General features: G+C 38.3%; 5 protein-coding genes and 1 long non-coding RNA gene across 8 annotated transcripts; 3 read left to right on the top strand and 3 right to left on the bottom strand.

Annotated features, from left to right (window-relative positions):
- Positions 1-40,299: 40,299 nt before the first annotated feature.
- On the bottom strand, positions 40,300-41,088 carry LOC115219352 (putative uncharacterized protein DDB_G0294196). The gene has a single exon (XM_029789512.1). It carries the CDS (start codon positions 41,086-41,088, stop codon positions 40,300-40,302), a length of 789 nt encoding a protein of 262 aa, XP_029645372.1.
- A 2,032-nt stretch (positions 41,089-43,120) lies between these two features.
- On the top strand, positions 43,121-56,534 carry LOC115218878 (dentin sialophosphoprotein). The gene is made up of 6 exons (XM_029788861.2): positions 43,121-43,279; positions 44,941-45,314; positions 46,335-46,609; positions 49,569-49,686; positions 53,597-56,161; positions 56,245-56,534. Exons 2-5 carry the CDS (start codon positions 45,008-45,010, stop codon positions 54,952-54,954), a joined length of 2,058 nt encoding a protein of 685 aa, XP_029644721.1. The 5' UTR covers positions 43,121-43,279; positions 44,941-45,007; the 3' UTR covers positions 54,955-56,161; positions 56,245-56,534.
- A 2,127-nt stretch (positions 56,535-58,661) lies between these two features.
- LOC118766006 lies at positions 58,662-61,199 on the top strand. The gene is made up of 2 exons (XR_005001929.1): positions 58,662-58,721; positions 61,077-61,199. It is a non-coding gene; the product is annotated as an uncharacterized LOC118766006 (long non-coding RNA).
- Positions 61,200-64,189: 2,990 nt separating this feature from the next.
- LOC115219042 (EARP and GARP complex-interacting protein 1) lies at positions 64,190-93,909 on the bottom strand. 2 transcript variants are annotated; one of them, XM_036509037.1, is made up of 9 exons: positions 93,793-93,909; positions 75,671-75,754; positions 75,363-75,495; positions 74,023-74,170; positions 71,127-71,226; positions 70,021-70,157; positions 67,593-67,760; positions 65,919-66,077; positions 64,190-64,473 (listed from the first exon to the last, which is right to left on the bottom strand). In XM_036509037.1, exons 1-9 carry the CDS (start codon positions 93,808-93,810, stop codon positions 64,299-64,301), a joined length of 1,122 nt encoding a protein of 373 aa, XP_036364930.1. In that variant the 5' UTR covers positions 93,811-93,909; the 3' UTR covers positions 64,190-64,298. The 2 variants fall into 2 exon arrangements, with proteins under 2 accessions (XP_036364930.1, XP_029644950.1); XM_029789090.2 differs by lacking the exon at positions 93,793-93,909 and adding an exon at positions 81,068-81,219.
- LOC115219350 (zinc finger protein 2-like) lies at positions 87,410-93,741 on the bottom strand. Its single transcript, XM_036509040.1, has 2 exons — positions 93,104-93,741; positions 87,410-92,257 (listed from the first exon to the last, which is right to left on the bottom strand). Exon 2 carries the CDS (start codon positions 91,904-91,906, stop codon positions 91,031-91,033), a length of 876 nt encoding a protein of 291 aa, XP_036364933.1. The 5' UTR covers positions 91,907-92,257; positions 93,104-93,741; the 3' UTR covers positions 87,410-91,030.
- A 2,723-nt stretch (positions 93,910-96,632) lies between the features above and the next one.
- Positions 96,633-103,268, top strand: LOC115219093 (zinc finger protein 525-like). Of its 2 annotated transcripts, none has more exons than XM_036509039.1 (2): positions 96,633-97,111; positions 101,928-103,268. In XM_036509039.1, exon 2 carries the CDS (start codon positions 101,951-101,953, stop codon positions 102,992-102,994), a length of 1,044 nt encoding a protein of 347 aa, XP_036364932.1. In that variant the 5' UTR covers positions 96,633-97,111; positions 101,928-101,950; the 3' UTR covers positions 102,995-103,268. The 2 variants fall into 2 exon arrangements, with proteins under 2 accessions (XP_036364932.1, XP_029645026.1); XM_029789166.2 differs by having other exon boundaries at positions 96,640-97,330.
- The last annotated feature ends 9,920 nt before the right edge of the window (positions 103,269-113,188 follow it).

The raw sequence follows: 113,188 nt of genomic DNA, 5'->3' as shown, positions 1-113,188 counted from the left end.
GTAGAAAGTCCAAAAGAGAATCTGTAAAGGGTAGAGAGGTAGAAAGTCCAGTATGGAAGTTTGTGGGTGATGAGAGGAGACAGGATCAACTGGGGTGACCACGTGAGCGTATGATATATGGGGAGAATTCATGAAAAAAACAAAAGACGAAGACAGGTGGTGTAGAAAACAAACAGATGTATTAGTGTAACACTCGGGAATTGAAAAAGTCTTTAATGTTTCGAGCCTACGCTCTTCCACAGGAAAGAAAACATAAAGAAACAAGGAGAGAAAAAATGTGTGTAGTGGCTAGCAATATATATAGGTATATTATATGCCTATAATATACATCCTGACAACACTTGATACCCAATGATGACTGCAGAAATTAACTGTGACTGCTAATTTAGATTTTGCTTGATTTATCCACTTACCAATTTGGCAGAGTTAGAGTTTAACAAGTATTCACTCTATGTATGTACAGGGTTGGCCAAAAGTCACCTGTCAGTAAATCAAAACCATTTAATTCCAAGATTTATTTATGTTTAACAACTGAATGAATTTACTAAACATCTAAATATGAAACATCATGAAAATTGTTCAAACTGAAGTCCTTCTTGAGCGACTCATTTTTCTATTCAAGTCAATACAGAATTACAAATAGTATGGCCAACCAGGTATGTATGTATATATGTACGTATGTATGTATGTATGTATGTATGTATGTATGTATGTATGTATGTATGTATGTATGTATGTAGTATGTATGTACGTACGTACGTATGTATGTACGTATGTATGTATGTACGTACGTATGTATGTACGTACGTATGTATGTACGTACGTATGTATGTACGCACGTATGTACGTACGTACGTATGTATGTACGCATGTATGTATGTACGTATATATGTACTATGTACGTACGTATGTATGTATATATGTACGTATGTATGTATGTATGTATGTACGTACGTACGTACGTAGGTATGTATGTACATACGTATGTATGTATGTATGTATGTACGTACGTACATACATACATACGTACATACATACATACGTGCGTACATACATACGTACGTACGTATGTATGTATGTATGTATGTATGTATGTATGTACGTATGTACATATGTACGTATGTATGTATGTACGTACGTACGTATGTATGTATGTATGTATGTATGTACGTATGTACGTATGTATGTATGAACGTATGTACGTACGTACGTATGTATGTATGTACGTATGTACGTATGTATGTATGTATGTATGTATGTACGTATGTTTGTACGTATGTACGTACGTACGTATGTATGTATGTACGTATGTACGTACGTACGTATGTATGTACGTATGTACGTACGTACGTATGTATGTATGTATGTATGTATGTATGTATGTATGTACGTATGTACGTATGTATGTATGTACGTACGTACGTACGTATGTATGTACGTATGTACGTACGTACGTACGTATGTATGTATGTATGTATGTGTGTACGTATGTACGTACGTACGTATGTATGTATGTATGTATGTATGTACGTACGTACGTATGTATGTACGTATGTACGTATGTATGTATGTATATATGTATGTATGTACGTATGTATGTTTGTGCGTATGTACGTACGTACGTATGTATGTATGTATGTACGTATGTACGTATGTACGTACGTACGTATGTATGTACGTATGTACGTATGTATGTATATATGTGTGTATGTATGTACGTACGTATGTATATATGTGTGTATGCATGTGTGTAGGTATGTCTGTATGTATGCGTGTATGTATGTACGCATGTATGTATGCATGTGTGTACAATATGTGTAAGTTGTGCATTATATGTATATACTATTTACGTATGCATAATATATATATGTATGGTTCAAAATTGTACTGAAGACAAAGAACAGAAGACAGAGACAGATGACAGAGCAACAAACAAGGCGTATTAGTTTAACACTTGGGGAAAATGGAAGAGTGTTTCACGTTACAAACCTACGCTCATCTACAAAAAGGAATAAGGAAAGAAAACACGGAGAGAGTAAAAAAAAAAAGAAAAACAGAGAGAGAGAAAGAGAGAGGGAGAGAAACATGTCTGGATTAACAGCTTCACATTTTCCTTCACATGTCTTTGTTTTTTGTTTCTTGTACCATTTTGAACTATATATAATATACACTCATGAGGTCACTCCAGTTTGATCCTGTCTGACTGAACTTCCTCCTCCCTACAACCCTCATCCCCGTCTTCTACCTGGTTAGAGCGTTGAGCTTACGATCGTTTGGTTGTGAGTTCGAATCCCAGACCGGGCTGCTTGTTGTGTTCTTGAGCAAGACACTTTATTTCACGTTGCTCCAGTTCACTCAGCTGTACAAATGAGTTGCGATGTCACTGATGCCAAGCTGTATCGGCCCCTTTGTCTTTCCCTTGGATAACACTCGTGGTGTGGAGAGGGGAGGCCGATATGTATGGGCGACTGCTGGTCTTCTATAAACAACCTTGCCTAGACTTGTGCTTGGGTGGGTAACTTTCTAGGTGCAATCCCATGGTCAGTCATGACTGAAGGGAGTTTCAACAACTCCGGTACCTTTCTTAAATCACTTTACCATCATCTGGATTACATTTGGAACTTTATACTTCTCAGACTCTACCATCATGGATCTTACATAACACTGTTGTTGATATGTAGGTATGCATGTGTGTGTGTGTACGTGTATGTGTGTGAGTGTACACACAAGTATGGCAATGTGCTTAAAAAGTAATTTCAACCTCTGTTCAACTGTACAGGACTTTGAACATGACTGAACAATACCTAGCGAGTAAACTTAGTAAATGGAAACTGTGTAGAAGCCTATAATGTATTCATATATACATACATTTGTGTGTGTGTATGCATGTGTGTGTGTGCGTGTGTGTGTGTGTGCATATTTGTGTTTGTCATGCATCAGCTAATAACTAGCGTTGGTATATTTATGTCTCCATAACTTAGAAGTTGAGCAAAAAAGTCATCGAGAGAATAAGTACGAGATTAATAAAACGAAAACAGTACCAACATTGATTTGCTCAACTAAACCAGTGAAAGCAGTGCTGTAGCATGGTCACAGTCTAATGACTGAAAAAAGGAAAAATAAAAGAACATATATCTACATACATAAACAGCTTTCTCTGTTGTGTGGTTGCCCCCAGATGATGAAGTAGGCTAGCCCAATACGTAGATATAAGAGGGCGGAGTCTAGACGTCGAGGTAGACTAGAACAGAGTTGAGTGGAGTAGTAGGAGCACTCCGTCGGTTATGACGACGAGGGTTCCGGTTGATCCAAATCAACGGAACAGCTTGCTCGTGGAATTAAAGTGCAAGTGGCTGAGCACTCCACAGACACGTGTACCCTTAACGTAGTTCTCGAGGAGATTCAGCGTGACACAGAGTGTGACAAGGCTGGCCCTTTGAAATACAGGTACAACAGAAACAGGAAGAAAGAGTGAGAGAAAGTTGTGGTGAAAGAGTACAGCAGGGTTCACCCCCCCCTGCAGGAACCTTGTGAAGCTTTAGGTGTTTTCGCTCAATAAACACTCACAATGCCTGGTCTGGGAATCGAAACCGCGATCCTACGACCGCGAGTCCGCTGCCCTAACCACTGGGCCATTGCAACGTAACAGTGGCGACGAGGATTTCGTAGCTCACACAGCCACTGTGTAGTATTGTGATATAACTCTCTCTCTCTCTCTCTCTCTCTCTCTCTCTCTCTCTCTCTCTCTCTCTCTCTCTCTCTCTCTCTCTGATGCTCAGGAAAAAATGGAAAAGTCTTATATTTTGAGCCTATGCTCTTTGACGGAAAGGAATAAGAAGAAAGAAAAAAAAAGAAAGAATGAAAAAAACATGTTGAGCTCAGTGGTCTAACATGACAAATATATTCTTTTATTCTTTTACTTGTTTCAGTCATTTGACTGTGGCCATACTACAGCACTGCTGTTAGTCGAAGAAATGAACCCAGGACTTATTCTTTGTGAGCCTATTACTCATTCTATCGGTCTCGCTAAACCGCTAAGCTACGGGAATGTAAACACACCAACATTGGTTGTCAAGTGATGGTGGGGTGGATAACACAGACACACAAATATATATATATATATATATACGCACACACATATATGTATACAGCAGGCTTCTTTCAGTTTCCTTCTACCAAATCCCCTTACAAAGCTTTGGTCAGCCTTAGGCTATAGTAGAAGATACTTGTCCAAGATGCCATGCTGTGGGACTGAACATGGAACCATATTGTTGGGAAGCAAGCTTCTTACCACACAGACACTCCATATATTGTTATATTTTGGGATGGTCAGTTTTATTTGTTTTCTCCAAATAAACACATGCACTATATGTTCGTTCTTCACTCATTTATTAGTGTTCATATTTTATCTCCCGTCCATTGTTCTGAAATCTTTCATCACACATCTGTGACCTCTTCAGTGACTCTTTCCTTCAACATGTGTCTTCCTGCTCCACTTAATTCATTTCGCAAAAACAAATAAAATTATCATCCCAAAATATAACAATATCTGTTTCAACACACGGTTTCACATTAGGAATCTTGCAAAACAAATTCATCATTAATGTAAATATATATATGTAAAATTAATAGTAATATACATATGTATGATCTTTACCTTTTGACCGACAGATTTAAAATATAACTTTTTGTAACTAAACACTTTCAAACTTTGGACACTGATAGAATGTGTCATATAAAACATCTTTTACTCTTAGTGTTTTTGAGAAAAGCTTATATTTAGGATGTAATTTCATGTTAAAGTTGTAGTATTTTGGTAATTTCAACCAATCAATGACGTGTATTCAGCTGTATAAAATTACTGCCATTGTTTGTCAACAACAACTATCGGCGGTGTATGTTTCGTTTGTCACTGTTATTTATGACATTGTTCGTGCATTTGTACAGGTTTTAGCTTTAAGGTTTTAGAGTTGGGGTTTTAGGGTTAGGGTGTTAGGATTAGGGTTAGGGTTAAGGTTTTAGGGTTAGGGTTGTCATAAATAACAGTGACAAACGAATATACACCACCGGAAGTTCTTGTTGACAAACAACAGTAGTAATTTTATTCTGTTGAATACACGTCATTGATTGGTTGAAATTACCAAAATACTACAACTTTAATGTGAAATAACTTCTTAAATGTAAGCTTTTCTCAAAAACGCTAAGAGTATATGATGTTTTATATGACACATTCCACCAGTGTCCGAAGTTTGAAAGTGTTTAGTTACAAAAAATTATTTTTAAAATCTGTCGGTCAAAAGGTAAAGATCCCATATGTATATTGTTATTAATATATTGTATAAATTGCCTATAAATTTTTATAGCATGCTGAATACCTGATAAAAATCATTAACGTGATTTTTAACCTTATATTCTATATGTATATGTGTGTGTGTGTGTGTGTGGATGTGTGTATGTATGTATGTGAACCAACAGAGATAAGTGTCCAGTGGTACGAATTTGGATAACAGTCAGGAAGAAAGTTATAACACCATACAAGATAATTTCTGGATATAATGGTTTTAAATTTTGGTACAAGGCCAGCAATTTCAAGGATTACATCGACCGCAGTACTCATCTGGTACTTATTTTATTGATTCTCCGGAAAGGATGAAAGACAAAGTCGACTGCAGCGGAATTTGAAGTCTGAACATAAAGACAGGCGAAATGGCGCTATGCATTTTGTCCGGTTTGCGGGTCTTTTCACTTTGACCGGCAGATTTAAAAAATAATTTTTTGAAAAGAACCCGGTTTGCTAACGATTGTGCCAGCTCGCCACCTTAAATGTCTTGACATATTGAAAATATCTTTGCTTCGAGAGAAGGTAAACAATCACCTAGTGGAAATTGCAACACACTAAAAATCGAAAGGGGAGATAATCCCATAGCATAATCCACACACACACACATACATTATATATATGTGTGTGTAAAGCTTCACTCAGCGTATTGTCAAACAAAATCTTTAAATTGAAACGTAAATCCGAAATCTGATAGACAAAGAAAAAAGGGAGTAAAAGGAAAATAATTTTGATTTAGAATTATTTATTTAAGGTTTCCTCGAATAAATCGTATCGTTTGATCAACAAACGCTTAAGTGCGTGTTTGTATGTGTTAGTATCTCTCTCTCTCTCTCTCTCTCTCTCTCTCTCTATATATATATATATATATATATATATATATATATATATATATATATATATACAGACACACACGCATGTATGAACAATAAAGCAAGATTTTGGACTTTCTGTAGTAACATTTTTTAGAAAACATTACTGTACTTTAAACTGTATTATTGATGTACAGAGCACTTTTCAAATTGTATGTTAATTAATACATTATGTTATATTTGTGTTTAACACTCTCCAAATGTCTAAAAAGCATTTTTCCGAAGAATTCACCAGCCCCCACTCTAGAAAAAACCTCGTAAACTCATAGAGGCAACTTAAGAGTCCTTGGCAGACTCAAGGCTATTGTAGAAGATATTTTACCCAAGGTGCTGCGAGGTAGTATTGAACTATTAAACACCGCAGTAGATTTTCTCAGCTGCACAATCATGCCTACTGTCATTAAATTATTGTTTTCTTTTTGAATGCCTCCGAAGTCGACTTTCCTTTCGTCCTTTCGGAGTTGATTGAATAATTACCAGTTGAGCTCCGAGGTCGAAGTAATCGGCGAGCCCTCTCCCGTCCAAAATTTCTGGCATTGTGCCAATAGTGGAAGGAATCATATAATTGCTTTCTTTTTGGGTTCTGCGTTCAAATGCCGCTGCGGCCGACTTTGCGTTTTACCCGTTCGAGGTCGATAAAATAAAGTATCAGCCAAGTAATCGACGGGTCCGTCCCCTCACACTAAAGTTGCTTGCCTTGCACTAAAATTTAAATCATTATTTGAAAGTTAGGTATTTTAAAAAGTGATTTTTGCAGAGTTATTTACTTTTTAAAACTTTTGTTTATTTGTGAAAAAAAAAAGAAAAGAAAAACGGACTATGATATTGTTTCATAGACTTATAATAAATAATACTTGCTAAATATAGGGAAAATAGTCGCTAAATATTCAGAAAAAGAGATTTATTCCGCGCCCCACTCCATTTTCTTTAATTACTGCGAAAGTTATAGTTAATCAAAATACTCCACAAAAATAATCACAAAAAAAACCATTTTATAAAAATATTTACATATAAATTAAAATATATTTTGAATAATTTTTTCAATAATTTTGGGAACTTAAAACAAGAATTACTTTAAAGAAAATCTAAAAAGAAAAAAAAAACCCAGAGGATGAGGGTAGTAGTTTATCAAAATACTCTTCAAAAAAATATTTCTATATATTTTGTAAAACAAGCAATAACATGATCATTAAGATATTATTTACATGTATATATATATATATATATATATATATATATATATATATGTAATAGAGATGTTTATTTAAAATAATTATTAAAAAAAAAATTTTTTTTTTTAATATTTTCAATAATTTTTTTTTGGAACACAAAACAAGGGATCAAAAAATAAGAATTAGAGTTTAAAAAACAAACAAAACGAATCAAAAACTAAATGTGGTGGAGGCGTCGGGCAAGGAAAGGAGGGGGTGGTGGTGCTGGTTGTTGGGCTTTGAAAATTTTCCCATGATGCTTTTATTGTTATGGTGACGTCACGCCGCTCTCTCTCTCCGTGTTGTTTTTATTCTGTTACAGATTTCTTTGGGTCTGCAAATACTTTACTCAATTTTATCCAGTGTTTACAATATATATACACTATATATTTCTACACACACACACATATGTATATACTTATATATGTATATAAATAAATATATGTATAATAAGCATATATATATTCTATTTATATGTTATTATAGCTGCATATACACACATCTTATGTGGTAAGTATAGATATATATATATATATATATATACATATATACATAACTTGATACGATATTTTCTATGATTACAATTAATTTTTTCTTATATATGTGCATGTATGTATCCTCAGAGGAGACAGTGAAATATTTTGGCTCAGAAATAATATTCTGTTCATTGCTCTTTCTGCTTGGATTTTGTGATTCTTTCTATGTGCTGTGTGTGGTGTAATATTTATGGTTTTTTACGCCTTTGTATATGGCCTTTGTTTATTATTATTATTATTTTTATTCTATATATTTATATTTATAAAGTTGCATTGCTTTTGATTATAGCACCCACACCCAGTGCCTTTATTTACCCCGTTATTTATTTATCTATCTATCTATTTATTTATTTATTTTCTGTCTATGTATGATACGATCATATGCAAGGACATATATATATATATATATATTATATATATATACAAACACACAACACACTCGTGTGTGATGGTGTTATGGTGATTTGTTTTCTTCTCATTAACACATCGCCAAGTGTTTAGGCTGACGTACAGCAATGGCTTCTTGCTCGTCTCTACCAAAACAATGAGCTCTACACACGCACACACATATGCATATGTATATATATATATATAGGCGATCTATATACATGATCCACTGACTACATACATATATATATATATATACATACATATATAAAACAAACACATATTTCTGTCGACAAGGGTATATATCGTCGAGAAATTTAATGCTTCTTTTTCATGCACGTTTTAAACCCCCAAACAAACAAACATGTCGTTCGTATATATAATAATAATAATATAATTATGTTTACAGAGAGATATTTTTTTATATAAAACGCATTCACAAGACTTCACGTGAAGTATCTTGCCTGTTGCTAATCAACAAAACAAAAAGGTTACGATACAGTTTTATCGACTTCACCAGAGGATCTAAGCTCCGTATCATCTATCTCCTATATATATATTATATATATATATACCTATATATATATATATATGCACAGATACACACATATATATATATATATTTACACACACACGCACAAACATATACGTTTTGTTTTTTAATTTGTGTATCGACCAAAATTAGACACTCTCAAAGCTCCCTTGACGCCATTTAAACTCGGGTGAGTGGTGGTATCTTGGATTGTTAATTATTTTCTTGGCTTTATTTTTAATTATATTTTGCATATTTATTATTATTGCTGATACTGTGCTTGTTGCTGAAAAAACTTGTTTTATATATACACATACATATTCGTCTAAACAAATTTGTGTTCTGAAATATCTCTACATACATACATACATACATACATATATATATATATATATACACAGGCATGCATATGTTTATATATATGGTATATATATATATATATATATATATATAATATTAACCAGATGCATATGAAACCGTGAGAATATTTTCTTTAATTCGTGTAATTGAGGTAATTATCTACAACTAAGAAAGTGATGGCGCTATGGTCAGTATCTCAGAAATAAACAAAAGAATGTATCAACTCCGAGTTTTGAATTTGAAAGAACGGATATGTGTGCAAGAAGCTTCAACTCATAAATATAAACATATATATATATATATATATATGCTATATATATATATATATATATATATGTGCGCGCACGCACCCTTGCATAAACTCATAGGGGAAATGTTTATAAATAATGTGGATGTGACCTCGTTCATTCATTCATTTCTCATCTATTCCCATTCTATTAATATCTGCCCCCTTTCTCTCTCTCTCTCTCCTGTTTATATATATATATATACATGTTTCCTTTTAAATGTTTGTTTCTCCATCTCCCCCCCATCCTCTTCTCCTTTTTTTTTTTTACCTTTTGTGTGCTCGTCTACATGCTAAACCAACAACAGACACTCACTCACACACACACACATATATATTATATATATATATATTATATATATATATATATATATATATATATATATACACTGCTCTTTTGTTATGGTGTTTAATAACTTGGTCACGTTGGACAAGTTTACGTATATACATGCATAGCTACCCGAGTCTCTCTCTCTCACTCACTCTCCTTCTCTGTAGTCGTGTATAAATTGTGTGTTGATTCCTTTGTATCTTGGTATTTTTTCTTCTCTCTTCTTTACGCATAAAGTCGATATTCGTAGAGAAACGGGTATTTCAGTGGGTCGAATCGATTCTGGAAAATCTGTGAAGATGAAAGTCGCCCCTCAAGATTTCAATTCTGAAGGTATGAGAATGGAACGAAATGCTTATTGTAAAGTATTGTTAGAACAGTGTTCTACTGACTGGGATGTACTTGCATAGCAAGTGATTTGATCTGAGATCGTGTGCTGGAACGAAAACAATTGCAGCGTGGAAGGTGTTTTGTTAAGCCATTTAAGAAACACACAAAAGCCGTTCGATTCACTTCAACATTTAAGTTTAATTTGTCAAAAATATTTTCGTCGCGATAAGACCGCGACTTGTTTGTTCACTGACAAAAATCCGTGCTGCAATCTCCGTGTTCTACTGACAGTCATTTAATTTTGCTTTATTTTCGGGTGAGTGGTAGTTTCGATTAAAAAAAAAAATTGGCATTTAGAAAAAAGTCTGGGGTTATCCTTTTGAGACCTTGTGCGTAAGAAATTACATTTAGAAACCGTCTTACCTGGCGTTATGTTGCTTACCTTGGAAACTCAGTGAGAGAGAGAGAGAGAGACTATCGTTTGAAAGAGAATGTGTGAGAATTCCACATTTCTACTGCATTGTTTTCACACCAATTGCTTCGTTATATTTTTTCTTTTGTCCTTTAAAATTAGAAAATATATTTCTTTACTACCCACAAGGGGACAAACAAGGACAGACAAACGGATTAAGTCGATTATATCGACCCAGTGCGAAACTGGTACTTTATTTATCGACCCCGAAAGGATGAAAGGCAAAGTCGACTTCGGCGGAATTTGAACTCAGAACGTAGCGGCAGACGAAATACCGCTAAGCATTTCGGCCGGCGTGCTAACGTTTCTGCCAGCTCGCCGCCTTCTATTAGAAAATAACAATTATTACATCGACTACCTTGTAAATCCTCTTAAGGTTTATTGTAGCTGGTGGCCTTTTCTGCAGCTTGAAATGAATGCGTGTGTCTGAATAAAGATTAATACCCATGTATGATGTTTGCTTGTGTTTGAAAATGCACAGCGATTTTCTGAGAGCAGAATGGTTGCATGAATATTATACACAAAACATTCAGGAATAGGCTACAATGGAAGAATCTTGTTTTCATATATAATGCATAAAAGGTTTGCATGTAAGCTCTATGTGTGTATATTATTATTCACTGAAAATCCATTAATACACGGTAATATCTAACTAAACTCTTATTTGGCACACAAACAGACGTAGCAGTGTGGTAAGAAATTTGCTTCCAACCACAAGGTTCTGTGTTCAGTTCTGTTGCATGGCGCCTTGAGCAAGTGCCTTCTGCTGTAATCTCGGGCTGACCAAAGGCTTGTGAGTGAATTTAGAGCAGTGTTTTTCAACCTTTTTGCTGGAGCGGAACCCCAAGAAAACATTTCACTGGCTCGAGGAACCCCTGTGCAATAATTTAATTGTCTTATGCACACATATCTGCACAGGAGAATTAAAAATTACTGTCGATTTTAGCATTTTTGTAACTTCTTGCGGAACCCCTGGACTGTACTGGCGGAACTCTGGTTGAAAACCACTGATTTAGAGTATGGAAACTGAAAGAAGCCTGTCATGTGTTTGTGTCTCCTTGTCTTGACACTGTGTGATGTACATGCATAGCTACCTAAAACAAGGGCAGATTAGTATCAAAAGGGTTAATGAGACAACGAAAGGCATATTTAATTAACTTGAGCAAGTGTCTTCTCCTGTAGCCTTGGGCTGACCAAAGCCTTATGAGTGGATTTGGTAGATGGAAACTGAAAGAAGCCTGTCATATATATATATATATATATGTATGTATATGCTCGTCTGTCTATGTTTGTCCCCCCAACATCGCTTGACAACCGATGCTGGTGTGTTTACGTCCCCGTAACTTAGCGGTTCATCAAAAGTGACCGATAGAATAAGTACTTGGACTACAAAGAATAAGTCCTGGGGTCGATTTCCTCGACTAAAGGCGGTGCTCCAGCATGGCCACAGTCACATGACTGAAACAAGTAAAGGGTAAGAGTAAAGAACTTCTCTTTTGCTTACCTCTTTTTTGCTGTCCATCAAATCTGATGATCCCCATCTTTTTGCATTTGTGGTTCTTTACCTACTTGCACATTCCAACCCTTAATATGTAGCTTTGGTGACAGACAGCCTATATTACTCTACTTGCATATTTTCCTTGCTTCTTTTGGCAGGGCTGAGTACACTTGTCCTCCGTATTTTCAATCATCCATCAGTAGTGAGATTGCTAAAGGGTTGATGTTACTTTTTATCAAAGCGATCTTCAGCTGGTCTTTGAACTCCTATTTTAGTCCCCGGCTAGGTGTTGATCATAGTGTAACCTACTGCGCATGACCTCAGCTGATGCCTTCATGGTATGGATTCATTGCTGTTGGTGTTCTGTTGGCTCAGCAGAATTCCCAAGTGCTAAATTTCTCTTATCACTTGTACTGCATCCCCCACACCATCCCAACTCAGGTTTCATACTATGCTATACACAACACCTTGTCCTTCTCTCAAAATGTTGGCCCTCTGGAATTCCCTGCACTTGTTGCTTAGTTCCAATCAAGGTCAGTCTTGATCAATCAAACCTATGATCAAAGGTGTTCGAGCTATGAAGTATCTTGCTCCAGTCTACCACAGGATTACCCATTTCTGAATGAGTGGACTGGAGCAACATGAAATGAAGTGTTTTGCTCAAGTATACACTGTGCTGTCTAATCCAGGAATTAAAAAGACAACCTTACGATCTGAGTGCAACACTCTAACCCAGTGTTTCTCAAACAAGGGGACAAACAAGGACAGACAAATGGATTAAGTCAATTATATCGACCCCAGTGCGTAACTGGTACTTAATTTATCGACCTCAAAAGGTTGAAAGGCAAAGTCGACCGTGGGGGAATTTGAACTCAGAATGTAACAGCTGATGAAATACGGCTACGCATTTCGCCCGGCATGCTAACGCTTCTGCCAGCTCATCGCCTTTTTAATATATATATATATATATATATATATAGGTTTAAGAGACAGAACCACCGTCATCAACTCAATCAACTTTGAACAACGTTATCTATGAAAGAGGTATCTAAGACTAAATATCTACAATTACTATTCTGAATCATATACATTAGATAGACTATGCGCGTTTCATGACTATAACTATCGATATTGCTAATATAGGTTTCGAAATTCAATACTATATCGATCCACTACATTGCCAATCTTCTAGTCTTAAACCTATATATATAATAAATACAGTGGAAAAATTCGTTTTAGTACCACTTAATTGAATTTCTCTCCCCTGTGGACTCAGAAATAAATTCCCTAATATTAATAATTATATATATATATATTTTATATGGTTGTAATATTTTTTCGATAACTCTTTCTCGTGGAACCCCTAGGAACCTTTTACGGAACCCTGGTTAAGAAACGCTCCTCTAACCACTTGGCCACAATCCTTTGCATAATCATTGTATGACCTTGAAATACCCCTCATATATCTCTAACATATTATCACTATTCATATAACTATTAACAGATACGAACATAATCTCATGCTTTTGTTAACAAGAGTATTTTATTTAATTGACACAAGACCGTACCACCTTTAACATGCTGTACTGCCATTTAATCTTGCCTTTTTTTTTACAGCTGGAGAAATCTCTAGTTACAACCATTTTAACTACTTCTAGAACCTTCACCTTATTTATAATCTGATCCATATTTACTAAACACTCGTATTCTCACTAATTAGTCTCCATCTTTAATCCTCTTTTACTATATATTTTTCCTGTTTACTACTTGTATTGTCCACCCAGCACCCCCTGGATTCAAAACTCTATAGAACTTATTCAACACTCTAACTCAATCCTATATCTAGCTCAAAATTAATCAGATACTTATTTAAACTAACTTCTGAATGTCCCTCTTCTGTAGTATCATCATCATCGTTTAACATCCGTTTTCCATGCTAGCACAGGTTGAACGGTTCGACCAGGGTCTGGGAAGGCAGAAGGCTGCACCAGGCTCCAGTCTGATCTGGCAGTGTTTCTACAGCTGGATGCCCTTCCTAATGCCAACCACTCCGTGAGTGTAGTGGGTGCTTTTTACGTGCCACCAGCACAGGTGCCTGGGGAGGCTGGCAGCAGCCACGATCGGTTGGTGCCTTTTACGTGCCACCAGCACAGAAGCCAGTCAAGGTGGCGCTGGCATCGGCCACGTTCGGATGGTGCTTTTTACGTGCCACTGGCACAAGTATCACAACTACAATTTCCATTTGATATTTATTTTGATGTAGTTGACTCAATAGGTCTCCTCAAAAATTAAATAAGGGTAGAAATTGATATTAATCAATTAAAACCAGTGGCCTAGCATATTTTTAAAAAATCCTAAGATTAAAAATTTTTTTACATACAAAATTTAGAGGACTGACCACTAAAAGTGGACAGTGGTCAGTCCTCTAAATTTTGTATATATATAATTATGTATTTATGTATGTAAAGCATTGTCATCATCGTTTAATGTCTATTTTCATGCTGATATATGTTGGGATAATTTGATAGGATCCAGTAGATCCAAGGACCACATCGTGCCTGCTGTAGGCACGGTTTCTACAGTTGGATGCCCTTCATAATATCAACCACTTTACAGCATGTACTAGGTGCTTTTTTTTCATACCACCAGCACTAGTGATGTTGCCATCCAGCTTACAAGACTATAAACCCCAAAGGGTGAGCTGGCTAAAATACAACCTTATGATCTGAGTGCAACACTCTAACCCAGTGTTTCTCAACCTTTTTATCCTTGCGCAACCCTTAAAATAAATTACATGTCTCTAGGAACTCCTGCACAAAAAAATATGGCTACGCCGGGTGAAATGCGTAGCCATATTTCGTCTGCTGTTACGTTCTGAGTTCAAATTCCACTGAGGTTGACTTTGCCTTCAATCCTTTCGGGGTCGATAAATTAAGTACCAGTTACGCACTGGGGTCGATGTAATTGACTTAATCCCTTTGTCTGTCCTTGTTTGTCCCCTTCCCCTCTATGTTTAGCCCCTTGTGGGTAATAAAGAAACCCCCAAAAAAATATGAGAAAGGGGAAAAACAGGTTCTTGTTATGGAGGGGCTACATAACTACTGATTTTCAGAAATGTGGGTGATAAATTGGTATTAAATTACTTTTGGGCTTAGACATTTTTTTTGCACTCCTTATAGGGATTTTTAGAGACTTTGTCAACAAGTAGTTAAAAATTTAAATGTAGGCGAAGGTGCAGGTATGGCTGTGTGGTTAAGAAGTTTACATTTCAACTGTGATCTCAGGTCCAGCCCCTCTGTACAGCACTTTATGCAGATGTCTTCTACTCTAGCCCCAAGTTAACTGAAGATTTGTGAGTGAATTGGATAGATGGAAATTGAAAGAAGCTTGTATCTCCACCACCACCACCACCACCATCATCATCATCATTTAACAACCACTTTCCATTGCTGGCATGAGTTGGACAGTTTGACTGAGAACTGGCAAGCCAGGAGGCTGCACCAGGCTCCAATCTTATTTGGCAAGATTTCTACAGCTGGATGCCTTTCCTAATGCCAACCACTCCGAGAGTGTAGTGGGTGCTTTTTATGTGCCAATCGGGTGGCACAGGCATTAGCCATGCTTGAATGGTACTTTTTACATACCAGTCAGGTGGCACTGGCATCAGTCACGTTCGAATGGTGCTTTTTACTTGCCACTGGCACAGGTATTGGTCACAACTATGATGTCACTCAGTTTAATAAGTCTTTACAAGCATGGCATATTGCCCAATGATTGAAGGGTGCTTTTAAATGGGCCAGTTATGCAACACTGGTATTGGCCACAACTAGAATCTCACTTGGCTTGCCAGGTCTTCTCAAGCACAGCATATCTCCAAAAGTCTTGGTCGCTTGTCATTACCTTTGTGAGGCCCAGTGTTCAAAGGTCATGCTTCACCACCTCATCCCATGTTTTCCTGGGTCTTTAACATGAAATAACTTCGTAAATATAAACTTTTCTCAAAAATGCTAAGAGTAAAAAATGTTTTATATGACACATTATACTAGTATACGAAGTTTGAAAGTGTTTAATTACAAAAAATTATTTTCTAAATCTGCTGATCAAAAGGTAAAGATCCAAATACCTACCTACTGGGTCATCTGCAGAAGAACACCATCAACCACTTGTCTCCAGAATTCCTTCTCCTGTGTGAGGGGGTGCTGAAAAGTTCTTGGCTTAAGAGTATCGTGAAAGTCCTGATTGAAGGCCCAACCTTCTGATCTCTTTCACTGGGCTTAGAAAAACTGAAGGACCACTGTAAAAAGTGCGTGAATCTGGGGGGAATATGTTGAATAAAATCATAATTAACTGATCCTCCTATATTTTTTTTTTACCCAAAGCCAGGAACTTTTCAGAAGCCCCTAATATTGCATTTGATGGCTCGCTTTGTGTGTGTGTTGGTTCTCATATCAACATTTTACTATTTCATCCTTGCTATGAAAGCAAGTGTTCATAGAATTTCACTCTTCTTTCCTGTATGGTAGACAAAAATGACAAAAAGTATCAGTAAGATACTAGATTAATTTGTAGGGACTGCTCTTTCGCCCTCTGTGTCGCTTATCTGGTTCCTTATTTTTTTATTTGTTTCAGTCATTTGACTGTGGCCATGCAATCGAGCAAATCAACCCTAGGACTTATTCTTTGTAAGCCTAGTACTTATTCTATCGGTCTCTTGCCAAACTGCTAAGTTACAGGGACATAAAGACACCAGCATCGGCTGTCAAGCAATGTCGGGGAGACAAGTATATACATAGACACACACGCACACATATATATAAAGGATGGGCTTCTTTCAGTTTCCATCTACCTAATCCACTCACAAGGCTTTGGTCAGCCTGAGGACACTTTGTTTGGTAGAAGACACTTGCCCAAGGTGCCATGCAGTGGGACTGAACCCAGAACCATGTGGTTGGTAAGCAAGCTACTTACCACACAGCCACTCCTACACCTTGTTGAAAGAAATCAATAATGAAGGTTTCAAATTTTTGCACAAGGCCAGCAATTTCAAAGGCAAGTAGTGGGGTTTGTTGATTACATCAACCTTAGTACTGAACTAGTATTTTTTATTGACCCTTTGAAGGATGTAAAGCAAAGTCAATCTTGGCAGTATTTGAACTCTCAGTGTGAAAAATTGGAAGAAATACCACTAGGCATTTTATCCAGCATGTTAATGATTCTACCAACTCACTGCCAAATGTTTTTGTATTAACCCTTTTGATACCAACCTTGAGACTGTTCTTAATTCTATGGCTCAACTTTATTTTAAAAGAGCTCAAAATTAAAACCTTCCATCAAAATTTAATATTAATTTATTAAGCCCCAGCTTAAGAATGATAAAGATATTTTTATTAAATTCTTGTTACTTTCAAAATTAATTGAAATATAAAGTAGTTTAATTCAACAGAAGTATATAGTAATACAAGGGGTAAATATAAATGATTGTGTTTATAACTTTAGTAATAGAAATTAAGAAGTTGATATGCTTACATATACCATTTAATTTTAAAAAATTAGTACAGAGGTTTGTTGAGGATTAGGAGATTATTATTTAATAAGTAAATTTTGCTGCAATGACAGCAGTAGTAGAAATAACAGCAGCAACGGGAACTGGAAGAAAAAAAAAATTTTTTTTAAATTCCTGCCACTATATCAACTGCTGCCATGACAATTGCAACAATAGCAGTGTTGCAATAGTGACAGCATTAATCACAGCAAGCAGTGTCAGTAGCAGTAGTAGACCCTTTGTGTTCTGAATCTACATCTTTGCTGGGTTTAAACTTTGCTTTTCATCTTTCTGGAGTCTCTATGACTGACTGTAGCCATCCCTCAAATTTGAGCCCTTGGGGGGGCTAAAGTAATTTCCAAGTATCTCCTTTACTCTTTAAAATACATACATTCATACACACACACACACACACAGAGTGTCAGTTTCCATCTACTAAGGCTTTAGTTGGCATGGGCTTATATCAGAGGACATTTACCCAAGGTGCTGTGCAGTGGGACTGAACCTGAGGTCACGTACTCTTTTACTTGTTTCAGTCATTTGACTGCAGCCATGCTGGAGCACCACCTTTAGTCGAGCAAATCGACCCCAGGACTTATTCTTTGTAAGCCTAGTACTTATTCTGTCGGTGTCTTTTGCCAAACCGCTAAGTTACAGGGATCTAAACACACCAGCATTGGTTGCCAAGTGATGTTGGGGGGACTAACATATATACATACATACATATATATATACATATATATGACGGGCTTCTTTCAGTTTCCGTCTACCAAATCCACTCACAAGGCTACAGTAGAAGACACTTGCCCAAGGTGCCATGCTGTGGGACTGAACCCAGAACCATGTGGTTGGTAAGCAAGCTACTTACCACACAGCCACTCCTGCCATGGTTGGGAAGCAAGCTTCACAGTCACACAGTCACTCCTGAAATCTGCAAATTCCCTCATATTAGAGTCACTGAAACTCAGTGAAGAAACGAAGGTTTGTGCACATTGTTGCTTCAGTGAGTCATCATCATCATCATCACGGACGTTAAACGATGATGATGATGATGATGATGATGATGACTCACTGAAGCAACAATGTGCACAAACCTTCGTTTCTTCACTGAGTTTCAGTGACTCTAATATGAGGGAATACAATTAGTAATAATTAGTTGTAGACAGTGCACATAGTATTTGTGGGATATAAGAACAGAAAAGATAAAGATTTTATTTTATTTACCTTATGTAAATAATTTAAAACTCAGAAGATTACTCACTCTCTCTTAACAGGCTCTCTCTCTCTCTCACACACACACGCACATACTCTTTTACTTGTTTCAGTCATTTAACTGTGGCCATGCTGGAGCGACGCCTTTAGTCGAGCAAATTGACCCCAGGACTTATTCTTTGTAAGCCTAGTACTTATTCTATTGGTCTTTTTTGCTGAACTGCTAAATTACAGGGACATAAACACACCAGCATCGGTTGTCAAGCAATGTTGTGGGACGAACGCAGACAGTACCCAAAGTAGGCAGTGGAAAGATCCAGGAGTGCATTGAAGAAGGGCAATAATGAGGTGGCCAAAAGGGGGCAATAAATGTAAAAACAATAAAATAATGTGTTTGTTAGGTTAAGTTTTATTTGTGAAATATAGTAGTTTTGAATTTACTGCAGAGAATGCTCTCATATATATATATATATACAACAGGCTTCTTTCAGTTTCCATCTGCAAAATCCACTCACAAGGCTTTGGTTGGCCCGAGGCTATAGTAGAAAACACTTTCCCAAGGTGCCATGCAGTGGGACTGAACCCGGAACCATGTGGTTGGTAAGCAAGCTACTTAACAGATGATAACAAAATTAATAATATCTTAGCAAATTAATTTTTGAGAATGTATATTTTTTCTCACAAATTGTTGGCCCCTGTGTGTGTGTGTGTGTGTCTATATATATATATATATATATATATATATATACATACATATTATTTATATGAAAATAAGCACCCACTACACTCTGTAAAGTGGTTGGCATTAGGAAGGGCATTGAGCTGTAGAAACTGTACCAAAGCAGACTCTGGAGCTTGGCGCTGTCCTTTAGCTCTTCTGTTCCTGTTGAACTGTCCAATTCATGCTTGCATGTAGCAAGGGACATTGAATGATGATTATATGAATTCAGGATTATTAAAATACCAGTTTTGTATTGGGGTCAATATAATCAATTTCACCCCTCCTCTACAAATGTGTTGGCTTGTTCAACGTAAGAAGAGTTCATTCTTATGTTTTGTTGTTGGTGTTGTTGTTAAGGGAGGACAGTGGTAAGTTAATAGCATTTGTAAAATAACTGAGAAAAGACTTTTTTTCCTGCACTTAATTAGTTTCGTTAGTGTGACCTATTTCTGTTCTCAGCACAGAAATATTCTCCGAGATTTATAATGGAATACTGTCGGTTTAGTTGTTGTATTATGTCTATAGATGCAGGCATGGCTGTGTGGTGAAAAAGCTCACTTTGCAAATCATATGGTTTTCAGTTCAATCTCACTGCTTGGCACCTTGGGCGAGTGTTTTTACTGTAGCTCTGAGCTAAACTAATGCTTTGTGAGCTGGTAGAAACGTTAACATGCCAGGCGAAATGCTTAGCGGTATTTCGTCTGCCATTACGTTCTGAGTTCAAATTCTGCCAAGGTCGACTTTGCTTTTCATCCTTTTGGGGTCGATTAAATAAGTACCAGTTACACACTGGGGTCGATATAATCGACTTAATCCATTTGTCAGTCCTTGTTTGTCCCCTCTATGTTTAGCCCCTTGTGGGCAGTAAAGAATTAGGTATTTCGTTTGTCTTTACATTCTGAGTTCAAATTCCGCCAACGTCGACTTTGCCTTTCATTCTTTCGGGGTCGATAAATTAAGTACCAGTTATGCACTGGGGTCGATGTAATCGACTTAATCCCTTTGTCTGTCCTTGTTTGTCCCCTCTATGTTTAGCTCCGTGTGGGCAATAAAGAAATAAGAAAAGGAGTGGATCCCCTTCGTGTGTATGTGTGCTTTCCATTCCCTGCTTGATAACCAGTGTTAGTTTGTTTATATCCCCATAACTTAGTAGTTCAACAAAAGAGGCTGATAGATTAAGTACTAGACTTGAAAGAAACAAATATAGGGATTGATATGTTTTACTAAAACCTTTCAGGGCAGTGCCCCAGCATGGCTGCTGGCTAATGATGGAAAAAAAAAAAGTAAAATTTGAGGTGGATAAAAATATCAACAGCCCCATGTAATTATATTAACCATTTAGCTACTTGATTAATTTCCATCGTTACTCCAGTAATTATGTTAAATATCTAATGGATAATAGAATTGGTATTTTCTGCAAAATCACGTTGCCTTAACTGTACTTGACATATCTCAACAAAAAAAGTAGTTTCAAACATGACATTCCTCAACTAAAGATAGATTGGCATATAAAACCGCTTTCCACAATTAAGGGTAATAAAATTCTAAGTGGATATATTTGATTTCTGCAGTAACTGGGTCACGACACTGACCATGGGATTGCACCAAGAAAGTTACCCTCCCAGGCACAAGTCCGGGTAAGGTTGTTTATGGGAGACCAGCAGTTGCCCATGCATACTGGTCTCCCCTCTCCACGCCACCAGTGTTATCCAGGGGAAAGGCAAAGGGGCCGATACAACTTGGCACCAGTGACGTCACAACTCATTTCTACAGCTGAGTGAACTGGAGCAACGTGAAATAAAGTATCTTGCTCAAGAACACAACACACAGCCCAGTCCGGGATTCGAGCTCACAACCTCACGATCGTAAGCTCGACGCTCTAACCGCTGAGCCATGCGCCTTCACTTTTCTACAGTAAAAGGGGTTAATAAAATGAGAACTGGTTTACAAGGATTTAAAGTGTTCACTCTTTTGTAGGGTTATATACACAGAAGCCATCACTGTTCTTTAGAGATTAAAATACAGGTTCTGCTGTGGCAAAAGTTGATAAAAAAAATGTATTGACTGTATTACTTTTTTTTTTTTTTGTTGCCCATTTAAGGTCTTTCTACTCCTCTGTTCTTTCTCTCTCTTGTCATTCTCACACCAGTTCTTTCCCACAAGTATTAAATTTTTCATTTAGGCTGCGTTACTTTGTAAAGTGAAGTCAGTATAATGTACCAAGCTCAACTGCACTGTTTGTTTACATAGTTTCATCATACTCTACTACTACTACTACAACTACAATGACAATAGAGCCTCTGCGTGATTGCTTGACTTACTAGAAGTAGCAGTCAAATCCACTCCCATTGCACCTTACTGGCTTAACCCATTTAGCATTCAGATTACTCTGTCAAATGTAATACTTATTTATTCACATTGTTTTGAATTAATCATGCATTATTTCATGCCTTTGAGATTTCAGTCATGTAATTGCTTATTTTTCGATTGACATTGTAGGGTAGGTGTGAGAAGCCAGATCTGGCCACTTTTTAACATAAAACAATTAGAATATTTTTGGCTGGATATGGCTAGTTTAAATGCTAAAGGGTTAACAAAAGAACACTGTGGATAATGTAGTTTGAAGTATGCCAGTATCTGCAAAAAGTTAGGGTGGCCACTGCTGGAATTACCTTTCAGTCATAATTTGCTTGCTCAGTCAGAGCCTAAACAACTGCTTTGCCATGTTGCTATACTGGACAGTGTTTGTTATACAACGTGTGTAATGTTTTCTGTAGTGATGTTATATAAACCAAGCTATTCTGAACATGGGAAGAAGAAATTTTCATCTACTTATATAGAGAGCTGCTTTAAGAAATCAGCAGAGTATATATATGAATGTCACATGTTTTCATTGCTCTTCTCCCATAACTAGTAAATAAAGTAAATAAAAAAACCCCTTTGGTCATGAATGACCTTAGGATTGTACCTAGAATGTTCTAAGGCACAAGTCCGGGCAAGGTTATTTGTGGAAGACCAGCAGTTGCTCATGCATACCAGTCTCTCCTCTCGACGCCACCGATATTATCCTAGAGAAAGGCAAAGGCTGATACAGCTTGGCACCCGTGACGTCATGGCTTATTTCTACAGCTGAGAACTGGAGCAACGTGAAATAAAGTGTCTTACTCAAGAACCTCAACACATAGCCTAGTTCAGGAATCAAACTCACTACCTCACAGTAGAAGGCCTGATGCTTTAATCACTGAGCCATGCACCTTCACTCATAATTAACTACAAGGAGTAAAATATGATAAAAAAGATGGTATGGTTGTGTGATAAGAAGCTTGCTTCCCAACAACATGGTTCCGGATTCAGTCCTAATGTGTACGGCACCTTGGGCAAGTGTCTTCTACTATACTCTTGGGCTGACCAAAACCTTGTGAGTGGATTTGGTAGATGGAAACTGAAAGAAGCTTGTTGGCACGTAAAAAGCACCATTCGAGCATGATTGTTACCACATTGTCTTACTGGCACTTGTGCCGGTGTGCAAGTGACACGTAAAAAAACACGATTTTTTTCGTGGCTGTTGTAAGTACCGCCTGACTGGTCCTCATGCTGGTGGCACATAAAAGCACCACTACACTCTCGGAGTGGTTGGCGTTAGGAAGGGCATCCAGCTGTAGAAACTCTGCCAGATCAGATTGGAGCCCGGTGCAGCCATCTGGTTTGCCAGTCCTCAGTCAAATCATCCAATCCATGCTAGCATGGAAAGCAGACGTTAAACGATGATGATGATTAAAAGAAAACAAAAGTTAGAAGATTTACTTGACTGAATTCCATGGTTGGCTACCTGCCCAATGTTCCAAACAAGCATAACCTTGAAGTTGCTGACTATTGTTTTATAAGTCTGTCACAGCCTGTTTGTATTGTGTAACTGTTTGTATAAGTAATGAGCTAACGAAGGCAGTTCTTCATAGTTGTACTTCCTAGAAATAGCAGCCAGTTCTTCCTAACATTGCACCCTACTGTTTTAACCATTTGTCTCTTCAAAGCATTTTCATAAGTTTGTCCTAAATGTCCATGCTTGTTTTCAGACTTCTTGTTAGTCCTCGTTTCAAACATTGCTTGTAATATAAAGCTTTCCGTTCATAAGTCCCAAGTTACTCTGCTAGTCACAAACAATTAGGAATCCTTATCATAGGCGCAGGAGTGGCTGTGTTGTAAGTAGCTTGCTTACGAACCACATGGTTCCGGGTTCATTCCCACTGCGTGACACCTTGGGCAAGTGTCTTCTACTTTAACCTCGGGCTGACCAAAGCCTTGTGAGTGGATTTGGTAGATGGAAATTGAAGGAAGCCCGTCATGTATATGTATATATATATATATGTGTGTGTCTGTGTTTGTCTCCCCAACATCGCTTGACAACCGATGCTGGTGTGTTTACATCTCCTTAACTTAGTGCTTCGGCAAAAGAGACTGATAGAATAAGTACTAGGCTTACAAATAATAAGCCCTAGGTGCGATTTGCTCGTCTAAAGGTGGTGCTCCAGCATGGCCGCAGTCAAATGACTGAAACGAGTAAAAGAGAGCTGCTTCAAGAAATCAGCAGAGTATATGAATGTCACATGTTTTCATTGCTCTTCTCCCATAACTAGTAAATAAAGCAAATAAAAAGCCCCTTTGGTCATGAATGACCATAGGATTGTACATAGAATGTTCTGAGGCACAAGTTCGGGCATCAAGGTTGTTTGTGGACGACCAGCAGTTGCTCATACATACCAGTCTCTCCTCTCCAAGTAATATATGATAAATTGCTGGCCTGGAAATATTTCCTGTGTATCACATGATATACAGGAGAGCCAAAGGATTTTTAAAAAAAAAGTGTACATTGATTGATATGGTTCTAGATCATTGTATTTATCGGTTTTCCTTTTTTACATGTTTCAGCCATTGCACTGTGGCCATTATGGGGCAACCCCAAACAAATTGACCCCAGTACTTATTTTTAAGTCTGGAACTTACACTACTCTTTTGCTGTGGTTGAAGCCAATGGTGATTTTATTGAATAAATTTTCTCTTTAGTATTTCAAGATATTTTTATGTAATTTTGGTAAATATATCTGTTAAAATGAGATGTCAGTGTTATTTTCTTTTTTGCATAATTTAGACAACAATTTGTTTGCTGCACCCTGTACATATATATATATATATATATATATGTGAAGGCGCATGGCTCAGTGTTTAGAGCATCGAGCTTACGATCATGAGGTTGTGAGTTCGAATCCTGGACTGGGCTGTGTGTTGTGTTCTTGAGCAAGACACTTTATTTCAAGTTGCTCCAGTTCACTCAGCTGTAGAAATGAGTTGCGGTGTCACTGGTGCCAAGCTGTATCGGCCCCTTTGCCTTTCCCTTGGATAACACTAGTGGTGTGGAGAGGGGAGGCCTGTATGCATGGGCAACTGCTGGTCTTCCATAAAACAACCTTGCCCTGACTTGTGTCTGTTTACATTCCCATAACTTAGCAGTTTGGCCTAAGAGATTGTTAGACTGAGTACCAGGCTTAAAAATAAATAGTGCAGTTGATTTGTTTGACTAAACTCTTCAAAGTGGTGCTCCAGCATGGCCGCGATCCAGTGACTGAAACAAGTAAAAGATAAAAGGCTGTTGATAAATTATTGGCGAGTAGTCTGCAGATTGCTATTGTGATTTCTTTGAAGAAGCTTTCAGCAAGAAGTATTATTAAATAGATAATGAGATAGTACAAATATTTTGAGTGCTGGACTAAATGCTTTCTCGGTCTTTTCTTTTATTTTTCACTTGTTTCAATCATTGGACAGTGGCCATGCTGGGGCACTGCTTTGAAGGGTTTTGGTTGCAACAAATTGATCCCAGGACTTTGTTTTTAAGTCTGATATTTATTCTATTGAACTAGCAAAGCTGCTAATTTATGGGGATATCAACAAACCAACGCTTGTTGTCACATGGTGGGAAGACAAAAATATACACCTACAAATACATACATACATACACATATGTACATACATACATACATATATATATATATATATATATCTTCATCATCATTTAACATCTGTTGTCCTTGCTGGTATGGGTTGGATGGTTTGACCAGGGCTGGCAAGCTGGAAGGCTGCACTAGACTCCAGTCTGATTTGGCATGGTTTCTACAGCTGGATGCCCTTCCTAATGCCAACCACTCTGAGAGTGTAATGGGTGCTTTTACACGCCACCGGCACGGGTGCCATTTGCACAACACCAGTATCTGCAACAACTGTGATTTTACTTGGCTTGATGGGTTTCCTTCTCAAGCACGACATAATGGCAACAGTCTTGGTCATTGCCTGTGTGAAGACCCACACTTGAAAGGAGCTTTTCATGTGCCACTGGCATTGGCCACTTTGCCTCCATGAAGCCCAATGCTCAAAAGGTGCTTTGTACATGTCACCAGCACAGTTACCATTTATGTGACACCAGCATCAGCCACGATTATGATTTCACTTGTCTTGACAGGTCACAGCATACTCATTGCTTCTGTTAGGCCCAAAGTTCGAAGGTCATGCTTCACCACCTTGTCCCATGTCTTCCTGGGTCTACTTCTACCACAGGTTCCCTCCACACTTAGAGATTGGCACTTCCTTACACAGCTGCAGAGTACAAATTTATCATTCTTATACAAGAATGTTGTCAGTGACTTCAAAGCTTCAACCAGATAAGCCATTGTTGGACTGTAGTCTGTTGATAGTTTAGCTGGTCAAAACTTCAAAGTCACTGTCAACTTTATAATAATAATAATATACACACACACACACACATGATGAGCCACCATACCATTTTCATTTACCAGATACACTCACAGAGCATTGGGCATCCAGAGCTTTAGTAGATGACACTTGCTCAAGGCGACACAAAGTAGGGCTGAACCTGAAACCATGTGGTTGCAAAAGTAAGCTTCTTCACCCAACAGCCATGCCTGTTCCTTTTGTTTAATTTCTGTGCTATATTCTGGGTTCAGTTCTCAATAGGTGTGTATTATCCTTTCATCCATTCAAGGTTGATAAAAATATGTACTGGCCATATAGTGAGGTTAATTTATGTCATTGATGCTCTTCCTCTGCAAGTGTTTAACCTTGAGTAACAGTTTTAAAAAAGGAAAAAAAGGAGGTGGGGTAGAATCATTAACCCTTTGGCATTCAGGTTACCCTTTCGATTGTAATTTTTATTCATTTACATTGTTTTGAATTAACCATGCATTATCTTGCAGTTTTGAGATTTCAATGATTTGAGTGCTTATTTTTAGAAAGACATTGTAGGGTAGATGTGAGAGGCTGGATATGGCCAGTTTAAATGCTAAAGGTTTAAGCCAGCCATATACAACCCAAATATACCTGCTTTGTGTCAAACTGGCCAGATCTAGACTCTTACACTGACTCTGCAATGTCATTCTAAAAATAAGCAATCACATCATTGAAATCTTGAAGCAACGAGATAATGAGTGATTAATTCAAAACATTATGAATTAATAAGCATGACATTTGACAGATTAATCTCTATGTTATAGAGTTAAATCAGTAAGGTGTGATTGAGGGGTGGGGGAGAGAATGCTAAAGGTTTAACCCTTTAGTATTCAGATTACTCTGTTAAATGTAATAGTTTTTCACTCAAATTGTTTTGAATTAATCATGCATTATCTTATAGCTTTGAGGTTTCAATGATGTGATAGTTTATTTTTAGAATATCAATATAGGTTAGGTGTGAGAGGTTGGATATCACCAGTTTGTATATAAAACATACAGAATATTTGGGCTGAATATGGCCAGTTTAAACATTAAAGGGTTAAAGCATTGAATAAAATACCTTGTGTTTATTGCAGCCCTTTACTTTTCATCATCGTCATTTAATGTCCATTGTTCATGCTGGCATGGGTTGGACAGTGGTACCAGAGCTGCCCCACCAGCCCATCTGATTTAGCATGGTTTCTATGACTGGATACCCTTCCTAATTCACCCACTTTACAGAGTGTGCTAGATGCTTTTACATGGCACTGCTTAGGTGCTTTTATGTGGCGCCACACGGGTGCTTTTACATGGCACTACACGTGCGCTTTTACATGTCACTGAAACCAACTTTTGTCTTTCCATTCTTTTGGAGGTTTGTAGAAGAAAGTACCAGTCAAATACTGGGGGTCAAAATAATTTATTATTCCTGTCCCCTAAATTCTAGGTCTTTCATTTATATTAGAAATAATTACTTATCATCATCACCATTTTGAGGTCCACTTTTTCCAAGTGACACTTGCCCAAAGTGCCATGCAGTGGGACTGAACCCGGAACCGTGTGGTTGGTAAGCAAGCTACTTACCACATAGCCACTCCTGCGCCTATATATATATATATATATAACAAAAATTTTATTCCAATATTTGAACGATACTCCAGTCTTGATGACTAAAAATATCTCAGAAAAATACAGATGTTGAGCTTATAGAAGAAGACACTTGCTCAAGGTGCCATGCAGTGGGACTGAACCTTGAACCATGTGGTTGGGAAGCAAGCTTCTTAGCATGAAAAAAAAATGTTAAACAAAGATACGTCTCTCAGCTTCTTACTAGTCAGTCTAATGCATTAATATTTCATGAAAATTAAAGGAATAAATAGATATTATTCCCTTTGCCTTGGGTAATGTTTTTTACAAAATAATAATAATAAAATGGGTGGGAGAAAAGGAGAAAAGACAGCAGCAGAAATGTTAATTAACTGTTCCTTTTGTTTGGACTGATTTTTATGTAATTAATGGTAATGATAGCAAGTGTAGTCATGTTGTTACATGATGATGATAATAGCTAATGGAAATATTTAAAAAAAATCGTTTTCTTTATGCCATTGCAGTTGGTTTACAATGTTTGTGTGTATCTAAGTTGATCTGTGTTTGGCTGGGTGTATGTATGTGTGTTTGTCTCTATGGCTTTTATGTTTATATGTATATTGTCTTGTGCTTGCTTGGATTGGATTGCCCATGTTCAGTCCACTGCAGGTTGAGGGCCTCAGCATGTTCTCTCCACCAGCCATGGTCTGATGTTGAGGCCGTGAATTTCTTATTTGTTTATTCCCCACAAGGGGCTAAACACAGGGGGGGACAAACAAGGACAGACAAACGGATTAAGTCGATTACATCGACTCCAGTGCATAACTGGTACTTCATTTATCGACCCCGAAAGGATGAAAGGCAAAGTCGACCTGGGGGAATTTGAACTCCGAACGTAACGGCAGATGAAATACTGCTAAGCATTTTGCCCAGCGTGCTAACGTTTCTGCCAGCTCGCCGCCTTGAGTTTCTACATCAGATCATACTGGTTTGAGGAACCTACTCTGCCACTCTAGCTCAATATGGCTTGCTTCTGTGTATATGTGTGCGTGTGTGTGTATTATCATCATCATTTAATGTTCACGTTTCTATGCTTGTAGGAGTCAGATGAAATTTGCTGAGGCAAATTTTCTATTGCTGGATTCCCTTCCTGTTGTCACTCTCCCACCTATTTCTAAGCATGGTAACATTTCCTTCCATAGCTAGATTTTGTTTTCTTTTACGAAAAACTGGAAACAAACACCTCTCTATGACAATTATGCTTATTTTCAGCCATCATGTGATATCTAGACAAGGGTGTGTGTGTGTGTTTATATAAACGTACTGCTCCATAATAGAAAATTCAACAAAAAAAAAAATTACTCCATCTGGCGAGAGATAAATGTTACTTATTTATAGGTCACAATACATCTATTAAAGTGCTACTAATATGTGGTTAATGCTTGAAGAATGTTTGAGTTCTCTCACAGTATGAAACTATTAGTAGCACTTTCATACATGTATTGTGACCTTTTAAATAAATAATATATATATATATATATATTTCGCCATGATAGATCGGTAGCCACTACATACATTTTTTTCTATCCTTGTTTTTTTCTGTGTTCCTTTCTGTGGAAGAGCATAGGCTCGAAACGTTAAAAACTTTTTCAATTCCCGAGTGTTATACATCTGTTTGCTTTCTACACCACCTTTGTCTTCGTCTTTTGTTTTTTTTTTTTGTGAATTCTCCCCCTATATATATATATATATATATATATATATATATATATATTATATATATATATATATATATATATATATATATATATATATATATATATATATGTGTGTGTGTGGAGGCACAATGGCCCAGTGGTTAGGGCAGCAGACTCACGGGCGTAGGATCGCGGTTTCGATTCCCAGACCGGGCGTTGTGAGTGTTTATTGAGCGAAAACACTTAAAAAACTCTACGAGGCTCCGGCAGGGGGTGGTGATCTCTGCTTTACTCTTTCACCACTCTTTCTTCTGTTGGCCTGCTCGCTTAGCCAGCGGGGTGGCGTCATTCGAAGGCTAAAACAATACGAACGCATTGTGACCAGCGATGTGTAACTACATCTGATGGACTGGTCGGTCACGTGATCATGTGATATATATATATATATGGGCAAATTTCAGTTTCTGTCTACCAAATCTATTCATAAGCTTTGGTTGGCCTAGGGCTATAGTAGATGATACTTGCCCAAGTTGCCACACAGTGGGACTGAACCCGGGACCATGTAGTTAGGAAGCAAGCTTCTTAACCACATTAGGCATGCCTGTATATTGGCTAGCATGTGACAACTGAGAAAATTTTATTACTACCTCTTGTGCTAAAATGCAGTGTTCTTGACTTCCACTTGAAACCACTTAAGTGGCTGTAGAGGGCACCTTATTGGTTAATGTATGAGTGTATATATGGGTGTGTTCTATGTATATTTGTGTTATGAATATGCATATATTGCTCTGTGTGTATAGATGTATATTTGTATACACATATGTGTAACTGCTACTTGTAGCAGGATCCCTGACTGTATAGAGGAGAATGTATAAGTGTATGTGTGTGCGTGTGCGTTATGTATATACATGCTCATACATGCATTTGTACTGTCATGCCATGCCATGGACCCCGATATCCTTGATGGAGTCATAGGGATGCTGCTTTGACATGCAGTATTTTAGGCATTTTTAGACTAGACCTGGCTGAGCTCATTCCTTGCCAGATCTAAACTAAGTTGATTTCCTCCAGAAAGTGAGAGACATAGTGAAAGAGTTAAAAGAAGAGAAAAATCTAGCCCAATACATGACTGGTACTTTATCTATTGATCACTGAAAAAAAGATAAAAACATGGTCGACCTTGTAGGATTTGAACTCAAAGTGCAGTAAGCTGGAACGATTACCACAAAGCAGTCCATCTGTTCTCATGGCTATGCCAATTGGCTACCTTATATATTTATATTATGAGTATTCTTATATCATTGTATGTCATCATCATCATCGTTTAATGTCTGCTTTCCATGCTAGCATGGGTTGGATGATTTGACTGAGTACTGGTGAGCCAGATGGCTGCACCAGGCTCCAATCTGATCTGGCAGAGTTTCTACAGCTAGATGCCCTTCCTAACGCCAACCACTCAGAGAGTGTAGTGGGTGCTTTTACGTGCCACCGGCACAAGGGCCAGTCAGGCGGTACTGGCAACGGCCATGCTCAAATGGTGTTTTTTACGTGCCACCTGCACAGGAGCCAGTCCAGCAGCACTAGCAATGACCTTGGTGAAATTTTTTTTTCACATGCCAGTAAGGTGACGCTAGTAACGATCACGCTCGAATGGTATATTTGTGTGTATATGTGTGTCAGATAGTCCTAGTTATGACTTACAACTGCATCTGGTAGTAGGGTTTCGAGGACTATGGAACCAGCTTTTATCCACTATTGTTCCCAGGTCTATTTTGACCTGGAGCAGTAGCACCTGTCAGGGTGCCAGCTAAGGGTTATTTGCATATAAGGGTTTGTCTACCTATGCATCTGAAGACTGGCCCTAGCAGACTCTATGGAAGAAATCTTCAACAGAGGGGAAGGCATCTGTAGCAATGCCTTGTGAAGTGCAGGAAACATAAAGTAAATGAAATATCTTGGTTGACGCGTTATCTTGTCTCCATTCCCGGTCATCTTGACCTGGTCTTGGCACTGGATTAAAGAAAATCACTCACACATCATCATTCGTCCTTAAAGATGACTAGATGGTCCTCATCACGCCGATGGACAAACATGTATGTTTGTCAGTATGTGAATTTGGCATATTTGCATGCATATATCATCATCATCACCATCATCTTTTAATGTCTGTTTTCCATGCTGGCATGGATTGGACAGTTTGACCAGAGCTGGTGAGCAGGAGAACTTCACCAGCTTCCAGTTTGATTTGTCTTGGTTTCTATGGTTTGGAGACACTTCCTAATGCTAACCACTTTACAGAATCTGCTGGGGGAGCTTTTAATGTGACACCGGCACAGGGCTCTTGCAGGCCAGTCCTCTTCATCAGGAGTATCATTAACACTTCTGCTGTAGAGGATGGCTCTTCTTGAGTACATCAAGGCACAAGATATCTCAGTCCTTTGTCATCTCCTCTATAAGGCTCAGTGCTCTGAGATCATCCTTCAGCACTTTGCCCCTTGTCTTCATGGGTCTCCCTCTTCAACAAGTTCCATCCACTTCAAGTGATCAGCACTTCTTTATGGAGCTGTCTACATCTATCTGCCTCACGTGACCAAACCAGTGCACTCTCCTCCCTAACCCTAACCCTAAAACAGATTGAAATGCAATAGATCGATACTAGGGTCATAATTATGGGTGACAATTTCATATGACATTGCTAGAAAAAACTGCCATTCAAACCAAGAAGATCCGTGCTCTGTCACACATCCAGCAGAACATACTAGCCTCATTTCTCTCCAGCTTTTGCATGTCCTAATGATAATGATGCTTTGAAAAGATTTTTGTGAACTTGACATCTTTTTAACATTTTATGAAATAACTGTTTTTCTTAATTACATCTTTTACTTTTCAAAAACCCTGACTCAACTGTTAAGGATAGGATATTCTTGTATAAGAATGATAAATTTGTACTCTGCAAAAGTATAGAGTAACCCACGAGGACAGCTGTATAAGGAAGTGCCAATCTCTAACTATGGAGGGAACCTGTGGTAGAAGTAGACCCAGGAAGACATGGGACAAGGTGGTGAAGTATGACCTTCGAACTTTGGGCCTAACAGAGACAGTGAGTAGTGACTGAGAACTTTGGTGGTATGCTGTGACCTGTCAAGCCAAGTGAAATCATAGTCGTGGCTGATGCTGGTGTCACATAACTGGTAATTGTTGTTTAGCCCCAGATTAACATCATCAAGAACCCTTAACTGATGCAGTTAAGGATTCTTGGCGAGCCAGTACCACTCTAGATATTTTCGTAGTCAACCGTCTCTGTTCTCTGTCATGCACATCAGGTTCGTCGTGTTGTGATCTGGTCCAATCCTTGTTGTCAAACCAGAATTTTCTCTGTCTGCCTTTCTTTCACCCTCTCTCAGCTGTACCTTCAAGAATACTTTTAGACAGGGACTTGTGACAGGATACATGACTACCAGGCAAGCTTTCATTTTTTTTACATCAGCTCTAATCAAATAGACCTTTGATCAAAGGCATTCCAACTATGACCATCCAGTCTTTTAAGAGTATCTAGGATAGTTCTGAATTTCTTTCCAATATTCTTTGCTTCCTCCCCTTTTTTTCTGGTAAGCTAGTGCAGTGTGATTTGAAAATTTGATTGCTATTTCTTGCAGATTAAAAATTCATGTAGAAGTTTGCACATTGACTCTTTTGTTAAAAGGGTATGTTGAGAAATTAGATTTTACCAGAGTAAGCCTCATACCTGCCTATCTACTTAGACTTTTTTTTTACTTGTTTGTCATTTGACTGCGGCCATGCTGGAGCACTGCCTTTAGTCGAGCAAGTCGACCCCAAGACTTATTCTTTGTAAGCCTAGTACTTATTCTATCGGTCTCTTTTGGCGGACGACTAAGTTACAGGGACATAAACACACCAGCATCGGTTGTCAAGCGATGTTGGGGGACAAACACAGACACACAAACATATACATATACATACATATATGCGACAGGCTTCTTTCAGTTTCCGTCTACCAAATCCACTCACAAGGCTTTGGTCGGCCTGAGGCTATAGTAGAAGACACTTGCGCAAGGTGCCACGCAATGGGACTGAACCCAGAACCATGTGGTTGGTAAGCAAGCTACTTACCACACAAACACACACGAATGGATTTTACCTTGAGTTCAACAAACAAAAGTTCCAGTTGTTCAATTGAAAGTTCCCAATGTAATACAAATGCGCAGACATGGCTGTGTGGTCAAGCAGCTTGTTTTGCAACTACGTCGCTTTGAGTTGAGTCTCATGAGTAGCAAGTACCTTCTATTATAGCACTGATTTGACTAATGCCTTGTGAGTGAATTTGGTAGGTAGAAACTGTCAAGAAATGGCGAGCTGGCAGAAACGTTAGCATGATGGGCAAAATGCTTATCTGTATTTCGTCTGCCGCTACGTTCTGAGTTCAAATTCCACCTAGGTCGACTTTGCCTTTCATCCTTTTGGGGTCGATTAAATAAGTACCAGTTACGCACTGGGGTCGATATAATCGACTTAATCTGTTTGTCCATCCTTGTTTGTCCCCTCTGTGTTTAGCCCCTTGTGGATAGTAAAGAAATAGGCATTTCGTCTGCTGTTACGTTCTGAGTTCAAATTCTGCTGAAGTTGACTTTGCCTTTCATCCTTTCGGGGTTGATTAAATAAGTACCAGTTACGCACTGGGGTCGATATAATCGACTTAATCTGTTTGTCCATCCTTGTTTGTCCCCTCTGTGTTTAGCCCCTTGTGGGTAGTAAAGAAATAGGCATTTCGTCTGCTGTTACGTTCTGAGTTCAAATTCTGCTGAAGTTGACTTTGCCTTTCATCCTTTCGGGGTCGATTAAATAAGTACCAGTTACGCACTGGGGTCAATATAATTGACTTAATCTGTTTGTCTATCCTTGTTTGTCCCCTCTGTGTTTAGCCCCTTGTAGGTAGTAAAGAAATAGGTATTTCGTCTGCTGTTACGTTCTGAGTTCAAATTCTGCCGAAGTTGACTTTGCCTTTCATCCTTTCGGGGTCGATTAAATAAGTACCAGTTATGCACTGGGGTCGATATAATTGACTTAATCCGTTTGTCTGTCCTTGTTTGTCCCCTCTCTGTGTAGCCCCTTGTGGGCAGTAAAGAAATAAGCAACTGTCAGGAATCTTGTGTGTGTGTACGTGCATCTTTGGGCATGTTTCCCCACCACTTGACAAACAGTGTTGGTTTGTTAACATTCCTGTATCTTAGTTCAGTAAAAGAGATTGATTAAATAGGTACTAGATTTTAAAGGGGGCGTGAAAAAAAAGTACTGGGGGCAATTTGTTTGACTAAACCTTTCAAAATGGTGCCCCATCATGGATGCTGTCCATTGACTTACACACATGAAATATAGTGCCTATGGCATGTAAAAAACACCAACTGATCGTGGCCGTTGCCAGCCTCCCTTGGCACGTACAAAGCACCCACTACATTCACGGAGTGGTTCGCGTTAGGAAGGGCATCCAGCTGTAGAAACACTGCCAGATCAGACTGGAGCTTGGTGCAGCCTCCTGGCTTCTCAGACCCCAGTCTGGGAAACGGACGTTAGACGACGATGATGATGATGATGATAAAAGATAACATTTGATAAGCAGAATTTTTGGATAAATAAAGAATTTTAACCTTACTGTGACGAGCAAAGTGGTCATCACTTCATTTTTATCTCTCTGGGCAGGAAAAATTGGAATAGTGCTGACTATTTACTAGTGTTTTTAGATCAGTATCCAAGAACAAATGGAGAGACAGTGGCATGTTGCTATTTGTTGTCTAAACCAGGACATAGTTAAACTGTTCTAAGTTGCATTGCACTTGTTACATTGCAGAGAATGTCCTGTCACATATTTAACCCTTTCGTTACCAACCCGGCCAAAACCGGCTCTGGCTCTGTAGTACATATGTCTTGTTTTCATAAGTTTTGAATTAAAATCTTCCACCAAACCTTAGTCGCAATTTATGTTCCTAACACTAGCTTAATGGTAATTAAATTGTTTTACTAAATTCTTTGTTATAGTTAAAGTAATTGAAAGAAACACAGAGCATCTCGAAATAGATACAGTAACGAAACGGTTAATCAAGATCATATATCCTCTCGTTATTGATAACATCATTCCATCGATCTGGCAACTTGTAGATTGCTCAGGCATTAAATTCTTCAGGTTTTGAAGCAAAGAAACATTCCGTATTGTTTCTAACCTTTTCACAACGAATTAACTATTTTCCCCCTCTAAATAATGTTGCACTGATCTGAAAAGATGAGTCAGATAGAATGAGGTCAAGAGAGCAAAGAGGATCAGGCAAAACTTACATATTTAGTGACATAATCTTTTCCTCATTGACTCAGGCAATACGTGGTTTTGCATTATCGTGTAAGAGCAATATCCTCTTATGACGAGTATTTTTTCTACAAATTTTTGAGCATACTTATGTTTGATGACCAAACTTCTCTACTTTAACTATCTCGTTTTGGTTTAACACTTCATGATAGATAAAACCTTTCATATCCCTCCAAACATAGAGCGTAACTTTCTTTGGGTGCTGTCTTTGTTTGGAGATGAATTTTTTATCATTGTCTGCTAACCATTGTTCTTTTTGTTGGATGTTATTGCAAAGAATCCTTTTTATGTCACTTGTGATGACTTTACCCAGGAAAGTTTCAGCAGCGAGGAACCCTTTGTGTAGACACTTTTCCTATTTCCTGAAGGTGTTTTATGATCAATGTATGACTTGAACTGCTTTGCTAATTCACATTCAGTTTGTTTTGGATTTTCCTCAACTACAGTTTTCAGAAGCTTAATATTGATAGAACCTGGTTACCCAGATTGAGGGGAATTGGCAAAAGAAAAAATTCCCAAAGTTTAACTAGCCAAACCACCATTAGCATTTTCAGACTCTTAAACCTTTAGCACTCAGATTATTCTGCCAAATGTAATGCTTATGTATTCAGATTATTTTGAATTAATCATACTCTGTCTTGTAGCTTTGAAATTTCAATGACATGATCACACATAGTTTTAGAATGATATAATAGGCCAGATCTGGCTAGTTTGAAAGTCAAACAAGTAGAATATTTGGGCTGGATATGGCTGGTTTAAAATGCTAAAGGGTTAAAAATTCATTTCCATAGATTGAACAAAGATTTTTTGCTGCTTCCATTGCTGGAAAACAATATTAGAATGTAAAATGTAATGCTTAATTCATTGTAAGTATTGAAAATGTACCATCTAAGTCAGTGATTCCCAACATAGGGCATACGCCCCACCGGTGGAGCCCGGGAAAATTGAGGTGGGCGTGGTGCTATAGTTACCAGGCACAAGGTCCTCATTAAAGTGATTCATTATTTTTTTGTACTCAGTACTTAATAAAAAAGTTACTGGTAGATTCTTTTGTATTAAATAATTGTGATAAACTATTAAGAATATTTTCCAACAACTGATAGGGCATACTATTGAAAAGGTTGCAAGATGCAACAGAAATTTTAGGAAAATAAGAAATAAGTGGAAATTTTACCGGTGATTGTGTTAAATCATAAGGCACAAAAAGAAAATGACTCTCCCCAGGCACAACAAAATATGCTTCAACACACGAACTCACATAGAGAATCTTGCAAGCTAAATCCAAAAACGAAAGATAGGGCATACATTTTCTGGAAAATTATAGTGTGACCTGGGGGAAAATAGGTTGGAAAACACTAGGCTAAGTGATCATGTAAAAAATACAACAGGGCTTATTTTCTAACTTAATGCATGTACTGTTATGTGTGAATGTAAACGGTGATGTAACCACTTTTCACCACAAGGCTAAAATTGTGTTTATTTAAAAGATGTGCCTTACACCAGCAGATCTCAGAGTGGGAAGAAATAGTATCTCCGTTTCAAATATCAGTGAAATTTTTGGGTATGTCCGACTTTATCAAGTGTGGAAGCATTTGATTAAGTGGTTAAGATGTTGGACTTATGATTGTAAGATTGTGATTTCAATTCCTGGACCAGGCAACACATTGTGTTCTTGAGCAAAACACTTCATTTCATGTTGCTCCAGTCCACTCAGCTGGTAAAAATGAGTAATCCTGTGATGGACCAGTGTCCTGTCCAGGTGGGGAATATACACGCCTTGAAACCAGAAAACCAGCTCTTATGAGTCCGTATGATACAAGAAGGTAACCTTACCTGACCTTGTTTATGAGATATACATAATACAATTTGCATCCGAATTTTCCCTTTTTCCATGGTGTTGCTCTTGTTAAAGAATGTTCATGGCTATCCTAATTTTATAAAATGTGGCAATTTGTATCTGCCCCTTTTCATTCTTCACATTCCCCTCTGACGCGTGGTCGGGAAGGGGGTTCATTTTTCCAATGCGAAACAATACTTTACCTTACAGTATATGCAGTAACATTGATCGTCTGTCTGAAACTGAACAAACACTCGTTCAGATCAGATGTAAACTAGGACATTATAACACCAAACAACATCAGTGAAAACATGCTTTACTATAATAATCACCACTGCACCCACAGCTCACATGCATTCTCACTCACATCCATATGAATATAAATATAGAAGCTGGAAATTAGAAGACAGGCCGGCAGACCTAGTGTAGAGAGGACATGTCATTGATTATGTTGCATATAGCAATGAAATGGCTTTGACAAACCTAGCTGATTGCTTGATTGACTGAACAATTAATCAAGCAATCAATAAGTTAAGTGTTAATGAATTGATGAACGATAGTCTTTTCTTATTTTGGCACAAGGTTATCAATTTTTGAAAGGTGGGGCTTGTCAATTACATTGACCCCAGTTCTCAACTTGTTCTTATTTTATTCAACCCTGAAAGGATGAAAGGCAAAGTCAACCAAAGCAACATTTGAACTTGGAAAGAAATGCCGCTAAGCGTTTTGTCTGGTGCAGTATCGATTCTGCCAGCTTGCTGCCTTACATTGACTAATAATAATAATAATAATTAATTCTGGCTTTATTGGCCATAAGGGCTACCATAAATCAAAAAAGATGTAAGGGCAAACACAGGACGAAAAGTACAAACTGTTTTGCGAAAAAGAAAAGTCCGTGTAAACATTCAAATAACTATGAAAAATATAACAAATAAAACTCCCAATAGGGGGAGGCGCTTTGAAAGGTTACTCCTAAAAAAATCCATAAAAGCCACAGGAGCCTGGTCAAAAGGGGTAGAGAGCCCCTTCTCCTTTAATATTACCTTTTTTTTTACAGGTGTATCCTCAGAATTGGTCCGTTATACCGGCCATTTTACCAACATTCACCCGCCTTTCAATAAATTTGCTAGGAGACTGCACTTCCCTCTCTGCTCTCATCTTCCTTTTCAAGTGGAACTTGAAAAAGTTGATGAGGCCTTGGCCAAAGAGGAAAGTGTCTGACTTTAGCCCTTTCAAACGGGTCCACCATACTACCTCTTTCACTACAAAACAGAGCCAATGTGTGTAATGACCCTCCCAAGATGCCCCAATATTTTTCATGCTCAGCTGCTACTAATTTATGTAATAATAATCTTACTTTTTTTGTTGTCCGTCCACAACTTGCAGTCTTCCCTGGTGATTTCTTCATATCTTCTAAAGTACATTGCAGATGTTATACCCTCCTCTGGGTCATAGATGAATTTTTTTATTGAGTTTGATATGCTGTCTGGTGAAAACAAACTTATATGAGGACAAAAATGAGGAAGTGTTTCCACACTTCCTCATTTTTTCTAGTAACTGCTGTTCAACTCTTGGCGGGTACTGCTGTTTGACTCTTGGGTACTGTTGTTCATCTCTTGGGTACTGTTGTTTGACTCTTGGATACTGTTGTTTGATTCTCGGGTACTGTTGTTTGACTCTCGGGTGCTGTTGTTTGACTCTCGGGTACTGTTGTTAGACTTTTGGGTACTGTTGTTTGACTCTTGGGCACTATTGTTCATCTCTCGGGTACTGTTGTTTGACTCTTGGGTACTGTTGTTCATCTCTTGGGTACTGTTGTTTGACTCTCGGGTACTGTTGTTTAACTCTCGGGTACTGTTGTTCATCTCTTGGGTACTGTTGTTCATCTCTTGGGTACTGTTGTTTGACTCTTGGGAAAGTCTAAAGTTTTCACTCCACATTTTGCCTACTAAGTGTAGTTTTTCACCTGTCATGCCTCAAGCAATTTTTGATGTTTTTCTCAATGTAGATTTCCCAAATCTTTACCACATGTCAGTATGAATAATTGAAATGTCGCTACCAGTATCTAGTTGTAATTTAATATTCACTTTGTTTACTTTTACATATAGAAATTTCCTCTTTATGGTGTTGTTTCTTCTTTCTTTTAAAGAAAACTTTTGAATTTTTTTATGTTCGACCTTCCTAACTTTGCTCTGCAATGTGAGCTCTTGTGTCCTATTTTTTGGCAGCTGTAATATTTTCGTGTTTTGAAAGAACAGTCCTTCTTCAAATGTAGGGCTCCACATCTGTAGCATGGGTTTGGTCTCGACATTATTTTTTTGCTTATGCCTTCCTGGTCAGCATGCTTTACTTGTGAGAACTCCTTCTCTTCAATTTTTTTACATAACTTCTCATGCACAGCTGGCACTAATTTACATAATAGTAATCTTTTACGTTGTCCATCCATGACTTGCAATCTTCCCTGAAGATTTCTTCATACCTTCTAAAGTACATTGCAGACGTTATACCCTCCTCTGGGTCATAGATGAATTTTGTTATAGAGTTTGATATGCTGTCTGGTGAAAACAAACTTATAGTGTTTCCACATTTCCTCATTTTTTCCAGTAACTGCTGTTCAACCCTTGGGTACTGCTGTTCAACTCTTGGGTACTGCTGTTTGGCTCTTGGGTACTGTTGTTTGACTCTCGGGTACTGTTGTTTGACTCTCGGGTACTGTTGTTTGACTCTTGGGTACTGTTGTTTGACTCTTGGGTACTGTTGTTCGACTCTTGGGTACTGCTGTTCGACTCTTGGGTACTGCTGTTCGACTCTTGGGTACTGCTGTTCGACTCTTGGGTACTGTTGTTTGACTCTTGGGTACTGTTGTTTGACTCTTGGGTACTGTTGTTTGACTCTTGGGTACTGTTGTTTGACTCTTGGGTACTGTTGTTCGACTCTTGGGTACTGTTGTTCGACTCTTGGGTACTGTTGTTTGACTCTTTGGTACTGCTGTTCGACTCTTGAGCACTGTTGTTCAACTCTTAGGTACTGTTGATTGACACTTTCTGCAACTGATTGTGCTGTAGTTGTTGTAGTTGTTGGTGCAACTCCTGTTGCTGCTGCAACTGTATTATAAAAGCTAATAAGTCTTCCATCATTAACAACTTTGTAGCACAAAAATTTGTTAACTGGCCTGGGTGAGCTTCGAATCCTCATTACCAGTATTGTAACATAGTTACTTGTTGCCAATTATTGTAGTGTCACCACTATATATGATGATACTCGTTTACACTATAACCATGCAGTAACAATAAAATATATAACGAAGCAGGGTAACAACAACATAGCAATCCAACAAACTCTCTGCAAACTATATATGAACTAACAAACAATATTCCGACAAACTACCAAAATGACACCTTAGGACTTCTTGCGATTAACGCCTAGTCTCCTTCTGTCTCTCACTCAGACCACTACTAATTATAGTCATTCGAACAAGTCTATTTTCATAGGGGGTGTTGTGACACTAATCAGATCGATCCCTCTTTTTCTGCTACAAAAAGATAAAACCCCATCATGTAACCATATTGTTTATTTCTCATAGTAAAGGTAAATATATATATATATATATGTGTGTGTGTGTGTGTGTATATATCATCATCATCATCGTTTAATGTCCGCTTTCCATGCTAGCATGGGTTGGACTATATATATAAACAAATAATCAATGAGAGGGATGGAAGATATGAGAATCTATTGATCACTACAATCATTTTAACCCATCTAGCATCAATCCCTCAAGGGTGGGATACTGTACAACTGGTTTAGGTGTATCTCTTGGTGTAGATGTGTCTCCTCTGGTGATTTCAAGAAGTGTCTCATTAAAATAAACTCTGTTTCGCACAATTAATTACATATTCAACATACACTGAGCCAGTGAATGTGCTTTACTGGCAAACTACCAGGTGTATACCATTAGCCTGAGCAAAGTTCACAGGGCTCCTACTCCTGCTGGTAACAAAGGGTCTCTCACTCAGAGTGAAAGGTAGACTGTATGATGCTTGTGTGTGAACAGCCATGCTACATGGCGGTGAAACATGGGTTGTAACTGCTGAGGACATGCGTAGGCTTGAAACAAATGAAGATAGTACACTCCACTGGATTGTGTAATGTCAGTGTGCATATATGACAGAGTGTAAACGTCCTGAGAGAAAAGTTGGACATAAGAAGCATCAGATGTGGTGTGCAAGAGAGACAACTGTGCTGGTGTGGTCATGTGTTGTGTATGGATGAGGACAACTGTGTGAAGAAGTGTCACATCCTAACAGCAGAGAGAACCTGTAGAAGAGGTAGACACAGGAAGACATAGGATGAGGTGGTGATGCATGACCTTCGAACGTTGGGCTTCACAGGGGCAATGACAGATGACCGAAACCTCTGGAGATATGCTGTGCCTCAGAAGATCCGGCAAGCCAAGTGAGGTCGTAGCCATGACCGTTCAGTCATTGGGCAATATGCTGTGGTTGTGAAGATCTGTCGAACCAAGTGAAATTGTAGTCGTGACCGATACCAGTGCTGCCAGACTGGCTCCTGTGCTGGTGGCATGTAAAAAGCACCATTCAAGCATGACTAATGCCAGTGCCACCTGACTCGCACCTTTGCAGGTGGCATGTAAAAAGCATCATTCGAGTGTGGTCAATGCCAATGCCACCTGGCTGGCTCCTATGCTGGTGGCACGTAACAATCACCCACTATATTGTCGGAGTGGTTGGCGTTAGGAAGGGCATCCAGCTGTAGAAACATCGTCAAATCAGATTGGAGTCTGGTGCAGCTTCCTAGGTTGCCAGTCCTCAATCAAACCATCCAGCCCATGTCAGCATGGAAAGCGGACGTTAAATGACAACAATGATGATGATGATGATACTTTTATTAAAGGAGCAAAATTTTCACAAAAATGTTACTCAAAGTTAATGTTCCCATTCGCCAGACAGCTGCAATAAATACAATATTGATCACAACTGTCCGATGAACTGGAATGTGAAACTCTGAATAACAGTTTTGTGAAAATTTTGCAGCTTTAATAAAAGCCACGCTAGCAATATACAGTCTTTGAAAGAACATTAATGGATGCTTTTTTGTTTTTTATTGGATGATTGCTAGGGCTGAGATTTTTGTCTTTCTGTTATGGGATCCTTTAATTATTCTGTTATATTATTATTATTATTATTATTGTTGTTGTTATTTCCAGTGATATCAAATTCCATTTGCATTGATGCAGAGGTAATCCACAACTGACTGAATGAACAGTGATCTAATGATGCTGTGTGATCTAGTGTCAGCTTGTTGAGAACTACTTGCATGAAGTCAGCTGACAGGCTTGCTGCCTCACCGAGTTATATTTATTATTGTAAGTACCATCCTTTAATACTAAATATATATACTCTCTCTCTTTTACTTGTTTCAGTCATTTGACTGTGGCCATGCTGGAGCACCACCTTTAGTCGAGCAAATCAACCCCGGGACTTATTCTATCGGTCTCTTTTGCCGACCCGTTAAGTGACGGAGACGTAAACACACCAGCATTGGTTGTCAAGCAATGCTAGGGGGACAAACACATGCACACACACACATATATATACATACATATATACGACAGGCTTCTTTCAGTTTCCATCTACCAAATCCACTCACAAGGCATTGGTCGGCCCGGGGCTATAGCAGAAGACACTTGCCCAAGATGCCATGCAGTGGGACTGAACCCGGAACCATGTGTGCACCTATATATAAATTTAATTATATAAATACAATTAATGTAGACAGCAGTTTGCAATGTTTCACCAAAAAGGAATGCCATAATCATCACTAAATGTGACTAGAGTGTTAGAAACACCTACATTGCTAGAAATAAGAGCTAAAATGTTCTAATTCTGTAGTCAAAGCACATAATTGTATACATATATACTGACAGAGACTGTAATCGTTTGAAAACACCGTTTGAGAATTCCTTATACTGACAGCCAGTTTTGGCAATTTCCATCGCCTCATCGGTAAGGACTGGTTTGATGTCGGCAGATTCTGGAGCATACATTCACTCTCTGTGTGCGATTAAACTCGGAAAGTTTATAAGGAACCCATTGACCTAATTTGCTGATTTTTCCAATGGCATGCAGGTGTCAATGAACGGTTGAATGACCAAATCCAAGCATCTCTGCTAGTTCCTCAACAGTTACAATGGGATTTTGTTCTACCAGGGTTTGCAGGATATCTCCATCAAGCTCTACTGATCTTCCAGGATGAGGCTCGTCTTCTAGGCTGTAGTTTCTGGCTCGGAATTTCTGGAACTACCGTTGACACTGGCTTACACTTATGGTCTGCATCAATATTCCTCACACTTTCCATTGTGTTGTTGCCTTTATTGAACTCATAAAGTAAAATATGCCAAATATGCTCCTTTGTCACTTCCATTATAACTTTGAAAAAGTAGCTGTTAAAATTGAACTGCACTCTTCATAACTGGTACTAAGAATAAGACCAAGGTAAAATTATCTGCTTTTATAGCAAGTTGATGCAGGTAGTTTATCCCATCCCCCTGTGACTTTTCATGCAATTGAAAAAACCGCATTTTTTATGGGATGACCCAATATATACACACATAGACTATAGCTTCTTTCAGTTTCTGTTCATCAAATCCAATCATAAGGCTTTGGTTGGTCCAGGGCTATAGTAGAAGACTATGCAGCAGTGGGACTGAACCCCAAACCATGTGGTTGGGAAGCAAAGTTCTTAACCACTCAACCGTGCCTGTGCCCTATATCCCTCTCTCTCTCTTTTGGAGAGGCACTGAGCAGCTATACGCACACATACACACACGGCAGTAACTTCCACCTACCGAATTCAATCACAAAGCTCCAGTCAGCTTGGGGCTATAGTAGAAGACACCTACCCAAAGTGCCACGCAGTGGGACTGAACCCGAAACCATGTAGCTAGGAAGCAAGCTCCCTAACCACACAGCCATGCCTGCGTATATAACCTGTATTTCAATTTCTTATTTATTCTCTTCATTGCAGTGTTATAACAACAAAGGAAGAAAGGAAATAAAGGTGGAGTTAAAACAGAACTAGAAAACCGAAAGCGATGGGTGGATTTGTAAGTACTGGTGAAGATAACGATGACCTTGTGGATAACTTGGTGGAGAGCACATACATCAGTAATCCCCTGATTGAAAAAATATTCCGTGCTGTCGACAGGGCCGACTATTACTTACCAGAGTGCCGTGATGATGCTTATAAGGATGTCGCGTGGAAATATGGCAACCTACACTTGTCGGCTCCTTGCATCTACTCTGAGGTGATGGAGTCCTTGAAACTGAAGCCTGGCCTCTCCTTTTTGAACCTTGGCAGTGGCACTGGTTATCTCAGCACCATGGCTGGGTTGATTCTTGGTAAGTCTGTTTCTGTCTGTGTGTCTGTCTTTCTCTCAGCTATTTTTCTTTTGCTCTTCCTCTTACACTTTCTGATTTTTAACACACCTGAATTAGAACACCATATTTATTTATCACACCTGAATATTTATATTTAATCCTCATTATCTCTACATGCCAAATTTTTCTGACCAAAATTGACTGTCAAAAAAGGGTAGGTTGTCTTATAGATCAAAACAACTTTCAAGGGCCAAAGTTTACATGGGGGAATGCAGCAGAATTTGGAAAGATAGTGACAACATATGAATGTTTACATTATATATGCCAACTTGTATGCCTGAAAATACAGTTATTATCTTTCATAGCAACCTAATATAAAAAACATAAGGATTCCTCTCTTTAGTCCCAGTAAGTTTGTGATCTCTACAAAACTTATAGAAAACCTACATTGGACTGCATACATATATGAGACAGTGTCACTTTTGCTGCCCCATTCCATACACAGTCTAGATAATAGCTGAAAGAAGGCTATTTGACTATAATACCTAATTGGAGAAAACTGTCATCATTTATCTACAGGTTAGGCTTGAATGTGTATCAATGATCACAGGTATCCTGGCTATAACAGTCACCCTATCCACTTCTCGGGTATTGTGTAACTAGTTACATAATCTTGTGCATGAGTGGCTGTGTGGTAAGTAGCTTGCTTACCAACCACATGGTTCCGGGTTCAGTCACACTGCGTGGCACCTTGAGCAAGTGTCTTCTACTATAGCCTCAGACCGACCAAAGCCTTGTGAGTGGATTTGGTAGACGGAAACTGAAAGAAGCCCGTCGTATATATATATATATATATATATATATATATATATATCTCTGTGTGTGTGTGTGTCTGTGTTTGTCCCCCCAACATCGCTTGACAACCGATGCTGGTGTGTTTACATCCCTGTAACTTAGTGTAGTATGCATATATAGGCAATAGTAGTCGTCTATTACTACATCTCACTTCATTATTTTTTTTTTTTTTATTATTTTGTTAAGGCCCTTATGGAATAAATCATGGGATTGAAATTCACCCAGATGTAGTGGAATATGCCAACGAGAGACTGGAAGAGTTCAAAGCCAAGTCGGAGATGTTCGATGAATTTGATTTCTGTGAACCAAAGTTTACAGTTGGCAACTGTTTGCAGCTCGGTTCTGGAATCCGCCTTTATGACCGCGTCTACTGTGGTGCTGCTTGTCCGGCTGAACATGAAAACTACATGAAGAATTTAATCAGCATTGGAGGCATTCTTGTTATGCCCCTCAAAGAACAGGTAATGTTGTTGTTTTTGTAGTTGTTAATTTTGGTGAGTGGGGGATTGTTACTTCATCATCATCATCATTTAACATCCACTTTCCATGCTAGCATGGGTTGGACAATTTGACTGAGGGCTGGCGAACCAGATGGCTGCACCAGGCTCCGATCTTGATCTGGCAGAGTTTCTACAGCTGGATGCCCTTCCTAACGCCAAACTTATTGCAGAATATTTCACAACTTGAAAAAGAATCTTTCAAATGTCATTTTCTTTCTCATCATTTTAAGCTTAAAGTTAGTTGTGTGGTTAACAAGTTCACTTGGCAATCACATGGTTTTTAGTTCAATTCCACTGTATGGCACCTAGCAGGGTAGGTGTCCTCTATTAGGGCCTTGCAAGAGAAATTTAATGAACAGAAATCATCATCATCAATAATTGTCTTAGCTTCCACTTTTCCATGCCTGCATGGGTCTGATGAAATTCATTGAGGCAGATTTTTCATGGCCTGATGCTCTTTCTGTCACCAACCTTCATCTGTTTCCAAGTAAGGTAATATTTCCCCATGGCCAATAGTCCATTCTATGGAGTATTGGAAACAAGACATCATTTTTTATGATTTACAACTGTCATGTGATGTCAAAACAAGGGCACTCGTACACACACACACACACACATGCGTGTACATGCCAGGCTTCTTTCATTTTCTGTCTACCACATTCACTCATAAGGCTTTGGGAATCCTGGCACTATGGAAGACACTTGCCCAAGATAACTACACAGTGTGACTGAACCCAAAACCATATGCCATATAGTTGGGAAGCAAATATCTTAACTACACAGCCACAAGCACGTGTGTATATGTGTGTGATGTCTTTGCAATATTTATGTCTCCTATGAAACAAAATCACATGTACACACACACATAAACACACACAAACACACACAGACAAGGCGGCGAGCTGGCAGAAACGTTAGCATGCCGGGTGAAATGTGTAGCCATATTTCGTCTGCCGTTACATTCTGAGTTCAAATTCCGCTGAGGTCGACTTTGCCTTTCATCCTTCTGGGGTCGATTAAATAAGTACCAGTTACGCACTGGGGTCGATGTAATTGACTTAATCCCTTTGTCTGTCCTTGTTTGTCCCCTCTGTGTTTAGCCCCTTGTGGGTAGTAAAGAAATAGGTATTTTGCCTGCCATTACATTCTCAGTTCAAATTCTGCCGAGGTTGACTTTGCCTTTCATCCTTTCGGGGTCGATAAATTAAGTACCAGTTACGCACTGGGGTCGATATAATCGACTTAATCCTTTTGTCTGTCCTTGTTTGTCCCCTCTATATTTAGCCCCTTGTGTGCTATAAAAGAAATAACAAACTCACACACACATTCATTCACAAGCTGTTGGTCAGCTCAGAGTTATAGTAGGAAGGGCCACCATACAGTGAGATGAAATCCAAAACCACATGGTTGCTACGTGATTTTTGTACCTTATACCATTCTCAAGAAAGGCAATTTCCCTGCCCTTAATAACTACTGATTTATTGCTTTTGCTTTCAACATCTCAAAGTTGATGGAATCATTTGTATAAACAATTACTTTCTTCATCACCTGAAATCTCTCTCTCTCTCTCTCTCTCTGTGTCAAGACACACTTTCCAGCATATTCTTTCATTGCTGGTGTATTCCAAGGTTTGATGAACCAATTCGATGCATGTACATTTCAGTTCATCATCATCATCATCATCGTTTAATGTCTGCCTTCCATGCTGGCATGCGTTGGACGGTTTGACAGGAGCTGGCTAGGTAGAAGACTACACCAGACCACTGTGTCAGTTTTTGCATGGTTTTTACAACTGGATGCCCTTCCTAACACCAACCACCCTGCTGAGTAGACTGAGTGCTTTTTATGTGGCACTAGTACAGGCAAGGTCAGTTTTGGCATGGTTTTTGCAGCTGGATGCCCTTTCAAATACCAACCACTTCACAGTGGGGACTGGATACTTTTTACATGGCATCAGCACCGGCAGGGTCATCGGGTAATTTGCAAGACAAGGAATTTTTTGAGAGGGGAGAGGCATTTCAGTTAGAGACCTCTTTACTCTTTTACTCGTTTCAGTCATTTGACTGTGGCCATGCTGGAGCACTGCCTTTAGTCGAGCAAATCGACCCCGGATTTATTCTTTGGAAGCCTAGTACTTATTCTATTGGTCTCTTTTGCCGAACCGCTAAGTTACGGGGACGTAAACACACCAGCATCGGTTGTCAAGCGATGTGGGGGGGGGGACAAACACAGACACACAAACATACACACACACACATACGACGGGCTTCTTTCAGTTTCCGTCTACCAAATCCACTCACAAGGCTTTGGTCGGCCCGAGGCTATAGTAGAAGACACTTGCCCAAGGTGCCACACAGTGGGACTGAACCCAGAACCATGTGGTTGGTAAGCAAGCTACTTACCACACAGCCAATTAAATGTCTCTCTCTCTCTCTCTCCCTTCCTCCTCTCTTTCTGTTCATGTGTGTAAGCCTATTTCTTTTTATATGTATGGGGAGAGAAGTGTGTTTATGTCAGTTGTTTTCAATTAATAACTTGTAATTGTTTTCTGTAACTGTTTTCTGTCTGTATCTGTATACTTCTGCTTGTACACGTTTGTGTGTGTGTGTGTGTGTGTGTGTTTGCTTCTAGCACCAAAAAATATTGTCACCAGAATGGGTTCAATATTCAGTCAACCATGTAAATTTCCAGTGTCCAAGCAGCCACTCCCAATTGCTGTGTTCTGTGTTTACTTGGAAAAGGGAGACTTTTAGATACATGGGCAACTGCTAGTCTTCCATCAAGAAGAAACTTTACACACACTTGCATCTTAGAAATAAATCCTCTCAGTACAGAATCCCATAGTAATGACCAAAGTAGGAATTAAAAAATATAAAATACTGATTTAAACTAACTTTTCTCTTTTACTTTCTTCTTCCAGCTGGTCCAGACCTGTCGAGTCAGTGAAATTTCATGGGAGACCAAAATTGTGCTACCTGTGTCCTTTGCCTCTCTTATTATGCCAACTAAAAGCCAGGCTTCAAATGTCTGTGAATTACGTGAGTTCTCTTTGTATAATTTCTTTTTTACTTTTTGTTTCTTTTTGCCTCTTCTCTCTGTCTTTCTCTCTTCTGTCATCTGTATTTCTGCTTAATTTTCTTTCTTACTCTTTCTATTCCTTAAATGCTATTATCTCTCTCTCTCTCCAACTGTCAGATATTTTTTCACATACCGTAAATCCTCGAGTATAATCCTTAATCTTTTTCCCAAAATTTAACGGTCAAAATCCCTAGTGCATATTATATACGAGGTTAAAAATGAAAATTATTTTCTAAGCAATGTCAGAGTCTCTATTTGCTGTCCGGCAATGTTTATTCAGACGCATTTTGTGATGTCAGGTGCGAAAATACCTTAAGCTAAGCCTGAAAGCAATGAAGTCATAAAAGAATCATCCATAACTTGCAGTAAGCAACATTTATTAAAATAAAAGTATTCAGAACACGGAATAACATGTAACAAAAACAAGCATCAAGTGTCAAAAATGAACTTTCTTATCTTCCATTTTAAAGGGTTACAGAATTAACACAGGTTATAGGAACATAAATCTTCTTCCACAAAAAGATAGCTTAAACTGTGCTCCAAATGGAGGTGTAGTCAAATCCTATTTTATGGACTCAACCATGTTCTAAAATAAGTCGAACGGTAAGATACTATAAATCGGTACAAACTTTCTGGACAACCCAATATTTTAAGAGTCCATGAAAAAATTTTGGTTTTGATGTATGTATTGCAAGAAACAGCTCAGTTTCTTTCTCTGACATTTTACATAATTCAAACTAAACAAGTGAATGTGGTGTGATGAACAAAATAGGGATTTTGAAAGAAGTATCTGTAAACCTAGTTTTTAAGCATCAAAGGGGTCCATAATTTTTTTTTAAATGGTTGAGAACCAGTGATTTAGAGTGATCTGGAGTTAACTCTTTCGTTAATGTATTTATTTTGAGATGCTCTGTTTTTTTTAATTACTTTAAATATAACAAAGAATTTAGTAAAATAACTTAGTTATCATTCAGCTAGTGTTAGGAACATAAATTGTGACTAAGGCTTGGTGGAAGATTTTAATTCAAAACTTATGAAAACAAGACATTTGTACTACAGAGCCAGAGCCAGTTTCAGCCGGGTTGGTAACGAAAGGGTTAAACAAGCATCCTTCTTCAACATTTTATTTTCTTTCACATCAACTGTAGATACTTGCCAAAATAATTACAAGCCTTGTGGGGAACCTTTTACTTATATGAAAGACCCAACAACCTCTCCAGTGTTGGTACCACAATAATGTGGATCTAGTACTTCTGGTAAAGTGGTTGATATTGGGAAGGGCAGCACATTATGCTATCAGAAAACTGGTTTTGATTTACTGCGAGATGGCCAGCGTTTTTAACATCTTACTCTCTTCCTTCTTTGTCTCCTTTCTATTGCACTTTTCTTCTACTCTGTTTCCATGCAACACTGCTTCTCTCCCACCCACCCCCATCGTTTTGTTTACTACCCCTGTTACTATTAGCCTTTTTCTTTCCCTATTCTTTTAACTTCTCTCTCATTTTTTATATTTTTCTCTCTTCACACTCTCTCACTTCAGTTGTATCCCTTCTGTTATTTAATTTAATACTTTTCATCTTTACCCACACACTCTGTTACTTCTAATTTTCTTTCCTTGCAGCACTGTCTCCTTCTCTCTCTCTCTCTCTCTCTCTCTCTCTCTATTGTTTTCATTAAAAATAAATTATTACAAAGTTTTCTTTGAGATACTTTGAAAATACTTGTGAAAATTTTTACACTACGCCTATTTATCATATCAAAGTTACATACCGATTTTTTCATTTGAAGTTTCATTCTGTTATACACAGACATGTAAACTATGGTTTATACATTTGGAAAGCCTTGGGTTATTTTCTGTGCCTATGTCAACTCTGCATTTATTGTTTGGTAATATATTAATTTTGTTTAACATATTAAAACTAACTGAAACACTGTCCAGAGGTCATTTCTCTGCTAAGTATTAAAAGCCAGCATTATTACAAAGTGGCGTAAGGCGGCACACTGGGTGAAATACTTAGCGGTATTTCATCCCTTAAGGCGGTGAGCTGGCAGAAACGTTAGCATGCCGGACGAAATGCGTAGCCATATTTCGTCTGCTGCTACGTTGTGAGTTCAAATTTCGCCGAGGTCGACTTTGCCTTTCATCCTTTTGGGGTCGATAAATTAAGTACCAGTTACGCACTGGAGGTTGATGTAATCGACTTAATCCGTTTGTCCCCTCTGTGTTTAGCCCCTTGTGGGTAATAAAGAAATAGGTATTTCATCCCTCTTCATGTTCTGGGTTCAAATTTTGCCATGGTCACCTTTCCCTTTTGTCCTTTCAGTGTCAGTAAAATAAGTACCAGTAAAACACTGGGGTCAATGTTATTGACTTACTCCCTCCCCCAAAGTTGCTGGCCTTGTGCCAAAATTTGAAACCATTATTATAAAGTGGCAAGCTGGCAGAATTGTGAAGGTTAGAAAATATGCTTTGTGGTATCATTCCAGCTTAGGTTCACTATACTTTTCATCCTTCTGGGGCTGATAGAATACAGTACCAGTAAATTACTGGGGTGCAGAGTGGGTTCAATAGTATTAACTACTTCCTTCCCCTTCAAAATTGCTGGCTTTGTGCCTGAATCAGAAAGAATTGTTATTATAAAGCAGTGTATTGGCTGAATCATTAATGTTGGACAGAACCCTTTTGCAGAATCTCTCCTGGCTCATTAGGTTGAGGTTTTGCATCCTGCTGTCTGTTTTGCTTTTTATCCTTTCACTAGGTCAATATGATAAAGTACCAGTCAAGTACAATGGTTGATGATATCAATGAACAACCCACTTCCATCAAACTCGCTGGCCTCATTCATAAATTAGAAACCATTATTCATCATCATCATCATCATCATCGTTTAACGTCCACTTTCCATGCTAGTATGGGTTGGACGATTTGACTGAGGTCTGGCAAACCAGATGGCTGCACCAGGCTCCAATCTTGATTTGGCGCCAACCACTCTGAGAGTGTAGTGGGTGCTTTTACTTGCCACCGGCACAAGGGCCAGTCAGGCGGTATTGGCAATGACCACGCTCAGATGGTACACAGGAGCCAGTCCAGCGGCACTGGCAATGACCTCGCTTGAATGCTTTTTCACGTGTCACTGGCACAAGTGCCAGTAAAGCAATGCTGGTAACGATCACGCTCGAATGGTGCTCTTAGCGCTCCACTTACATAGATGCCTGTCATTGAATTTGATTTCAATTATTATTATTATTATGTGAAAGAGCAGTGCATGCCATCAAAGTGGCACTGGGGTAAAATATACGAAGCCCAGTATACCCGTCATAACAACCCGTCTGATAAGGGTACACTAGGCAAATGCATCACAACCATATGTGCGCGACACTGTGATCTCAGATCAAGATAAACAGCACATGACCTTGCAGGTGGGGTCCAGTTAGAATTTTCTTCTGGTCGAGTAACCCATCCCACTCAAAAGGTCCCTGATTAAGGGTTGTTTAAGGATGCTGAACAAACCACCCATATTGCCAAAGGTGAATTATCCAAACCTCCAAGAATTCCTTTCAACACACGGCTGTGATGCTCCCCCACTACTTCTGCTCGTGATCAGAGATGCACATATTGTCAGCCACTAAGGGACATGCTCAACTGGTTAAGGTCAAACAACTGACAAGCAAATCTGTGGTATTGAGCAGAATATTTGCTGTAGTCCATCTTTTATACCAAGACAAAACAATGTACATGATAACACTTTTGATCAGTTAAGATCATTATTATTGTTATTCATGAAGTTTAAATTATTTGTAAAATTTTTATTATTATTATTATTATTACTGATTTAACATGATTTCTTTTTCTTTTTCTATATATTTCAGCTGAAGTAACCATGCCAACTTTACAGGAAGCCGCAAGATTAACCATTCGTTGCATTCTGCGTGACCTGATACTGGAAAACCACCAAGACAAACAGCCACCCAGCAAGTGCTCACGGAAGACTGGCATCAAGTTCCAGATGATGTTGCAGAACTTCTCCAGTGAAGACGAAGGAGAAGGGGAAGATGATGATGACTATGAAGACGAGGACGACTACGAGGACGATGGCGTCGACCAAGATTCCACCTCGAGTTCAGGTCGGGGTCAGAGTTCTGACCCAGACCAAAACAAAGATGACAGTGAGATGCCGTCCAGCGCAAACCCCAGGCGGCGAGTGGGCTCAAAGATCTCCAAATCCAGTGATAAAATGGATGTTGATGAGCCAGGAGATGGCACATCGACACCACGTGCCAGGAAACTTGCACGCTACCGTTTCTTCTCACGCAACGGCCCGAAAGAAGGTATTCTCATCAGCACAGGGGGCAGCAGAGAAGAGGAAGAGGACATGCTGTACCATATAGAGGGCGCTGGCACCAGAATTAGTCGCCGTAGTGGCAGACGAGAAGGAGAGAGGAACTCAACAGCGGTGGTGGCAGCAGCAGCAACAGCAGCAACATCTGGAGGAGGAACAGTTGCAGAAAGGAGTCCCTTGAAACCCCAAGAAGAGCAGCAGCCTGGAGCCTTTGCATCCTCATCGCCATCTTTTAATCTGAATGAGCCACAAGAGATGCTCACGGAAGAGGAAGAGGAGGAGGAGGATGACTCTGATTCCGATGATGAAGACGAGAACTTTGGCTTCACCAATGCAAACCTGCTGAATGGCAATATGCCTGTGCAGCAGGAGAAGGATGAGAAAGAGACAGAGCAACAGGAGGCAGAAGAGGAAGAAATGGCATGTACCGAGACCATAACTAGCACTTCAGCAACGGCTCCTGTGACCACAACTTCCACTGCCGCCAACAACAACACCACCTCTACTACTACCACCACCGCCGCCACCACCAACATCATTGTCGGCAAGCAGTGGTGGTCATCAACTAGTCCGAGCAACGACACATCTGGCACTGTCGGAGTGACCAGCGACCAGTCAGACATAGACTGTGGGATGAAAAACAGTGGAACAGGCAATAGCGACAACAGTAGCAATCGTAGGGGTAGCAGGAAAGACAGTAGTAGCGGAAGTAACAAAGATTCACCGGGCACCGACAGCGGTGCTTGGTCACAGGGTTCCGGCTACAACCTCACCGAGAGCACTGAGCGGGCTCCAAGGGTATCCATCACGAAATACATGAAGGAGCGAGTAGAGAAGCTACCCCTGCCACCTGCACTCAAGTCTTTTCTCATGTACTACAGGCTGTGAGCACAAGTTTTGGCTGTGAGTGCAAGCAACCTCCCCAGACCACACTCCACTCTTATTTCCTCTTTCTCTTCTTTTCCCACCTACTGCCCCTTTTGTTTTTTTTTTCTTATCCTTCAGGAAACTGTTGGCACTGAAATGAGATCTTGTTGTTGTTGTTGTGGTTTCTGGGGGTTGGGGTAAGGGCTTAAACAGACAACACACGGAGACAGAGGACAAAATATTGCGACAGTGATAACACTGGGGTGGGACTGGTGATGACTACAAGCAGACAAAGCAATAGGGTGGTGGGAAGGGGTAGTAATGATTGACAATAAGGGACAGAGATGGAGGGCTGATGGCATCAAATGGAAATGATGGCCACAGTGACCGACAAGGATGGATTCAGCAGCAACGATGGACAGGGACGAAACAGGCTATGCCGATTGGCACAGTTGACATATGTAGGACACATACCAGTGATTATGGCTTATTGACCTTGGATGAATGAGTCAACACGAGGAGGAGGCATTAGTTGGCGGCGAGCTGGCAGAAATGTTAGCACGCCGGGCGAAATGCTTAGCAGTATTTCGTCTGCCACTACGTTCTGAGTTCAAATTCTGCCGAGGTCGACTTTGCCTTTCATCCTTTCGGGGTCGATTAAATAAGTACCAGTTACGCACTGGGGTGATGTAATCGACTTAATCCCTTTGTCTGTCCTTGTTTGGCCCCTTGTGGGAAGTAAAGAAAAAGCAAGAGGTGGAAGCAAATGATGGTCTTTGTGGTTTTCGGTGGTTGGGTGGGGTGGGTTTGACATGTCATCACTGTTGTGGGAAAATTGTTCTCTTTCTCTCTCTCTCTCTCTCTCTTTCCTCTCTACCCTCTCCTCTCTTTCTCATTCTCCAAGTGACGCGTCTGACATACTGTGATAAGACAGATCAACAACAACAACAAAAAATTTAGGGGTTTGTTTTGGGGTTTTTTTTTTTTGACGGGTTGGTGGTGATGGTGGCAAGGGTTGAAATTTATTGTATATTAATAATTCAGTTATCATTAATTGCTGCGTTGGGTGGGATGGGTATGGAAGACACTGGGGATCTAGGGATGGGGGGAAGGTATTGATATCAAAGGGGTGAGGATTTAAAACTAAAATTGAAAAAGAAAGGACAACTGGGTTGGCAAGGTTTATGTATATATTTATATATACTTACATATGTATGTATTTGCACATGTATACATATATATATATATATAATATATATATATACGCACACATATATATATATTTATGTATGTATGTATGTACTTACATAGATGTATGTATATACTTGTGTGTGTATACAATGGTGATGTCATGGTGCATTTATGAATTGGATACAACGGTTTTATACAGCATTAGCATCATCTCAATCAACAACAAAATCATATCATACCTGTAATGTGATGTGACGTAGTGATTGTGTGTGTGTGTTTGTCTTTGTCTGCACGTGTATGTGTGTGTGTGCATAGAATCTTTGTGAGTGTCAACTACCTGTGGTGTTTCAGGAGAGCAAGGCGGTATGTAATAACATACAACACACACACAACAACAAAAAAAAAAACTTTGAAAAAAAAAAAAAAAAAAGAGCCGGCTTAAAATACCTGTTCCTTTCTCCTCCTCCTCCTCCTCTTCTTCTTCTTCTTCTTCTTGATCGGCTACTACTTGGTCTTTATCAATCTTGTTTCCAGCTGTCTCTACTGCAATGTCTAGTGTTTTAATGCACAAAACCGAAGCACTCTGCAGCATCATTGGTGTCCTTGTGCACATGTACGCATGCACATATGAGACGCATTTGTTGTTGTTTTTTTTATGTATGTATACATGTTCATTGTACACACACACACGTCCATACATGAAAAACAGTCACATGCACAAACATATACACATCCTTTGTTACACACATTCATTACATACGTACATATATATATATATATATACATACATTCATATAACTCATGTATGCAGTTTCACACAAACTCATTCCCATGTGTAATGTGTGTGCGTATATGTATACTCATATACATACACATGTATGTGTATATATATATATTTATATGTATGTGTGTATGTGTATATATATATATATATACACACACACACACACACATATATATTTATATATATATACACACACATATATATGTATGTGTGTATATATATATATATATATATATACACACAAACACACGCACACACACAGTGATGATGATGCTAGTGCTGCTATTTCCCAGCATGGCTATAACTGTGAATGACTAAAGCCAATAAAAATAGTATGTACATGTGTATATATATATATATCATACATGCACATACATATGAAGATGCAATCTCTCTCTCTCTCACTCATACAGAAACAAGTTACTGACAGTTCTGATGTAGAGAAAAACAATAAATACATTACACACATCAAGACAGTTCTGAAGTTGAGGAGAAAAAAAAAAAACGAAGGAAAATAGTTTAAAAAAAAAAAAATATATATATATAAATAAAAAAAAATTTTCTGAAAACAAAATGTGAGACTTTGTGGGTACAATGTTGGTCGAGGGAGAGGGACAGAAATTGGTTGGGTGGGTGTTGTGGGGTATGTCAGTACTGTTCTATTTATATACAATACACTAGTTTAATCTGTATATATTTCTATATGTTATGCTATGGTTATTTATACATTTACCAGCCGGCATGGTGATCCTGGCACTTGGCCTCCTTGTAGTTTTATAATATATCTGTGCATGTATGTGTGTATGGACAATGTGTGTCAGTGATGTGTGTGTGTGTGTGTGTATTTGTGTTTGAATGTGTATATATTTGTGTATCTGCAAAAGAGCTGTGAGTGTTTTGCGAGAGAGAGAGAGAGATGGAGAGAGAGAGAGCTCATTGATGATACTGATTTATTACAAAAAGTAAAAAAAGTAGAATAATGCAGAGATTTGATGTTTGTCTCCATTTTATAACTTTATTTGCCTGAGATTGAAAATAAAACTAAACAGTAAGGAAAAATAAAAAACAAAGGAAAAGAAAGTAAAACAGTAGAATATGAAGAAAATAGTGATGGTCTCTGTTGGCAAATGGTTAAATATTAAAACACTCACAAAAAAGAATATATTGGTTTGCTGTGAGGAAGAAGACTAGTAAGTCAAATATTTTGAGCAGTGTTTGCCCGTCATCAATATAATTTTCTGTCTTCTCTGATGAAAGTCTCTGCTTGAAACTATCAGATCTTTTTCCTCTTATTGACAGCAAACTTAATTCATTCTGCTTTGTGCAGTGTTAATTTGATGAGAACACACTTGTAAATGTATAACAATTTATATATGCTTATAATGAATAAGAGTGAGTTTGAATGTTTGATGGATGCTTGCTTGTTCATTTGTTTTGTTTTGTTTTTTTATTCTGAATAGAAATGGTTCAATGGTTTAGTTGTTGATTTTTTTTTTCTTTTTATTATTCTTTTTAATTGTTTATATTTGTAAAATACATTTGTTTTTCTATTAATTAATTAATTAAAAAAGAGTAGAACGATTTACATTTAAAAGGAAAAGGAAAAAAAAAAAAGCGTTACCAAATTTTTTTTTTTTAAATGAAAACTTTACATTTGTTTCTTCTATTTTTTTTCTTTTCTTTTAATCCTTCCAATAAAATTAATATTTGAATAAAGAAATCTTATTTGTAAAACATTATAAAAAAAAAATACACAAATTCCAAATTTATGGGGATTGTTAAATTTTATATTAATCCATGTTGGTGTGCATAGGTAGATAGATACATTGTGTGGATGCAAGTTACATTGCTGGAAAAAGACTCCTGTATTATTAACAAGTTCTTAATTCCTGGCCGGCCTCCAATTTAACAGATCTAAATTCTGATATGTTTCATCTGTGACAATCCTGTATTTTGTTTCCGATTACATTATCTTTATTTGTTTGCCATTTGACTGTGGCCATGCTGGAGCACCACCTTGAAGGGTTTTAGTTGAATAAATCAACCCCCAGGACTTTTTTTTAAGCCTAGTACTTATTCTATCAGTCTTTTTTGTAAAAACTAAGTTATGGTAATGTAAACACACTAACACCAGTTGTCAAGTGCTGATGGGGGTACAAACATATAAAGACAGACACACATGCATACACACACACACACACACACACACACACACATATATACATATGATGGGCTTTTTTCAGTTTCGTCTACCAAATCCACTCACAAGGCTTTGGTTGGCCCGAGGCTATAGTAGAAAATGCTTGCCTTAGGTGCCACACAGCGAGACTGAACTCGGAATCATGTGAACGGGAAGCAAGCTTCTTACCACAAAGCCACTCCTGGTTTTCTTTTTTATTTTTTGATGTTAAGGCAGTAGGTTCCAGTGTGTTTTGACTGCTCTCTCTCTCTGATTGCTCAGTTAGTTAGAAATAGCAGTCATAAGTATCCTGCAGCTTGTGGGATTTTCTGAATGGTATACCAAAGTGAAAAATTACCTTGAAAGCTTTTATTAGTGTAACCCACCTGATGATAAGCCATGTCTGATGTTGAGGTTCCTTGTTTAGCCTCAGATCAGCCTTAATCAGGTAAATCTGATTGATGGTTTTCCAGCTGCAACCATCCAGCCCCCCCCTTTTTTTTTCCTTTTTTTTTTTAAGATATGGTGTATTCTTTTAAGATTGTAGAATGTGATTTGAAGGAGATTTGGCTGGTGTTTTTAGCATGTTGAATGACCCTGTAGATCAAGCATGCACAATCTTTTTTGAGAAACAAGCTGTATGGAACATGGCTCATCGAGGTAACTTTTTTCATTAGGCATGTCATTCAGAAAATCTTTCAGACCGCAGTTTGCCCATCACTGATATAGATTCTCCTTTCAATCTTTGAGTGTTTTTCTCACAAATAATTGAACAACTTGTATATTCTGTTACTACCACTGAAATGTGTGTCTAGTAGTTGTTAAGGTCATCAACTTTGTAACTACTGTACCAGGCACAGCTTTGTTTTCATTTTAGCACAACCACACAGTGGTGTCTCAAGGCCATCCAGTTTATACAATAATAAGCTTTTGAAATGTGTTTCAAAATGAAATATTTCTGAAGTTAAAGAGCAGGGAGTGTTGCTGGTTATGATATGTCAAAAGAACAACAAAAATACTTTACATAGCTTTGTGGTTTAAGAAGTTTGATTCCTAACTAAATAATTTCAGGTTCCAACCCACTGTGCAATACTTTGGGCAAGTATTTTATGCTTTAGTCCCGGGCTTTCCAATAACTTGTGAGTGAATTTAGTAAGTAGAAACTGTACAAAAACCTAATATACATACATACATACATATATATATATATGTATGTATATATTGTGGAGGCGCAATGGCCCAGTGGTTAGGGCAGCGGACTCGGGGGTTTCGATTCCCAAACCAGGCATTGTGTGTGTTTATTGAGTGGAAACACTTAAAGCTCCACAAGGCTCTGGCAGAGGATGGTGGCGACCCCTGTTGTACTCTTTCACCCCAACTTTCTCTTGCTCTCTCTTCCTGTTTCTTGAGTAACGATGCGATGGACTGGCGTCCCATACAGCTGGGGGGAACACATATGCCATGAGCCTGGCTAGGCTTGAAAAGGGTGCATAAATAAAAATATATATATAAAGGACACAACATATGTCTTTAAGTGCTGTTAATAGTTTCATATGCTTTTTTTGTGTTTCTTATTCAGTTTTATTTTAGTTTGTTACGATATGTGGTTCGTGCCTGATGAATATCTTTGAGATATTGTTCAACATATGAAACTATTGGTAGCACTTACAGACTTGTATTTGTGTCCTTTAAATAAATAATATTTATCTCTAACCATATGGGGTACTTTTTTTTTGTTGATCTTTCTATCACGGAACAGTACATTATATATAGTGTGATGGACTCTCCAATTGGTTTTGACATAAGATCCAACAACCTACACTTTCTTTGTCAGTCATAATGCCTTTCTCGAATGTAACATTTGATTCCTGACAACGATTTGCAAAGAAGCCCACATATGTTACAAGGATGAGGATTATGGGTCAGTGCAGGCGGTATATTTACAGCCACTCCTCTCCCTTTGCTTTGCCTCCATTTTGGTGTGCATAGGTAGATAGATACATTGTGTGGGTGCAAGTTACATTGCTGGAAAAAGACTCCTGTGTTATTAACAAGTTCTTAATTACTGGCCGGCCTCTAATTTAACAGATCTAAAATCTGATATGTTTCATCTGTGTCAATCCTGTATTTTGTTTCCGATTACATTATCTGTAATTGTTTGTCATTTTAATGAGGCCATGCTGGAGCACCACCTTGAAGGGTTTTACTTGATTGACACAACAATCTCCATGTGAGCTATATTGATTACTGAGATCTTACTCGTATGAATTGACCCCAGTGCTTATTTGCTATAAAACCCGGTACTTATTCTATTGGTTTCTTTTGCCGAACTACTAAGTTACAGGGATGCAAACACACCAACACTGGTTATCAAGTGGTGGTGGTGGTGTGAGTGGGGACATGCACACACACATATACAATGGGCTTCTTTCAAATCCACTCAAGATTTTGATTGGTCCAGGGCTACAGCAGATGCATAGCTGTGGTCCTATGACCAAAACAGAATAAGAAGCTATGTACTCCATGAGAAGCACATGGCTCAGTGGTTAGAGCATTGGATTTACAATCATGAGGTAGTGAGTTTGATTCCCAGAATGGGCTGTATGTTGTGTTCTTGAGCAAATTACTTTTATTTCATGTTGCTACAGTTCACTCAGCTGCAGAAATTAGTTGCGACATCACTGGTTCCAAGTGTACTGGCCCTTGTCTTTCCTTTGGATAACATCAGTAGCATGGAAACAGGAAGCTGGTATGCATGAGCAACTGCTGGTCTTCCATAAACAACCTTGCTCGGACTTGTGTTTTGGAGGGTAACCATCTAGGTGCAATCACATGGTCATTCATGACTGAAGGGAGTCTTTACCCTTTTTACTTCATGAAAAAACACACTCTAAACTGGAGCTCTGTAAATACGTAATCCCACAGCAATAACAATTGTTTCTAACAAAGCTAAGTTAGAGGCAAAGGTTAGTTGATTAACGTCAACTGCCACAGGTACCACCAGTGGTTCATTGCAAAACTTCACACAATTGTCATGCACCACTAAAGTTATATTTTCATAATTTGAGAAAATACTTTGTGATATGGCTTTGAGGATAGTTAAATATGTAATGTATAAAAGCCATCTCAATATGGCTAACCACAAAGTGGGGGTGTTACTGTAGCTTTTTAGCCCCAGGAGATCAACGTCTCCAGCTGGCTTTAGACACACTTTCTGTGCCCTTCAGGTATTTGCAAAGGGAGGCTTGCTAATAAAATATAAAAAAAAACAACACAACACAGCCTGGTCTGAGACATCAAACTCCTGATCTCACAACTGAGCCTAATGCTCTAACCACTGAGCCATGCTCCTTCATTTGCTCAATATTAAAGCTATAATGGAAGTGGCAAAGGAACATATTTTGCTTTATGAGTTCAATAAAGGCAACAACACAATGAAAAGTGTGAGGAATATTAATGCAGTATATGGGGATTGGACAATTAGTGTAAGCCAGTGTCAACAGTAGTTCCAGAAACTACAGCCTAGAAGACGAGCCTTGTCCTGGAAGATCTGTAGAGCTCAATGAGGATGTGTTGCAAACCCTGGTGAAACAACAAAATCCCATTGTAACTGTTGAGGAACTAGCAGAGAAGGTTTGATTTGGTCATTCAACCATTCATCGACACTTGTGTGCCCTCGGAAAAGTTAGCAAATTGGATCAATAGGTTCCTGAAACTTTGCCAGTCTAATCGTGCACAGAGAGTGAATGTGTGCGCTTCTTTGCTGTTACATCTCACGAATGAACCTTTTTTGGGGGACTGAATAGTAACTAGTGACAAGAAATTGGTTCTCTATAAAAATGTCGAGCACCAAAGACAATAGGTTGGGAAAGAAGAAACACCAGTACCCCAGGAAAAAGGTCTTCACCCATGCAAGGTGTTATCTGTTTGGTGGGATATGAAAGGATTAGTTTACTTAGAACTTTTAAATCCAAACCAAATGATAATGGAGATCTGCTGTGAGCAGCTTAAGTCAGTGCTAGAAGGAAAACAACCATCTTTGGTTTCAAGACAAAAGGCGTTCTTCCATCAGAATAATGCTCAGCCACATACAGCGGGGATGACATTCCAAAGGCTGGAGCAGTTTGAATGGGAAACGAAACCCTACCCACCATATTCGCTGGACATTGTCCCATCTGATTATTATTTATTCTGCAGCTTTCAAAAACAATGGATTGGAAAAAATATGAATTTTGTAGATGAGGTCAGAATAGTACTGGAGGAGTATTTTTCATCAGAGACAAGTGAATTTTGGAAGAGGGGACTTGAAAGTCTACCAGATAGATGGAAGAGCATTATAGAAAAATGAAGGGGAGTACATTTTAGATTAAAAAACTTTACTCTTTTACTTGTTTCAGTCATTTGAGTGTGGCCATGCTGGAGCACTGCCTTTAGTCGAGCAAATCAAGCCCAGGACTTATTCTTTGTAAGCCTAGTACTTATTCTATCAATCTCTTTTGCCAAACTGCTAAGTTACAGGAATGTAAAGACACCAGCGATGTTGGGAGGACAAATAGAGACACAAACATATATATACAACGGGCTTCTTTCAGTTTCCATCTACCAAATCCACTGACAAGGCTTTGGTTGGCCCGAGGCTATATATATTGGCCTCAGTAATTGACCAGTACTTATATTATTGACCCTGACAAGGCAGTGAACTGGTAGAATCATTAGCATGCTGGGTAAAATGCTTGGTGGCATTTCATGTCTTTGCATTCTGAGTTCAAATTCCACTAAGGTTGACTTTATTTTTCATTCTTTCAGGTTTGATAAAACAAGTACCAGTTGAATGGGGGGGTAATCAACTAAATCCCTCCTCCAAAATTGCTGGCCTTGTGCCAAAATTTGAAACTAAAATATTACTGATCCTGAAACAGTGAAGGCCAAAATTAGCTTCAAAGCGGGAATGTGAACAAAGATGGAGATAGTGATGTAATAGTAAAGGTGGTGGTGGTGACAGTGATGATGATACTGACACCTTTTTTGGGGAGGTTCAAACTCAATACATAACCATGATATATATTTATCATTTATTGAACAAAAAAAAAAAACTATGCAAATTGTTTTCTGTTTTTATATTTTATGTATATTATTAATATTATAATTTTTTTTAGTAACATGGAATGTATTCATGTCCATCTTTAAGGTCCTTTGGAATATTTATCACCATCATAAGAGGATCTTGTATTTTTCTGTCCTTGGTACTCTGTTGATAACAAGACGTCCATCATAGCTCAATGATGCAAACACCCAAGGGTCAGCAGTGGACCAGTCCACTCGATAGACGCTGTCTTCATGTTCTTCGTAGGTAGCAATCACTCCATCATTTACTTTCTCTCGTGTCCTACAGAACAAGAATATGAAAATAAAACAAGGGCCTGGGTACAGGGGGTGAAAATGCACCCCCCCAATTTTTTATGGAGGTGCAAAATTTAATATAGTACCCACCCCTAATTACCTTTCTCAGGCTTAAAAAATAAGAATAAAGAATTAAAAAGAACCCCCACCAAAAAAAAAAATCACTTGAAAGATATATTACTGAACTAAAGTATCCTCAGCATTAAAATTAAAATTATATATATAGGTGCAGGCATGGCTATATGGTAAGAAGCTTGCTTCCAAACTACATGGTTCCAGGTTCAGTTCCACTGGATGGCACCATGGGCAAGCGTCTTCTACTTATAGCTTCAAGTCAACTGAAGCCTTGTGAGTGAATTTGGTAGATGGAAACTGAAAGAAGTCTGTCGTGTGTTTGTGTCTATGTTTGTCCCTCCTCCATTGCTTGACAACTGATGTTGGTGTGTTTACACCCCTGTAATTTAGCAGTTCGGTGAAAGAGACCGATAGAATAAGTACCAGGCTTACAAAGAATAAGTCCAGGGGTCAATTTCTTTGACTAAAACGTGGTGCTCCAGCATGGCTACAGTCAAAATGACTGAAACAAATACAAGAATAAAGGAAAGAATATACATATATATATATATATATACTAAACTACCCATGACCTGCTGGGTCACTTGGAAAGTCTGAGTTTCCCAGCAATGGAGTTTTTTTCGTGGGTTTTCTCTTCTCCAGTTTATTTTGCATGCTTTCAACAAATGTGACATTGAAATCACGCATAAATGGCTGTGGCCATGCTGGAGTACCACCTTTAGTCGAGCAAATTGACCCCGGGACCACACAGCCACTCCTACGCCTATGGTCAGCTAGTCCGTATACTTGTACATATTTTATTGACATCCATCTCGGAAGAATGAAAAGCAAAATCAACTCAAGTACCATCAGTTTGCTTTATCACAAACTACATAAAATTAAATACACACACACACTGACACATATAAACATATACTCTTTACCTTTTTACTTGTTTCAGTGATTTTGACTGCAGCCATGATGGAGCACTGCCTTTAGTCGAGCAAATCGACCCCAGGACTTATTCTATTGGTCTCTTTTGCCGAACCACTAAGTTATGGGGACATAAACACACCAGCATCGGTTGTCAAACGATGTTGGGGGCACAAACACAGACACACACACATACATATATACGGTGAGCTTCTTTCAGTTTCCGTCTGCCAAATCTACTCACAAGGCTTTGGTTGGCCCGAGGCTATAGCAGAAGGCACTTGCCCAAGGTGCCACGCAGTGGGACCGAACCCGGAACCATGTGGTTCGTAAGCAAGCTACTTACCACACCAATACATATACACGTACTTTCTTCCTTCCTTCCTTCCTTCCTTTCTCTTTTCCCTAGAAGAGGAACAAAATAAGAAGGAATTGAATACTTACACTTCTTTGCCTTCGTTGTCACTGTTGTCCTCACTTTCGACCAAATAACCGAAAGGTTCGGAGGAAAGGGACACAATGTTGTTCAGGATGACTCTGCTGTCGCTACTAGAAGAGAGGACTAACTGGTCATGGAAATGGTTGTAACGTACCGACCACACCCTATTACAGAGAGAAAGAAAAAAAATTATAAAAAAAGACAAAAAGTAGAGATGTGAATTATATGCACAGTGCAGGTGGCACGTAAAAAGCACCCACTACACTCACGGAGTGGTTGGCATTAGGAAGGGCATCCAGCTGTAGAAACATTGCCAGATAAGACTGGAGCCTGGTGCAGCCTTCTGGCTTCACAGATCCCAGTTGAACCGTCCAACCCATGCTAGCATGGAGAACGGACGTTAAACGATGATGATGATGTGTGGCTTTATAGGCACAGGCATGGCTAAGTGGTAAGAGCTTGCTTCCAAACTTCATGGTTCTGAGTTCAGCCCCACTATGTGGCGCCTTGGACAAGTGTCTTATATTGGGTTTTCCGAAAAGTTTGTGCCGATTTTTAAAGGAAAGAGAAAGGTCAATAAATACTTGCCATTACGTTTTTAATCAACCAAATATGAACCATTTTGTTGCACAATGCGTCTCCATCTTTCCTTTACCTTGAAAATACCCTCTTCCCAGATTTGAGGTGGTTTTATAACAAAGAATTCATCAAGGTATCTTTTTACATCATTCAAGGAATTGAAATTTTTACCATTAAGACTATTCTGCAGAGACCTGAATAAGTGGAAATCCGAAGGAACAATGTCTGGTGAATATGGAGGGTGGGGCATCCCAGCCAAGCTGCAGAAATTTTTGTCTGGTTCCCAAAGTATCAAGTGCCGAAAATGAACTTTCTTATCTTCCATTTTAAAGGGTTACAGAATTAACACAGGTTATAGGAACATAAACCTTTTACGATGAAAAGATAGCTTAAACTGTGCTCTAAATGGAGGTGTAGTCAAATCCTATTTTATGGACTCAACCATATTCTAAAATAAGTTGAAAGGTAAGCTACTATAAATCAGCATGAACTTTCCGGACAACCCAATACTATAACCTCAGGCTGAACAAAGTACCGGGGTTGATTCATTCAATGAAAACAAGTTTTCATGGCGGTGCCCCAGCATGGCCACAGTCTAATGACTGATTGATCCTCTTTACATTGTACATAGTCTAGTCTTGATTTGTCCTGGATTGTTACTAGAGAGGGTATGTAGCTTGGAGATCAAGGAGTCTCTCTAGGTTGAGCAGCTGCTTCTCTGCATTGAGAGGTCACAACTCTGGTACTACAGACATGTGACAGGAATGAATTGCAAGATGGATTCTTCAAGTAAGCCAACTGGCAGGAGACCTTGAAGTGGCCCGAAAATGGGACAGCTGAATAATATCCATAATCTCAGTTGGTCATGCTTAGGAATCCAGTCACAAAGTGTAATGATGTTTGCTTTTAACAGGACCCTATGGAGGAGGAGGCCTGAGGACCCCCACCCCCATGACCTCCAAGAAAAGATGGATGGATGGAATGAAGAATATTTTTTCTATCTTTTTTGGAAGAATCTTTGTTGTTTGTTTAAATGAAAAAAGTTTATGATTGACAATAAGGTACAAAATGGTAGAAACGTTCAAGAGACAGCTGCTTACCAATGAGAATGGTCAGTTAGAATCTTCAGTGGACTATTAGAGTTTCGAACATCCCAGAACTTGACCTTGCAGTCATCTCCACAACTGACAAAACAGTACTGCTTATTAGGGTTGAAATCCAAGTCTCGGACTAGCTGACCATGAGCATTTTCAATAACATACACTTGTCTGGAAAATAAGACAACCAAATAACAGGACATACAGAGAAGTCATTTCCACATTCAAATGCACCGTAAATCCTCGAGTATAATCCGCATTTTTTTCAAAATCCCTAGAGTGTATTATACACGAGGCTAAAAATGAAAATTATTTTCTAAGCAATGTCCAAGTCTCTATTTGCTGTCCGGCAATGTTTATTCAGACGCATGTTGTGATGTCGGGTGCGAAAATACCTTAAGGTAAGCCTGAAAACAATGAAGTCATAAAAGAATCATTCATAACTTGCAGTAAGCAACATTTATTAAACATTACTGTTATTTCTTTATTTTCTGCAAACAAAATGCACAAGAAAGCTACACGTTTGCATTATATTATATATACACTCACGGAGTGGTTGGCGTTAGGAAGGGCATCCAGCTGTAAAAACATTGCCAGATAAGACTGGAGCCTGGTGCAGCCTTCTGGCTTCCCAGATCCCCCGTCGAACCGTCCAACCCATGCTAGCATGGAGAACGGACGTTAAACGATGATGATGATGATGATGATACAATAATAATAAAGGACGTTACCATATACATTTTTACAAACCAAGGACGTTATATAGACCTTGACTCGAGTTAGAGAAGGGGTGCGTATTATACATGAGGTTTAGGTTTTTCAGAGGTACAGCCCCCTAAAAATCCCCTGCGTAATATACTCAAGGGCGGACTATACTCGAGGATTTAAGGTATACAAGTATATGTGTGTGTTTGTTTGTGTTTTGTGTTTATCCACAACCACCACTTGATAACTGGTGTTGTTTGGTTTATGTCCCTGTAACTTAACAGTTCAGCAAGAGATCAACAAAATAAGCACCAGACTGAAAAAAAAAAATACTGGGGTTCATTCGTTTGACTAACCTCTTCAAGGTATTGCCCCAGCATGGCCACAGTCTAGTGACTGAAACAAGCATAAATGATAAAGATACAACAGGCTTCTCTTTTATCTTTTCTTTTACTTGTTTCAGTCACTGGACTGTGCCATGCTGGGGCAGTATCTTGAAGAGTTTAGCCAAACAAACTGAGTCCAGTACTTATTTTTAAAGCCTGGTATTTATTCTATCAATCACTTTTGCTGAACTGCTAAGTTATGTCGAGTACAAACATAAGCATATGCCCTTCTATTTGTGACTAAAAAGTTAAAAAAATATTCGGTTCAATAAACATGGTGATAGAATTATAGAAATTCAGGAACCTTAGGAATTGTACCAGAATTCTAAGAAGATATTTCTAGTTAGTCTTGGCTCCTGATCAAACAGATGCTAGAATCAAACACATCTTAGCCATGTTAATTCTGACATTTTTTTCAGATAAAAATGTAACTACGAATAATTATCTAACATGAACTTTAGTTTTTAGAGTTGTAGGGTGTGATTTCAGAGAGATTTAGCTATTATTTCTAGGTAGGAGAGTCCAGTTTGCTGGACATTGTTGTGGAGCTGAAAAAGAAGTAATTTCTACTCTTCTCCTCTGGAAGCCATCTACTCGCAATACCAGAGGGCGCACACTCTCCTACCCTGATGTAATCTCCAGGGATTCAGGCATCCAGCAACAGGACCTCCGTAATGCTATGATGGACCGTGAAGTCTGGCGTAGCATGGTAAATTCCATTGTCTTGACCACGGTCGAACAATGATGATGATGATTGTATGGCCTCATAGAGGCTTTTCCATACCAGAATGAATGATTGTGAGCAGCTGTTTGGACACTGACGTGGCTAACTGGATACTGAATCTGTTTTGGCATTAGAGTCATACATGTGCAGAAATATAGATATACAGATGGAGAGAGTGAGATATGAGGAAAGGTAGAGTGGGGGAGAGACAGAGACTTGACACATATATACAAACATAGCTAGATGCTCACTTACACAAGTAGAGAACGAGAGGAAGAATAAGAGAAACAGTATGAATACATACAAACATAAATAGAAGATCACACAAATAAACAAAGAGAGGAAGAGAAAGGAGAGAGAAAAAAGAGAGAAAAGGAAGACAGAAAAAAGGGAGAGTGACACAAACATTAAAATGTCTGATGTCAAATAAGTCAGCATCGAATCACTGACACCAAAAAGTTAGCACCAAAATAGCTTGCCAAAAAAGCCATCTCATGCCTTCCCCATACATTCATAAAATGATCCTATAAAAAAACAGAATATATAGAAACTACAAACATTCAGAATAAGACTTCTGATAGAAGTATACACAAAGCAAAAAGAATTTGTTACTAACTTCATTGATCGTAAGTCCCATCCCCGAATTGTGGTATCATTGGCTGTGGCAACCTGAGAGCATTTGTGATGCGGATTCCATTTAGCTGCAGTCATCTTTGGTTGGCCTCTTGCTTCTATAGAGGCTGAACTAAAAATCTACAACCAAAACAATAGCAATTTATATTTATATAATGAATGGGAAATCAAAGTAGTACATACATATTGTACAGCATAATTATGAAGCTTACCAAGATGGTGAGCTGGCAGCAGAGCCAAATTAAGATCTATAAAGGCCTAAACACTTAAAGCATTTTGGTGCCTCCATATATATATTTTTTTTCCTGTCTTTAATCCTCCAACGCGGAGTATAGGCCACTTATAGTTGAATTCCATGTCGCATAATTTTCCGCTTCTGTATTTATACTCTGCCATGAATGTCCCCCCTTTATCTAGTTCCTATTATGTTGATCTCCACCAAGAGTTCTTAGGCTTACCTCTCCTTCTATATCCATCCGGTTTCCAATGTAAAGCATTTTTCATTACATTCGGTACATGACTGTGGCCATGCCAGGGCACCGCCTGTAGTCGAGCAAATCGACCCCAGGACTTATTCTTTGTAAGCCTAGTACTTATTCTATTGGTCTCTTTTGCCAAACTGCTAAGTTACAGGGATGTAAACACACCAGCATCGGTTGTCAAGCGATGTTGGGGGGACAAACACACAGACACGCAAACATATACACACATGTACACACACATATATATATATATATATATACACATACATATATACGACAGGCTTCTTTCAGCTTCCATCTACCGAATTCACTCATAAGGCTTTGGTCGACCCGAGTCTATAGTAGAAGACACTCGCCCAAGGTGCCACGCAGTGGGACTGAACTTGGAACCATGTGGTAAGTAAGCAAGCTACTTACCACACAGCCACTCCTACGCCTATGCATGTTTTAATTAGAAAAAAAAATTTTTGCTTACCGATTACAAAATTCTCAAAATATTTAGTATTTGGTAATCGTGTGTATTTTAGTTGCGATGATGAAAGAATCAAAAAGCAAACAGGTAATCAACAAAACAAATATAAGAAAACACAAATAAATGCAAGTTCACCTTTGCAGAAGCAGAGGCCACATCGAGATCCCAGAGCAGAATATGGTTATCAGCTAATCCTAGTAGAGTATTTTCTTCTCCAGTGGGGTGCCATAGTAGACTGTAAGAAAATGAAAAATGACAGATGTAAAGTCAGCTTGTAAGATATTGATAGATTCAAAGCCATGTGAATATAACAGTATTTGGGACAGTTGTGATACATAGAGGTGGCTTCCTATAGGGTAAAGACCCTCTTTTGGATTGTATGTAGAAGTTCCCCTCCGAGGTTCAAGTCTGGGCAAGATTGTTTCTGGAAGACCAGCTGTCGCCCATGTATATTAGCCTCTCCTCTCCATGCCACCAATGGTATCCAAGGGAAAGGCAAAGCTTGGTATCAGTGGTGTCGCAACTCATTTTTGCAGCTGAGTGAACTGGAACAATGTGAGATAAAGTATCTTGCTCAAGAACACAACACACAGCCCAGTCTGGGAATCGAACTTACTACCTCGTGATTGTAAGCCTGACGTTCTAACCACTGAGCCATGCACCTTCACTCTACAGAAGATATGAACACTTAAGTGGTTAGGGAGGATTAGAAATACACGGAGGAAATATAAATAAATATATGCTGTATAGAAACAGATGAGGAGGATGTGAAGGTGCATGGTTTAGTGATTAGAGGATTCGGTTCATGATCATGGGGTTGTGAGTTCAATTCCTGGTGGCATGTCGTGTCCTTGAGAAATACACTGATAGAATAAGTACTAAGCTTACAAAGAAAAGTCCTGGGGTCGATTTGCTTGACTAAAGGCGGTGCTCCAGCATGGCCGCAGTCAAATGACTGAAACAAGTAATAGAGTAAAAGAGTAGAGTAAAGAGTATCAGACAAAGTTGTATAAAAAAGATCTTTGGTAATAAATCAAAATTTGGGCACTAATGAGTTAAGGGTACATATAGTTATTTATTGCCCACAGAGGGCTAAACATAGAGGGGACAAACAAGAACAGACAAAGGGATGAAGTCAATTACATCGACCCCAGTGCATAACTGGTACTTATTTAATCGACCCCGAAAAGATGAAAGGCAAAGTCGACCTCGGTGGGATTTGAACTCAGAACGTAACGGCAGACAAAATACCGCTAAATATTTCGCCTGGTGTGCTAACGATTCTGCCAGCTCGCCACCCTAGTTAAGGGTACATATGTCTGTGGAGTGCTCAGCTACTTGCACATTAATTTTACTAGCAGGCTGTTCTGTTGATCAGATCAACTAGAACACTTGTTGTTATAAGTGACAGAGTGCCAAGTTTTCTTTTTATAGTGGATCATAGAAATGCATATAGAATATAGAAGCACAAACATGTGGAAACACAGATACGTCTGTCATCCTCTGCCTCATCGTCATTATTTAACATCTGTTTTCCATGCTGGTATGAATTAAGAAGTTTGCTTTCTAACCACAATTCTGGGTTCAGTTCCACTGCATTGCACCTTGGGTAAATGCTTTTCACTACAGCTCTGGGCTGACCAAAACCCTGTAAGTGGATTTGGTAGACAGAAACTGAAAGAAGTTCACTGTATGTATGTATGTCAGTGTGTGTATGTGCGTGCAAATGAGTGAGTGTTTATGTGTCTCCTTGTCTTGATATCACATAACTGTACATACACACACACACGTGTGTGTATGTGTGTGTGTGTATCCATATATATATATATATATATATATAGTTAATCCAAACATGAAAGCACAAAAAAACACAACACGAGGACGTGGAACAAATATAGTATTATTGGACGCTCAGGAAAGAAGGAGGGTTTAACGTTTTGAGCGGAGCTCTTCGTTGGAAACATAGGAGAAGGAAAGATCCAGAGAAGGGAAGACAGAGGAAAAAAAATCGCCAACGGTACACATGCAGTACACATATATATATTAAGGCAGTGAGCTGGCAGAAACGTTAGCACGCCAGGCGAAATGCTTAGCCGTATTTCATCAGCCACTACGTTCTGGGTTAAAATCCCGCTGAGGTCACCTTTGCCTTCATCCGTTCAGGGTCGATTAAATAAGTACCAGTTATGCACTGGGGTCGATATAATCGACTTAATCCATTTGTCTGTCCTTGTTTGTCCCCTCTGTATGTAGGCCCTTGTGAGCAGTAAAGAAATCATATATATATATATATATATATATATATGAATGCATCCGTGTGTATATATATATATATATGTAAGTGTGATTGTGTGTGTTTGTGTTTATGACATCACATGATAGTTGTAAGTGAGCCTCACTGTCATACAAGCCATGTTGTTTACTTCCAATCTTCCGTGAAAAACATGTCTACCTTTGGAGAATTGTCTGGAAATAGGTAAAAGTTAGTGACAAGAAGGGCACCATCATCATTGTTTAACGTCCGCTTTCCATGCTAGCATGGGTTGGACGATTTTGACTGAGGGCTGGCGAACCAGATGGCTGCACCAGGCTCCAATCTTGATCTGGCAGAGTTTCTACAGCTGGATGCCCTTCCTAACACCAACCACTCCAAAAGTGTAGTGGGCGCTTTTTACGTGCCAGCGGCACAGGGGTCAGTCAAGCGGTACTGGCAACGACCTCGCTTGAATCATTTTACACGTGCCAGTGAAGCAACATTGGTAACAATCACGCTCGAATGGTGCCCTTTTACGTGCCATGGGTACAGAAGCCAGTTGGTTGCTCTGGCAACGATCACACTCGGATTTTCACCCTACTAGCACATCTGGCTGAAAAAAAAACATCTGCATCAACAAATTCCACCTGACCTGTGCAACCATAGAAATATGGATGTTAAATGATGATGACAATGATGACAGTGATGATAGTCGAAGTGTTTTATAACTAACAACATAGCTATTTGCACTGTTAGATGATGAAAATGTCAGCTTACCACTTGATTTCACCATATTCAGAAAAGTCAAGAGGACACAATAATTTAAGTGGTCGATGGCTGTTAGAGGGTTCCTCAGTAAAATTGTCATTTAAATTGGTTGGTAGCCTCCATAAAGCAGCCTGGACTTCAATCTTTGAGTCAACATCTAAAAATACAAATGAAATATTATTATTAAGGTCAAAATTATTATTTTATCATCATTATTATTATTTAGGCCGTTTGCCAGCCCCGTCTGGCACCTGTGCGGGTGGCACGTAAAAAGCACCCACTACACTCATGGAGTGGATGGCGTTAGGAAAGGGCATCCAGCCGTAGAAACACTGCCAGATCAGACAGGGCCTGATGCAGCCTTCTGGCTTCCCAGACCCCAGTTGAACCGTCCAACCCATGCTAGCATGGAAAGCAGACGCTAAATGATGATGATGATGATGATGATGATGAGGCAGCAAACTGTCAGAATTGAATTCTTAGCACAGCAGACAAAATGCTTTGGGATTTCTTCGGAGTTCAAATTTTGCTGAGGTCGGCTTTGCTTTTCAATCTTATGGGGTTAATGAAATAAGTACCAGTTGAGTACTGGGGTCAATATAATCGACTAGCCTCCCCCCTCCACCAAAATTTCAGGCCTTGTACCAATAGTAGAAAGGATTATCATTGTTATTATTTTTAATTCAGGTTTTGTTGGAACTCCTGGAGCCTTGCATGCATAGCAGGATTGCTACCTCCAGCCTATGGTATCTGTTCTTTTCAACTATCTAGAACTTTCCTGATTATTCTGACCATGCCAAGGAAGCAAACCTTTTCAAACAGTTCTACTGGACACTCTACCCTAGTTTCCTTTATATTTCTCTTGATGCCTTCTGACGCTGTCCCCAAGGACCCAACAATAATTCGCATTATCTTCACCTTCATCATTTTCCATAGTCAGGCCTATTTCATGTTTAAGAGGATATAGCTATTTTCTTTTGCTGTCCTTCTTGACTATTCATATGTATGTATGTGTGTGTGTGTGTGTGTGTTTGTCTTCCCCACCATTGCTTGACAACCATTGTTGGTGTGTTTACATCCCCATAACTTAGTGGTGTGGTCAAAGAGACCGATAGAATAAATACCAGGCTTACAAAGAATAAGTCCTGGGGTTGAATTGCTCGACTAAAGGTGGTGTTCCAGCATGGCCACAGTCAGATGACTGAAACATAATAAAAGAATAAAAGAATAGGAATCTTAATGTCCAAAAGTATCTGAATTCCATATTTCCTTTCCCTTATTTCCTTTCCTTTATTTTTTTTTCTCTCTCTGTCTCTCCCTGATACTAAATTGAATGAAATTAGACTTACGTTTGTTGTAACAAGTGGCAAGAATATCTTTATCCAATGTCGATGCACTGATGTACCAGATTTCTCCCTCTTGGTGCAGGAATACATTTTTGTTGATTGAATTGTATTCATCATCAAAATGAATATGATGGACCTAGAAGAGAAAAACGAGAGAGAAAACAAAGTATAGTGAGAGTTATTTTAGGACAGCACTATTGTAATAATATTAATCACTTGTATCTTTTATACAGCAATAAACCTGAAAAAAACGAATACAACACAAACCAGTATAAAGGAAAGAAGCATGCAGCCAAATGAAGGGTACTCACTTGGTTTTCAGCTCGTAGACTTTGTGTTCCAACGAGAAAGCGTATGTTTTCTGTGTCACCCACTTGCGCAGTTAGGGCCCGAGCCTGAAAGATAAATAACAGTAGTGTTGAGGGTCCACAAGAAATAATACATGGCTGTATATTTGATCATATATGGGTGAAGACACATGGCCCAATGGTTAAAGCATTGGGCTCACAGTCATGAGGTAGTGAGTTTGATTCCTGGACCAGGCTCTGCTGTGTATTGTGTTCTTGAGCAAGACACTCTATTTCACATTGCTCCAGTTAATTCAGCTGTAGAAATGAACTGCAGCATCACTGGTGCCAAGCTGTATCGGCCTTTGACTTTCCCTTGGATAACATCAATGACATGGAGAGTAGGAGGCTGATATGCACAGACAACTGCTGGTCTTCCATAAACAACCTTGCCCAGATTTGTGCCTCAGAGGAGAACTTTCTAGGTGCAATTTCATGGTCATTCTTGACAAAAACAAGGTCTTTTTTATTTGATCATCATCAACAGGTGGTAGGCCCAATCTACTGTCTATGTTTAGCACCTCCACCTGATGCTTGGATGCTTTTAGCAGTGTTTACTGTGTTGCAAGCATCTGGACCAGATCACCACTCTAGTTCCCTCCTCACCCATACTTTACCTGCAATCACTGGTTGGAGAAATTCAATATGTGCATTGACCACATTAGTTTCACAAGTCAATGGTTTGGTGGGTGAAAAGGTTATGGGCTCTGCTTCTCCTACTCTGGAATTAAGCATACACTAAGATCATACAAGAAGCACAGTTTATAGTTGATGTCTGCTCCAACTAACAACTAATAAATAGTAACAACAATAGTTTAAAGGAGGAAAAAGGTGGTGGGGAAGAAAGAAATATTGGAGAGTACAAGAAGTAAGAGAAAACATCCCAGATGGAATGGCAGTGGAGAGAGAGAAGGGTAAGGAAGAACAGGGATGGATAGAGCAAGAGAAAGAAAGGCCAGATGGCATCCTAGAGATATAAATATAAGGGCAGACGTGAGATAGAGGTAAGAGGTAACCTGGAAGAAAGTGTCTTGTGAATGACGAAGAGATATGAGCCTTGGAGGACAAAATGTAAGATGATGAGGCATGAAGGTGCATATAGGCGCAGGAGTGTCTGTGTGGTAAGTAGCTTGCTTCCGAACCACTTGGTTCTGGGTTCAGTCCCACTGCGTGGCACCTTGGGCAAGTGTCTTCTACTATAGCCTCAGGCCAACCAAAGCCTTGTGAGTGGATTTGGTAGATGGAAACTGAAAGAAGCCTGTCGTGTATATATATATATATATATATATGTGTGTGTGGTGTGTGTGTGTGTGTGTGTATATATATATATATATGTATGAGTGTGTATATGTTTGTGTGTGTGCTTCCCAACATCGCTTAACATCGATGCTGGTGTGTTTACGTCCCCCGTAACTTAGCGGTTCGGCAAAAGAGACTGATAGAATAAGTACTAGGCTTACAAAGAATAAGTCCTGGGGTCAATTTACTCGACTAAAGGCGGTGCTCCAGCATGGCCGCAGTCAAAATTACTGAAACGAATAAAAGAATTGTGGAGAGCAGCATATATATATATACGTGTGCGTGTTACAGTATATTGATTACTACCCTCATGTTATGGTATGTTTTTTCATGGATGGGAAGGTCTGTTGTAGTCCCATATATTGTGAGTACAGTTCATTGTCATCTCCTCTGTGAGATACAGAGACTTTGGGTCAGCCCTCACCAGTTCATCTCAAATTTCCTTTAGACTCCCTCTCCCCCAGGTTACACTGACTTGGAGTGCTCAGCACTTTTCTATGCAGTAGTCATCCTCTAAGCACTCACATGTCCATGATAGCACACCACATCAGGTTCGTTTTACAGTTAAAAAAAAATTTTTTAATCTTAACTCATTAGTATACTTTGAGTGTCCAGCACTTTTGTATGAAAACTTAGATGGTGGTAGAGGAAGGAGGAACCGAAATCCTTTGTTATTACACAGGTAACATAGCACAGTGCTGTATCTGCTTATAGGACTCAAACTGGTCACAAGTAGTCACCTCTCCAACAAGAGGCGACAACACCTTGGACCTGCTCTTCACCACAACTCCTGAAGCGGTTATCAATTGCACTACGGAGGAACCTCTAGGTGACTCTGATCATGCTATGATCATCGCCAATCTGGCTCTTGCGGGCAACAAAAACCTGAATTATCTCCAATCTGCTTCCTTCGATTGGAAGAGAGCAGATTGGAACCTGTACCACACTGAACTACAGCACCCAAACTGGCGTGAATTCTACAACTCTGGAGATGTGAATACTATACTCCAGAGTATCCTGGACTCAATATGGGCAGCATGTGCAGCATCAGTGCCACGTAAACAAAAAAAGAAGAACCGCCCCAAAAGGGCAATTTGGGAAACTTCAGCGGTCCGACTTGCCAGGAGGGAACGTCGGACTGCTGAACGGGAATACAGGTTGCATAAATCAGACACCAACAGGAAGAAGCGGAATAAATCCTCCAACCATCTCAAGCAAGTGACAAAAAAAGCAGTGCTTGAATTTGAACAGTGCATAGCAGCCAATCCTGACAGCAAGGTTTTCTGGAAATATGTGCACTCAAAGCAGAGACCTCACTCTCCAGTGGGCCCTCTTCGCAACCCTCACACAAACCAGATCACTGACGACCCCAAGGAATGCGCAGAACTCATTGCCGAGTGCTATGCAAACATATTCACTGTTGAAAGTCAAAATGTACCATCTTCACCATCACTAACAGCAAACTCCATAACAACTATGGAATTTACACCTGCAATGCTGCGACGTCACCTTCAAAATAAGCGCAACTATGCCTCCCCTGGTCTCGATGGAGTTACATACCTGCTTCTCAAACGTGGCAGGCACTTCCTTTTACACCAGCTTTCTATTTTCTTCCAGTACTGTCTCAACAATGGTGCTACTCCGGAGCAGTGGAAAACTGCCAGTGTCATTCCTCTGTTCAAAAAGGGCGACCGCACATCACCTGTCAACTATCGCCCAGTCAGTCTCACTAGCTGTATTGCAAAACTGATGGAATCGTGTGTCAGAGAAACACTCTGGAACTTCTGGAGCTCTCACAGTCTCATCCGACCCTCACAATATGGATTTGTCCCTAACTCCAGCTGCAGTGACCAGCTTGTCGAGTTCCTTGAGGACATTACTCAGATTACTGACAGTGGCTCATGGGTGGATGTTGTCTACCTTGACTTTGCTAAGGCTTTCAACTCTGTGCCACACAAAAGGCTTATGGTGAAACTCTCTGCAATGGGTGTGGGGGATGACCTTTTTAACTGGTTGAAATCCTTCATCCTCAGCCGAAAGGAGGTAGTCACAGTTCTAGGACAGCACTCTACACCATATGAGATGTCATCGGGTGTACCACAGGGATCTGTCCTTGGTCCCCTCTTGTTTGTGGCATACATTAACGACATAGATGCCAATTTAAAGAATGCCACAGTATTGAAATATGCAGACGACATCAAGCTGTACCTTGAAATCAAGAGGACAGATCCTGATGTCTACAACTCTTTCCTGCAATCAGACCTAGACACAATGCAGCAATGGATCACAGACTGGCAACTGAAACTGGCTGTGGACAAGTGTACCACCATGCATTTTGGGAGAAAAAACCCCGCGTTCACTTACTCCCTCCACAACACTGATATCAAGAAATCCTCTTGCGAGCGTGACCTAGGCATCACTGTCAGCAGTGATTTGCGTTGGTCAAAGCATATCTCTAAGATTGTCAGGAAGGCCGAGGGTGTCTTGGCATCACTCAGCAGGTCTTTTGTTAGCCGCTCTCCAGCCATCTATTTAAAACTGTATACAGCTATGGTACGACCACACTTGGAATTCGCATCATCAGTTTGGAACCCCTATCTTGCACAGAACATTGACCTCCTGGAATCTGTCCAGAGACGTGCAACCAAACGCATACCCTCCATCAGACACCTACCATATTCTGAGCGCCTTGTTTCCCTGGGCATGGATTCACTGAAGCTCCGGCGTTTGGCGACGGACTTGGTAAACACCCACAAAGTTATCAACCACCTCACCAACAACAACACTGAACACCTTTTTGATCTCCATGTGTCTAACACACGTGGACATGCCTACAAAGTCAGAAAACAATACAGCTCCCATGACTTTCGGAAACATTTTTTCACGCTCAGAGTTGCTGAAGCATGGAATAAACTGCCTGCGTCAGTTGTTGACTGCCATGACACTGCATCTTTTAAGGCCCTCATGCTTTCCGAAATCCGCCGAAACTACACCTGATTATATATACACTTTAGATGAGTTGTAGTGCACCTGAGCACTGTACACAATTATTATTATTATTATTATTATTATTATTATAGAACTTGATTACTGTTAAGCGGATCGAACCACTAAAAGTTAAAATGATAACCAGGCAGTACTGGTGATAAAATATGAACTGTAGACTCTGGGGCTGACAACCGTTGTTTTCAATACGAAATAAAGCAGTTTCAAACTGATAATGCAAGAAATGAAGTGAATTATAGACTGTTTATGCAAAGCGAGACTATTCTGCACGAAGTAACATCAACAGCTAGTAAACACCATAATTTATCGGAGTTTTTTTTTATCTTCACGGTCATCTAAACTGTTAGAAACTACACCCTCTGTCTTAAAAAAAAAGGAAGCGTGTTTGGTTTAGATACACAGCCTTCACACAGGTTGATCACGGTTGGAATGCCTTTGATCATAGTTCTGCTTCATCAGGGTTGACTCGGGGTGAAACAACAAGACAGTAAATAGCAACAATAGACCATATCATTTTCCAATGATATGTTGTACTTAGTCTAAAGATAAGGCTTTGACTATTACACACATACATATATAATGTTATTACTGGCGGATTTATAATGAATACAGGAAATGGTGCTGCTTTGTTGTTGTCCCAGAAAAGCTATGTTCAATTAGCATTGCAGCTCACATAGTTTGAAATATCCAGGTAGATAAACATGTAGGTATGATCAGTGCCGTCAGAGTAGTATTACAGGGCCCGTGGAAAATCACTGCACTATGCCCTATAATATATATTTATTGACAAGCCACAACATCTGTGGATTTAGAATTGGGTTCCTAAATTCGTGGGTGCTCGGGTAGCTGGGTAGTGTGCCCATGCCTGGGTAAGAGATTGAGAGATACATAAACAGAGAGAGAAAGTCAAAAAGAGAGACAGAGAATCAATATAAATAAAACAAGTAAATGATACACATAGAAACACGGATGGACAAACATTTGAAGAAAAGTCAATTAAATAATCATATTTCAACACTACGGAATGAACAGAAAGAGAATGTTAGAATGTATTACTGGGAATTCGAGTCCATATATGACAGGTGCTTCGTCTTCCATGATTCACGATTGTTTTTTTTTGGAAATAATTTTGATATCGTGTCGTCGGCTAGAAAACACAGCAGCCATTGACGACTGTCGCAAAAACAGCATCGCAAACAAATTATATATTACACTTGAAAATTATAGGGAAAATATAAACGAAACAAACGAGGAAAGTTTTATACGATAGAAAACAGTAATAGTTTCACTTAAAGAAAGCTAAAAAATAAATTAGCAGTTCTTTAGTTATGTGCCGTGCACACCCACCATACCTCAACTTACGTCGGTAATTGGTTCCAAGACAGGACTTGACTCGAAAAACGAGGTAACACGAAAAAAACATTAAAAGGTTTCTATTATCTAATACTTATATCTTTTTTTTTAATAAATCGGTTGCACATAATTTCACGTATTATATTTGATTTTCGGCGAAGGTAAAGGACGTGTCCAAGACCCATTTCCGGTATTTATTTATTTTTTTTTTTCAAAAGTTTTTTCGGATTTCTGTTTTCGATATCGGAGAATACGATTTTCCGAAAAATCCTGTTTTCGAAATTCCAATTTCCCCCACTCCACCCCAATTTATTAATTTTAAACTTTTTTTCGAATTTTCTTTTTAATCCACGTCGAAAAATAAAGAGGTTACGAATCTGGGATTTTTTTTTTTTCAATTTTAATTGTTTTACACCTATTACACTATTTTGTTTTTTTTGTTTTTATGCCCGGGTCAGACGCTTTCGGAAATTCACGATGTGAATTTTCCGAGTCCTCTCCCCCACACACCCTTTTCGCGAGCGCACATTTTTTTTTTTTTTTGTCTTATTCGTTTAGAGCAAGTTGTTTTATACCTATTACACTATTTCTTTTTGTTTTTATTTTTGTGTCCGAGTCAGACACTTTCGGAAATTTGACCTTTTAATTTTTCTTTAAGAAACACTCAATGGCCCTTTCCCCACCTCACCCACCCATCACCTCCCCGCTTTCAAAAAAAAATAAAACTCCGAATGTTTCACTTTTGTCTAATGTTTCACGCATGCATAGAATTCTACTGAAATAGCAGACGTAAAAAAATAGTAGACCGCCACCAAAAAACCCGGCATGCTAGAAACAACAGCTAAACGACATTATTTTTGAAAACATTTACCCAATTTCTAAAAAGCTAAAAGTGAAACATTCGGAGGTGATGGGTGGAGGTTGGGGAAGGGGATTTAAGTATTTCTTTAAAAAATTTTTTTTTAATCCTTGCACACGTCCTTTACTTTTGCCGTTAAAGTAAACATTAACCAATTTTTTTAAAAAATATTTCCAACTCCCTCCCCACCTAATTCCAAAACTTTCCACTGTTTTTCGATCTTTTTCTTTTTAAGTTTTGGTTTTAAAATATGCACAGTCCAACTCTGCCATTCGTTTTCTCAAATAATTGTTTAAATACTTTGAAATAAAAATTGTTGCCTGTTTGTGTAAGAAAAAACAAGAAAGAAGGGTTATCTGCAACTTGTTTATCATTGAAAACCAGAAGTACTGGAAGCAGTAATGATTTGAAGGCATGTTCTATGTATTTCTTTGTATCGTGTTCCAATCAAGTATCCTTCTGAAGTAGTCAATCTTGAGATGACTCCACAACCCTGATTCAAACAGCCATCTAAAATGGTGACCCCAACATGGAACACAGACTGTCTAAAATGGTGACCTGACATATAACACAGACTATCTAAATTTGTGACCTAACGCAGCACACACCACAATTCCTCTTAAAATGGTGAACCCCAGACGAGTTTCTGACCAGTGGAAATGTATTCCTTTTTCTCCGTCTCAACTTTGTCTACGTAACCAGATCACCTTCCATTGTATAGGAACATACCACTGACCTCTCTCGTTGCCATATGGTCTTCTTCACCAGAAAATTTTGGTGCCATTCTTAAGCAGAAAACTGCACATCATTTTTTCCTCAAGTTGTAACTGAATTTACAACTTGGACCTTCAAAGACACAGCTTCCCAGGGGAATCTTCTTCTTGCATGTAAAAAGAAAAAAAAATTATCTGGAATTTTCTCCAGAATTCACATGGACATGGACAACAATTTTCTTAGGTGCCAGGTATGAGTTTCTGTCTCTCAACCCTACCTGGATTATCCACGTGTTCGCCATGTTTTGTTCTTTATCTGTTAGCAAGGACTTCTCCTATTTCATCCACTCTTACTGGAAGAAAAAAATTCCTAGTTCGATGCTTGTCATGTCTTCTTTTAAATAGGGTGTTTGACAGCTATTTCTAATGGTGTTTCTTTTAACCATTTCTTTTTTTTGTGGCATCCTGTTTCCTATTATCATCAAGATGAGTCCCTGTCCTTGACCTCAATTCACTTCTTTGTCCTCCTCTTGAGCTTGTACTTCTTCTGCTCTGGATGACACACAATCCTCCAAAATCTTATGGTCCATTGGAGAACTGACCTTTCAAGTCGCATGCATGTGCAGGAACCATTCGTTTTCACGGAATAATTCTGCAGGGAGAACTGGACGTTGTGCTTTCTTGCACAGATATGTGCCTCTTACTTCATCAATTTGCTGGTACCATAGGAAATTCAAGGATCAGGCCGAAAACTGAACATAGCTGTGCTCTTGCTCTTTACAGGGAAACTAGGCAGGGAGGCACTGGGAATGTCAGTTGTACTTGCTTACTTGTACTTGTGGCAACATTCACCCTGGGCGAGTTGAGTCGGCTTCTTCTACCACCCTCAAGGCATCTCAAACCATGGCAGTGGAAGAATTTTCGTGGGAATATGAATTTCACAAGCGGTCCCCTACAATCCCGCATGTGGAGACATCCTGTTTGCCGTAGATTGTCCGCAGATGCAGGGACAGAATGACCGAGGAGCCGCCGGTTGCTGGAACACACATTCCGAGGATTTTCACTAGAGCCCCGTCTGCCGGGTTGTGGCCCTAATACCACTCGGTGTCAGACCAATCCGCCTTGGGTGGCCCTACCAGGAACCGAAATTCCCGACGGCATAGCTCTGACACTACCCGTTGCCAGCGTCCCCACCACGGTGAGGAGGGGATCGACTTTGGGGACACAATGTCAGTTGTCTCCCCCATCGATTCGTCTTACCATGCATTTTTTTAAGGCTAAATTTAGGAATCACTAATTAGAACAAAATGATTTTATACAAATTTTAATTTGTGTTTTTCTATTTTCAGAGAATACTTTTTAACAATTCCTTTGTTGCATTTAGCTAAAAATAAAACAATAAAATCATTTAATCTATTACTGTTTTGTTATTTTTAAATTTCTGCAGAGATTCTTTCTTTTTATATTCTCTGCATTATTTTGTGGCTTGTGATGTCAGAATTTTCACATATTTCACATTGATGTACCTAGAATGTACTTGTCTACGGAGAAAACACTATAAATAATCTCCAACATATTTCACAAGGATACTTGGTTTCTTCACTGTGCACTAATTTATGTGTGATCTGCAAGTTCAGAATACACAGAATACAAGGCGTAGGAGTGGCTGTGTGGTAAGTAGCTTGCTTACCAACCATATGGTTCCGGGTTCAGTCCCACTGCGTGGCACCTTGGGCAAGTGTCTTCTACTATAGCCTCGGGCAACCAAAGCCTTGTGAGTGGATTTGGTAGACGGAAACTGAAAGAAGCCCGTCGTATATATGTGTGTGTGTGTATATGTTTGTCCCCCCAACATCGCTTGACAGCCGATGGTGGTGCGTTTACATCCCCGTAACTTAGCAGTTCGGCAAGAGACCGATAGAATAAATCCTGGGGTCGATTTGCTTGACTAATGGTGGTGCTCCACCATGGCCACAGTCAAATGACTGAAACAAGTAAAAGAGAACTTTGTTTTACCAAGATTTTAAAACATGAGCTGGGATAATTCAAAACTTGAAAAACCATTAATACAATGCTTTTATTTTAAGCAACTATTTCTTGTAGGGAAAATTTGTATGAAAAAGAAACATAAGCCCATAGTCGATTTTGTAGTAGACACTGAATCATCATCATCATCATTGTTTAAAATCCGTTGTCCATGCTGGCATAGTTTGGATTGTTTGATCAGGGCTGGTAAGTTGAGGGGCTGCACCAGACTCCAAGTTTGATTTGGCATGGTTTCTACGGTTGGATGCCCTTCCTAACATCAACCACTCCAAGAGTGTAATAAATGCTTTTACATGCCACTGGCATGGGTGTTATTTTGCATGACACCAATATCTGCCACGACTACAAGTTCAATGTTTAATCAGAGAGTAAAGAAATAACAAAGATTAAGTAATCTGGATGTCTTATTAATGAAAGAAGAGGGTAATGTACAAGGTATTTCATGGTATTTAGGCGGCGAGCTGGCAGAAACGTTAGCACGCCGGGCGAAATGCGTAGCTGTATTTTGTCTGTCGTTACGTTCTGAGTTCAAATTCCGCCGAGGTCGACTTTGCCTTTCATCCTTTCAGGGTCGATAAATTAAGTACCAGTTATGCACTGGGGTCGATGTAATCGACTTAATACCTATGTGTCCTTGTTTGTCCCCTCTGTGTTTAGCTCTTTGTGGATAGTAAAGAAATAGGTATTTCATGGTATTTAGTCTTATTTCGAGTTTTAGTCCATTAGGTCTATCATACTTCCAGGGCTGATAAGATAAATACCAACCAAATACTGCAGTTGGTCATCAAACATCCTGTAATGTTTAACCCTTTAGCATTTAAACCAGCCATATCCGGCCAAAAGTATTCTGCCTGTTCTATGTTCAAACTGGCCAGATCTGGTCTCTCATACCAACCCTACAATATCGTTTTAAAAATTAACAGCTACCTCATCAAAATCTCATAGCTACAAGATAATGCCTGATTAGTTCAAAACAATGTGGATAAAAAAGGATTAATTTTGGTAGAATAATGCAAACACTAAAGGGTTAAGTTACAAATCAGTATTGAAAATAAAAGGTTTAATAATACTGGTTGGTTGAGATTGTAAGCTGGAATGGAAGAATGTCAGCAGATAATCTGTCTGAGAACTTGATGCCTTTGAAGCCATGTGGAATAACTGACTCCTTACTTGGTGAGGGTTAGCATCAGCAAGCCAGCTGTAAAATGCCTCAAATAACTTTTGTCTAACCCAGGGGTTCTCAACCATTTTTTTTATCTATGGGTCCCTTTGATCACTATTTTATTTTGGTGGACCCCCACAGCCATTTGTGTTTAAAAACAGTTTTATAGAAATTTCTTTTGAAATTCCTATATTGTTTTTCACATTAATTTGTGCAGGTTGAACTATGTAAAATGTTAGAGAAAGAAACCCCGTTTCTTACAATGCATAACCAATACATACATCTATAGCAAAATTTTTTCAGGGGTCCTTAAAATTCTATTGCAGATCCCCAATTTACTATTTTACAGTGTAGACCCCCCAAAATCTTATAAGGTTCCTCAGGGGCCATGTGTACTCCAGTTGAGTATCACTGGTCTAACCCATGCAAAAACATGTAAAACAATGACAAAAATATAATTAGATAGTGGATTTTTCTCTGATATTGTTTATTGACTAAAGTTATTTAAAGCATAGTTTTACAGCTGGCTTACTGACACAAACCCTCACCAAGTAAGAAGTCAGTTATTCCACATGGCTTGGTGTACAACTATGATACTGTTAGAGTAACACACATGTACTATATTAGTTAGTATACCATACATGTATTGTAACTGTGTTAGCTATGGGCATATACACTGCAAGTACTTTATTTAATCATCCCCTCAAAAGAGGAAAAACAAAGATTACCATGACAGGATTTGAACTCAGAGCATTAAGGATTCTAGCTAAACCACCAGATGGTATTCTTTTGTCTGTTACTCCACAACTCCTCTTAAATAAATAAGCAAAGGCATAGGAGTGGCTGTGTGGTAAGTGAACATGGTTCCGGGTTCAGTCCCACTGCATGGCACCTTGGGCAAGTGTCTTCTACTATAGCCTCGAGAAAACCAAAGCCTTGTGAGTGGATTTGGTAAATGGAAACTGAAAGAAGCCTGTCGTATATGTGTGTGTGTGTGTATGTTTGTACCCCCAACATCGCTTGACAACCGATGCTGGTGTGTTTACGTCCCTGTAACTTAGCAGTTCGGCAAAAGAGACTAGTAGATTGAGTACTAGGCTTACAAAGAATAAGTCCTGGGGTTGATGTGCCTGACCAAAGGCGGTGCTCCAGCCAGCATGGCCACAGTCAAATGACTGAAACAAGTAAAAGAGTAAATGTTAATACCTCTAAACAAAAATACAACAGTACAGAAATATTGGAAAAAAAAAATAATAAAGAACACAAATATAACTTAGAACTTTATTTACAGATGTAACAGGATATAACCGAATATCAGTTTTTTTTTTCTTTTAGAACATGGCACACATTGGTACTGTTAAAGGAGACTAAATTATCATGTACCTGCAAGAGGATGTATTGAAGTCAGTTTATGTGTATTTGTTTGGACACTTGCTGTGTGGTTCTTTGTTTGATCTCACTGCACAGAAAATTAGGCAAGCATTTTTTTGTACCCATAGAAGAATTGAATTGACCCAAGAACGAGTAAAATTGGGTACATGGAAAATGTGCCGCAGTCCATTTGAGGTATTGTATTGGTAATTCAAACAGCTAGCTATCTCATACGGATGATTATGTAAAATGTACAAGTCTCCATGGAATTAATATTCAGTCATTTATACTACAATACCATGAACAGGAATTGGTTGAATGATTTAGAATTCTCAGGGAAATGATTCAGTTATGATCATCATGTGGAAGGTTAAAATTAAGGAGGGATGAAGGGCTGTCTATGTTGCTTTCCTTGTTTGCATAGATGAAGAATTGTTTATATGGCTAGCAATAATATAACCATCTCTTAACTTTTTAACCACTGGCTACATTGTAGGAGATGATAATGTTACATTTCTTCAATACTATATCCAGAAACATTGCCAGATAAGACCGGAGCCTGGTGCAGCCTTCTGGCTTCCCAGATCCCTGGTTGAACCATCCAACCCATGCTAGCATGGAGAACGGACATTAAACGATGATGATGATTGCAAGAGCTTGTATTTTTCTCCACATTTGGCTTCCACTTAGCATTTAGTGTTTACCTCTGGTCCCAGAACCTGTAACACGTTTTGATGAGTGAACTGAACTTGGCGAGGGTAGCTGTTGAATCGCATGACTCTTGGTTGAGTTCAAGTAGGTCTATCTGAGCATGTGGAGACTGAGGTAAGTCAAGCATACGAGAACAGTGGGTTTCATGGGTTAAAAAAACAGAAAAAGCTTCAGTAAGCATTGTAGAGCACTAAGAGCATGACAAGATATTACAAAAATCTTGCTAACCCACTGTATCCAGATTTACTACAATGTCTCTAAACTGCAACTTGAATGAGAGTTCGATGATGCACAAAGTTCCTGCACTTAAATCCAATTCACGTACAAACACCAAGTGATGACACGGCCATTATCCTATGGATCAACAGAGGATGATTGATTTCTAACATTATATTAACAATTTCCTCAATAAGTACATAGTTAACAAGAGCTTTCTCAATCAAAGTAGAAGATATACTGAGTATTGTTGAAGCTTTAATAGTACATTCAAAGATGTGTCACAATCATAAAACATACCTTTTTGCTATGATTTTCTGTTATTTTAAGTGTAAAACAAGAATTGGTGGAATTGTTTGTCATATTGGATTAGAATGTATGAAGAAATGGTTGTCTGCAGTCAACTGATATAGTTGTGTTCCAATACAAATACTGATTTCTACCATATATTCAAAGGTTTCAAACTCTGAGGGGAGATGTTTGACCTCAGTAATGAGTTGCTGCTCATTTTAACAGTGGAAAGATGAAAACACAAAGTTGGCTTTGGTATGTAAATGAACATAACTAAATAATGCAAGGTATTGTTGTGTTCTTCACTTCACTGACTCTACCATTCTCCATCATGGTTCCATATTACATATAAACAGCATTAGCAAAATTTCATGTCATTCTGAGCAGATGGTTGTCATGTGGAAGGTCTGTCTATGTTGCTTTCCCTGTTTGCATAGATGAGGATCATACGGCTAGCAACAATACAACCATCTCTTAGCTTTTTAACTACTGGCTACATTGTAAGAGGTGATATTACATTTTTACATTTGTTCAATACTATAGCCAGAGTTTTTAACATTAGAAGAACTTGTAATTTTCTCCATTTTTGGCCTCTACTTAGCATTTAGTGCTTACCTCTGGTCGCAAAAGCTGTAGCATGCTTTGATAGGTGAACTAAACTTGGATAGGATAGATGTTAGATCCTACAACTCTTGGTTGAGTTGGAGCAGGTTTATCTGATTATATGAAAACTGAGTGAGGTCAACCTTGAATAGACAAGAATAAAAGTGGATCGCATGGTTAAGAAAAAAAAGCTTTAGTAAGCATTGTAGAATGCTAAGAGCATGACAAGATATTACAATCTTGCTAACCAACTGTATCCAGACCTACTCTCAATCATTTAGCAGTGGGTTCATTTTTTTTGATTAGATATATTTCATGGTCCAGAGGAACCAAACATTTTTATTATATCAAGGATAGAAATAGAGACATCAACATAAAAGTGCAGTAATTACTTGTCTCAGTTAGTCATTAGCCTCGTTACCAGAGAGGAAACATTGTTTGCTTTTACATCTATTGTATGTTTCAATCGATCTGATCTCTGATCATCACCAGGTGTCTTATACCTTGATGTGTACATTATACCAGACTAGATTGAAACAAAATATCTTTGTTTCTAAGGCTAATAACATTTGTATTCACCAGGAAACTGACACACAAACACATCTATAAGAATGTTACACTTAGGTAAAAGAATAAGAAATACAGGCATGGGTGTGTGGTTAAGAAGTTTGATTCAAAGCCACTTGGTTTTGGGTTCCATCCCAATGTGTGGCACGTAGGGTAAGTGTCTTCCCATGGACCAACCAAAGCCCTGTGAGTGGATTTGATAAGCAGAAACCGAAAGAACACTGTCGTGTGTGTGTGTGTCATTGTCTTGGCATCACGCAATGGTTATAAATGAGCAATACTCTCATTCAAGCAGTCTCCCAGGGAAGCATGTCCAATCATAGGGAAATATTAGCTTGCTTGGAAACAAATGAGGGTTAGCAACAGGAAAAGCATCTGGCCATAGAAAATCTACATCAACAAATTGTCCTATGCATGCAATGCAAGCATGGCATCATGAACATTAAAATCATGACAATCCTTCATAAAGATTATTAATCAAACCAACTGAAGTATAATGCATTTACAAACATTAGAGCAAAAACAAAACAAAACAAGAAAAAAAGTACTTTTTTCTGTCCCCAAACAAGAACTTGATTGTCTAATTCATAAACTTTAAAATGTCTTGTTGTGTAGGTATAATATATTGTGATATTTCAGTCTTTGAACACAGAATTAACGATAGAAATTCCCATATATATATCTAAAATGTCTTTTTCTTCCATAATCAAAAAGTGACTCCTTCTACAGTTACATGGTTCCTCAGTGGTATGTGGTCAAATAAGTTCTCAGAAAGACGCACACCCCAGACTGTGTTAAAAATGAGTTTGTTCTAACTCGACCTTTGTGATGCATTTTTCATTTTTTTTTTTTTTTCTTTCCAGGAAAACTTTCAACAAGTCTTTAAAGCTGTATAACCGAACTAATAAGAAAAAGTAATACAGTTACTGAAAAAGGAAAAAAAATTATTACACACTTCATAAAATGAAAAAAAAAAAAACAAAAAAAAAACATTTTACTGTGTGTAGATAAACCTGACAACTTGTGGTTTCAAGCAGATCCAAATTATGAAAGGCAACCAATGAAATAACCACTGATCTATACCATTTTTTGGTGAATGATCAGGTAAAGGAAAGCCATAGAAACCATCAGTGAACTCGCCTTTTATGATTGGTTAAGAATTTTCTTCGAGTAAATGATCTCTTACAGAGGGAACAGCTGTAGGTATTCCTTGAATGTAAACTTTGGTGCCTTGTTAAGTGATTCTTTTTCAAAAATGACTTATCGCACACATCACAGCTGAAGGGTCTGTGGCCCATGTGTGTTTTCTTGTGCTTCACAAGAATACTCATTTTATTAAATGTTTGGCTACAAATTATACACTCATAGGCATTTTCCCCTGTGTGTACTCTACCATGCTCCAACAGTTTACAACTTTCAGAGAATGATTTACTACAAATTTTACACACATATTCTTTCTCGCTGTTGTTGTGCAACACTTTATGCTGAGTTAAGGTACCGTACTGTGCAAAAGTTTTACCACAAATTTCACAGCAGTAAGGTTCTTCACCAAAGTGTACACGAATGTGTTTCATTAATGATTTTTTGGCTAAGAAGAATTTCCCACAGTCTAAACAGTGGTGGTATCCTTTACCAACATGTGAGCGACTGTGTTCTATCAAGCGTAAATCAGTTTCAAAGTATTCTCCACATACTTCGCAGCAATAAATCTGGCCAGGTATTTCATTATTCTTAGATTGGCAATCACAGCCAGACAAAGATTTACCACAATCTTCACACTTTGAAGTTCCTTCCTCAATCCCAATTTTCATGTGTTCCATTAATGGTGTCCTTTTTGTGTGTATCTCAATGTGTACAGATAAAGCCAAATTTGTCGAGAAATATTTCCCACATAGTTTACATTGGAATCGTATCTCATCCTTGGGAGCATTTTCGTCATCACTTGAAATAATTTCACAGTTATTTCGGTCATTTGAAAAACCAATTTCTTTGTTAAATTTCATTTTTTTATATATGTTATAGCCTGAACCAAAAACAGTCTTTACCTCATCATTCTGAGTATTTCTCCTCACTTGGCTGTTTGTGTTTCTATAAAAGAGTATATTTTTAAAAGCATGCCTTTACTGCATGCTTATCAGAAATCTAACCTCTGATGTTCTTCATATATAGATTATATCTTGAAACAAATCTTTTAGGCAAAGCGTCCCTCCATATTTAGTTGGTGTAAATTCATCCAATTTAACTTTGTCGTCAGCGAATCAGTTGTTTCCATGAATGGTTATAATATTTACAAAATAAAATAACTTCCATTCCGACTGTAAGCCACCGTGGCTCATCTAATCTGGTAAAGTGTCCTAAAGAAAGAATTAAAAATAAATAAATAGATAAAAATGTACGAACTATACTTTCAATGGTATAAAGAAAGCATCTTACCGAAAGGTAAACAGGATGACATATAGAATATGTTAGCAAGAATTTACAACTATTCCTTATCAAAAAAGTGGACGAAGAACATGCAAGGAAAACGGAAAGTTATGTAGACTAAATACACAACCTTTGATAAGGGATTTGATTAGGGATTAAACAACAATTCAATTAATGCGGTCTTCACAAACACGGAAAGACTGCTGCCTCTGAATTAAAGTGACCTGTTCCCCAATTCTCCTTCTGCTGTGTCGAATGACCGACATACTGACCCCGCCATCTCTATCAAATCGCAACAAGCAGCGAAAACAATAAATAAATGAAACATTCCGGTACACTTGAATAAAGATGTCCATCCTCTTTGGTTTCGAAAACACTGAGCCGTCCTACACATTAAAACAACTTTTGTTGCCTAAGGAAAATAACCATATTAAGCTTTTTAATCCAATTAATTATAATAAAGCAATTTCTTTTTCATTTATTCGACTGTAATAGGCTCCTTGAGTATCACTAATCTTTTCCAAGTTAGATTTTAAAAATACAGTAAGTAAAAAAAAAAAAAGAAACCCACAAACTCCTCTAACTTTAAATGATACACACAAATACAAAAAAATATGTTACTTTGAATGGAAGCCACATTTTTTTCGTATTATTTAAAAAGTTTTGTAGGTAGTCCTTAAGGTTTCCCACAAGAATTATTTCTTGAATCAACAATATGCGTTTGAAAGAATAAACAAAAAAGAGAAAGCAGATTACATAATCAATTTCACACTTACAGATTATTAAATGCAATAATTACTTCATAATTTCGTTGTACATTTCATGATGTCTCTTGCAAGTCTTCGATTTATATCTTCCATTCGCAACAGGAATCCTCAGTAGTTTGATATATAAAGTTACAAGACAACCTGTACGACCGACCGACCGGTCAGCTTTGTAAATTATTTATTTACATCCACATTTGAACGCAAAATAATTCTGTTGTAACATTCCCGAATACTCACCTACAACAAGAGAAGTTATTTATTTTTAATAAAATAAAACCTTAATGAAAAAATATCTTCATTAATTAAAACAACAAAATCCAATTAAAACACATGGCGTGTATTTTGTAAGAAATATGGCCACGAAAGGGTTAATCGCAGTAAAAAGATGATTCGGAATTTGAGGAATAAAAGTCAATAAGAACGCACGACTAATATGTAAATAACAACAATATCTTCATGGTTTCTTTCCCCAGGCCATAGTCGTTTAAGCATAGTTTTAGCAGAACACTTACAATGAAAACACGAAGCATCAGTGTGACTATTATCATCCAGTGTCAAATAATAAAAGAAACATTGTTAAACAATTAATTACAATAGAAAGAGCAACGTATTAATGCCACAACATCTTTGAATGTAAAATATAACAGAAACGTAATCTGAGTATGTTGTTTTTTCTTTTTTTTTTAAATAATACTTACATAGAAAGAATGATGCATCAATGTACCACTGCAATGTTCCCAATTAATCCGTAGGATTTTTGTATTAAAAACAGAATGACATGGATACAGCCAGACCAAACTAACTGATACACTGCATGTCTTCTATAAACAAACTCATCTCAGTGGTGGTCGCTCGATCTGCTAGAAAGAGAAGCCAGATTTCCTCGCAGAAAAAAAAACAACAAAAAACCCCTAAGTACTTAAAAAAATGTAGTCCCAAAGCCTTGTGAGTGGATTTGGTAAACGGAAAGTCAAAGAAACACGTGTGTGTTCACGTGTCTTTGTGTTTGCCCGCCACCACCGTTTAACAACCGGTATTGGTTTGTTTATGTCTCCGTAACTTAGCGATTTGGCAAAAGAGACGATAGAATAAGTACCAGGCTTAAAAAAAAAAGAGAGATTACCAAACTAAATACTGGGGTCGATTTTCTTGATTAAAACTCTTCAACAGGCCGCAGTCTAATGACTGAAACAAGTAAAAGATAAAAGGAATATATATATATATATATATATATATATACATATATATATATACACACACACACACAAGAAGTTTTTTTAACTATAGGCTGACCTGGGACTAAGCAACAACATTTACCAAATATGAGAAAAGAACATGTTACATATGTATACTATAAAAGGTACAATAGGGGACAATTATGGAACCTATAAAGACATGGTCAGTCACTTAACTCGCTAGCAGCCAAATCACATTCCTCACATAGTGTGGTTAAAAAAAAAAGACGAGATGGTCACGGTTGAAATGCGTTCGAATATAAGTTTGTTCAGTTCCGACTGATCTGAGATACATCGTAACTACACGCACACATACATACATACATACATACACACAAAACAGTTTGGTAATAACTAAGTAGATTTTTTGAAGATAAATATGTTTTTTGTGCCCAATTTAAGTTAATGAGAGAGTGGGGGGGGGGCAGAGTTTAAATATCAGTAATGAAAAAAACCTCAACTTTTATGCTATAAAATTAAATATTAAATTAGAAACAAATCGTAATAGGGTCAGAAGATGATTTTTTAAAAGTAATGTTAAATAAATATGACAATCTTTGATTTTTAGGTTATTATAACTGTGGGATTGGCTGATAACCAAAGAACAGTATAAGAGGGACACAATCTGAGAGCAGAATAGGAGCAACGGAATGAATGAAAGAACAAGAAATAGAAAGAAGAATAGAAGCAGAATGTCAGCGCGAATGTTCTAAAAATAAAATCTAAGCTAGGTAGAATATTGGAAAAGAGAACATATTTGAAAACAGCAGTGAACACGCTCTCAACAAAATAAATATATGTAGTATATATATATATTTTTTTTTTAATGGCGGGATGGGGAGAAGCAGGGATGGATTAAAACCTGTGAAGGCCCTAAACACTTAAAATATTTTGGTGCTCCCATATATATATATATAATTCAAAGTATAAAGAATGATTAACCATAAAATGAATTACTTTTCAAAATGAAACAAAAGTAACAGTCATATGGAAAATTTCTTTATTTTCATATATAACATAAACTTGTACATCATTTTATAAGATTTTGCTGGCAAATTCTTAAATTAACATAAAAAATTATTTATATGAAAGAAAATTATCAGAGAACTTTCTTGTAATTCTTCCAAAACTTTTTGCTAAAACTGTATTGAAACCATTGTGGTGCATGTTTTTTTATCACAGGCATATCTTTGCTTAATGATACGGAAAATAAAATATAACCAAGTAAAACTTATTCTGAAGTTCCAACTCATTTGTCTTAACCCCCCCCCTCCCAAAAAACAAAAAAAAACAATACAGCACCAAGTGCTTCAACTGGTCACACACCACAAGGTTAAAAATGAAAAATATTTTCTCAGCAATGTCTGAGTCTATTTATTCAGACGCATTTTGTGATGTCAGGCGCGAAAATACATTAAGCTAAGCCTAAAAGCAATGAAGTCATTAAAGAATCATCCATAACTTGCAGTAAGCAACATTTATTGAAATAAAAGTATTCAGAACACAGAATAACATGTAACAAAGACAATTTACAAACATTTACATTCCCATATAACAGTTAAGAACATCACCACTATTGTACTACGCATGTGCGGAAGTGTTTGTTCGACTAGGTGCTGCTGGCTTAATTACACACGACTCAAGTTAGAGAAAGGGTTCGTATTATACACAAGGTTTAGGTTTTTTAGCAGTACAGCACCCTAAAAATTCCCTGCGTATTATACTCAAGGGCGGACTATACTCGAGGATTTACGGTACTCATTTTACCCATTTTAGATATCATTTTTAGAAACCTGATCAAATCAGACATTAGTGAGGGGAAAAAATTGATTTGAGAAAAGAATATTGATTGTTAAACGCCAAAAGTTATCCAGTTATTTTTTTAGCAACCTCGATTACAGTCGGGTCAAAGTTGAGGGAAAATGTCTTGGAAAAAAAGTACTTATCACCTGGCTACATTTCGGACTCTTTCAACTTCAACAACAACAACTATGCTGAACAATTTTTACCTGCAATGTAATGATTTCAAACAAATAGGGAGAAAATAACGAGAAATCAGAAATTACTCATTTTACCCCGGTTACTAATATCTCCCTCCTTACTACTGTATGTATGATACCAGACCCAGCTTAAGAAGTGTATTAATTTAAATCTGTTAAATACATTTTAAGTCTTTACTTTCATAATTTGTTTCTTATTTTAACTATATATTTTATTTAGGCTGTCTCCGGAAAACGGGACACTTCTAGTCCAACAAAATTTGCCGGTACATTATATTAAAAAAAAACTAATTACACGGAATGTTTTTTCAAGCGGTACAACTTCCTTTCCTACACCGTTATCTCTTTTGTTTTTCTAGTGAAGCAACTTCTCAGCTTCTCTAAAAATTACCTCGCTTTCCCCAACTAAACAACTTCTTTAAACCCATCACTAGGCCACACCATCACTAGGGAAAAAATATAGTGGACTGAAGCGATTTCCAATACATTTACTGGCTCTTAATTTATACCAATTCCTGGTGTCCTACTATTTATCTAACTCCCTATTCTTTATTAATTGTTTATTATTTTTTTTCGGAATTGGAAAAAGAGTTTCGGATTTGAATGACTTTAAGCTTGATCTCCTGCCCATTGTAGATCTTTATTGTCTATCCCTACGGAAAAGATAAAATAATACAAATACACAACATTTAGTGTGTTTGATTGAGTCGATTTTATCACCCGCCTTGTTATCTATTTTATATGTGTTTTAATTCAGTTGAAAAGAATCAACTGTGAAATGGGTAAGTCGGATTTATTTTCCATAAGGTACAACTAATTTCACCGTTTGTCTTATTCACCTTATACAATAGTTGTAAATTTGGTCGCTACGACAGAATTATTAGTCGCCTAATCATTATATAAATATATCACCTAACAATATCATAATTTTCAACGACATTAGCAATTGTAATAATGACATGGTTCCAGCTTTAAGAAACCAGAATAAAAACAAAAACAAGGTAATACATTTTCTGCACTGATACATTTTATTCTGTTCATTATTGTAAATACTCATTTTTTTAGACATGCTTGGCTAGAAAGAAACTATTTTATAATGTGGCATAGATACATAACTTCAGTTCGAAAAAAAAACAACAATGTATGGATACATACATGTAAACTGTAGCATATCTGTTTCTTTGTGCCTTATTGACATTTGTTGTCTGAAGGTAAGAAACTCAGATTAGCTATTTATGAAGGTTCATCTTCCAGTAAAATGTCACTCCTTTCTCCTTGTTCGCTCTCAAATACTTGCATATATGAAGAACTACTGTGAGGTTAAACAACTGAAGTGTGAAGAAAGCAGTTTACGAACCAAAAGGAGTCGCTTTACGCTTTATCTCGTCCCGGTGTATGTAAATGGCAATCAAATTTTTTTTTCCATAATTACACCCTACTGTTTTAGAAAAGCAAGAACTCATTTGATAATAATATAGTTCTATAGGGACCATAACCTTATGAACAGACAGCTCGAACACCCACCTAATCACAAATCTGTTCAACCTAGTCGTATTTGGAATCTAACATATCTGTTTAGTTTGGGTATCATGATGTATTCGCTCGGTTCAATGTCTTGTAAGGGAATTTGGTAAAAAGAAATTGTCGTCTGACCACTCCTTACACAATTATAATTTACATTTATCGCAGCCCGAGCATTGTCTACGTATGCATGTGTGTGCACATACATACATATATTGTTTTGAAAAATTACTTTAAAATGACACGATACAGTCACAATATTTGAAGAAAACTTTTTATTAATATATGCAGTGGTTAAAGAATCCACAACTCTTTAGAATAGGCACTGATGTTTGTTAGTAGTGGGTATATTGAAGTACAAATCCATTAGAACTGATTCGTAAGATCAGCTGACTTTGATCTATAAAACTGCATACTTATATATATATATATATATATATATATATATATATATATATATATAATCATCATCAACATCATTTAACGTCCGTTTTCCATGCTAGCATGGGTTGGACAGTTCGACCGGGGTCTGGGAAACCAGGATGCTACACCAGGCTCCAGTCTGATCTGGCAGTGTTTCTACAGCTGGATGCCCTTCCTAACGTCAACCACTCCATGAGTGTAGTGGATGCAAGGAGAGTGTTCAGTAAATATTTTATGGCAAACTCTCTACCTATTGTTTTCAGTCATTTGTTCAACAGTTCCAGGGTTTGTCTTCCAGAAAAGAGTGTGTTGAAGGAATACCATGGTGAGAGAGTGTGTATCAGAGAAGATGAAGGTGGTAGGCAGCTACATGACAATTGTTGGTAACAAGATTGGTTAGAAATAGCATGAGTGGTACAATGGATGGAGCTAGAGTGGTAAGAGAGAGAGAGAAAGGGTCATAGAAGAAGAGGCTGTATTAGAAGTGAAAGAGTGATGGATGTCAATAATGAATGGTAGAGAAGCAAAGCAATTAATGTGGAACATAGTGGTGGATAGCAATGAAGGTGTGTTGGTAAAAGAGTAGGATTGGTAAATATCAGTAATGAGTGAATAGGTGCAAACATGACCGTGCACCTGTCCCACTGCATGGCATCTTGGAAAAGTGACTTCCAAGCTGACCAATGCCTTGTGAGTGAATTTGATAGACGGAAACTGTGCAAAGCTCATTTTGTGTGCATGTGTATATGTGAACCATTACATTCTGAGCTTCATATGAAACAGCTATTAGTGATGGGGCTTGTTAACATTTCTTTATCAACAATATGGGCGTAGGAGTGGCTGTGTGGTAAGTAGATTGCTTACGAACCACATGGTTCTGGGTTCAGTCCCACTGCGTGGCACCTTGGGCAAATATCTTCTACTATAGCCTCGGGCTGACCAAAGCCTTGTGAGTGGATTTGGTAGATGGAAACTGAAAGAAGCCCGTCATATATATATGTATGTGTGTGTGTCTGTGTTGTTTGTCCTCCCAACATCGCTTGACAACCGATGCTGATGTGTTTACATCCCCGTAACTTAGCGGTTCAGCAAAAGAGACCGATAGAATAAGTTCTAGGCTTACAAAGAATAAGTCCTAGGGTCCATTTGCTTGACTAAAGGTGGTGCTCCAGCATGGCCACAGTCAAATGACTGAAACGAGTAAAAGAGTAACAGGCACAAGTGTGAATGTGTGGTAAGAAGATTGCTTCTAAACCACATAGTTCTGAGTACAGTCCCATTGGCACCTTGGGCAAGTGTCTTCTCTAGCCTTAGGCCAATCAAAGCCTTGTGAGTGGATTTGGTTGACGGAAACTGAAAGAAGCCCATTGTATATATATATCTGTGTATGTGTCTTTATGTCTGTTTGACCCCACCACTGCTTGATAACTGGTGTTGGTGTGTTTATATCCCTGTAACTTAGCAGTTCAGCAAAAGAGACCAATAGGATCAGTACCAGGCTTATCAAAAAAAATATTGCTGTGCAGATATGAAATGAATTAATGTTAAGTTATCCAAGAAAAGTGAAAAATTAATGTTTCTAACACTCATTCTCTTTCAGAGAGAGAGAAATGAAGATATTTTCTTCTATTTTATTTATCTTAGTATTTATTTTGTTAGGAGAGGCGGCTTACCATTATTAATCAGTTTTCATAGGCTGTTTATCACTAGTGTTTATTTATTTTTATTTTTAGTTTTTGTACTTTTTATAACAGTTTGTCTTTAGATGCTTTTGTTTAAAAAATATCCTGTTTCATCCATTTGACTGTGGCCATGCTAGGGCACCTCCATGATATGTTGAACATCACTCCCAGTACTTATTCTTCTCTTGGTCTCTTTTGCCAGACTTTTAAGTTGAGGGGATGTAAACAAATCAACATAGGTTAAGTGGGTGGAGGAGACAAATACATACAAACCATACATCATCATCATTTAATGTCTGCTTTCCATGCTAGCATGGGTTGGACGGTTTGACTGGGCTGGCATGCTGGAAGGCTGTGCCAGGCTCCAGTCTGATCCGGTATAGTTTTATACAGCTAGGTGCCCTTCCTAACACCAACAACGCCGGCATGGGTGCCATTTGCGTGACACCGGTATCTGTGATTTTGTTTGGCTCGAGGGGTCTTCTTCTCAAGCACCACATATTGGGAAGGTCTTGGTCATTGCCTCTGTGAGGCCCAACACTCGAGAGGAGCTCAGCCACTTTGCCTCCATGAGGCCCAACACTTGAAAGGAACTCAGCCACCTCACCTCTGAGAAGCTTGCTCGAAAGGAATTCAGCCATCTCACACCCGTGCGGCTCAACACTTGAGAGGAACTTGGCCACTTTGCCTCCATGAGGCCCAATGCTCGAAAGGTACTCGACCACTTTGCCTTCGTGAGGCCTAATGTTCAAAGGCTGATTTTTTTTACATGTCACCAGCATGGGTGCATTTGGTTTGTTGGGTCCTCTCATGCACAGCATATCGCCAAAGGTCTTGGTCACTAGTCATTGCCTCTGTGAGGTTCAAAGTTTGAAGGTCATGTTTCACCATCTCCCTGGATCTACCTCTACCATAGGTTCTCTATACAGCTGCCCTCATCCATATGCATCACATGACCATACCAACACAGTTGTCTCTCTTGCACATGACATCTGATTCCTCTTATGCCTAACTTTTCTGTCAAGATGCTTACACTCAGTCAAAAGTGCACACTGACATAGCACATCCAGCAAAGCATACTGGCTTCACTTCTCTCAAGCCTACGCATGTCGTCAGCTGTCATAAACCATGTTTCACTGCCATGCAGCATAGCTGTTTGCACACGGGCATCAAACAATCATTGGTCCTCATGGTACTGAGCATAAGTGAAATATATATATATATATATATGATGGGCTTCCACACAGTTTCCATCTATCAAATTCACTTGTAAATCATGGTCAGATCAGGGCTATAGTAAAAGACACTTGCCCGAAGTACCATACGGTAGGACTGAACCCAGAACTGCATGGTTGCAAAGTGAGTTTCTTGACCACTTGAAATACTAATGTTTTTTGTATTTTTGAAATAGTACTTTTTTTTTTCTTTAACCCTTTAGCATTCAGATTACTCTGTTAAATGTAATGCTTTTTCACTGAAATTGTTTTGAATTAATCATGCATTATCTAATTATCTCACAGCTTTGAGGTTTCAATAATGTGATTATTTATTTTTAGAATGTCAATGTAGGTTAGGTGTGAGAGGCTAGATATGGCTTGTTCAAATATAAAACATGTAGAATATATTGGGCCGGATATTTAGCATTTAAACCGGCCATATCCGGCCAAAAGTATTCTGCCTGTTTTATGTTCAAACTGGCCAGATCTGGTCTCTCACACCAACCCTTCAATATCGTTTTAAAAATTAACAGCTACCTCATCAAAATCTCATAGCTACAAGATAATGCATGATTAGTTCAAGGCAATGTGGATAAAGAAGGATTAATTTTGGCAGAATAATGCGAACACTAAAGGGTTAAACACTAATGGGTTAATACCAATTTGAAAATTTTGTTCCTCTTTGACCTATTTTCTATTTTATATTCCTTTTAAAAATTAGTTGACTTCAAATCTTGTTTTGATTTCTCTTGCAGATTTTTAACTACATTTTGTCACAATGGAGAAAAGTAAGAAAGAAAGGTCATTTCCTTGCAATGTATGCGGGAAGAACTTTGCACAGAACGGTTATTTAAAAGTACACATGAGAATCCATACAGGGGAGAAACCATACAAATGCGAGGTCTGCGAAAAGGCCTTCACAAAGAGCAGTGACTTAATAACACACACTCGAATTCACACAGGTGAGAAACCATACCAGTGTATTACCTGCGGTGAAACCTTCACACAAAACGGCAACCTACAGAGACATATCCGAACACACACGGGGGAGAAATTGTTCCACTGCGACATATGCCAGCGATCCTTCTGCGACAACAAGTACCTGCAGCTCCACAGGAGATCTCACACCGATCCTGTCTTGCGTTGCGAGATCTGCCATAAGAAACTCAAAACCATTGAAACGATGAAGAACCACATGCAGATTCACACTGGCGAAAAGTCCTACCATTGCGAATATTGCGACAAGTCGTTTTGGTGTATTGCCAGTTTCCAAAAGCATTCTAAGATCCACAACGAAGACAATCCGTACCGATGTGAGACTTGCGGTCATGTGTTCTCATCCGATAAATCTTTGCAAAGCCACATTCGTGTACACACGGGAGAGCGGCCCTTTCGTTGCGATCCTTGCGACAAGTATTTCACGACGGAAAGCAGACTACGGAAACACAACCGAACCCACACCAGCGAATGGCCTTACATGTGCTTAATCTGCAACACGGAATTCACAGAGAAAGCTGATATTAAAGAGCACTTGACTACACATTCCGAGATTAAAGAGTTTGAGTGCCAGGTGTGCGGTGCTCGATTCGCTTGGCGAGATCAGTTGAAACTTCACATTCGGACTCACACAGGTGAAAAGCCATTTCCCTGCAAAATCTGTGGCAGATCATTTGCCCGAAAAGCAATTTTAAGTAACCACCTTATGACTCACACAGGTGAAAAACCCTTCTCTTGTTGGCTATGTTCAAAGGCTTTCTCTCGGAATAGCATGTTAAAGCAACATATGAAGACACATACAGAGGAAGATCTTAAAAATTGCTAAAACAAACTTCCAAATCTCCACCATAACTTAACATTAAAAAAGTACTAAGAGACAGCATTCCCTCCAAACCTGAAACTTAACTTTCAGATTTGTTTTCCAATGAAACCACAAGGTCCTTTTATGAGAGTAATATTAAGTAACTTAACAGTTCTATTCTGAGACCCCCTTTGGTCACGACACTGACCATGGGATTGCACCTAGAAAGTTGCCCTCCCAGGCACAAGTCCGGGCAAGGTTGTTTATGGGAGACCAGCAGTTGCCCATGCATACTGGTCTCCCCTCTCCACACCACTAGTGTTATCCAAGGGAAAGGCAAAGGGGCCGATACAACTTGGCACCAGTGACGTCACAACTCATTTCTACAGCTGAGTGAACTGGAGCAACGTGAAATAAAGTGTCTTGCTCAAGAACACAACAGGCAGCCCGGTCACAACCTCACGATTGTAAGCTCAACGCTCTAACCACTGAGTCATGCACCTAACAGTTCTATATTGCTGCAAAATTAAAGAGTAAAACTAAATGCTATAATGTTTAGTCTTGGTTGCTGAGTGCAGCCAACCTGATAACAGTAATACTGTACATGTTTACTCTCTCATGTAAGCCTTAATGCATTTTATCTACCTGCTCTACGATGTTTGATTTTACAAAAAGGTATATTTATAATGTATTACCTTAAGTGGAACAAAAGTTTGTGTGTCTCCATTTTTAATAGTCTAGAAAGTTCTGTCAAAGACTAACAGCAATGAAGTGATCGATTGCTTTATTTCCCAAGAAAGCACTGACGAAAAATATCATTACAAATGACACCAAAGGTTTATAAAGATGCTTTTTAATGATGACATTGATATTGTTATCATCGCTATTTTAAGATCCACCTTTTCATGCTTGGATGGGTCCGACGAAATTCATTGAAGCAGACTTACTACACTTAGATACCCTTGGCTGATGCCAGCCTTTACCTATTTCCAAGCAAGGTAATGTTTCCCCCATGACCTGGCCTGTTTTTCATGGAAGACCAGAAGCAACATAATTTGTATGATGACGACGCTTGTTTCCAACCATTATGTGATATCAAGACAATATAAAACACACATATACATGACAACCTTCTTTTAATTTCCATTTACCAAATTAACTCTCACAAGGCTATAGTAGACGATAGGTCCCCAAACTGCTGTGCAGTGGGACTGAACCTGAAACCACATGGTTGGGAAGCGAGCATTTTAATCACACAGCCATACTCCTCAGTTGTTAACATTTCTATGTTAACAGTCATTATGAAAATGGTGTTTTACATAGGCGGCGAGCTGGTAGAAACGTTAGCACGCCGGGCGAAATGCTTAACAGTATTTCGTCTGCTGCTTCGTTCTGAGTTCAAATTCCGCCGAGGTCGACTTTGCCTTTCATCCCTTCGGGGTCGATAAATTAAGTACCAGTTACACACTGGGGGTCAATATAATCGACTTAATCCATTTGTCTGTCCTTGTTTGTCCTCTCTGTGTTTAGCCCCTTGTGGGTAGTAAAGAAATAGGTATTTTACATAGGCACAAACCCAGCAAATTTTCCGGGATGGTACAGTCAACCAAGTATTTAACTCTTATTTTATTAGAATGATAAGCAAATTCGACCTCAGTGGGATTCGAACTCAGAACAAAAAAGATTGTTATTTAACACTGCAAATGTATTTTGTCTGACACTAATAATTCTGCCAATACTCATGATTTTTTTTTTTTCACAAATACAAGAAAACTACAAATTTTTGTGGAGGGGATGTTGTCGGTTTAAATGACTGTAGTACTTGACTCTCATACATATATTATCAACCTCAGAAGATGTAGAGTAATCCGGGGGCTTGAACTCAAACCACTAACGAACATTATCTAAATACCTCAGAAAATTTTATCCAGTATTCTATTGAATCTGCCATCTACTTCTCCGCTGATAATAATAATAACGATAATATCCTTAATTTTGTATTTGTTGTCTTCAAAATTTTTTGTTGTTGTAGTTTAACCCAAGGCCAACCTTGTTTGAGCAGACCTATGATGCAAGGCATTCCAGCCATGACCATTCAATCATTTTTTTATCAGACTAATATACACTCACAAAAACACACATACATAGGATCCACATACTCACACACACACACGTGTATGTGAGTATGTACACACACGTGTGCATGTACACATACGTGTGTGTGTGTGTGTGTGTGTACATACACATATGCATACACTTTATTTGCGGGTTAACAAGGCTACTATTGGTTTCATGCCAAGGATTCTTAGCTATTTTCTAGTCTGCCACATGGGACCTATATATTGCAAAGATATACTTGTCTGACAAGTAATTAGATCCGAGTGCATGTTAAAACTGAAACAGTTACAATATTGGAAACACATATTAGCCATTCAAAAACATACAAAGGTAGTTAATTTCACTTAAATGTTTATTATTTGGTGTCAAAGTTTCTGCTAATATTTATCTTCCACAATGTAATTGTCATATATATATATGTGTGTGTGTATATATATATATATATATATATATATATATTACTATTCACAAAAAAACAATAGGCAATGAACCAGTAATTCATTGGATATTTTAATCCCTTAAACGAAGCTATTTTAATCTCTATTTAAATTTATGTATATATATATCATCATCGTTTAATGTCCACTTTCCATGCTGGCATGGGTGGGACATCATCATCACCATTATCATTTAGCATCTCTGTTTTCCATGTTGGCATGGGTTGGACGGTTTAACAGGCCTGCTGGGAAGCTGTCCAGACTCCAATTGTCTGTTTTGGTATGTTTTATACAACTTGATGCCCTTCCTAATGCCAACCACTTTACTGAGTATGCTGGGTGCTTTTTACATGCAACTGGCAGTTTGTTTCACATCTGTTTTTCTATACCGGTATGAGTTAGATAAGTGCTTATTATTAATGTATTGTTTTACTGCTGGATGCCCTTCCTGTTGCCAACCCGTCTTTCAAATAAGGGATTCTTTTCTTTTTGTTCCATTAACTTTCAAAAGTTCAGAGTTATAGGGCAATTTGTGATCAGGAAATATCAACATGTCACCATTCTTTTTACTTAATGGTTTCGTACAAAAGCATGGAATGTAAGCATTTACACACACACACACACACATACCACAACCATCACTCCATATGTGCAACAGGCTCTGAACAGTTTTGTCTGCTGATTCCACTCACGAGGTACTGGGAAAATGTTTCCAGTAAGGATTGAGACTAAGTGCTAGTGTCTGTCCCAGAAGTGTAAAGAGAGATAAGATCGTTATCATCAACCATTTTTAACAAGAGGGAGAACCAGGAAGACATAGGACAACGTACTGAAGGCTAATCTCAAGATACTGGTTCTTATGAAGGAGATAAAGGGCTGATCTACCTGGCCCTTGCTGTACATAAGAAGACCTGTCTACCACAGCAGAATTAATACTAGTGCTGGTGCCATGTAATAAGCACTGGTGATGGTGCCACATAAAAATCATTGGTGGTGGTGGTACCATGTAAAAAGTACTCAGTACACTCTGATAAGTGGTTGATGTTAGGAAGGGCATCTAGCTATAGAAATTAAGCCAAAACAGACAATGGGGCCTGGTGCAGCTCTAGTCAAACCGTCCAACCCATGCCAGCATTAAAAACGAAAGTTAAATGATGATGATGATCATCATCATGGTTTTCCATACTTGTGTGGGTCGGATGGAGTTGATGGAGGCAGATTTTCTACAGCTCGATGCCCTTCCTGATACCAACTCTCACCTGTTACCAATAATAAATGCGCCCTTTTAAAACCTAGCCAGGCTCATTGGCCTGGTTTCCCGGTTTCTATGGCGTAAGTGTTCCCCAGCTGGATGGGACGCCAATCCATCGCAGCGTTACTCATTTTTGCCAGCTGAGTGGACTGGAGCAACATGAAATGAAGTGTTTTGCTCAAGAACACAACGCGTCGCCCGGTCCAGGAATCGAAACCACAATCTTACGATCATGGTGCTGACACCCAAACCACTAAGCCACGTGCCTCCACACCTGTTATCAAGCAAGGTAATAATTCCCCCATGGCTAGAAATGTTTTTGTAGCTTGTTGGAAATGACTTATATTCATTTACAACAATTATGTGATGTCAAAACAAGAAAACACAAACACACACTCATACATATATACATGTATGTGTGTATATGTATATAAATATATATTTACTAGATGTACCTGCCATGGCCCATTGGATCACAACCACTTGAAGTTGAAAATGTTGATGCACAGTGGGAAATGAAAAACTATTTTGAACTTCATGCAATAAAATTCTTAAATGATACAGTTCTCCTGCCTTTGGTGTGACAACATAAACATGACCAAATGTTTCTTCTTTGAAAAACGTTCAAATGGCCTTCAACTTTATTTCTTCTTTCTTCTTTACCATTCTTTGTTACTACTGTTTCAAGTGGGTACTTCAGCATAAAGTAATATTTTTGCAAAGTCATCATTGATGCACAATGAAAAGAATTCTGTCAATTACATTATTTACGTTTGGATGTTGTGCTCATCTTGTTTGTTGTTAACACAACGTTTCAGCTGATATACCCTCCAGCCTTCTTCAGGTGTCTTGGGGAAATTTCGAACCTGGACTCTCATTCCTAAGGTATTTATTGATGTTATTATTATTATTATTATTATTATTGTTACTGTTTAAGGTCACTGCTTGGAATTGAACTCGGAATCTTGGGGTTAGTAGCCCATGCTCTTAACCACTATGCAAATGCTCGTGGGCATATGGCATAGTGATTAAGAGCGCGGGCTACTAACCCCTAGATTCTAAGTTCGATTCCAAGCAGTGACCTTAAACAGTAATAACAATAATAATAATAATAATAACAACATCAAAAAGTACCTTAGGAATGAGAGTCCAGGTTCGAAATTTCCCCAAGACACCCGAAGAAGGCTGGAGGGTATATCAGCTGAAACGTTGTGTTAACAAAAAACAAGATGAGGACAATATCCGTTGAACCGTTGAATGTAAATAATATATATATATACATATATATATATATATATATATATATATATATATATATATATATATATATATATATATAAATATAAAAAACTTACTTGGAAAAGGATGCGTGGCGTTCGATCATATAATAATATAAATAATATACATACATACATACATACATACATAATTTTTCGGATGACTCACGAGCTTTCTTTGAACTATTTCCCTCGTTTGCCTCCTTTCTGAACTTTTTCCTACAATCCTCTTTCCAGTGACAAGCCATCCAATAAAACGTCATCTTCAAACATAATTAATGTAAATAATTTCTCATCTCTTAAACTGAATTCTGTCAATATTGTTCTCATATGTCATTCATTGACAGCCACATATATCCTCATTATTTCTGAGCAATATTCTTTGTTCATCTGGTAGATGAACTTGCAGTTTCACTATTGCAGGGGCTCTTTAATGCATTCAAAATCCTAAAATCACTGCAACTGCTTCAGATGGTCCAATATACCTACCCATTAGATATTGACTAATTTCGTTATCATTGTTCATTGGAACAGCAGCTTGGTCGTTTCCTTTCAGGTGTGTACTTGATGATGTACTTAAGTGACCTCACTGAAGCAATGATTTCAATGTTGCAGTGGCATTTGAATGCTCTTAAAAGAGTTTCATTATAAGGTGCAACCCATTTATTGTTGTTTGTTTTTCCATTATGAGATTCAACTCCTCCCATTGGAACTGATCTTTGTCTATAAAGAGATGGTCTGTTCTTCTGTCTTTAGACCTACAGATTTAAAAAATAATTTTTTGTAACTAAACGCTTTCAAACTTCGTATAGTGGTAGAATGTGTCATATAAAACATCTTTTACTCTTAGCATTTTTGAGAAAAACTTATATTTACAAAGTTATTTCACGTTAACGTACTCGTTTGTCGGTAAATTCAACTAATCAATGACACGTTAACGTTGTAGTATTTTGGTAATTTCAACCAATCAATGATGTATATTCAGCTGAATAAAATTACTGCCATTGTTTGTCAACAACAACTATCGGCGATGTATTTTTCGTTTGTCACTGTTATTTATGACATCATTCATGCGTTTATACTGGTTTTAGCTTTAAGGTTTTAGGGTTAGGGTTAGGGTTGTCATAAATAACAGTGACAAACAACAGCAGTAATTTTATTCAGCTGAAATTACTGAAATATGACTACTTTAACGTGAAATAACTTTGTAAATAAGTTTTTCTCAAAAATGCTAAGAGTAAAAGATGTTTTATATGACACATTCTACCAGTGTCCAAAGTTTGAAATTGTTTAGTTTACAAAAAATTATTTTTTAAATTTGTAGGTCAAAAGGTAAAGATCCGAGATAGTCTGTTCTTCTGCCTTTTGATTAAGTTGGTAAAGATTAATATTTTATTTTAAATGAAATAGTAATCTTCCCCCCTTGAAGGAAAAAAAAAACTATTTCATAAAAATGGAGGGAGAATTTTTATCTTTCAGTTCATGGCAGTCTGAAAGTTGTTTAACCCTTTAGCATTTAAACCAGCCAAAAGTATTCTGCCTGTTTTATGTTCAGCATGGCCAGATCTGGTCTCTCACACCAACCCTACAACATCATTTTAAAAATTAACAACTACCTCATCAAAATCTCATAATTACAAGATAATGCATGATTAGTTCAAAACAATATGGATAAAAAAGGATTAATTTTGGCAGAATAATGTGAACACTAAAGGGTTAAATGATTAAGGGAAGAAAAAGGACAGTGATAGCTACAACGACCCTTTGAGGTATCAACATTTTCAACTTGACTTTTTTTTTTCTTAAAGTGGGGAAATGACTTTTATTTATAATCTTTATCATCTTAATCAAATGGCAGGAAAACAGACAAACTTTTGAGTTTTAATATAATATAGATAAAACGAAAGAGGAAGTTGGAACATTTCTTTGGTATTATTCACCGTTACACATATTTCATTTGCTATTTGGAATCACTGAGTTGTACATGTTGGATAAACATGTAAGAAATTTCTTATTATTGTATATTTTTCCAACACGTACAACTTTGTGATTTCTATTAGCAAATGAAACATGTGTAATGGTGAATAAATAAAACAAAACAATTTCCTGTTTTGTTATATAATAACCCTACTAACAATATTTCCAGAATTTTCAACTGTAATATGGGTGTCACATCAATACAACTACATACTGGATTGTAATACTGGAATAAGCAGATGTGCTTCAAGAGGACACAGCTTGGATTTTACCCTACCTAAAGTATAATATATATATATATAGGTGAGAGAGTTGGTGTGTGAAAGCACGTGGTTGGATGTATAAAAAATAAAAGAGTGAAAAAACTACAGAAGGCTTGTGTTATAAGGTTAAAGAATATATTTAAGTCATTATGTTAGAAAATTTTGTGTATAGATATTGGAGAATATATATATATTTTGTGTATAGATATTGGAGAATATATATATAATTTAAAAATAGGATTAAATCTTTATAAGAATTTATCAAGTAGTTAGTGTGAAAACCTCATAAGGGAAAAATCCATCAATTTTTCTCTTAAATTTATATTGAGGGCATTACTATACATAAATGCCACACACTAGGAGTCAAAACTACCAAAATAAATTAACACATCGTACCGAATGCAAGGGAATTCTGTTTTTAAGAGACTTGCTTTGAGAGTTGCATTCGGTATGATGTGTTTATTTATTTTGGTAGTTTTGACTTTAAGAGTCCCTCCTAGCATGTGGCATTTATGTATAGTAATGCCCTCAATATATATATATTTACCTAATCCATAACATAAATAATGTTTCCTAGTTTAGGCTCAAGACCAGCAATTCTGAAGAAAGAATTTTTTTTTTGATAATATTGACCTCTGTATTTGATTGACTAGTACTTTAATTTATTGATCCTGAAAGAGAAAACTTCTGTAGGATCTGAAATCAGAACGGAAAGTACCAATACTAAATATTGCAAGATATTTTTTCCAGCATTCTAACAATTCTGCTCATCCATTGCCCTAGACAGTATGAATAAAGAAAAGAGAGAGAGGAGAAAGTCCATTGGGCCTATGTAGAGGGATCACTGAATATTTTCTTAGTTTGTTAATCTCTCAACTCCTTTAGGAGTCATAAAAACACTGTTGTGATATATGTTGAACCCATCTCCCTTCAGGTCTGGTTCAGCAGACTTCTTCTGGAGGGACAGAGAAGATGATTTGGCCCCTGATATTGATATTTTATTTATCATTCCCACAGGGATGAAACCACCACTGGGTCTAGTCTTTAGTGTAGTGTGGTGGCCTATATGTCTCAATGACCCTGAGAGTTATGTCAGTGGAGCACAAGGTCTTGGTAAGGCCTCCCATGCTGGACAGGTTAAAGGATAGAAGCCAGACTAATGTAGACCACTTCTTCCCAGTGGTAAAAAAAGGGTTTTTGTTGGGCTAACATCCCTATCTGGAAAAACATTAATTTACAGAAGCATCATTGTCAATTCAAAACCAAGACCTGGGAGAGGAAGGCATTCCCTCAAGGAAACATGACATGGTGCTGCAAAATCTGAAAGGAAAAGTAGGAATCCAGTGGGAGAGATGCAGATAAGGCAATCCAGAGTTGAGAGCAGTTATCAATGGCTCATATTCCATAGGGAGTGAAGGGCTTAAGGAATAAAAAAGTAAAGTTGACCACTGTAGGATTTAGCCTCAAAGTGCAGATAGCTGGGATGAATATCAACAAGCTCATCTATCTTTTAGGAGCAGAAGCTGATATAGTATTGATAGAAAAGGTAGTGAGAAGTTCTGTCTGTAAAGCAGAGACTAGCATGCTAGTCTCTACACACTACACTAAAACTAGACCCAGTGGTGGTTTCATCCCTGTGGAAATGATGAATAAAATATCAATATCGGGGCAAGTCATCTCTGTCGCTCCAGAAGAAATCTGCTGAACAAGACCTGAAGGGAGATGGGTTCAATATATATTAAGGCGGCGAGCTGACAGAAACGTTAGTACGCCGGGTGAAATGCGTAGCCATATTTTGTCTGCCTTAACGTTTTGAGTTCAAATTCCACCGAGGTCGACTTTGCCTTTCATCCTTTCGGGATTGATTAAATAAGTACCAGTTACGCACTGGGGTCAATATGATCGACTTAATCTGTTTGTCCTCTCTGTGTTTAGCCCCTTGTGGGTAGTAAAGAAATAGGTATTTCGTCTGCCGTTACTTTCTGAGTTCAAATTCCACTGAGATTGACTTTGCCTTTCATCCTTTCGGGGTCGATAAATTAAGTACCAGTTACGCACTGGGGTCAATGTAATCGACTTAACCCCTTTGTTTGTCCCCTCTATGTTTAGCCCCTTGTGGACAATAAAGAAATAAGAGAGTGCTAGTGAAAGAATTATTCCAGTCAGTTGGAGGGAGAGCGGGTTAATGGATACAAATTTGGGTGTTACTGTATTGTCTCCCTTATTGGATGCTGTCCTGCTGGGAGCATTACTGTATTGATTGCCTTCCCTAGGATGCTTTCCATCTCTGATTGTGAACGCCAGTATTTTTGGATGCTGTTAGTGAATGTGAGATTGTCAGGAGAGATCGTTAATGATTGTGAGGCCTTACATAAAAAAAAATATGCTCACATACATAAACTGGTGTAGGAGTGGGTGTGTGGTAAGTAGCTTGTTTACGAACCACGTGGTTCCGGGTTCAGTCCCACTGTGTGGCACCTTGGGCAAGTATCTTCTACTATAGCCTCAGGCCAACCAAAGCCTTGTGAGTGGATTTGGTAGATGGAAACTGAAAGAAGCCCGTCGTATATATGTGTATAAGGCACGTAAAAAGCACCAACCGATCATGGCCGTTGCTAGACTCCCCTGGTACGTAAAAAGCACCCACTACACTCACGGAGTGGTTGGCGTTAGGAAGGGCATCCAGCTGTTGAAACACTGCCAGATCAGACTGGAGCCTGGTGCAGCCTCCTGGCTTCCCAGACCCCGGTCGAACCGTCCAACCCATGCTAGCATGGAAAACAGACGTTAAACGATGATGATGATGATGTTTGTGTGTCTGTGTTTGTCCCTCCAACATTGCTTGACAACCGATGGTGGTGTGTTTATGACCCAGTAACTTAGCAGTTCGGCAA

This window comes from Octopus sinensis, linkage group LG14, assembly GCF_006345805.1.
Source record: "Octopus sinensis linkage group LG14, ASM634580v1, whole genome shotgun sequence".
Taxonomy (NCBI): domain Eukaryota; kingdom Metazoa; phylum Mollusca; class Cephalopoda; order Octopoda; family Octopodidae; genus Octopus; species Octopus sinensis.
Note: the sequence above shows the minus strand (reverse complement) of the source record. Positions and strands in the feature narration are given on the sequence as shown.

Coding starts and splice junctions, on each gene's coding strand:
- LOC115219352 (XM_029789512.1), bottom strand. CDS start 41,088: ATGAGGATTCGAAGCTCACCCAGGCCAGTTAACAAATTTTTGTGCTAC.
- LOC115218878 (XM_029788861.2), top strand. CDS start 45,008: ATGGGTGGATTTGTAAGTACTGGTGAAGATAACGATGACCTTGTGGAT. Junction 46,610..49,568: donor TTATGCCCCTCAAAGAACAG/GTAATGTTGTTG, acceptor TTCTTCTTCCAG/CTGGTCCAGACCTGTCGAGT. Junction 49,687..53,596: donor TTCAAATGTCTGTGAATTAC/GTGAGTTCTCTT, acceptor TATATATTTCAG/CTGAAGTAACCATGCCAACT.
- LOC115219042 (XM_029789090.2), bottom strand. CDS start 81,109: ATGGAAGACGAAGCACCTGTCATATATGGACTCGAATTCCCA. Junction 75,755..81,067: donor TATATGGACTCGAATTCCCA/GTAATACATTCT, acceptor TTTATCTTTCAG/GCTCGGGCCCTAACTGCGCA. Junction 64,474..65,918: donor GACAACGAAGGCAAAGAAGT/GTAAGTATTCAA, acceptor CTTGTTCTGTAG/GACACGAGAGAAAGTAAATG.
- LOC115219350 (XM_036509040.1), bottom strand. CDS start 91,906: ATGAAATTTAACAAAGAAATTGGTTTTTCAAATGACCGAAATAACTGT.
- LOC115219093 (XM_036509039.1), top strand. CDS start 101,951: ATGGAGAAAAGTAAGAAAGAAAGGTCATTTCCTTGCAATGTATGCGGG.